General features: G+C 44.3%; 1 long non-coding RNA gene across 1 annotated transcript; it reads right to left on the reverse strand.

Moving 5' to 3' along the window:
* Positions 1-14,199: 14,199 nt before the first annotated feature.
* On the reverse strand, positions 14,200-114,242 carry LOC149852137 (uncharacterized). Its single transcript, XR_016439277.1, has 5 exons — positions 114,000-114,242; positions 106,088-109,318; positions 105,415-105,452; positions 56,276-56,537; positions 14,200-15,109 (listed from the first exon to the last, which is right to left on the reverse strand). It is a non-coding gene; the product is annotated as an uncharacterized LOC149852137 (long non-coding RNA).
* Between the last annotated feature and the right edge of the window lie 29,937 nt (positions 114,243-144,179).

Below are 144,179 nucleotides of genomic sequence, written 5' to 3' on the forward strand. Positions count from 1 at the left end.
TCATGTTATTTGGAAATCATGTCATGACAAAAGTAGCACAAGGTTTACGTGAAGAGAGAACAGACCCTTTGGGAGAAATGCATTCTTGGTGTAACAGTACCCCTTGCAAAATTGCAAAGGGATGAATTTGCCTCCTTTTGGCCGATGTCTTTCTTCAATTTCAAATGTACCCAGAAGCAAACATATTTTTTCCAAATACTGTTGGTTCATGGACTTGCCTCCCTATACCTTCCCATCCCATCCCAGATTGTGTAGAAGAATAATCAGTAATTCAGATGAGCAGTGCTGTGCACACCTAAAGTATCCTATAGGTCTTCATACAATCCAGGTCAAATCCTGATAGGTGATGAACTTTTCCTGCCGAATTGGAGGAAAATTGAAACAGCGTATTATTTCTTGGGCCCTGAACCCAAGACTACTCTGTCCCCCCCTGAAATGCAGCTGTCCCTGAGCCACAGTTCTTTGCAGCAGTGTGATGCTCCATCATTTTAGGAAGGGAAGTGAAGAAAAATGTCTCCGTTTGAAACTGCAGGGTCTTCAGATAGACAGCATGCAATTAGCCTAGCTGGAATGTGGCCAGGTTGACGTGTATCCACAGCTTCTCCTCTGCATGGTTATTTTGGGCACGTCAATGAAAAATATTGTGAAATGTATCAAAACTAGTTAAATTTGTATATTTTCTAGCCAGGCATCACACACTTCCTGCACAAAGAACCCATCCAAGTTTGTGTTATCTAGCGCTTCAAGGCATTACATGAATCAAAAGGAGCAGTTGTAGGGAAGAAATCTTTCCTTGTCTGTCAGGTAAATTGAAAAATGCATAATGAAAAAGGTTTTTTCTTTCCTTAAAAGGCAAATGGGTTAGTTATGCGCACCAGATTTTTGCCTGTTTCTATGACTGTTGCTCATTTTAGAAACCCCTGGCCACAACCTAGCAAGTCAGTTCACATGTTTTGAATGATAAGCATGTGAAGAGTCTTGGTGATGCTAATGGGACAGTTCCCAGGGTTAAAGTTACGTAAGTTCTCAGCATTTTACTGGATGGAGACATATACGAATGCAGATAAATTAGCAGCTTGTACACAAACAGACAGGAAAGCTGGAGAATCCCAACCATGTGTAATGTAACTCTACTTCCCTGACGAAATGTGTAAGAGTAAATGAAATGGCTGTATGATTGCTGTTTCCAGCCTGTTAATTAGGCTGAACTCATGCTTCATTAATGCTGCAATATGCTTTCATCCTAACAAAACTCTACTGGGTGTGTGATGCCATTTTACTATTAGTAAAATGAGCCTTTCCCAGAAAGCAGTGTAATTCATTTCATAAAGCATGCGGCGGCATACATTGTATTGAAATTACCAAAGAGACAGATTACTTGCTTAACTCTTGGCTTTTCTTAATGATCTGGAACAGCCACTTTCAAAAACTGGTTATTTATTATATTGGAAGTTCACCTTGACCTTATGCCTGGTTCCATTGTTTAATTATACAGCAAAATCTCCAATACTGTCCTGACCAAGACATTACATTGAGCCTCTTTTCTTGCATTTTCTTTCAATGATGTGTTGAAAATAGTCAGGCATTCAAGTCTGCTTCTTAATATTGTCATGGGGGAAGGAGCAGTTCAGGGAAGCTGGATTTTGCATATTAGCTGTGCACAGTCCCTGCAGCAGGAATGCAGCAGAAGTAATAGCACAATACACATTTGACTCTACTTGGCTGCAGCAGAGAGAAAGCGGTTGCTGACTGAAGAGCATAGAGAAAGCATTGCACAGGACTAGGAAACAACATATGCTCTATTGCTTATGACCCCTGAGGAAACATCTTTCTTTCACTACAGTATCATGGAGCAGGCATGCTCTTTGTAAAAGTAACGCCATAGATTCTGAATTGGCAGTAATTGCTTTATTTTGCTTAGGGCTTTTCTATCTATGGAAGCACATTTGAATTAAGATAGGGTATAAATTGGGGGGAAAAAAAGTAATCCTGGTAAAATCCCTGTGTGAACACACTTATTCCAGAATGAGTGCCGTATTCCAAATAAGTATAATCTACTTTTCAGTTGCTCACTAGAAACAAGATAGCTGGAATAACTCCTTGTACAGACAAACCTTAAGAATAACCTAGGGCAGGAGTTGGCAACATATAGCCCACAGACTGGATGCAGCCTGTAGAGCAGTGGTCACTAACCAGGGGATGTAGATCTCGGAGCCTCTTGGAGTCCGTTCGAGGCTGGGGTGGGGGGCTGAGTGCCTACATGCACATGCCCAGCAGGTCAGTCCATGGGGGGGCTAGATTGAGCCCCCACGGTAAGGGACAGTGCCAGAGAGGCAGGAGCAAGCGTAAGCTGAGTGGGACTTGCTGGGGAGGGGCACCCCCAAATCATTTTTTCTCCCTCTTCCTTGGTCTGCCCTCCCATTTCCCTCCCCACAGACTTACCTGCTGGGCCAGGATGGGGGGTGGTGGCAGCAGCGCATGGTAGATCTTGGGTTGCTTTTAAATGCCAAAGGTAATCTCCTACTTTAAAAGGTTGGAGACCACTGCTGTAAAGCCACTGGATCCAGCCCACAGGATCCAGCCAGGGGGTTTTGATGGCATGTTGTCAGTGGGGGCATGGCCTACACCTGTGCTAGGACTGGCTGGCGAAGAGCTGTGCCCACTGCCCACAATGCAGTTAAGGGTGGGGAGAAGCAGCAGCTAAAAGAAGTTGCAGCCGTGGTGGCTGAGTTGGAATATCTCAGCTGGCCTGTTCCACCCCATAGCTCTGGAAAATTTCTGGCCGCTGTACTAGAGCATTAGGAAAGGAGTATTTAGCATGGTAACGTCCATATTCTGTAACCTTGAAGCTAAGTTTGCAAAGATAATTTCTCTAAAGAAAAATACCATCATAGGCAACAAGAAGCAAGAGGCTCAGGACTGGCTCGGTGGCAGAGAAGTGTGCTGGAATGATGTCAATGGTGCAGGATGTCAGGAGGACCCAGCTTCCAGGAGTTCTCCAGCTATCAGTTTGCTCTAGCAACTTCTGTGAGTGATCGCTCATATGATCTTTTATAGATGGCTGAAAAATGATTTGAACTGCACATAAACACCTTTCTGATTCCTTAAAAGTATAACCTACTGCTGTCACATCTTGCAGTAGCAACTGCAGGACAACAGATTTTATTGCAATTAGTCATTGCTGAAGTACCCAAACCAATATGGAAAAGTTCAGCTGAAGGATTGTAGGGTATAGTTATGAAGATTGTTCTAGAAAATTTAATAAAAAAGGTTGGAATCAAGCCTAAACTCTGCTTTTGAAATCCCCTTTGCAAAGTTTAGTAACCCTAGATGAGAGCATCTGGTTACCACCCAACTATAACTGGGCCAAACACTTATGAAGCCAACTCTCTCCAAAGGCGGTGGAAATTTGGAGTCCCTCAAAAAACCAAATGACCAGCCAATGAGTCATATTGTTTATTACTAAGCTTTGGAATTATTTTTCTGAAATGCCATAGGTAAAGGCTGGCCATAACCTAATGTCTAGACATAGACTATTGCTCTACCCCACCAAACAGGCACATACTCAGGTATAAGATGATAACAGCAATGTGCAACATGTTAAGAAGAAAAAGGATAATGACAGTAGCTGAAGAGATTAAAGATAGCTACAGAAAACCTCTGACAATTCAGCTAGCCCAGGTGTGTCAGGAGTCAGTCAATGCACTGTTTACTGCTCAGGTTTTTGATCAGAGGAGAGAACTTGAGAGGGGTTTTCCTCTCTCCTCAATCCTGTACCAGGGCCGGGCTGGAGTGTTTCAGAAATGGACCCCAAACAAACTAATACCTGGTCAGCCCACAATCTTGCAAAGGAGAGGAGATGTAGTTTCTTCAGATCTTCCCCCACAAGCAGTTACCACACAACCCCCTAAAAGAGCATCCTCTTAAACTTTGCTACTTCTCCCCAGAAAATGCAGCTAAATGCTGCTCCTTGCTGCTGGTGAGGAAGAGAATCTCAGAGCATTTAGGACAGGGAACGCTGCGCCTGAGCACAGTTGTGGTTTCAAAAACAAAAACTACCCATCTGTAAAAATAGTTACTTTGGAAGTTTTGCCCAAAGCAGCACTTCCAGGAAACATTTCAACCCCTACTCCCCTCAACCTGGGTAGTTTTCTACTACTGTTGCCCTCAATGTTTGTATAATGTGTTTAGTTTAGAGCTATGTTATAAACAGCCTATTGGAAGCTATGCTTTTCAAGTAAACTTGCAAACCAAATGAAAATGCAGATGGGACAATCAATGGCATACTTTGTCAGGCATTAAAGAGCATATCTTGCTACTATTACATATAATAGCAACTTTTCCTGCAAATATTCCCTTGAAATCAATGGAACTACTTGCCAATTTAAGTGGTAACCGCTTAAGTCAAACTATTAGAATCCAGCCCTTGGTGATTTGTGTTACTTATATGTAGAGCTGCAGCCGTTTAAAAATGTTGCTTTTACTGGTACAAGTTGTATATAAATGTTGACATCACATCAGTACAGACAGAATCAGTAGCACAATGTTCTGCCCTTTTCCCTTCTTCTTGTCTGGTTGGCTCATCATTTCAGCCTTTAATAGCAGTGCCGCACTCTCTCACAACTAAAGCCAGCTGGGTTCAGCAAAACGGTCACTGTTAATGGGGTTAGCTTTAGTTATGTGGCTAGCTGAAGGGTCCAGATACATGGTGGCTGCAAGTCAGTTCAATAGGAGCTGTGTGGGACATCTCTTCAACATGTATCCCTCTCTTACCAGCCTTCAGTCTTTTGCAGGTGTTCCAGGTTAACTTTTGTTCTTCCTGGCATATGATTTAGAGCGTCTTTCTTCCTAATATCCATTGTTATGGTCAACAGACCTTAAATGACCTTAAATGAGCAGGAGGTCATAACAGCATAGCCTGACTGCAGAAGAAAATGGCAATTAGGTAATGAAGCAAAAACAATTGTCTTTAAGAGATTTTGCACTGTTCATTGATTCCATTTGCTTTTTTAATGCATGCTGTTTGTATTGCCATTAGATTCTGTGGGCAAAATGCATTCCCTGATATAACCCAATTAAAAGCAGTGGAGATGCACCACGGATGGGATGGACTGCGTTATATGAGCCTAAAGTAGCAGAGGATTGCACTTGGTGACCCAGGAGGTCTCTTCAAGACCTAGGATAGCTAGCGTAGGAAGCCGGTACAGCTCTAATGAAATCAGTGCCAGTAATGCAAGCACAGTGGAATCTCACTCATTTATGCAAAGCTTAGATTTGGCTTAGCCATTCTGCAACATGTGCATCAGCACTGACTCTGTAGTTAATAATATCCATTAACTAAAGATTCCTGTATAGCAAAAGTCATTTTCGTCGTCTAAATGGTAAGGGGGACTTTGGAACTTTGTACCGTTACAGAAACAAAATGCCTAAACTACAAAGGGTATTTCTCATACCTGTGGAATAATTCAATTTCTTCCACCATCAGAACCTAAGACATGGGAATGGTAATGTTCTCTATAAATTATGAAAGACAAGGGACTTGTAAACATTTGGAAGCTTCTTTGAGTAGCTTTTTAGACCCTTTTGCTGTAGATTGCAATCACGTTTTTCAGAAAGAGGGAGCCACTGGAACTTCTAATTCCCCTGACAGTAACTGTCACTCAAATGGGAAATGAATAGTCCTTTATCAATATATTTCCACAAGAACAATTTTACCACTGGTACAAAATCTAATCTAGTTTGGAATTTGTAATCTGATTATGTGGTGGTCTCTCCTGGATGTCCTCCCTTGGATAAAATATCTATCCTTTTAAAATAGATTATCAAAATTTAACATATTCAAAAGCACAAGCCCTTTTTGACCCACTGCCTTTAAGCTGAATTTGCAAGCACTAGGATTTTGCATCTGGGATAAGAAATTGTCTGTCTGCTTCACCTACCATGCGCTTTGCCTGACTACAGCACTTTGCTGCTTGATCATCAGTATTTCTATCAGTCATTAGCATGCACGAGGAATACTCAACACCAAGTAAAAGCCCTGCAAGAAACTCTTTTCTTCCTCCTCCTTTTATTTATTGTATTGTATTTGAACTGTGTTTGAACTGAAGGTACCTTCAGGTGGAAAAATATTACTTTCACTACCTGTAGCAGTCAGAAAATCATTGCTCACTGCCTCCAAGGTCAGTTAGGAAAATTATTCCAGTGCACGTCATATTCACACAACACCAGTGCCGTTAGTGTGCTAACAGAGCTGGGGTGGGGAGGATATAGGTGATAATGATGTAGCATAAGCAGTGGTAAAGAAAATATTAGGTCATATAATGACTATCACAAATGTCTACAACAAAGGACTTTACTCAAAGAGTATAAACATACACAGTGTTATTCGGTGCTGAACATTAAAATTAGCTTAGGAACAAAAGAGCTGCAGTCCAAAGGCACTGTCTAAAGATGTGCCTAGAGACCACACTCGACTTTATGAAATAGCTCTGGCAAAATGCCTTCCCAATGGGCTTTCAGATTTGGATGTCACCCTAGAGTCCCTCTTTCATGGACCAGGACTTCAAAGAAAATGGCTTCTCCACAAATGAAGACCAAAAAGACATTATTGCAGCAAGTAATGCAGGAGTAGATGGAACAGCGTTTGGAGAATAGCTCAATGGACTAATGGTAGTGTGGGGACCCAAAATATTTCTTAGGTATGGATATACAGGACCAGACAAGTCCTCAGAAAATTTAAGTTGGTATAGCTCTGCTGACTTCAGAAGAAATACAGCAGGTTATACCAGCTGAGGATTTTTGCCCTGTCCACAAAATCCCAACCACTGCATTCATAGTTGTCCTCCTCTATGTGCTTGCTCTTTTGCATCTCTGCAGCGGAAGTGTAACTGGGTGCTTGAGTGCCCGGGATGCCCATCATACACAGGGCAGGCAGTGGCTGCACTGCTGGTGATACAGCAGATAGGCTGGCAGTGTAGCTGTTGCTATTTTGGCACTCCCTTAGGGCTGGCACATTGGGGTCGTGCCCTAATTGCCCCCACTCTTTATTATGCTACTGCTCTGTAGAAATCAGCAGTTACTACTAGGGTCAATTAGGTTCACTGCAACTAGAGATGGGCCTAAACTGCACAAATTCTGCATTTCCTAAACTAAAGGGATAAGGTCTGAAGCACTGGTAATTTAGTGCTGATTATTATTGAACTATCAGGACTGCTTTGAAATTAGTTTAAATCAGGCCTCTTGAATTGGCAGTCTGCCAGCTGTGTGTTGCCTGCTGGTCTCATTGCAGCCTGTGGGCCCTAGTGACTGCCTCTTCCACTCTTGCGGGTGCGGGTCCAGGGGACGCATACCTTTGCAACTGTCCACGCAGTTGAGGGTTGTGGGGGGCTGCATCCTAAGACACCAAAGTTGGACAGCCCTAGGCCAAAGGACCCTCTCATTACACTGGTGTGCAAGGTTGTCGGTATTGTCAAGAACATTCATTTTTCATGAAAAATATTTCATGAAAAATTGTGCTTCCTCTAAAAGAGACTATGCATAGTATCAAAATTCTTCATATACTGAAAACCAGGTCTAAAAAATGAAAAATATGAATAACCATTTTGCCATTTTCAATTAAAATCAAAATATATTTTTGAATTGTGGAAGTTTTCAAACAAATGAAAGAGGTACGTGTTTTACTCCCTTCCAAAGGAAAATAGCTTTAACATTTACATTTTTTTCATTATTCATTCAGCTTTCCTACCTACCTGGATCTACAGGTCAGAATGTGATGCAATTCTCCTTTTATTATTGCCCTAAATAAATCACTGAAGAAATAAATTCTCTGTTGCACTGCTTGTCTTATTATACAATGTAAATCACCTATCACACTTCTGGATACTGTGTAGGCAAAAAATGCCCCAGCCCAAGTAACTGGAACTAGGAAATGTAGATATAATCTACTAACCTTGTTTTTAAGTAATAGGATTTGTGAAGAAAGAAAGAAGTCTTGCGACGGTGTTTCTGTTTTTGCTAACCCCTCAATTCTTATTCTTTAGCCATACAATTTGCCAACATAAACACATTAAAATGCATTAGCATGGCCATGTTAATTCCATTCAATATGTTTAAATCTATTGTAGTTCCCAAATCACAAGCCAGTTGATTTAGCTTTACTTGCTTATGCCTTGTTGGAAAGATAGGGCATTTCATACTTGCCTTTGTAATGTTGACTAATCACATACTTGAGTTTCCTAGTCTGAGCTGTTAATAAAAGCTTACAAACTTTTGATTCATCTGATTACAATCAGGAAATGTCTTTCCCAAACACAGAAGGTATTTGCTTTTGTTGTGACAAAAGAGAGAAGACTCCTACTAATTCCCTCCATTCATAATTTTTTATCTTTGCATTGCTTGCTGCTTAGGGCTGGATTTATCAAAGGGACGCTGTGTATATAGTTCCCATTTGTTGAATTTTAATGAATAATTTGCACTTTTATTCATTGTCTTGCCAAAGGAGATTCTGGAAGCTGAATTTAACAATTTCATTGTAGTCAACAGCAGCTCAGTTGAGGTCTTCCACTAAAGCATAACTGAGAGGAGATTATAACTAGGGCTTTGCTGTGGGCAATAAGCAGGGAGTGAACCCTGATGCCCTGCACAGCCTAGCCAGTGTCATGACTTCAGCATGTGGATCGCCACAACTGCCATCACAGGTGCTTCATCAGGACTGTGAGATTCATGGATCAATTGACCACTGACGCTTGCATCTCCCTTTTTCTTCCCCCCTAATGCCTCTTTTTCTGAGGCCTGCCAAAACAGACATTTGTTCCTTGACAGTAGAAAAGTCTGCCTGGGTGGTTGAAAACTGATAGGCTTGCTGTATTTTGAATAAGTATTGGCCATCAGGTACTAGATTGAAGGCACAACCTCACCTCCAGGACTGCTTCATAATACTTGGGACAGTGTCACTGGTGTGCTAACGTGATTCAGTGCAGGAGCAATAACTTCAAATGGGAGTGGATCGAGGAGGAGCTACAGTAGTGCATTATACCCCACTTTGATTCCTGCTCTGCCCAAACTTCAAAGGCAACTGTCTGGGAGGGACAGGGGAGTTTCTATTCAAACAGCACAGAGGCAGTCAATTGACATGGTGGTTCATTATAATCTACCTGATATTTATTCACTCCATAGGTGTTAATAATCCTCTCTCCTGGTTAATACTCTTGATGTCCCACTATTCTTTCTTCTACAAATTGGTTGTCTGCCAGCCCTCTCCTACTTCACAACCCTACAGACTGTTTTTAGATCTAGCTAAAAACCTTAATTCAGGTGTGGTTACAATAACTCTGGAGTAGAAATGACTGACAGTGAAGTATTGGAGGCACTGTCAAGACATTCAGGAAGACTAGATTTTAAGAATTTCAATAAGAGATGTATATTTAACTATAATGACTACAGAACTAATGAGACACTATTTTTTGACTATTTTGACCATTTTTGCCTGGTTTCTTGTATTTTTTAAATGTTATAATCTAATAAATTAGTGCCCATTCCAATACAGTTATACTTGTTTTGCTCTGATCTTAAACTGACTAATGTGGCCCCTAGTATATCAGTAAAGCCTCAAGTTTCTCTTTAATGGGCAAAAAATGTGTGTTGTGTTTATGTGCAACGAGGCAACACACCAGCTGCACAGATTTGCAAAATCCGAGATCCGCACATGGCTTTGACTGTACTTTGTAAAGTTCAATGTGTCACAGAGACATGGAAGTTAGGTGGGAAACACCAAAAAAGGAAATATGGTAATGGATTAATTAAAACAGGGTGAAGTCTTTCAGGAATGCTTTTCTCCTATGCAGCCTACATTTGCATCCTATTACTCTTTGCCATAGACCGTGAACCACTCTTGGTAGTTTGTCTCCCCTGATGTTCACGTCCCTCCCCTCACCCTGATTTCTGTACTTCTTTAAAGATTTGAAATGTTCTGCAGAATGCTTTCCCAATCAGCTGTAATTTTTGAGATCTGTACCTAGTTTATTCTTTCCCCAGAATGCTTCAGCCTGGACATGCCCAATTACTGTTGTTACTTTTTGGAGTTCTCCCTTTAATTTAATAACTTTGTGATAATTACCTACCCAAAACTGAACCAGTATTGCTTGAGTGTTTGTATCAGAGCAGCGCAAAGGGAGAAAAACTATTACTTCCTTGATCCTTAAATGATGGCTGTGTATAGAATCCCAAACTACCTTTGCCTTTCTTACTGACATAACTCATAGCAAATTTATGTTTAATTTTCCATTTGCTGTCACTACGCAGGCCTCTTCAGCACTATTACGTGTCAGTACCCTTTTGCCCCCCAAAATGTATTAGTTTGCCTTTTTCCAAGACAGTTTCTATTGTGTTAATTTCTGTAAAGTCGCAAGAAATCACTGAAAGCCATTACAGCATTCCACTGTGCCAATGGACAGCAAAGCAGTTACATTTCCTAACCTTTATCCAGCTAAAGCTGAAATACAGTGTGCACAATGTTAAAGGGAGTAATAGCCCAGTCTGCTTGCATTAAAGTCAATACTAAATGTTGGGAAGTGAAATGTTGGCCCCACTGAAATCAATAAGACTTGCCACTTATTTCAGCATGGCTGGACCTTCACCCCTAAAGTCTCAAACAGTGCAAGACTGGGATGTAAGGACACTGAACATAGATTGGAACACAGGGGGTGCAAATGAAATCAGCTATCAGATTCATTTTTAGTCTTTTGTGACCTTTAACTCCTAACCCAGAAACCTATCGTCTCGTTGACAATAACCCATTGTTCCAGAGCCATCCAGGAACAGACTACCTGGGGTATTGATCATCAGGGTTCAAGTGCATTGGCTCACCTCTGTGGAGGTCAGCATGCTCTCTCCTATCCAGGATTATCAGTGGTGGGATGGAGACAGGCCCGTGGGAATAATATTTTGAGTCCAAAACATGAATATAATCTGAATAATAGGACCTCAGTTAATGTACCTAATCCCCAAAACTAGGAAAGCTTTTCAAGATCAGCACTGGTTATATTCCACATGAATTTTCCAGTGCAGAGTTGACATATTATTATCTTGGCACCTCATACTGTCACGGTGTATTACTGATAGACTCTAGCTGTACAATAGTGCAAGACCTTGCTTTAAAAATTCTCTGAAGATACGCATAGCAATTTTCAAGTCTAATACAAGGCTTTTCATTTTTCAAGGCTTTTCAAATTCAATACAAAATTAGCATCATTGTTCATTAATTTGTTTTTTTCCTCAGTGACGTGCACCTAATCAGGAACAGAGACACAGGTGAGGGCTCGTTCTAATGTGTGTGATGTTGTCGGTACACAAACCGAGTAAACAATGCTCCACCCCCTTCTAAAATGAGTGATTCAAATAAGGAATGGTTCATTCAACAAAAGCATACCTTAGTATTATTTGAACATCTGGAATCCAGAATCATCCTCTATTCCTTTAACAGGATCAACTACCAATGGACAGTCTGTTAGTAGAAGGATGATGCATTAAGGACAGGGTGGAACTGAATGGTGACAGGAAGAAGCTGAATATGCAAGATTGTAGATAAACTACTCAGAGGGTGCAGCAGAATGAAAGGGTAGAGGAAGAAAATGTGCATGTCTAAGATAAGCAGCATAGCCTCTGATGCCCACCTTCCCTGGGTGAGAACCATTCCCTCCTAATATGAGGAGCATCTGCCCTTCACCCTCTTCTGTAAGCAAGGGCATAAATATCACCCACTCATGTCGCTGGGTGTGAGGCTTAATTGTGGGTGATGAGCAGGATGGAGATAGGACATGCCTGCAAACAAAGATAAAAGAGGTCCATCCTCTGTCTTTGTCCTATCGCCTAGCGGGAAGGAGGAGAAAGAAACTGATTGGCCCCTCACCCCTCATTAATCTAAAACATTGGCTATTTCAAGCTCTACCCCCATCCCTTTAGGTTTAGTATAGGAAAGGTGAGCTGGACTTACTGCCCATTTGATGGGCCAGGAAATAATATTTCCCATTTCTGTCAAATTGGCAGAGCCCTGGTGGGTTATTTTCTCTTTCCTCAAAGCATCATGGAGGCCCAGTTAGGTTAATAAGTACAGGACATATAAATTAATATTCAGTAGTTAATAGTCCTATTTAATTCCTTGTAACTTGTGGCCTGTACAGATAAAAGGTCCAAGAAAATAGGAGTCACGGGGTTACATGAGTGGACCATCTGTGTATGGAAGAAGGGGTGGGGGGGGGAACCTTGATTTCTTCATGACTGCGGTCCCCCTCTTGTATGGGGGACTCGCAGTTTGATGCTGAAATCTATACATGGACTGAGGAAATTTGTGATGGGCTAGGTGCTGTTTTGTAACATGCCTGGGTTAAATGCATGTATATTTACAATAATGTTTCATGCCTTCATTTCCATGACTTCCTTGTACACTGTTATGCCCTAGGAAAGAATGTAATTCTTGTCCTGAATCAGACCTGGGAGAGAAAGTGAGGCTTCTACTAAGTGTGTCAGCTACTAGGGAAGGGGTCTTCAGGAGTACGGTGAACTCATTTGCAAGATGAAGACACACCTGAGCACCATCAAGCTCAGGCCCTGAAGACTCCCTGCGATCTCTGGTGCCCAGAGGAGACCTCAGGAAGGTCCAGCTGGTTTGAAAAAGAGATCCCAGAGACATAAGGGAAGGGGCAGAGGCTGAGTTTTGGCCTGGGCATTATGACACAAAGATTCTGCCGGCTGTATTGCAGATATAAACTAACAATGTTTATATCTAAGGAGGACTACCAGCTTGGCTGTACATGTCTTTGGGTGCACTTCATCCCTTTTAAAGAGGTCAGATCCTTCTCCAGAAGCTGAACCTAAGCATAGCTCACTGTGAGGCCATGTAGTGAGAAGATATACAGACCGAAAGGCCCAACCTCAGAGCCCGAGGAGCCAGCAGCTCATCTAGTCTAGAAGCTGATGTGCCTGGACTGGATTTAAAGGTGTTCAGAGTGGCTGCGTTAAGGCGGGGGGGGGGAGGGGGAGTTGGGGTCCCTGGCCAGAGCTTTTCTGGGGAGTTCATAACAAAAGCCTAGCCTGAATTACGGGTTATGAAGATTCAAGCACTGGAACCCTCACATTTGACATATTCAAATTTCTGGTACATTAAGATAATAAAGGTGTGGCTTGCCTCTCTTAATCCAGCCCCGTACATAGTTTTAATCACCTGCATGCCTTGGTCAATACAGATTTTTGCCTCTGTATGAGACTTTCCATGGACTTCTATGGGGTTCTTCTAAACTGAATAAAAACCTAAATGGGACTGTATGACTTGGTCTTGACCCCCTTGTGATTCTCAGATACTTCCTCAGTCATACTCTTTTTCATTTAACATACTTGTTTTCCCCTCTGCCCCATGCAGTTTCTTGGAGATCTGAGCAGTACCTGATCCAAATCAGAATAGGAAGTGAAATTTGTGGAGCATTGCACATTTATACCAGCTGTGGATGTGGCCATAAGTTTTGCAATGACATGCTGCCTTTTTGGGCTTCTTGAGAGTACTCAGAGAACCTAAGGATTCTGCCTTAATTTGTCCCCAGGAGTTTTTCTGAACTGGAAAGGTTTAGAATAACAGAACCAGAATTGTCCTCCATTTGTTATCATTGTATTGGTTTTTACTTCTGACAGCTTGAATGAATAGTGAGTTATAAAAAGAAAGAGCATGTGGATCAAAATCTATAAAAACATTTAAATGACTTCTTAGTGGAGTGGACCTGAAGGAATTGGATTCCAAATCTGGGACACTGCCTGAAAAACATGACAAGTCTGGAAGAGTACTCAAAGCAAGAAATATATTCTTAAACATAGAAAATGGAGTGACCTTCTAGAAGGATATTGTAGTCAGGATAATTAACATGCTCAGAAGTGCCCAAATGCTCTTTTCAAAGCAGATTGGACACTTAGGACCTAAGTTACCTGGCCACTTTTGGAAACTTTGGCCTAGTCTGTCAATTGGATTGTCATGTTGAGACTGGGTAGAGGAAAGGTTAATAGGACAACTTTCTTCAGCACATCTAGTGCAGAAAAGGCTGTGAAGAAGCTGAATGATTTTCACGCCCATCAGCAGCCAAGATGTGGCTCTAAAGCACCCAAGTTTCTCATGTTGAGAGGTAAATCCCAAGTCAGGCATTCATCCAGCAAAAAGGCAGACAGAACAATCATCTTTTAAACCACATTCCCACTGACACATTAAGCATTAGCTGGCTTTAAAAATGATAATGCTGTGACCATGCCAATTTATTTATTCTTATTTTTTAAAGAGAAAACTCTCAGACATCTGCTCTTGTTATCAAATTAACTTAATTGCTTAAATCACAAGCGAGGCTTTGAAAAGGGGGATAAGGCAGAATGATTACACGAGTTAGACACAAAGGTTCTGACACACCATTCCTGCGAATCATCATGCCCATCACACACCAGCACACACAGAACCACCATTGCATGCAGACAGACAGACACCAGATATAGTTACTCAATGTTAACACAGGGTGTTCACTGAGTAGCTGACGCTGAAGCCGATGATGGTGGTGAAAGACAATAGCTGGAGCAAGATGAAAAAGCAGATGCATCTGTGCTCTGGAAAGGAAGACAGAAGATTTCACCCACTTGGCATCACTTGGGTCCTCTTTTTATAGGGTTTGCCAGTCCTTGTTTCACTTTTTGAGGTTTTTTCCATGCTTAGTTTGGGTTTTAGCAGCTGCTTTGCATCCCTCTTCTTATCTCAAATTGGGGTCACTTTAGTTGTAAAAAATGGGTCTCAGCCTTGAAGTGTTCTTGTTGCCCACGTGGCAGCATTTCTTCTTCTGTTATCTCCTTTGTGCCCTTGAGCTTCAAAGGGATTCTTCAGCCGTTTGTTAGTTAGTTACTGGCTGGTAATTCACATGTCTGGCGCCTTGTCGCTTACATAAACAGTTACATCCTCTCTCCTTTTTCCTCATGGAAAAACTCCCATTCGTTCTTCATTCGCCCCTTGCCCATACCTGTCTCGTGCCCAGGGCATGCAACGTTCATTCATTTGTGTCAAGCTGGAAGCATTACAGAATAGTGAAGCAGCTACTTTCTAGAAGACAGAAATCAAATCATTAAATTCATGCTACATTCAACTAAACTATTTAAAGGTTTAACCAAATGCTGCACCCTCCAGAAATGTCCTGCGTGCACTCAGCTTAGAGGGGAAGCAGGTGCATATTGCTATTCTGTGTGGTAAAAGACCTAGCTACAGCCAGGTGCTGGTTTCACTAACAATTTGCATTGGCTCTAGTCACCTTTCTTTTTGATGATCTTCAGCTGATTCCCATCACTAGGCAGGCAGTATAGCTAATTTCCAACTGTTTTCCTCCCCACTGCCCCCACATTGGTCTGCCAGAAGCTCGACTCCTCTTTAGGTTCACAGAATACCACCATGTGAACAGATGGAAGAGATGGCTTGAGCCACCCTGAGAACAGACATGCAGATGGCCGCTCCTTCTCTCATAGGACCTCAGGGATGTGGTAAGTCTTGCTATAAAACAGCAGACCCAGGAATTTCCAATAATGGGTCATCATTTAAAACACCAGAGGTAGGGTTTCTACAGTATTTGTGTCAGTGAGAATATAGCAGTAGATTTTCTTTCGCAAGGAAAGATCAGGCACAATGGCATTCTCTCTTTCCCCCCCCCCCCCCCACCCTCCATCAAATTTTAAAGGGTGGATTCCCTCCCACCCCCACTTATTGTTGATTGGCTATGGCCAGGCCACCAGCTGCAATGAGAAATGCTATTACTCCTTGGAGGAATCCTAGTGATACACCTCAGAAAGTGGATAAATATGAAGTGCTGTTGAAATGACCCAGACCTGCTGCCTATCAAAATCAGCCTCCCTGTCGGGAAGACTATAGGCTTCATAAATAATATGAGAGTTTGAAACGATTCAGCCTGCACCATTGAGGCCATCAAAACGGATGTAAATAGCAAAGATGACAGCTTGGCCGTCTTGGGACATTGCTTGAGAGGGAGTCAAATGGATCAGGGTTCCCTTCTGTGGCTTAGAAGCAAGTCTGAAAAACGTTCTTTCAAACAGCATGGAAAATGTTTTGGGATTCTTCCTGCTGCTGGAGTAAAGGGCAAATCTCTTGCTGACTTCAGTTAAAAATAGGAGAGGGCCCTCATGTCATATGATTCATCCTGAGGAGGACTAACTCATCCTATGTACATGTTGATAGTGAGGGCTGTAACAAGAGGAAAATACATGAGAAGTGTGTGATGATAATCCAAGTGCTCAGGAAAACTGGTTCCATGAGTAAGCTCATGCCCGGAAAGATCTAACCCAGACTGCAAAACTATGTTACAACAAATAGAAAGTTTCAGTTGGAGTAAAAACTTAGGAGAACAAAAAAAATGACAGTCAACTATACTGAAATAGCTGCACTCTCGCTGAAAGAGCTTTATGTTGTACGGTTGTTAACCTATCTATGTACAGCTTGCTTACGATATGTAATTCCCTGCTTTCTGATTGTAAAAATGATAGTCTTGGAACCTGTCACTCCACCGTTATTTCTAATAACTATAGTGTGTGAATCCCTGTATTTTGTAGTAGTATCATAAGAAACCAAGAATAACAAGATGCCAGACTTCCATGTCTGTCACTGAGCCAGCAGACTTTTTTTATATGCTAAGCCAGTTTGGGCAGATACGAGAGAAACCCAATTGGATATAGGTGCTAGAGGAATCAGTTGGAGTTCAAATCTGTGGGAGTCATTTTGAGACTAGATTTAAAGTGGTCACTCTAACGTCTGAAAACGTTGTTATGAAACCTGGAATCGCCTAGTGTTCACCCAGGCTTGCTGTAGATTCAGATCTGGGAGTCTTTCCATCAATTCACTGGGCTTTGGGTCAGGCTCTTAGTTGTTGTTTGGAGTGGACAGGCACTAATTTTTTTGCATAAATTTTCTCTCATGATCTGTGAAGCTTTGCCATTCCAATAGAGTATCTGGGTTCGAGCCACTTGTCATATTGTCTTGGAAACTTAGCATGAACATTTTATTGGGAATCTATGGTCTGAACCAAAACCAGAGGAAAGGTCTTTATGAAAAATGGTGAATTACCACTTTTAAGAATTGCACTGAGTTATTAAAATATTGCGACTTGTCCTCAAAATAAGGGGAGTAGTTCCATAGACCTGACCAGAAATGAGTTTGGTCTCTCAAATTTTTCTCCAATTCAAGTTGAATGTAGCATTCATTTCCTGTTTGGTTAAGTTGCTTAGCAATGATAGAAACATTTGCAGTGTTGGGGGCATGCATTTCAATGGGAGCTACAAGTTGATGACATAAGTGCTGATCCTATTGCCTCTACTTGTAAGTGTTTGTTGTAGGGACTTGGTCCCTGTAGCAGGAGAGGCGCCCTAGGGGTCACCATGCTCTCCCCTAGTGCCCCTCACCATGTCCAGTTCACCTACAAAGCACCCTTCATTCTCGCCCACCATGTCTTTAAATGTATATGATAGGGAGGCTGCTTCTTCATCTGCCTGGACACAGTTTACCTCCTGCTACATTAGCCCAGCTCTGCTAATGGGTGTTCCTGGGCACCCCGGCCTTATGGGCTATGCGTGGCTCCAACCACCCCTTTACCACACCCCAAGCCTTGCTGATGTACCAGACTTTGTTTGGTCTTAGCCACAGCCCTTGTCTTGCTCTCGAGCTCTCCTCAACCTTGTCTCTCACCGCACCCCACAGGTGCTCATCAAATTGCTGCTCCCTTTGCCCAGGGCTCCTCACGCTGCCCCCTGCTCTGGGGTTTGGGGTCAGCACACCTCAACATTGCGTCCTCCCTAGTGCTCGAGTCAGCACACCCCAGTGCAGCACCTCCTCTGGCGCTTGGGTTGGCTCACCCCCTCAATGCTGCACCCCCTCCCCGATGCTTGAGTCAGCACACTCCTTTTACAGTGGCTTCTCACATGTTTGGGGTCAGCTCACTCCAATACTGCACCCTCTCTGGTGCCCCGGTCTCCATGCCGCCATGGACCCACTATAAGGCCTCCTCCAACCCCTAATAGCCTCACCCAAACCACTGATAGTAAACAGTCAACACAAACTTAAGCCCCTAGGCTATAACATAAACCTTTGCCAACTGGCTACAACATTATTCGAGCCACCCCCAAGGGTGCTTCATCATTCACCCGTAACAACCATTCGTGCATTCTGGCCTCTTCTCTGTTCTTGCTCTGGCAGAGTTCCTACCCCTCTGGCTGCCAGCAGGGACTGCCTGCCTGGCCTCAGCCTGGAAGCCATGTAGGAGCCAGGCCCTGCCCCTTCTGATCAGCTGACTCCCACTGGTTGCCCTAGCAACCTGCACCTGTGCCTCTTCATTACTGCTCCATAAGTAGCAGGCACCTCAGTGCCCTGCTACATACCTCCCCCTTATAGGAGCAGGGCACCAAAGTGCTCTGCAACAGTCCCAACCTGCACTTTAGGTGCAGGCAGAAGTATAGCTTCTAGGTCTAACTCATGGCGCTTTCTGTAAAGCACCATGAGTTAGACTAATCCTCCCAACCCAACAGAAGTTAGCTGTTGGGTTTGGGGTGGGTGGGAGATCAGCACCAATTCAGAGCCCACTCAGGGACAAAGGCTCTGCCCCATCTCTCCCAGCTCTCCATGCTAACTGAAGATGTCAGGGAAAGAGGCATGGGAGGGAGGCTTATTCTGGGGTTTCCTCAGCTGAGCTGGAGTGGGAGAAGAGGGGTGGATTGGAGCCCCCCACCTGCAGCTCTCCAGTCCCCTCCCCATTCTGAAAACAGCACTGGGAGCAGTGCTGGACTGTGTCTGCCAAGTCCTGCTCCTGGTAGGTGCAGACAGGAGTTACTGAGGGCACTCTGCTTTGGAGCACCTTCATTTGAACACTCATGTAGTAAGGGTTCAGATTTTTGTGGGATAAGGCCCTTTTGAAGTAGTCTGCAGCCATGCACTTATTTGGTCATGGCTGTAGAGCACTTTTAGGGGCCAGATCAGGCAAAAGTTGTCACTTCTTTCTACCCTGAAGGCAGAAAGGTGCAGACAGAGTATTGAATTTTACAAACATTGCACACAATTTGTGTACCCATGTTCTCATCCCAATAAAGGCCACAGGAGCAATAATCCTATTAGCATGAATGGGACCGCATTTAGGCAATACCTTTGGTGTCAGGCCTATTGAACAGTAGCCTACCAGCAGAAGCTGCTAAAATTTTATGATAAATTCAATATTATAAATGCTCTTATGAAAGCAAATGGACACCCATACAATCACTGAAAACTTTGATTTGTCAATGCATTTTGATTCTGTTATGGTGACAAGGCATTTCACTATATTTGCATTAGTCACTTGCAGCTAATGCTATTGCTATGCTACTGTGGGTTTTCAGTAGAAATAATGTGTTCTGTACAACTGCAGTATGTGAGGGAAAGATAAGATTTACCTTTGAATACGTAAGAAAATCCATAGGTCAAATATGCATCTGGTATAACTATTGATTTCAGAGAGTTTCATCAGGGATGAGGTTGGCACAATATGCTTCTAGAAGCATGGCAAAGCACTTGCCAGAAATTGTGGCTAAAAGTGGCTAAAGTTGTCTAGAAAAAAGACAGGAGACAGAAAGCTGCTGTAGCACAGTCTTTAATACAACGGGATTTCTGAGTTAACCCTTCCATTTGGTTTCTGGGGCTGGAAGAAGGGGATTGACTTTTTGCTGCTGCCATTAGAAGGATTAGTTGACATCGTAAAAGTTGCCAAGAAATAAAGTACACCCCTCCAGCTTCATGTAAAAAAGGTGCATCAGGAAGCTTACAGTATATGCTGCATAAGGTATTATGAGCAAGGAAGAAAGCAAATATCTAGGGAACAGACTGTGCGCCATTCTCACTAAGGGAGGAACTGTGTTCTCACATAATCAGAAGGTTATGGGAGTTGAGGGCTAGGGACAGACATTCAAAAAGCCTGAATCAATTCAATCTTTGCAGGTTAGTCTAACCTGGCTAGGCTGAATTAGTCTGAAACTGGACAGACATTCTCTCTGGACTGCGGAAATTCAGGCATCCATGTCTGCAGTGGATCAGGCTAAAAGACAGGGGGTGTTAGAGCAGCTCCCCCTTCCCTTCTGCAGGGAGCTGAGCTGAGGAGGGCATGGCCAGGCTCTGGCAGGACTCTTTCATTAGCGAGGTCTGCCTGCATGGTCCCAGGCTTTTCCCCCACTTGCTGCTCAAGGGGTGGGAGTGTTGCTAACCCCCAACCCCAGGCTAGCACTCTAAGGCAAGGGGAGGGGGACTGTGCAGTGCATGCATCTGTTCATGATACAGAGTTTTTCAATCTCCCTCCCTGCTTCATCATACTGCCTGCAGCAAACTGCCAGGCAAGCAAGCCAGCTGTGTGCTGATAGGGATAACAGTCTTTATCACCCGATTAGCAAAACAATGGCCCCTCTCCATTACTTCAAACTTCTTAAACAGCTTACCAGCTGACCTGTTGATTAGCTCCAAATAGCTCTAGGCAGTCATTGTTCTGTCTACCTGCCCCAGTGAAACTGGAGACACACACACACCTCTTGGCATTAACTAATATACCACATGCTAGGGTCCATGGGGCTGGGGTCCATGCTGTGGAAGAAGGGAGGGAGGGGGGATTTACTGCTTGAGCAGCAAGGGAGTGGGGTAAGCAGGGCATGGGGAAGCCAGGCAGACCCTGTTGTGTCTGCAGTCTCTACTGGAGCTTTACACAGCATTAGCTAGCATACCGCATGTTGGCTATGGTCCATGCTGTGGCAGAGAGGAGGAAGGGATTTCTGCTTAAGCAGCAAGTGGTAGGGGGGAAAAGGGGCACAGGGAATCCAACAGACACTGCTGTGCCTGCAAGTATGTGCTGGAGCTCTAGCCAGGGAGCAGAGGGGAGGGGCCAGCTCTGCTATGGAGCAGAGAGCCCCAACCAGCCCAGAGAGCATGCTGGGATGCTGGTGGACTCTGATTTAACTTAAACCAGGAAGGGGTAAGGGACAGATGTTGCATAAACTGGTTTGACCCAAATCAGCTAAGTTTGATAAACCTAGTTGAATGTAGCATCTCAAACTAGTTTCAGCCATTTTATGTGCACCGGACATCAGTTTTGTTTTATGTGCACTGGACATCTGTTTTGTTACAGGTGTAAGCCATTTTCTGATCACTTAAGTCAGTTTGTAATGTCTGTCCCTGTCCCTAGTCTTGATGACTAAAGATTTGACTAGATGGAACAAGAGGAAGCCTGAGTGGTCTGTGATTAAGGCATTTGCCTAACAGAGCTCTTCCTTCTCACAGCACAGAGGTTTTGAGGATCACATTTGTGGATGCAAGCAGTTAACAGATGCAAATGGAAAGGCTCAGAGAGCAGAACGTTTTTCCCAGCTACTCAGTTGGTCTAATAAAAGATATCTCATCCACCCAAAGAAGCTTGCCTGCCTATGTCCTTAGACCAACACAGCTACAACCAAAAACCATGCAAGGCTCAGAGAGGTAGTGTAGGGGCTGGGATTGATTAGTCAATCCATTTTACATTTGGCCCAGGGCATAGACACTAATTTTGATTTTTTTTTTTTGGGAGTGGGGGGGCTAAAATGATGGACATATGGAAAGTTTTATACATTTCAAGTGATAGCCCTCTTCCAAAGGGAAACCAGGGCCTCAGCCCAGTGAGTTCTGTTGGCATATGCCTTATCCCAAGCCCTGGGTCCTGAGTCTGGCCCAGATCTAATCCTAACAGAGAGAATTCCACTCCAGGTATATAAGCTTGTTTGCAGATTTGACCCTTTCTGTAACAAGGGAAGAGAGGTTTGTTAAAAATGACTACAACTGTGCAGTTTTTCCATGGTTATATTTTTTTATGATCTGTGAAGGAAGGGATGTGTTAAAGAGAAGTTCTAGCCTAATTTGTTTGGGGTTAATGGATAAAAAGAGCTGGCACAGCTGGAAAAGTGCAACGCACATAGTTCAAAAAGTCTCAAGCCTCAGTGGGAAGAATTGGATGGCACTTAGTCTTGTTAATCTGATTTATGACAAATGAAAACACTTGAAGCAAACTAACAATTTGTTAGATTTTACAAGAGATGGTGACAACTGCTTTGTAGAGGCAACTGATAACATTTAAGGGCATTAAAAGGAATACACAATAACTTCCTAAGAGAGCCATTTGCAGCAGAAATAGACTTGGGATCAGGTGGTAATAATAGTAGCCAAACATTCAGAAAAAAAAAATATGAAAGTGTTTGTTTGGGGTTTTTTTTGCTTGCACAGACTTACAGAAATATTTAGGGAACAAATGACTCTTCCACAAACAGATAGTTTTCCCTCCCTGTATACACAGCTATGTGTAGACCATCCAAGCTGTGAATTCTGGGCTGTGGATCGAGACTGTGAATACCCCAATGTTCAGGGCATGGACAAGCAGATTGAATCTGAATCACTATATGAACAGAGAGGTGATTATTTAAACTCTGGACTTGGCTTCTGTTGTCAAGAGTGCCCAGAAGGCATTTGGATCTAGAAACTGCTGTGGACCCAATTGTACTTTAAATACCATTCTGATTGGCTGGGGTAGTGCTATGAGAAGGATTCAGAGTAGATTTGGAAAGATTTGTCAAGTTTGGGTTAGGATGTAGGCTGATTGGGCAATGTTAGCTAATGGTAAGGTAGCAGGTGATCAAGGACTCAGGACTAGGCTGCTGAAGCTGTTCATGTGCTCATATTTGAGATGCAAATGTAAAGGCTCAGAAAGGCAGTGCAGGGGCTGGGATTGATTAGTCAATCCATTGTATACTTGGCCCCATGAGTTCTATAGGTACGTGCCTTATCCAAAGCCCTGGGTCCCTAGTCTGGCCCAAATCTAATCTTAACTGAAAGAGATCAATTTGGCCTAATGCTAACTGTAGGAGAGTGCTAGGGGTGTGTGAAATGGGCCCTATTCAATTCGGGCCAAATACAAATAGGAGACGGTGATTCTATTCATTGATTTGGATCACTGGCCCTGATCTGATTCGGTCAAATCCAAATCTGAAGATTCAGTACTGATTCAGAGAGTGTGATCTAGACATAGACACAGATTTAAATGTTTTTTCTACATACTTTTCTACGTACCAGGCACAGCTCGTTAACGCTGCAATGCTGGGGCAGATGGAGCATCCCACAGGAGCACAGTGGGGCCCCCTGCATGCTCATCAGCAAACCCAGAAGTGGACTGGAAATACTTCTGGGTCCACCGGAGAGCCTGTGGGGGGGTCCCCCTGCACCCCCAGCTTGGCAATTGGCCACAGGGGGACACTGGGTGCTCCCCCAGATGCAGGAGGCACCAGTCACCAAGCTGGAGGGGTGTGTGAGTGGGGGGGGGGGGGGCCCAGCACACTCCCCAGCAAACCCAGAAGTGCTTCGGGTCCACTTCCAGGTCTGCTGCCAAGCATGCTGGGGTCCCCCTGCACTTCTGTGGGATGCTCCATCTGCCCCAGCACCACAGCATTCACAAGCCACCTGGTACCTCAATATCTGTAGAAAACATTTAAACCTGTGTCTATGTCCAAATCGCCAAATCTCTCTGAATCAATTCGGAGGGTTTGGATTCAATTCGGACAGATTAAAGGTTCTGACTTCATTTGAATTTGAAGATTTGGCTGCTGAATTGGGCCAAATCGAATCATGGACCAAAGCTTTGCACAGCCCTGCTTCCAGAAGCACCTTGTTCAATTGGTGGATGACACTAAGATATCGGGAGAAGTGGGCACACTAGAAGAGAGGGATGGGCTACAACTAATCTGGACAGGTTACAGGGGTGGGCGGATGAGAAATGGACAGGTTTCAATACTGAAAAGTGCAAGGTGATGCACCTGGGGAGGAAGAACTAGCAGCATACCTACAAGCTGGGGAACTCCCTTCTCGTCAGTGCAGAGGCAGAAAAGGATCCTGGAGTCGTTATTGATTCCAAGATGAACATGGGCCGGCAGTGTGGGGCCGTGGTCAGGAAGGCCAACCGCACCTTGTCATGCGTCCACAGATGCATCTCGAGTGGGTCCAAGGAGGTGAGCCTCCCCCTCTATGCAGCACTGGTCAGGCCACAGCTGGAGTACTGTGTCCAGTTTTGGGCACCACACTTCAAAAGGGATGTGGACAACATGGAGAGGGTGCATAGGGCCCTATATGATCAGGGGGCAGCAGGGCAGGCCCTATGAGGAAAGGCTACTAGACCTGAACCTGTGCATATTCCACAAGAGAAGGCCGAGAGGGGACCTGGTGGCTGTCTACAAACTGGCCAAGGGAGACCAGCAGGCAATGGGAGAGTCCCTGTTCCCTCAAGCACTGCCGGGAGTAACAAGGAATAACGGCCATAAGTTGACAGAGGGTAGATTCAGGCTAGATACCAGGAGGAGCTACTTCACAGTCAGGGCGGCTACGATCTGGAACCAACTTCCAAGGGAAGTGGTGCTCGCTCCTACCCTGGGGGTCTTCAAAAGGAGGTTAGATAAACACCTTGCTGGGGTCGTTTGACCCCAGTACTCTTTCCTGCCCATGACAGGGGTCGGACTTGATGATCTGTGCAGGTCCCTTCTGACCCTACCAGCTATGAAATTGAGTGCCCATAACCTGGCCCACCACTAACTTCGGTCTGCAGAACACAACTTAACCAAGCCTTAACATGAACCTGGGTATCCAAACCTGGCAGAACCCTAACTGTAACACAACATTTTGGTTGGACCTGTAGGGCTCTCTCACAGAGCCTAAAGTGAGGAAACCCTATCCTTAGCTTGGAGGACTCAGCCTAGCCCTGCATATCTAGCTGTGTAGTCATGCAAAGCCCAACTATAGCATCCCCAGCACAGACAGCCTTATTGGGCTTGACTCAAACCATGGCCTAGGCACCCCTTGTCCGACCCTAACCTATGCCCCAGGAGCTCAATCTTGAAAGGCTACACTTTGACAAGAGAGGCCTTTCACTTTGCCAGGAAGCAAAATTACCCAGCCCTCCAGGAAACATTCCTCTGAAAAAACTATGGTAGAGCCAGGCACTTAACAATGAAGAGAGATGCTGAATTCTTACGGGATGGCATGCATATAAGAACCCACTGAGCGAAATTCACTTCCAGCTGTTTGTCTAAAGGGGCTCCATGGAAGATCGTACATTCACGATGAGATCAGTCTTTTTTTTCCTGGCTCTTAATATATGCAGTCTCTTAGCCATTAACTTTTATAGTCTATTTAACATCGTAAGTCTAGTACACACTAATTTTTCAAAGGTCTAAAAGCAAAATAGGCTGCTCTACCAGTGACATGCAAAGCCATTAGAAAGACAAATGTAAGAAAGCCCCATAGCAAGCAGTACTCTCTGTACAGTTTCTATCGTATCTCATTCGCTCAAAAGGCATAACTCATCCCTGGTATCAGAACTTAAGTCACTAGAAACAGGACATTCTGTAATTTGGCAGCAGAGAAGATCCAGAAGTCTCTGTGAAAGTGTTGGCTACGACAATGGCAGAGACCATCCAGTCAGGTCTTCCTGATCCATTAGGAGGTTTCCAATGAGGAGGCAGAAGCATGCGGCACCAACATGTCTTCACTGTTCAGTAAACCAAGTGTCACAGATTCATGCTTCAGACAAAAATCCTTCCCTGCTTCTTTGCACAGTGAAATCAACCAATAGGATAGTACCTGTCCCCATATACAAAGTGGTCAGGACACTGACTTGGGGTGTGAGATATCCAAATTTTAAATGCATTTCCAGCCTGATTCCAGGCAAAGATGCGAACAAAAAAGTCTTCCACCATCCAGGTAAGTCTTGGTCACCTGGAGGTATGGGATTCGTGGGCCAGATTTTCTCACTCCCATTTGTTGAATCCGTTCTTCTTTGTATAAAATACTAAGTATTCAGAGAATGGTATTTGGCGATACAACAGTTAGGTAACCTAGATCTCAAGGAAATCTGTTTCAGAGAGGCTGTGGCATTTCTGTCATTATATTTTTTAAGTACAGCTTAGACAGGTGTGATCTTGCCCTAAGGGGGTTGGATTAGATGAACTCTTGGGGTCTCTTCCAGCTCTATTTTTCTGTGATTTATTTATTTAGACAGAGAGCTAGAGAGTGAGTAGCTCTCTAGCCTGCTGGTCAGGGTACTTTCTATGAGGTGGGAAATACATCGTTGAGTCTCCTCATCTAGAGACAGTTGAGTCTGGTCTCCCACATCACTGATGGGTGCTCTAACTGAATAATACAATCAGTAAAGGGGGCACTGCCTTTTCAAGAAGTGTTGTAAAAAGACATGATTTTTCAGGGTGTGACAGGGGCAGCTCCCAAGGCCAGGTGTCATGCCAGCCTGCACCCCTGCCTATGGGGCAGACTGCCCAGTCTCACCTGCCATGACTTTGCTGTTCTCAAAATGGGTGGTAAAAAAAATGTGGGAGACTACCCATTACATGCCCCAATGCCAGGGGAAACTGTCTGTGGTTCTGAACTTCCCCTACACCGCAGTCCATGCCTTGCAGATGGCATCTGAATTGTAACTATATCCCAGCCCCTAACTTTGGCCATAATCATTGGGCTCAATGCCCCTCACAGTCATGGCACCTAGCCTCTGGGCTCCTTGCCTCTCACTTGGAAAGGGTGTGGAGCCTAAGTCTGGACTCCTTGCCCTTCACTCGCTCACTCCAGGCTCCTTGCCCCACTCTGGACCCCTTTAGTCCTGCCAACCTCCTTGCTGGGTTACCCACTAGGATGTGGGAGCTGGGATAACTGGCCTGGCATTTCCTGGGGGCTCCCACACCACTAGGAGACCCACCAGTCCACCTTTCCGCAGCAGGGTGCAGTTCTGGGTCATGCCCAGGAAGGTAAGAGCAGGAGTCTTTGTCAAGGTGTTCCTGCTGCAGCTCAGCTAGATGTTTCTGCCTCCACTGCCAGCAGCAAACTGCTGTATTTATATAGGCAGCCAGCATTTTCCTGGCTGCTTGACTCAGCCCTTAAATTGGCAGGCACTGCAAGTGGTCTGCCACACAGGGTTTTGCTGCTTTGGCTGTTTCTCAGCAGGCGGTGGGTATTGGGCAGCTGCAATGAGAAGGGCCTGGCAGCAGCAGGAATGGCGAGGGGCTGCTTTTTCCCCCTGTGTTGAGCAGCAGCTTCTGCCTAGTTGCCAGCACTGCTGCTCAGTGTGGGTGGGCGAGTTCAGAGCGGGCCAGGGTCAGGGCTGTGCATGCTGGTTCCGGCTGATCCAGAGCTGGTTTGCTCCACCAGGCTGAGTCCAGAGCCAGCACGGGACAGGACAGGCTGGGGTCAGGGCTGTGCACACGGGTACAACAGGGCTGAGGTCAGGGGTGGCAGCAGCCAGCAGGAGCTGCCACTGCCTAGGAAGACAGTCCAGCTGTGGGGCCACCCCAGCCCTGCTGCATGCTCAGGGGGAGTGGGACATGCCACAGGCCAGACCGGGCCTGGACCAGGCAGAACTGAAGGACCCACTGTGGGCAGACAAAGTCCCTCCACAGGCCAGATCCAGCCCACAGGCTGTATTCTGCCCACCCCTGGTCTTGATCTTTGTCATGACTTATATTTCTTGGGAATCATACAGCCAGCAGATATTTTGCAGTGACCCAGGACGGCCTTCTCGAAACAAACCACCATGGATCAGTCAATTGGTTTGTATTATGTTGGTTAAGTTAAAATGGAAGAGGAAAGCTTATATAAATGTCCTTGTAGGTAGCATTGTTTGCATCTCAGACCAACAACTTTCAGAATTCATGTCTTTCACTGCTTCAAGCAGCCAGTTCTTACTATTGCATCTTGGCACTTCAGTTCTTTGTTTGCAACTCTTTTAACAAGTTATGCCCCTTGCTATGAAATAAGTTGCTCCTGACCAGGCTGACTTCCTGAACAGAATACAGAAATACCTCAACCCGGTTCTCTACAGAAAGACTGGACCTGAAGTTACGCACGAGGAAAATAATAAATTCTTCAAATACAGTTATTGTTGCCTACCATGCCTGTTCTTATTGGCTTTTGATTACCTTCTACCCCTTCTGATTTTAACTATCCACATGTAAGAGCGAGTCTTTTATCAAAGCCCTGAACAAAATAAGAGCTCTTATTCTTTATCTTTATCTCTGTAATCATGTGCTGTAAATGCACCTAGGTATCCCCAAAGCATATAACCAACTTAGAACAAGGCTCTCAGAAGAAGCCAGACTAATTTTGATTCGTGTCTGAAATTTTAATTATGCTTTAATATGTACTGTTGTATCTGTAACAGATCTTCTGTACATGCAGCTTATTCACTATACTAGCACTGTACATCAGGGAGAAAGAGAGAATCGGGTATGGAACCCAAACAGAAGTAACCATTGCTGCGTACAACAGTATTTTATGAAGAACTGTGTATGGGCATATGACAGGGGGCCAACCCGGGCCTGGGTCTCATGTCGGCCCACCCACCTGCCTAGGGGTCTATCCTATCTCGCCTGCCATGATTTGATGTACTGTTTGATATAAGCAGCAGGATGCTGCCCTTTCGCTGCCCCAATGCCAGGGGGCACTATCCACGGCTCTGTACCTCCTCTACACCATGCCTCACAGATGGCATCCAGTTTATTATCCCAGCTCCAGCTTGAGACAGGCCAAACTCCAGCTACTGTTAAGACTCTCCCATACTACCCTCTTCTGGGCCTCACTCATACTGCCCCCACTATCACTGGGGGCCTCTTTCTCTCTACCCTGTTCCATGCTGCCCCTCACAGGGTCACATCCATCCTGCCCTGCTCCCTTGAGCAGCTCCTGTAGGCTATCAGGCTTGGCAACACTCACTCTTTGGCTGGCCAGCATGCAGCCTCTCAGGCCCTCTGCGACCCTCATCAGCATGGTGGCCAGGCAGTTCTCCAAACGCTAGGCTGACTCCACCCCTAGCCCCTCACCGGGTGAGGTCACACATGCACACACAGACTGTTAAGGGGCTGGCCCATGTACTGGTCTGCAGGCCATCTCCTTGGCCCTCATGCTGCCCTTCAGACCATCCCTTCAGCCCTGCTCAGCACCAGTACTGCAAACACCTTCAGGCCACTACTGTGCACCCTACTCTGTGCAGGCCACCTAATCCATTGCCCCCTCTCGGGGGCCAGACTACTTCCCCCTCTCTGGGGCCTCTGGAGTCATACATTTCCCCTCATGGGGCTCAGGTGCCTCTATCAGTGGACCTGGCCCCCAACACTCATAATTACCCTCTGAGGAGTGGGGGCTAGGGTTATGAGGTGCCCCTACCTGCCTTTTACCAGGGAGGTAGCTGACCTGGCGTTTCTGGGGGACTGTTCCACCATGAACAGCTCCACCACACTGCCCTTCCCCGGCAGGGTCTAGTTTCAAGTCATGACCAGGACCAGGACCAGGACCAGGACCCTCCCACCTTCCCCAACAGCCCCTGCCCTTCCCTTGCCTCCAGGATGTTCCCAGCAGCAGCTCAGCCAGATGTTGCCTCCTCAGCTGGTAGCAGCAAACTGCTGCCCCAGCAGCCCTGTGGGTTTCAACCTAAAATGGCCACCTCATCAGGGCTGGCCTGCACCTGCAGGCTGCCTGCTCCCAGCCCTTAAGGTGGCAGGCACCAAATGTGCACTGCCACAGGGAAAAACATGAGGTCCCATGGGGGCTGACCCCTGGGGCAGCCCAGAGTCACCGTGACTTCAGGGCCTCCACAAAGCCTAGGAGAATACCTGTACAATGCTCAATCCTAGAAAAAGGAGGGCTGGAAGGGCCTTCAGGAGGTCTTCTAGTCCAGCCCCCTGCTCAAGGCAGGATCATCCTGTCTAAATCATCGCAGTCAAGTGCATCACCAACCTGCTTTTAAAAGCTACAAAGATAGAGAGTCCATCACCTTTCTGTATAGTGTGTTCCAATACTTAGCCACCCTCATCATGAGAAAGGTCTTCCTAATATCCAACCTAAAATTCTCTTGCTGCTATTTAAGGCCATTGTTCCTTGTCCTGTCCTCTGTGGTTACTGAGAATACTTTAGCTCAGCATTTCTTAACATGCAGGTTGCAAGAATATATGAAAGGGTCATGAGCAAACTTTAAAAATGGATCAACAAACTTTAAAAATGGTTTATTCTTTAAAGGAGAAAAATGTGGGAAACCATGGCTTTTCCCTTGCATGCTGCCAGAGTTCCAGCCTGCAAGGGGCTGCCTGGGGCCCCCCACGACCCACGCGTTGGAGGGTGGGGAGACTGAGTTGGGACTGGCCATTGACGTTTACAAATGTGTCCTGGTACAAAAAAAGTTGAGAACCACTGCTCTAGCTCCATCCTCTTTTTAAAATACCTCAAGAGCGGTCAGAGACTTCTTCCCCATCAGTCTTCCCCAGACTAAATTCTAGTTTTCAAGCTTTTCCACATAGGTCGTGTTTCCCAGTCTCCAATCATTTTTGTCTGATTAATGAAGGATTGCTGCCTTCAAATAGGATTCTGTGGTGCACCTCAAGGAAGTGTTGCTTAGAAGCTGCAGCCTGTGGGAACAGGGAGCTAAGGCAGATATAAGCCTCTATGCCTTGCTGATCTCCGGATTGGCGAGATTCCCCCGAGTAGCTCTGGGGGGTTAAATTACAGCAGTTCCTCAAGCCTGACCTGTGGATCGCTGTCCTGCTTAGACTCTCCAGAGCAATGCATGTCCTATAAAGCACATCCTCTGGAAATAGCTCTGCAGCTGTTTACTATAGTACTTGTACCCGAGGAATGCAGCCCCAGTAGATATGGGGTCTTTTTGCACAGGACAAAGTGAAGAGATGAGGATCCTGCTTTAAGACTTAAAAATTCTGCTTTTGAAAGTATATTCTTGAAAAGACCATGATCACCCTATACTCCGATTTATTCTTCCACCTTACTTTGCGGCTGAGGAAGCTGAAGTGTGCTGAGAAGAAGGCTAATTACATTTGAGATTTGCTTCTACTATTCTAAGATTAAGAAAAAAATGAAACTTCTTATCTTTGTGCTTAAATCTTAAATCTTCAGGCAAAAGTTAATACAGGCAGTTAGTGGTGCTAGCCTGAAGTAAGGAAGAGGTGGAGTACAGGTGCACTTTATAGACTAACTAAACTAGAAGTGCATAAGCTTTTGTTAGCCTGAGTTCACTTCATCAAATGCTGTTGAAACTAATCTAATTTTGGATTCCTGAAGTCAGATAACACAACTGAGCTTCATAGCCTCTTTCCTGGAGTGACATTTTGATACAAATTTTAAACCATGGATCTTTGATAGTATCATCCAAAAGTCATTACAAAAGATGATCATTCCAACTTTCAGGCTTTTATTTAAAACCACACACATCCTCCAGGGAATTGAATCCCACTGTGTTAATCGCCTTCATTATCACTGGTATAAGCATAACAATTCACACAGGTTTAGCTCTCTGAAAAGCAACTGGGTAATATGGTGCCATCTGCTTTTTATACTTGGTTTCAGGTTGCCTATTAGCTGCATTATATGCTTTTGTGTGTGTAACCTGACTCTTTTGGGCATGCAAGATTCGTTTTGGTCAGATCAAGACAAAGTGGTCATTGGACAGAAAAATAAAGGAGCTGGGAATGAAACCTGGAAGTCAGTAGAATTTTTAGAATTCCACTGAAATGACCTTAAATTAGAGAACAAGGCTCTTTTCCATAGGGATTTTTACTCGTCATCTCCAGTTTTGAATTCCTGTTGCAGTACATTGGAAGACATTTCAGGAGAAAAGTTACCTTTTTTTCCCTTTGAAGCCTTAAGACTTTTCCACATAGGAAAGGGCACAATGAAGAATTAGAAAATCAATTTACTATTATTTAATCTTTTCTATCCTTGATATTTATCAAAGTTAATGTTTTGGCACCTCCCCCCCACCTTATAATTTAGATGACATGCATAAACATTTAAGAATGAGCCAATAATCAATCAAGGTTTCAATAGCAGTAACCTCCACTAGTGTCTGAGTGTACCTAATACAGTTATTTTCTGTATAGTTATTAGACCAGACCTTGAAGTTCTTATTCAAGAACTAATTTTCATCCACAGGAAGACCTCTTTAAGTGATTTCACCCAATCTAGGGTGTAGCTAGCAGTTCCCTAGCTTCATCATTTGGCCTCTTTACACTGCCATACTTTAAACTTAACGCTTAAGAATTTCTTTTGCAACAGCAGTTCCTTAAAAGCTAGTGCAATTGACATTTGCCTAGATTAACTGAAAAAAGTAATTTCACACATTTCTTGAAACATCATGAACTGGTAATAGCTATACACCTTCACCCTGCTGTGCCTTAACACGCACAGTGTCACCCATGTCCCGAGTTTTGCCTGTCAGCAGCTTGAGGTGCAGTTCCCCCCCAAACCCCTGCACTGATCTTCTTGAAACTTGGCAGGCTTTGTAGCCTAAACAGGGGCCACCACCCCTGCAGTTTTCACCCCCCTGTGTTGTAACGCATAGATGTGACATGAGTTTTGCTTTCAAGAATTTGGGGTGCAGTTCCCCCCAAGCTCCTAGGTTGATGTTTATGAAACTTAGCAGGCTTCAAGCTCTCAGCAGAGGCTACCAACCATGCAAATTTAATTCATGACAGACAAAAAACCCACAAAGTTATAGATATTTGATTGATTTCCCCATTATACCCTATGACCAGATCTCTGAAGTGGCCCCAATGGTTTTCCAAAGCACTTTGGAAGCTCCAAACCACTTCGGAAAGCCTAACGAAGCCAGCGCTTCAATCCGGACGTGCTGCTTCAGAGGCCAAAGCATCTGAAGCTTCTCTGGATCCGAAGCAGGGTCCAAAGCCTCACAGAGCCCTAACAGACATTACACACAGACTGGTTTAAATGATCAGAAACTAGTTTAAGCCTGTAACATAACAGATGTTCAGTGCACGTAAACCAGTTTGAGAATGGCTGAAACCAATTTAAGATAAACCTGACTGAATCAGACTTAACTGATTTGGCTCCAACCGGTTTATGCAATGTCTGTCCCAGATCCCTTCCTGGTTTAAGATCAACCAGACACCCCAGCATCCTGGCATACTCTCTGCTCCACAACAGGGCTGGCCCCTCTCCTCTGCTCTGGCTCCAGCTCCAGAGACTATGGGATGCTTCCCCCCTCCCCCTCACCACTGCCTGCTAAGCAGGAATTCCCCTTTCCCCTCTGCCTTGCTGAGGAGGTGTCTGTGTATTAGCTAGCACACCACATGCTGGCTAAGGTCCCTGCTGAATCAACAGGTAGACTCAACAAGTAGCTGGTAATGTCCCTCTGTTTTCTTAATTGGGTGATAATCACTGTTATCAGTTACCTGCTGGGCTAATCAGAGCTCTTGCTGGAGCCTGGCCATGCCCTTCCCCTCCCCCCCCAGCTTCATGCTATGGAAAGGAAGGGAGGGCTGCTCTAGTGCCCCCAGCTTTTAGCCTGAGCCACTGCAGGTATATGCCTGCATTTCTGGGATGTCTGTCCAGTTACAAAACTGATTTAGCCTAATCAAATTAGACTAACCTGCAAAGATTGAATCAATTCAGGCTCAGGCTTTGTGAATATCTGTCCCTTGCCTATGAGTTGGGTATTTTAGGAATCCTAAAATGCTTTGGTACAACAAAAAATTTTATGGAGAGCAGTTGCATAGCTGCAGCAAACCCAATTTTCCCAAAGATAGATTTACAGGTGAAAGTTAAATTGTGGCAAAGACAAACAATGCACCAAATCCTTTTAATATTATCTCTGATCTTGCAATGGCTTCTTTAGCAGAGATGAAGAGACTTATATACCTACTGAAGGGCTTTCATGACACTAGGATCCCCTCCAGGCACCCCTTGAAAAATGCCAGCTCTTTCTTTGCACTTGTTTTTTGACTATGGAAAAATAATAGAGCATTTTTTCTGCTGTAAAAGACTCAAAGACCAGGGCCAGTCAAAATGTATTTAACACTGGATGCCTCTTTGAAATCCCTGGGTTTATCTTGTGAATCATGTTTACACCCTTAACCGTGCTAACACTGCATGGCATCCCACTGTATCCTTGAAAGGATCTTAAGGCACCCCAGGCCATGGCACTGTGGTGGAGAATCACTGGATTAGCTGTTGCAAAGTCTTTTTTAACATGAAACACTCCAAGATTTGCTGCAACAGAAGAGACTTGTAATATCAATGAGAAACATTACCTAGGGTACTAAAGAACTATACACCAAAGTACAGTATCTGCAGGAGATTAGGCTGGCTTCCAATATTAAGTACCCAATTACACATTTAGAACAGATTTAAACGACCTGTTCCACTAAAGTATGGAGAGTTAAGACTTTTGGAAATAGTTAATCTCACACCATTGGGAAGCAGGATTCCCTTACATTAACCATTAATTCAAAATACATTGATACTTAGCTGTAGGAGTCCTTGGCACAAAAGTCCTGCAGATCCTTATCTCGTATAGGCCACTGTTCCTCCACTGAGTCAATGGAGCTATTCTGATCCACACCCACTTTGAATCTGGACCTTTGTCTGAAGCTTCACAGTCCTGAGTGGTCCAGTAGGAACAGAGCATTAAATATTTAACCATTCTGCAATGGCTGATACTCTATGTTATTGTTTTTTAAACAATACGTTGGGTCATATCCTTTGTGGGTATAAATAATTTTGACTCCAGAAACTTGATTTATAGCAGTCAAGGTCTGCCTATCTGTTGTTGTTTTTGTAGTAGTAGTATGATTAAACTACACTTCCAGCAATGCTACTGTATTCTACTGCATTCTGGGTGTTTCAAGGTATACGGTTTATTAGATTTAGTTCTGGGAGACACAGCCATTTTATTTTTTTCTTTTCCTTTTTTTTTCTATTTTATTTTATTTTATATTTTTTTGGACTTTCCCTAGTCACTGAAATTGGAACAGCAGCTTACTTCTTGTGACAGGCTGTACTAGATGGGGGGGGGATCCATGTGAACAGGTTCGCTAGGCCTTTCTCTGTATCAGAGTAGTTTCTCTGTATCAGCGTATTGCTGAACAGTCTTACTCCACAAAAAATAATTTGGATCCAAGGAGGAAGTCCAAGTTCTTCTAGGAAGTTAGATTTCATATGTGTGACTTTCATTGTAAAAAATACAACCCTGGCCCACTAGGTGTGTACTAAAGCGTCATCTCTCAAGATAGTACCTTGCAGAAACTGGGAACAAGACCCTCAGCAGGTATCAGCTGTTAACATGGCTCAGCTATATGTAAAAGATCATCTTGACCTCCAAAAGGACACAGCTCCATCCAGGAGACACAAACACAGCAAGAGCCTTTAGCCTACACTCCATGTGATCTTGCCTTTAAGAGTGATGCCATCTGTGAGATGACACCAAATTGTAAAAAAAATTGCAGGGCTGTTGTCACATTTCCAGACATATACATCTAATTTCAGATTCATTATTTTAAATCTTTTTAGCTCTTTTTTTCACTCAGAATTGCCACATTGGTCAGGCTTTGTTAGGTGATGTCTCTTGACAATACACTTTTGGCATTGCTATAAATGTCAGCAGATTAAATTAATGTGATTTCCTCTTTGTATAACAAACAACACCATCACTGCAAACAGTCACTCTCCTTGATGTGGCTGAAACATTCAGTTTGTCTTTTGTTTTAACTGTGGTGACTTTGGATGGCATTTTGATCACTTTTGAAGATGACCTTGTAATTATTCAGGCGACATTTACTTCCTTGAAAACAAAAGGGAAGTTCAAAAACAACAAACTCATGTATTTAAGTCACAAGATGACTCTTAAATTAATGATGACTCATTTTTTCCTAAAGTCTCAAACTGATATCGTGCTCTTCCTTCCCAGTTCTGTCTTCTAGTTTTATCTTCTTCTCTCCCTCCAACCGTTTATTCCTCCTTTCAGATTGATTACCTCTACTTTTCTTTCTCCTGACTTTTCTTCCTCTTCTTGCTGCATTCCTATTTTTAAATCTTAATTTTACAATGCTTATAGCTTTTGAATAAACTAGTTTAAGTCATAAAAATGTTAGTTTTATAGTTAGTTTCGTTTTCAAAATCATTACTTAGTACCATCAAGAAACTTTCTGCTAATGCTAAGCTGACTCATCTAAATGTTGGTGCCAATGCCAAATGACTTCATTTCAGTTTGGGGAACTAGGTTTTATCAGGTCTAACTGAGTCTTAAAAAAAAAAAATCAAAATTCAATGCAGGGAGGCACTTTGAAGGTAAAGTATCAGACTGGTACACACACTAACACAGCCTGGACTGGGGTTATCTATCTCTATCCAGTGCTAGACAGGATTAAAATGGCAATATGTTGCTGAAGTCTAAAGCTGCAGTCCATAAATGTGTGCAAGTTTAATGACGGGGTGAATGAGGGTTACAGAAGGTGCATAAATCAACCAGGAGGTTTTTAAATAATAGCATGGCTCAGTGCATTAATCTCCTGTTAGTTTATTTCTCAGCTCTTCAGTACATTTTGACATTCAGGCTTAATCATACCTCCTAGCCAAGAAGTGCTGTAAAGAGCAGACTTGGGATAAACTGCAGCTCCTCCAAACCCAGCAATCCTAACTGCAGATCAATATGGAGTTGGTCAAAGCACTCCTTGAGGACTGAAGATCCTAATAAGTTAAAGTACTGCTTATTTCCTCTCTCCCTCTTGCTCACCTTCTCCAAAAATGTATTGAATTGGTGAGCAGGTCACTTATGCCTGTGCCAGGTGGAAGTGGAGTTTGTATTCCTTACAGGAAGCATGTACAGGCCAATATATATATATATATTTAGTATAAAAGGCCAAGGGGAAGCCAGCTTTGTGAAACATTGCGGTAACACGTTTACTCCAGGTTCCTCTGCAGGGACATTAAGAGCAGAATTGTATTTCACCTAGTGAATGGTCAAAGTGCAGCTTGCAACCAGCTCTGAGTTACCTGACTAAAATGTGCAAGCGATTCTATTACCCTTGCTGAGTACATAAGTGCCCCCACTCTAGAAATGGGATTGCCTTCTGGGGGCGTGTAGATGTCTCCCTATTCCTAGAATTGGGGCACTTATGCCCCCAGAGTGGATAATAGAAAAGTTTCTACACAATAGTTACATAATGCAGAGTTCATCTCAAGCTCAGAGGTGTAATTTTACCAGGGTTTGCAGTAGCGGCAGAGGTGGTGGCAGGGGCTGGGCTGGGCTGGTTGTGATAGCAACAGCAGCAGTGTCTACCATGGGTTGCATCCTGTTCTAAGCAGGCACCGGAGACTGGTGCTCCAGTCGTCCAACCCTTATTACGCTACTGCTCAAGCTGTACTTTGGTTGTCTTCTACATGAAAAAGGAAGCTGCAGCTTACAGCAGAATCCTAACTGTGATGAAATATATGTCTCTGCTGAGAAGCCACTGAAGAATCAATTTTCTTCCAGATGCAGAAGTCGGGTTCCAGGTTTTTACACTCCATCATTTTTGGTTTTTTAATTTGGAAACAGTAATTTTTTTGCAAGTGGGAACTACAAGCATTTTGTCAAGCCTGTTACCATCCCAAAGGAAAGGATGTCTGGGGGCAAAATGAATCTTCCACTAGTGTTGCTTGGGGTTGTCTCATTTTTTTGAGTGTAGGGTCACATCATTTCTGATTGCCTGCTTCTGTGCCCCTCCTCCACAGTGACATCTGAGAGCATGGAGTATAATATGCATTTTACATTTGATTATCTCATCAGCACTGAGCATCACTGCTATAGCACAAAAGAGGCAGTGGAGAGAGCAGTGGGAAGCAAGCAATGCATTCTCTTTCAATTTGTCCGTTAAAGGAGGAGCAGAAAGGGAATGATGATGAGATGGCCTGCAGTGCTCTGTGGAAGAGAACATCTTTTTCAATTATCTGGGTCTATAATGTATATGGTACCAGGTTCCTTCATACTTTCTCCCCAATATGCCACTTATCCTGCCACCATAAATCAGATCAACATGTGTAAGCAATGCATTCAGTGAGAACCATACACAACTCTCTTGATGAATGCTATAACCTCCTCTTTTTAGTATGAATTTTTGTCCAATCAAATGTAACGGATGAAAGCTGCTATGCTTTGTTGCTAGCGAGCCTTGCTAGTGATTTGATGGGGTAGCTGGAAGAGGGGGAAGGGTCACATAATGAGCTTGAATATACACCCTTTATTCACCTGCCCTGTAATGTAACATTAAATATTATTTTCAAGAATGATTTTCTTTCAAAGAAAACCATAACCCCTTGGCTTTCCAGCTGAAGAGTTGCCTTTAAAGCACTAGGGGTATTGAAGTTTATAGGAAAACATCACAGGGGGTTTAGATAGCACCAGTAGATGCATTGTGTATGATACGTGAAACATATGACTTTATTCATTAGATTTTCTCTCTCACTCTCTGTTTCTCTTCCTCCACTTCCCTGCTCCCTTTCTGTCTCTGTTTCATATCCTTGCCCCACTGAAGTTGGTGGGAGTTGTGGCATAGAAGTAAAGTTTAAAGCTTCTTTTCTATGCAGTGCTGCACAGATTATGTTCCTGTTTGTGTCCATACCAAAGCAAACTTCCTTTGGCAAAGATCAACTGAATAGGAGACTCTTGGTACTTATTAGTGCTACTTCCAGATTATGATGGTTTAATTTACAAAGTGAGACATAATGTTTCCAAGGGACCAAAGGCATGCATCTACAGCAACCTCGGCACTTGCCAGCTCAGGAAGTGAGACCAGATCTGCACCTTGTGTCGCCTTACAGCAGAAGAGTGCCAGCTACGGGGTTATTGTTCGGGGAAGGCTGTCCATCCACTTCCAAGTTGTCCCTGCACAGCTATAAATAATCCATGACTTCCTCTATATTCAAGTCAATTTTTTATCTTCTCACCTGCTTCCACTGACTCAGTGCCAGATGAACTTCACTTCTGCACAGCCACCAGACACATTCTTTTGGGCAAGGTTTAGATGGGCACAGGTGGTGCCACCTGCCACCTCTTTGGTTTCTGTTAGCTATACTGAGCTCTTGGCATTAGCATTTTGACAGCTTGTCTGCTGGAACAAGGAAGTGCAGAGAGCCTTTGTTGTTGTCTAAGAATGTCCTCAATTTCTGGGGAATGGAGCCAGTCACATTGGCACGGAGGCATATCTACAGACAGATCTCTAAGATAGCTGTGCCAACATGGGTTATAGACATGCCATAGTTCATTATTTTATTGCAAATGGAGTAAATTGCTTTAGACATTTATGCTTTGATAGTCTGGAGAAAGTTCACATCAGACGGCGATGTCAACTTTGGAAGTTTTGTCACTGCCGGGAGCGAGTGTCTGTTTGTGTGCTGTAGATCTTCTGAAATTCATGTGCTTTTATCACTATGTAGACCTATAGTGGACTCGATCTCTTGCATTTTGCCAGAACACGGCAGTTACTAGTTCACACACTTCTAAATAATACAGAGAAGAAAAGAGATTCCAAAAGACGGGAAGTAGGAACCCAGTTTAAGTGACACTGGTCCTTTGTAAAATGAGGACATTGTAAGTTTGCTGACTCTTTATATCTGACTATATTTCAATCTAGCCTTCATGCCCCATGCTCATACGAGGCTTTTGCTTGTGTACCTGCCTACACAACAGACTCCAATTAATTCACTTCTGGGATAATGCGTCCTATGCTTAATCATCTTTGTTCTGATTCCCTGGCAGCATTACCCCATGTCTCCTCTCCCATTATCAACACCTAATAATTGGGCACAATGGTATTTTCATTCGCTTTTGGAGTGGGGAATTACCCAGAGATTGCTGTATGTGTATTGGATAGTATAGTGCCCATTCACTTATTAACCACTCCAGTTTTGTCAGGGTAAAGTACCCTCAATGATGGGGCCTGTACAAATGGTCAGAAGTGACTTGGAGCTGGAATGGTGCCCTGTCTCCGTGCACATTCAGTAAAGGGGACCTGCAAAACGGACACAGGAATTTCAGCTTTCAGGTTTTTTTAAAAAAAATGAAAAGAAAAGATCCCTACTTATTCCAGCTGCTGTTTTAGGATTTTGAAAAAGGCACCAGAGCCTTGCAATGGCCACTGAAGAAAACAGGTAACCATACAAGCAATGGTTCCTCAGCCTACACAATGCTTCCTCAGCTTACTGTACCAGCCATAGCTGCCAGCTGGTTTTAATGCCCAGGCTAAAGTAGTATGGCCTTGCAGTGGCAAAATCATGCGTCTCAATTTCTAGGTTCTCATCTGAGAGCTCCTTGGCTCTCTGCAGGTAGAAAAAAAAGATGTCTTTGTGAGATATAGGTGAACTATTCACAGAAACCTGTTTATTTGTTGAATTTTGCCCTAGCTGCTGTTTGTGGGTGATCCCGCAACCTACCCCATTTCCGTGGATTTTGCATTGTGCAGTTTCTGTGCTGGGTGTTATGCAAACATATTGCAGCCTCCGGGTTGCTTGTGAACTAGTTGCCGCAACCTTGTGTCAGCATTTTGTATTCACAGTCCACAAGTCTGAGATGCAAGTAAGCACACCGGATGCATGATGTGTTTCTGGTACTTGACTGAAAGATCAGATGTCTAAGATCCCAGGCTGAATACACATGTCTGAATAGGAAATTCTCTTTCTATTCACTGCCAGGTGGATAAGACTCACTGAGCTAACGTGCTACCCATTGCACAACAGGGAAAGTAGCTGCTCTGTGGAGGTGAAGTCCTTCCTTGCGCTGGGGAGGTAATGTAGCTCTTGCTCACCCTCCCCCATTGTGTGCCTCCAGTGACTAGGCACCATAAGCAGTGAACACGTTCGCTATCACATTGCCAGACAGACAGCCTGTGCAAATTCATTTACTTGTTCATATATTTTTGTAGTATTAGCTCTAGGTCTGGCCCACAGCTGCTGGCCAGGTATCTGGGGGGGCAGAAATCCCAAGACTATCTTGTCTTGGCAAATGGGAGATGGGTGTCTTGAACAGAGGGGGAGGTCACTGGATGTTTCAATGCTTTAAAAGGCTCCTGTCTGCTATGCACCGGCTGTTTGGCCTGAGTTTATTTTGAGCCAGCTGTCTTTTCATCTAAGGTCTTGTTTTATGCCCATGGCCATCCCGATCCAAAGACTGCAGGACTGAGAAGAGACATGGAGATGAGTGTCAGCAGTGACTGGCACTGCATTTTGTGGAGTATCGAGATAAACCACTTATGCAAGCCTTTCTCTTGCTTGTGCTGGGCCATGCAGGTGCATTGCCATCATGCTTAAGGTAACATAATAGCATGTTATTGCCATGGTTCTTTTCAAAGAGATGAAGCTTTCTGAGGCTTGGCCTTAATTTTTTTGGAAGGATATACTGGTATGCTTCAGCCCAGCCGGTCAGTCAGGGGGCAAAAAGGCTGAGCCTACTGTCACTTCTCTCCATCCTTTCTGTAAGAGAAATTACAGTGCAGCCTTATACATAGCCATCCTTGAATCTGCTGGAGAGAGAGGCCCCATCTATCTTGCCCGACACTCATTTCCTTTTAATGTATCCATCATCATGCTTGTTACTGACAGGTGCATTTCACACAAACAAAACACCTCTTTCACTCCATTGAAAAGACTGCAGCAACAGGCCTTCGAAGTAGCTGTACCTCAGCAGCTCTGCCCTCTTGCATGTGTAGGTTAGACACGGGTCTGTCTACCTCACTGCTTTCTCCAGTGGTGACCCACGGAAGACTTATTAGCACGACAGCGCAGTGCAAAACTGTAAATGTTCAGCTCCTCTTTGCACAAAAAGCCACTGCTGAGATTGTTGACGCGCTAATTTGTAAAAGAGCAAACAAAAGGGAGCACTGCTGATCTTGCTTGGGCTGTGGCATAATTAGCTGTGCACCTGACTGGATGATACATTTGAGCTTTTATTGCAAATGGTTCTAGGGCGCTTCACTGAGAAATACATTTCTCTCCAGATCCGGATGCTAAATCTGAAGTGGTTCCAGAGCAGCAGGACAAATTTCTTTTATATCAAACGTCTGTCGAAACACATGCAACACCCAGGCACTGGACTAGAAATCTTGCCTTGTTTCACAATCTTCTGAAATTATTGAGCAAAGCAGTATATAATGCATCCATGGCTGCAGCCCAAAGGTAATACCTCCTGCCTGCCCACCCATCAGCTTTGCTTGAAATGGCTCTGCGTACAGGAGTGGGGTAGTGGGTTTGTGACAGTACCATATCTGTATAAGTCGTGTCAGAGGCCCTTATTTGGGGTGAGCCAGCAGAGCCTCCCTGAGGTCAATTCCAGTTAGGTCAAAGTCCAAGAAAATGGGTGTTTTGCAGAGTAATATTAATAGTACCTTGCCCTCAGACAGGACAGCCCAGACCATTGGTATCTGGGTCGTTTCCAACCCACTTAGTTCATAGTAAGTGGCTGAATTAAAAACCAGCCACTCAGCTGTTTGCTGGCACTTTTATTTCAAAGGACAGTGCTTCTCTCCTCAGCTCAAGCTCATTAGTCTTGTGCAGGTGACTGAAGAAATGGCACCCTTTGAAACAAAAGCCCCAGCAAACAGGTAGAGGACCTCTGCTGTCCTGCACAGTTGCTTGCTGTGGCTGTATATACCCCCCAATAGTTCACAAGCCCTCATCTTCACTGGGCACTAAGGATCCAGATCCCGCTGTCCAGGTCTCTTCATAGAAGGTATCAAAACACTTTACATCATCCTTACTCCCATAACACAAAAGAAGCCACTTACATTTTTCTAGGTAACCTTTCTCCCCCAACCCATGACCTGATTCCTTAGGCCATCACCATGCAGAAACAGGTAAGTGCCTTAAACGAAGTCCAAGGAAACCCCCACCATAACTGTGGCCGCAGTCACGTGACATGGGCTGAGGGATGGCTGGCCTGGTCAGCCCATACGCCGAACTGCTCTGTTGCCAGCTGAGCTCTGGTCTCAGTTCTTCCCTCTCTGTTCCTGTAAACTGTAAAGATTTAGGACTGGGCAGGCTGATTCCTCTCACTCACTGGTATAAATCAGAAGTTGCACTGAAATCCATGGAATCAGAGCAATATAAAACATATAAGAAGGAAGAAAATCAGCTGCAGGCTGGAGCCCTATTTTAAAAGGAAAAAGGGACACAGTGAGGGCTTTAAACTTATTTAGTTCCTTTTGAGGGTGACCCATTGGTGAGCATAAGTTAGAGGTCCCCTTCTGCACCTGATGAGTAGAGGATCTGGGCTGTCACAGCCCTGAGCTACAGATTCTTGGCTCAGACCGTAGCCATTTTTTTGTTTTGCAAGTCACAAGTTTGATTCAATAATGTGTTGGCCAAGAGACAGGTTGTCCCATAAGCCCACACCCTTTTCTTTTTGTAACTAACCTGTTCCTCTGAAGTATTTTCTTGCCTGAAGTTGGCAAGATGAACATGTTTGCCCAGCACCAATGTATGCAACTACCATGCAGATCTAGACTCTGTTGGATGCAGTGTGTGACCTCACCATTATAGAGGAGCAGATTGTGCCCCCTTGGAGCTCCCCATCACTTTCAAGAGCAGTTGCAAGGGCTATGTTATGCCAAATGCATAACCCCTCTGGCCTTGCTACACTTATAAAAACCAATAGCACCTAGCGTAGAAGACCTGGCATCAAAGTTTCCTTAGTAAATGATAATGAATTAAAAAAAATCCAAATCTGTCTTTTTGCTATAATAACAAATACAATTATAATTGAAAAACAAACAACAAATGAAAACCTTGAAAAGAAAAAAACATAAAAACTCTATCTGCACATATATATCATATTGGTCGTTGGTAGCAAAGCTGCTAACCAGCTTCATTGTCTCTTATACTTCCCATATTCTGAGTCTGAGCAGATTGAATCCACCTACTCTGGAGCCTCTGGATGAATTCAATGCATTTTGTTGTTTCTTCATCCCAGCAGGTGCTTGGAGCAGGACGCACACCTCTGACTGAGGGAAATGTCATCCAAATTCCCCTCAACCTCCTTCAGGTCCTGTGACATTGGACAGATTTTTTTTGCCTGTCTACCAGAAGGAGCCAAAACTCACTTAGCCCAGACCAAGATCAGTTAGTGTTTTCTGTAGGAGAGTTTGTTACAGTCTATGGGATCCTGCCTTTGTTCACAGGCCAGTGTTCACAGACAATTTTTTCAGAACAATCCCACCTACTTGCTGGGACAGAGATAATATTTTCTCTCCCTTGACCTCACTGATACACCCAACATGGCCACCAGCCACCACTGAGAGTCAAGTGCTTGAGTTGGTCTCACTGACCTTCCCAAGACAGATGCATTTTGAAAAGTGCCCTTCTACAGTACACAGGGGTTATACACACAGGCTACCACATCCCTCTATGGACTGGTGTATAGTGTCCTCTGGGCAGCTGATAAGCTCCTGCACAGCCTGTGGCCCATGCTCCATCCTGCCAATATGGAAGCGATGTGAGCCCTGTGCTGAGTATCTGGTACCAGTGCTGCACTCTCCCCAGATGCACTGGCTGTAATTCCAACTAACCCTCAGGTAGATGTATCAGGAGGCAAGGGAGATGTACTTTGCCCCCAAACCACACTTTAAACCTGTTTTAAGAGCTGATCAGAACCTAACCCACAAAGTGACATCTGAAGAAACAATGGCCATTTCTGCAGCCCTCACTCACACTCATGTGAGTTCTCCCCGTGAAATCACTGGGGCTGTCTGCAAGCACAAGGTCTGTTTCGCATGAGTAAATATGGCAGAATCTGGCCCTAAATCAATGCTCTAGAGCAAGGTTTGAGCTTAGAGGTGAGGAGAAGGATGATGATAATATTTATATAGTAGCTTTACAAGTTGGAAACACTATGTAGCCATTAATGAAGTATTGATGTTGGTTTCTCAGATGTTTTGAGTTGGGAGATATAATAACGATAAAGCATTAGGTCAATAATCTTCACTTAAAACTGCACTGCTACTCTGTATGATAACTGGATGCAGACAGCCAAATAGCAAGGATATGATGGAACAAATCATAGCATTAGGGTTCACAGAGATGGAGTAGCAAAATCAAAATGGCAGTGACTTCAGGGAGTCAAGTTGACACTGAAGAATTGAAGCAATGAGGTTTAGTGCCTGGTTTGCCAGCATGGTGATAGAACGGCAAGGCTGATTCAAAGCTTCTATAATCTAGCCCCAGAGGAGGTTAAATGTGGTAAATTTCCTGCATACCTAATTGCTTCTGTAAGGATTTCATTCGGAGGTTAATGCTACGGTATGAGCACTGGGCCTCCTTGAGAATGACCTGTGGGATGCAGAATTCTCCAAGGAGCTCCCTGCTAGGTAGAGGAAGTACCAATTACTATTGTTCTAGAGCGAGTAGAAACTACTCCCCGCATGTACTAACGTGTATTTGAGGCTGGGACAAAGGCTCTGAGATCTTTCTCCTTTTCAGAGTGTCTTCACCTCCTGAGGGAGCAAGAAGGGAGCAGCCCCTATGCTCCGCAGTATGCTGAGACAAAGAACATACACGATTACTACTCAGGGCTGAGATAGATGTCTTCATCATCCCTAGAGTTGTGTGATACAGTCTAACCTGAAAGTAGGCTTCCAAAACCTCTTCGAAACTTTATTAATCGATTCTACACAGTAGGGCTGTGTGAAGCTTCGGTCCCTGATTTGTTTTGGCAGAGATTTGGCCTGATTCAGTGGCTGAATTTCCAAATCCAAATCAAATCAGAGGACCCCTTAATCTCCAAATCGATTTGGAGAGATTTGGACAGATTTGGTGATTCAGACATAGGCTCAGATTTAAATGTTTTTTCTGCATACCTCTAGGTAGCAGGGGCTCTGAACGCTGCAGTGCTGGGGTGCATGGAGTGTCCCACGGGAGCACAGGGGGCTTCCCGGCGTGCTCGGCAGCAGGCCCAGAAGTGGACCAGAAACACTTCCGGTCCACTTCCAGGTCCACCAGGGAGTCCACGTGGGGGAGGGGCCTGCACTCTTCCAGCTCAGTTACTGGTGCCTCCTGGGTCGGGGGGAGGAGGGAAACTTGGGGTCCCCCTGTGCCTGACTGCTGAGCCAGGGAGGCATGGGGGGCCCCCCAGCACATCCCCCAGCAGACCCAGAAGTGGACCGGAAGTACTTCCAGTCCACTTCTGGGTTCACTGCCGAGCACACTGGAGAGCCCCCCTTGCTGCTGTGGGACACTCCATGTGCCCCAGCACCGCACTGATCACAGCCACACTGGTACCTCAAGGTATGTAGAGCAAAACTTTTAAAGATGTGCCTGTGTCCGAATCACTGATTCGCTGAATCGGCATCAAATCTTCAGATTCAGATTCAGCCAAATTGGATCAGGGACGGTGATCTGAATCAATGGATCAAATCACTGTCCCTGATTCGGGCCGAATCCAGATCCTAATCGAATAGGGCCCGTTTTGCACAGCCCTAACACACGCGCACACATATGCAGACACAAAAGGCTATGTTTTTTTTTAATACTTTTCCAATGCATCCTTCTGGCAAAGTCTACTTCTGCCTTTCTTTTGATGGGCACTCCATTTCTCATTGCTTTTTGTGCTACGTTTTTACTGTATATAGTTCTAACATATGTTTCCCTCCCCTTCCTCAACTGCTTCAGCTGCCTCTTTTACTGATTTCCTTTCCCATGTCCTGAAGATGGGTACTTTGTGTCCAAATCTTGTCTAAATCTCTCCCAAATATAAACTTGTCCAACAAAACATATCACCCACAAAAATCCTTGCCTCTGACGTTTTTGGATTTCAGCACTCAGTGGATGTCCCCATGGCATAATCACCATCCAAAATCTTCACAACTATTGCAAACACTTTTTTGAATGGAGAAAAGTATTTTCCATAGGAATACTCAATAGCTAGACTTCTGTGACTACAAGAAATTAGAGTTAAAAAAACCCAACAACTTTAATATGAATAGTAACCTGGCTTTTATTGGACGCACAAGACAATCTATGCCCCTTCGTGAATTGCTCCCAGGTAATTAACAAGTGTGTTTTCAGCTATCCCTCATCAGCTCATCAATCTGCCATATCTAAGGCTGCAGTCATAAGTGCTATTTTTTTATGTCAAACAAAGGAAGGATTTATGGGTAAACAAGCACAAATGAGTAAAAGGAATGGAGATTAATAGCCATTTTTCTTTAAACAACTCCCAAAAAGCCTTCATGAAGACGTGAAATATTCCAGTGTATAATCTTTGCTGCTTTATATGCTGGTTTCAGGAAATCAATTGTAAGCATTGTGTCCACTCTAAAAATTGCTTATCTGGAAGCTAAATTAGAATTTTTTTATGGACTGTGCACTCAATAAAATCCCAGTTCCATGGGTGTGGGAGGAAAACCTGTCTCCGCAAAGATGCACAGTCTAATGGCCTGAGTACAGTGTAGGAGCCAGTAACTCCCGATTTCTATTTCAGCTCTGGCACTGTTATGCTTTGTAGCCTTGGGCAAATTATTTAACATTTTCTGGTCTTGGCTGCTTTTTCTGTAAAAGAGCAGTAAAAACACCTACTTCCAAAGGTGCTGGGAAATTCTGTGAATTCATTAAAGATTTGGAATTGCTTTGAAGATCAAAAAATAATATTTTGCTGCAAAGCAAATTTAGTCAATGAGTTAGGAATTATTTCAGTAGTTCGGTCAGACAGACGATCTTACCACCTTCCAACAAATCATGGGGTTCACACATTGGTCTACCAGAAATATTCTGGGAGGACCCCAGAGATAGATAGTTCTGTATCACCATTACAGCTGACTCAGCTCATTATACTAAACATATCCTAAGCTCATCCTGGAAGATTGGCTCTTTACCATAACTGGCTCCTAATTAAATTGTGAATGGGCTGAATGGAAGAGAAAGATCTGCTAAGAAAATGAACTGAATGTGTTGCCTCTAATGGGGCAAGAGAGGACAAGAACTCAGAATTCCTCCCCTATGCCCTCCTTCTTCCCCACATCCTGCACTGGAGGTACAGAAAAAGGGAAAGAAAAGCAGAAGCAGCCTTGGAGCCTTCAGGCCCTTGCCCAAAACCCACTGAACTGAGTTAGGAATCGAGTGGATGTGGAAATGGCCCTTTTCAAAAGAGCTCAGAGCCCAGACAAGAGCCCATATGCTGTGAATGCTGAGCATGCCCTTTTCTTCTCATTTGTCAGGACATGCCCTTGACACTCATGCCATTTCCTTACCACTCCCATTGGCCTCCCTGGGCTGTTACTGATCAGATTCATCATCTGGGGCAAGCTGGGCTGTTATGGCTCATCTTTCCTCCTCCAATTTTTTCCCCTGTTTAAATACTACTCTTATCACTGGAGCTCTTTTCCTCTGCCTCCCTTCTCTGTTTTTTTTCCTATGCTGTCTCCCTCCTGTCCTACTATCTTTACTTCTCAGTGGGCACATCTACACATGCGTCCCACTGTGCAGTTGTACTTGTAGTACAGTAGAATTGGAAACTACCTGTGTGCCTCTGGGACTACTCGGTATCAGCGGGTACTGTGCAGCCGTTTAGTACTTCCTTTAGCAAGTCATTTAGTACTTGCTTTAGCGAGTAGTTTTAGCAAGTACTAAATGACTGCGCAGTATCGACTAGTACTGCATAGTCCCGGCAGCCGACAGGTAGTTTCCGGCCCTACTGCACAGTAGCAGTGGCATCATGGTCAGTGCTATATTGCTGTAGCAACGAGCTACATAGCTGTAGTGTCTCGTGTAGATGCACCCTGTGTTGTTTTTGTTCTTTCTGCCCTATTGTTTTATCTCCTTCTCCAAAAACTTTTCCCTGTTCCCTATGTTTTCTGTTCTCTCAGGCATTTTTCTGCCTCCCTTTCTCTCCTCGTGGCTTGCAAACACAGTAACCCACAGCTTTTTGTCAAACAAGACAATTTAAAAAAAAAAATGGTAGCCCATCCTCTGCTGATGTCTTGGCTCACTGGGTGAAATCCTGGCCTGGACAAAGTCTGTGGGAGTTTTGACACTGATTTCAGCAGGGCGAGAGATTCTAACAGGAAACTTTAAGGAATCTAAAACATAGGGTCAGATTCTACTGCTAAAACTGCTCAAATATTGTCACTGAAATCAAGGCTGCTTACAGAATAAGGGACCTCTCAAAAGAACCCTGGTAAAAAGTGGCATGTGATGAAGAAAGTTGGGTAAAAGAAGTAGCCCAATTCTTCACCTATTTAACTTTCACTGCTTCCAATGACTTCAGCGGAGCAATTCCTAGCACCCTCTAGAGTAGCTTTCATCCCACTTATTACTAGCTGGGTTGAATGCTTTGCAGGCTATAGTCCACTGGTGCCAACACCATTATGGTATTCTGGATCCTTTTGCATTCTACAACCGTTCTGTTGACTTCAGGGGGACTGTCTGCAAAATAATGGATTACTTGGATTAATAAAAGAAGAATAGGTTTATCTCAGGAATAATTAATGAATTTCTATTTCTCCCAAACATCTATTTAATATATTTAAATAAGCACATTTTAAGGGCAATTAATTTCACATAAGTTTGCCACAAAGTGTTTATATAAGAATGTTTTAAAATTATGTTTTTGAACTTCTATCAAATATTTATTCTGGTTTTGCAAAACATAGGGGGCCAAATTCCATTCTCACCTAAACTGCCATATATTTGGAGCAAATCTCTGTGAAAGTGACTCCAGTTACTTTGGATTCAAACTAATGTAACTGAGAGCAGTACCTGGTCTATTGTGACTACAGCCTTTTGACAATGCTCAGAGCAATTTCATTCTGCCCAGAGGGTTTGGATTACCTGTAGATTTGCATGTTTTTTTACACAGTAAATAATGGCTAATTTACCAGTGTCAAAGAAAGTTGGAAATAGACTTCTGGTTTATAGCGTTAGAAGATCCCATCTCAAATCTAATTCATATAGAGAAAATAAGCTTCTCTTTTCACTTCTTTTGCAGGATTAGAACCACCATGCCAAATGGTTACATGTTGCCTTAAAAATAAAGGTACAAATTCTGCAAAAACTTAAGCATATGTTTAAGCACATGCACCCTTGGTGAAACCAAACTGACTTTTCAAGAGCTTGAAGTTAAGCACATGTATAAGTATATAGAGGAACTTGATTATAAATTATAACTATATCTTGAGCACATCTTCCCAGCTATAGAAATACAACACAATCATTTAGCTAGTAATTGCCTGAACTTCATGTGGACGTTGTCACTTCCCGCTTGATTTTTCCTGTTGATTTTACAAGTGGAAAAAAGAAGTTGGTCCAAAAAAATGGAAGGAAATTTTGTTGACATCTTTTCATTCTGATTATTGTTATTGAAATTTCTGTTGACACTTGAAAAATGTCAGCCATTTCTGTAGCTGGTCAGAAATGGAAAAGGGAAAAAAGGGTCCATTTCATTCATTTCTGTTGACATTTTAAATGTCAATGATGATTTCTGTTGAATGTTTTAAAGAAAACATAAAAGAGAACCCTTCAATGAACATTTTCATAAAAAGAGCTTCCTATAAGCAGCTACAGTGTTTCATATTTCAAGAGTGTTTTTGGCAATGTTCAAATTAGTCTAGAGATAGAAAGGAAAAGAACTGGCAAGTAATTATGCCAAATGGCATTCCTGTTCTTCAACTCTAGTTTTTATAAGCAATTAGTTTCTCACTTGAAGTCAAATTGTGACATTAAAAGAAAAATCCCTTTAGCTGTACTGGAAGCTGAGATTCAAGGTTATGGAATGGAAATGGTGTATTTCTGGTGGTGTAGGATGATGCACCACATCACAGTGGAGTAGCTGCCAGTTTCTCCTACCAGCTTTCTAATCCAGCAGTAATTACTGAGACTTTTGATTTCTGTGGCTTCCATGCTATCAGACCTACTTTATGCAATCATGGGGTAGCAGGCTGCAGCACTAGTGTTTGTATGCATGTAAAAGTGACATGAGAATATGTACCGTAACTTTACCTCTGTACTAAAACAGTACATATGCTGTGAAAGCTGAGCATGCCCTTTTCTTCTTACTTAGTCTTATTTGTCTGATAGTGTATGGTTTTTTCTAGGAATTTGAATCTTGCCCTTTCAGGGCCCCTATACACTTTTCTAAAATCCCCCTTCCTGCTTCCCAGCTTACCTTCGTTTCTGAAACTGTGCCAACTGTTTGAGAAATCCCTAGCCAAATCCAGCTGGGGAAGTTGTGACTTCTACAACTAAGCCATACAAAAACCCAGGTATTGTACTAGTTACTAGACATCTAGAATTCATACAACCTGTTCACAATCAATCTATGGAATAATGACTTAAGGGGGAAAAAGTGCAAAACAACATAGTGAGCAGATTCAGATAACCTCTGCAAAGATGCTGTAACTGCTCATGGATAATGTGGGGCTGATCCTGCACTCACTGGGTGCATCTACACAGGCAATTAATTTGAAGCAATAAACTCCAGATCACTTTGAGCCAGAGTAAATTACTCTTGGGCACGGCATCTACATGTGCCCCCCAGGACAGCAGCAATTTGAGTGAGGGTGAAGCAGTTTACATCTTGGCTGCTCAGCCCTGGGCTCTGGTGGCGGCATCAGACGGCGGAGGGGTTGGCTGGGGCACGCGAGTGCTGAAAGCGCAGGGCCGTGTGGAAGGGCTGTGCAAAACAGCAGCGTTGCATTTCGGCCAGTGTTTTGACAGAACAGCGTTCTGTTTCGACTTTTGTTCTAAGTCAAAACGGCTGTTTCGTATTGTCTCGTGGAAACAGTTTCAAGCCTGTTTCAACATTTTGCCCATAGGATATAACGGGGAAGCTCGAAACAGGCTATAACTTTGTCATTTCTGGCCTGATTTTGATGAAACTTGCAGGAATGGTAGCCCCTTCTGAAGGCATGAAGCCTGCCAAGCATCAAGGAGATAGGTGCAGGGGGTTCAAGGAAACTGCATCCCAAAGTCTTGAGAGCAAAACATCTGTCATGTCTATGTGTTAAGCCACAGTGGGGTCAAAACTGCAGGCCTGATACCCCTGCTGAGGCCACAAAGCCTGCCTATTTTCAAGGAGATAGGTGCAAAGGGTTAAGGGAAACCACACCCCAAACTGCAGACAAGCAAAACTTGTGACATGGGTGACACTGTTTGTGTTAAAGCACAGCAAGGTGAAAGCTGCAGGGATGCTAGCCCCTGCTGTGGCCACGAAGCCCGCAGCTCTCAAGGAGATAGGGTCAGGGGCTTCTGGGTTCTGGGGCCCTGCACCTCTGGCTGCTGATAGGCAAAACTCGTGACATGGGTGGGTGACATTGTGTGTTCAGGACATCTGACTCCCCAGTACCTCTGCACTTTTACCTGTGGTGCTACATCCCCCTCTCTCCCCACCCCAGGCTGTCCGTCACCCCTTCACGCCTCCATTTCCATTTTCACTGACTGGCTTTCTTGCCTGCATTGCATGTCAGGCCAGCCTCTGGCTTCTTTACTATTTCTTCCATCCAGGACCAGGAGACACACCAACTGCAGATACTTCCTCATCCTTAGAAAGGGTTTTTCAACCCAAAAGCTGGCATCCTAGGTAACTAAGCTGAGCACACCGGGAGCCTCACAACTGCACTGCAACCAGTAAGTGTCAGGCCTGTCAAAGACGTGACAGGTCTGGGCTTTCCCAGCCAGGACTGTGTGCATGCGGGCGGTAGCTGGAGGTGATGGTACCTCCTACCTGCCTTTCACCAGGGGATCGTTGGTCTTGGCATTTACGGGGCTGCCGCACCACCAGCAGCCCCACCAGGCCTCCCTACCGTGGCAGGGTACAGTTTTAGTGGTCATGCCCAAGACCTGGGGCCTCCTCCTTCCCCATAGCCCCATTCCATACCTCCAAGTTCATCCTGGCAGATGGCAGTCTGTGTGGCTAGAAGGCAGGCAGGAGTCTGGTCCCCTGCTGTGTGGGTTGACCAGGTGTAATTTACACCTGTTGTCAGTGTCTACACATGCGTTTAGTCACAGTAAATTACCCTGCCATAAGATAATACTGTCTTACTGCAACATGAATTAGTTTATTGAGGCCAAATACCATTGCACATGTAGACAGTGATGCTTTACTCCTCAGCTAATTAGTCTACTTCACAGTTAAGTGCATGTGTAGATGCAGCTACTAAGGTCCAACTCTTATTGACTGCCAATAGTAAAAGATTGGACCCTCAGTGAATAGAAAAAGAGGCAAAAACCTAATTTGTTACGAATGATTTGCTAAACTCCAAATAGCTAAATTTTCCCGGTGCCAGAGCCTATGCACTGTGTAGATGTGGCTTATAAAGAAAATTGCCTGACAATGATGGCGTGCTCTGAGGGTTCAGAAAGTGATTGCTTTGTGCAAAATTTTATGATGTTCATTTTTGGAGGGTTTTTCCCTCTAACTTTTTGTGCTTGATTTCTTACCGCTGGTAGAAAGAGAATATGGGAGAACTTTAACATTTATATTTAAGCAGCTGGTGATGTGGAGTGTTGAATAAGTTTGGGGTTGTTTGTTTAAAAAACAATGCACAAAAATAATTTTAAAAAGAACTTTAGCTGAAAAAATAGAATAAAAGATGCTAGAGATGGCAGTCTCTTCTTCCCGCTGTGTTACACATGCCACCAAGCGTAACACTGGACAACTACATGAACGATGGAGTAAAGTATTTCATATTGATTAGGCACCTGACTGCCACACTGTTTGCACAGTTTGCCCAGCCAGTATTAGCTGAGACAGAGCAAAAGAGGTGTAGAATTTGGCAGGTCTGCAATTCATGCCTTGCTGCTTTCAGGGCAAACTCTGCCTAAAGCGATAAAAGACCTATGTGGAAATGCTTAATGGGGAGTAAGGGAGGAATACTTATAAGAACAAATGCCATTAAGACAGCAGAAATATCCTGAGCTATAATTTTAGTTAGTCGTGCTCATAGCATAGCATCCTTAATCCAATTCTCTTGCTTACCTTTGAAGCAGCTCTGAAACATGCACGAAACTTATGCCCTCAATTACCGATTACAAATAAAGAGCAACTGACAGAAAGAGTGGGCCACAAGGAAGAAATATATATTTATTCAAGCCATTTAAATAGTTCCCCACCCCACCCCCGTAAGTATTCAGTACTGAATTAAGGACATCAAAATGCATGCTGCCAGGTTCTTTGATTTGCACTGACACGCAAGCTGTAACTATAACATGAGAGAATATTTCCCATTTGCAAAAAATGCAGCCCTAAGATGTGAATTAAAAAGGCAGAATTCTTAATAGAACCTTCTGTTCAGAGCTGAATAATAAGCACTGTGCAGAACTGCCCGATGCAAATGGGACACTTAGAAATGCTAAGTCTTACAGTGGAATTAGAGAACAAATAAAAAGAAAGAATAGTTTCTAATGCCCTTCCAGGAAAGTTTCAAGGGCACTGGAAAAGGAAGGCAGTTTAGAATTTCTCTGAATAGGACTTAAACTTCAGTAAGCCATCACCAATTCAGAGTGTTTCTGCAACGGTGCATGTGCACATATGTTCTCCTACAGGTTCAAGGGGTCAGCCCTGGAGGCTACTTAGCACTAGTGAAAGAACTGTGGACAGGGTAAGCAATCATCATTTAACAGGTCTCTATGCAGAGGACATTTTGCAGAGGGCAGGGAAATGTTTGCAGTGCTCAGTAGCGAAAGCAAGTTTGTCTGCTTCTCACTGTGCGCCTCGGCATAGGACAGCTTGTACTGCATTGTCCATATAAGTTGAGTCCCCTGTTTATTTCTACTCATGGGTTAGGGGAATATTAGAGAGTTACAGTTCAGCAAGTTCTCATTCTCTTTCTGTTGAAGAGTTCTCATTCTCATATCTTCTGATATGAAGGTGTTTCCTTGGAGCAGCGTAGTCCATTGAATATGGCACCTGAGTGGGCATAGGTTCCTGTTCCCAGGACTATCACCTATTGGTGCTGTCACTAAACCTGCTACATGAAGTTTTGCAAGTACTAAAATGGGGATAATTTCCTTTCCTTTCCTTTGGGCAGTGCCTTAGGCTGCATCCAGATGAGCGCAGCTGTGCGGTGTGTGGTGCCGCAGACCTGTCTGTGACACGACACACCACATAGTCAGGTGTTCTCTCCGCTGCAGGGTAGCAGGGTGGGGTGTGTTTTTGACCTCGGGAGATCCCAGGGTCAAAAAAAACCACATGAGAAGAAAGGGGTAGCACACAAGGGGGCAGTGTGAGCTGCCCAAAACCGGAGCCTGGCCATCCAGAGCCATGCTCTAGCTGCCAGCCAGGCTCCAAGCATCAGGATCATCATAGCTGCAGCTCCCCAAGCCCCCAGGTAAGGCTGCTGGGGCTGGTCCCAGCCTCCCCTACCCCACCCAGGGTAGCCTGCCACGCACCCAGAGTCCATAAATGAAAAGCACTTCGTAAGTATTTGGCATTTTCATTCCTTGTCAATCATCCTAACAAGCAGGCTGAAGAGTCTCAGATCCCAAAGTTCTGGAAGGCTTTTCTTTGGGCGACTACGACATGGTGCTCACTAGGCCTGTGCGAGGCAGCTAGTATTTGCTCTGGATTTGGATTTGGCCCATTCGGGGGACAGTGATTCGATTCGGTGATTCAGATCACTGTCCCAAATCAATTCGGCTGAATCTGAGTTGGAGATTTGGCTGCTGCCCCAGCCCCAGCCCCAGCCCACTCTCCCAGCCCGGCAATGGCTGCACTGCCCGCCCCAGCTCCTGGCACTTGTTAAAAAAAAAGACCCAACTCACCAGGTGCCGCCAGGTGGGGGGTGATCCCCGCTGCCTCCCACTGTCCCACACTGTGTTAGGGGCTCTGCACAAGCCCCCCAACCCCCCCCCCGCTCCCCCAGTCCCCCCCATTACTGCCCCACTCACCCCAGCTCCGGCCCTTTAAGAAAAGAAAAACCAAACAATGCCCCCCATCACCCCCGACTCACTGTTCCTGTCAGCAGGGGGTGAGCCCTGCTGCCCCCCATTGCCCCGTGCCATGTGAGAGGCTCTGCATAAGCCCCCAAAGCCCCAAGGCTACTGCAAGAGTGGTTAGTTCTGCAGTTTTTCTTGGGGGTTTTTTTCTTAAAGGGCTGGAGCTGGAGCAGGTGGGGCAGCCATGGTGGTGGGGGGGACTTGGGGAGCAGGGGGCTCAGGGGACTCATGCAGAGACCCCCATGCAGCAGGGGGCAGCGGGGATGGTCCCCCCACCCAGCAGCACCCAGGAATGGGGCCTTTTTTTTAAAGGGCCAGGAGCCAGGGTGAGGGGGGCAGCCTTGGGAGGGGCTGGAGGAGCAGGTGGGTGTCGGGGGAGGCTGGGGGAGCAGGCAGTGGATGGGGGCTGGTCCCCTCCCCCCTCCTCCAGCTCCCCCTCTCCCACCCCCTGCTTACCAGCTCGGAGTCCAGCTGCAGGTCCCTGCTGCAGCCACCGGGGACTGCCCGAATCTTTTCTGAAGATTCAGAGAGCTTCGAATCGCTTCAGACCTTTTAACTGGTCCCCAATTTGATTTGGGTTCAGAGATTCAGCCACCGAATCGGCCCATATGTCCTCTGAATCGAATCAGCACCTGAAGCTTTGCACAGCCATAGCGTTTGCCATCACACTTGTTCAGGTTGCCAGCAGTCTCCATCACGTAGTCTCCATTCCTCCTGTCTGGGAAAGAAGGTGCCAGTCAGACTTGCGCTATTTGGAAGGTGGACCCGGGCTGTCTGGTGGTTTGGTGACTCAAAGACTGCCTAGATTTTGATTCCATTGTGTTTTTAAAAATCATTTTTAAAATGCTCTCTCCTTTTCTCTGAATTCTGACATAACTGTAGCCAGAAATGTACATTCAAAATCCTGTGACAAATTGTTTCTGTTTCTTTGAAATTGGAGAAGTATCTGTTAAGCAAGTTAATCAAAGTGGCAAGGTGTTTACCATGTTCCCGCAGAAGTGGCTGTTCCACTGAAGCCTGCTGTCATCACCAAGGTAAGCAGTAGATGTCAAACCCTATCCAGGACCTTATGCGAGGGGACATTATAGTTATTCTGTAACCACCTGGAGGCTTGAAAAAACATGTCTGAAACCAGCTTTTCTCCAGTCTTTCTTAAATGAGAAAAACAAACCAATTCTGCTCTCAGGCGCAGTATGTGCCACATCCCTGCAAAAAACACTTTTCTTTCACTGAGGTTATGAAACTTTCTGAGAAACAGCAGCATTCAAGGAAAATGACTTTAAACTATTGCATCATATTCCATGGATTTGCAAGGTTCAAGCCATCTTTTTAGAGGTAATTTTTCAAAAGAGTGCCCGGGGTTTAGCAGTGTGAGTGCATAAAAATTAAATAGGATTCATGCAGCCAAAAGTTTGGCCCAGCACATGGGAAAGTTACATGGGGTAGGGGAAGACACCAGTTCAAATATAAAATATTTGCTCATTTTCCTACAACTTTGTCAGGAAAGATGGCAAATCTGCTCTGCGTTTTAGTCCATCAGGAGTAAGCCGTTCACTCCTCTGTGCTGATCTGGCTTGTGAATCTGTGGCTGTCTCCCCCACCCCCTCCCATTCAGAGTACCGGCAGAGAGGGACTGGAACCTATTCAGTGACCCTCAGCAATAGCACCTGTGTCTCGAGGTTCCTTTCTTACTCCTGCATCTCTCTCATATCTATTGAGGCAATGGGCAGAGGTCGGACTTTGCTCTAAATGCTCTGTCCCCACTGAGGAGAATCATACCGGAGCATAGAAAGGCTTGCTCAGATAGTGCTGACAGCCTTAAAAAAATGACCCTCGTGCCTCAGGTCCAAGGAATAGATACAATAAATAACCAACTTAATCTTAAATTGGAAAGTATTCAAAACTTTCTGATCAACAAGGAGGAGAAGCTATTTGGTGATGACTTCCCTTCTGATAGGAGGCTGCTGCTTATAGAAAATAATTCCCTGTCTAAATGCTCTGTTTGAGACGTGATATCACATGGTGACATATTCCACCAGGCTTCACCGATCCCATTGCATAACAGGATGCTGGTTAATGATCCAAGATAATAGGAGGTAAAAGCTGAATACATTTGTTTAAAAGCCATCATATGCTACAAATAATTCCTGTCATGTGAACAGTGTCCTAAAGTTTTCTGAACACCAAGCTAGCTTGTGCTGCCCAAATACTCCATAAGAGATGGTGAGTTTACACAACCTAAACTTGAATGTGGTATACTATATAAGTGAGGTAATCATTACAAAATAACAGATCAGAGCCACACTTGGTGAAACGCACCATTTTTCCACACCGCAAGGAATAATGAATTCAGAACTGATGCAGGCAGTAGATAAAAGTTTCCCAATTCCAATACCATTAGCATCATAAACATCAAGCAAAGAGCTGCGCTCATTGTAGATTAATAGCAATGCTCCCATCAAAGGCTTAGAAAACCCACAAGAGACCCTAGGTGAAATCTAGCAGACATCAGTTAGCATTAGCTAAAGCAAACAGCAGGGGCTCATTAAGAAGCTGAACTTTATCATAAAGACTACAAATTATGTAAGTGAGGATCCACCTTCATTGACCTTGCCTTGTGGAACTGAAATGTGATATTATTTCAGTTTCACTGGGCACTGCCCCAACAAATCTCCCAGTAAATGAAGCTAACAATCTCCTGTACCTTCAGTGCAAATCCAGAAGTACATGGAAATGCTGTGACCGTCTACTTCCCAGACTTTGATCATAATCTAACTTGGACAAGTATGCAGAACTGTAAATCAAGAACACAGGGAAAAGAGAAAGTATGCTTGGACACAGTTGATAAATTGGTGCAAATTGATAAATTGGTGCAATTATGTGTGTTCCCCTGTCAATTCATAATTCAAAAACTCTTGTGTGAATGCGTTTTTGTTCCCATGGAAGTATTGGGAATTGCTGTTCAACTAATGTCCATATTCTTGTGCCAAGAAAAGAATTTGTATGAGAACAGGTGTATGCATTTTCATTTTTCCCAGTGAAAAATTAAAAGAAATTGGGAGATTAGAAATAATACCTTCTCACTTGTTGGCCAGCTCTACACTATGAATCAGAAAGCATAATGGATGGCAAATAATGAAATGGAAGGATCCACTGTATACCATTGTGTTTGCAAACTGTATGTCCAGATCATGTCTCGTCAGTAACAAGACATGCGTTCCAAGGTCTTCAAATTGGTTTACAAATGATATAAGAACATGGAAAAGAGAAACTTTGGCAATAAATATAATTCCAATTAATAGTTCAGACAACCCTGCCTTATGTCTTTTGAATTACTATACATACATTTACTAATTATTTCATGTACACAGACTAATAATGATATCCAGTAACATGATCATGGAAATGTACCTGCTGCTGTTGACTGACATCTTTGTCATGGACCAGAGTAATGTGAAGTACTCACCAACATGCTACAGAGCAAAACTGAGTATTTGCTCAGAGCTGGATGGCCATTTCTCTGAGCATGTTGTTATAATTTAAAGTTTTGTCTGTTCTCCTTTGCTTAGATTCATTTAAATGACAGTTTGGTAACTGTGTAAAACAAATGGAATTAATACCTCGTGGACCAATGCATGATCCCCCTGTCCTTACAAGTCACATTTTCTTCTGCTTGCTTTCTGCACATCTATGGATTATTGGCTCTATTCTTTGCAGCTCAGTCCTGCATATTCTTCCCTTGAGTTCATTTGGAAAGTTGATATGGCATTAGGCGTTCTAATTATTTCAGTGTAATAGCTATTATTTTTATGGGTCTAATATGGATGCAAAACACTGTAGTATACCTGACAAGGGAAAAAAGCATAACTCAGAAAGATGCCTTTACAAAATTTTGGATCACGAAACATATCTGCCTCTTTCACACATTAGCTCAGATCAGGAAATTGAGCTTATTTACTTTTATGCCCCAACATTTGTCAATCCCAGCTATACAGCTGAGCCAAGAAAAATATCACCAGAAACCGTTTTGCTTCTTACGTATTTCCTGGACCCGCATGTCTACAACAGCAACCCAACCTTACTTATTCTGAACGGTGCTTAAGCATATGTTTTAGCTCTCATTAACATTAATGGGACTTAAACACATTCTTAAAATTAAACATATACTTAAGTGCTTTCCTAAATCAGGGCCCCAGTTCTCAGTACAGAATAACTGAGGTGTGCAGTTTCCAGAAGATGAACAGAGCCGCTCTGCAAACAAAAGCTTGTCGTTAAGAAGTTTCCTCCAGTTTCTCTTTCTCTATCTCTCTGGGGTCAAGTGCAGTCTCACTTAATCTGTACTGCCAGCTCATTAGATTCATTTCATCTCTAGAAAGATGGATGCAGGGCCTGACATTTAGCAAGGAAGAGCAGTTCTTCAGTGCTGAGGTGAAAATTAATTGTTGACATTTCTTTCCTTTTGCCCATTTTATATGCAGGGAAATAATAATAATAAAAAAAATAGCAACCCAAGTAGTTACAGCACTGGGACAGGGAGGAGCAAGCAGAGCATAGCCCAGCAGGCTCCCCTGGAGAACCAACAATCTGTTGATCCTTTCTAATGAGAGAGCAACAGCAGTGAAGAGCAAGGTGAGACTTGCAGAGCCATCTGAGTGTAGGAGGTGTCAGAACAATCCTTCGTCTAACATTTCCCTCTGCTTCCCTTCAACATATGGCTCTGCCAGGAAGAGATCCTTTATGCAAGTGAGTGCACAAAAGGAGCCAAGACAAATAAACGGTGAGAGCTGCATATACCACCATCCCTGCTACCACGCTGCAGCCTCTTTGCATCTTAATATCTGTAGTGACGTTAGGAGGGAAGAAGAGCAGAAGGGCTGCTGAGGCTGCTTGGAACACCAGCCAGTTGCAGGAACAATGCATGCCTGTTTCTCACCAGTAGGGAAGATCAGGAACAAACACACAAAAGCAAAATGAAATGATTTCCTCACTTCATAGGCAAACTGAAGCAGATGAGCCAAAATGGACTGAAATCCTAGTTCTACTGAAGTCAATGCCAAAACTCTCACTGACTTTGGTCTGGATAGGATTTTACCCATGTGTTTTTGGACGAAAGGCTCATGTGACAGCTTAACAATCCCTCTGAACAATCCTGACTTCCAAACCCTGCATTCAACGCTGTGAACTATGGAAAGTTCAGACTCCATCCCGAATCTGACTCCCTTTTATAGCTGTATCAATCAGTGCAAGAACACTGGCAATACAGCAGTGCTCAGGCAATCCAGAAAGTTTTGGGAGAATGTTGGGGACGACTTCGAGGTGCAAGTGCTGGAGCAGCCAACTAGGGGCCATGCTCTTCTTGACCTGCTGCTCACAAACAGGGAAGAATTGATGGGGAATGTACTAGTACATGGCAACTTGGGCAGCAGTGACCATGAGCTGATTGAGTTCAGGATCCTAAGGAAAGGAACAATGGAGAGCAACAGAGTAAGGACCCTGGACTTCAGAAGAGCAGACTGACTCACTCAGGGAAGTCATGGGCAGGATCCCCTGGGAAGCCAGACTGAGGGGAGAGGAGTCCAGGAGAGCTGGCTGTACTTTAAAAAAGCCTTACTGAGAGTACAAGAAAAGACCATCCTGATGTACAGGAAGACTAGCAAATGTGGCAGAAGGCCAGCTTGGCTTATGAAGGAGCTCTTTAATAAACTAATTCACAGAAAGGACGCTGCCAAATGGAAATTTGGACAAACAACTAGGGAGGAGTATAAGAGTATTGCTTGGGCCAAAGCACAATTGGAGTTACAGCTAGCAAAGGATATGAAGGGTAAAAAGAAGGGTTTCTACAAGTATGTCAGTAACAAGAGGAGAATCAGGGCAAGTGTGGGCTCCTTACTACATGGCGGAGGCAACCTAGTGACCGAGGATGCAGAAAAGGCTGAAGTGCTCAATGCCTATTTTACAACAGGCAGGATTGTGAAAATGCAAATGAGAGGACGTTTGGAAGACAATGGCTGGGGAATGAGGGAAGGGGTGAGGGAGGGAAATGTGTGAAGGAATGCAAGTGATTGGCTGGAGGCTGGTTACCTGGTACATCAGATGTCAGGCAGATTGTAATGTGTCATAAATCCAATGTCTATATTAAGTCCACAAATTTTTGTATTTTTTGTATTTAGATTTATGAAGTGAAGTTTGTAAACTTGTCTGTGAAAGGTGTTTTGTAAATTCCTTTTGAGGATTAGAACAGAGAGATCAGAGAGGGATTGTCTTGTGAGAAATGAACAATAATAATTGGATATTTTTTCCTTTGCTGGATTTTTGGTGTGTGTTCATTTTGGTATGCAGTTGTTGTTTGGTTTCTCCTACATATTTTCCCTCAGGGCATTTAGTGCACTGGATGAGATACATTACACTTCTGGAGGTGGACGTGTAAGATCCAGGAATGGTGATGGTTTAGTTGTGGGGTGTAATTATTGTGGCAGTAGTGGAGACGTGTTTGCAGGTTTTACATTTCTTGTCCTGGTGTGGTCTGGATCCATTTGGTGTGGTTTGGGCCATAGGAAGTTTGATTCTGGTGATGAGGTTAGCGAGGTTTGGTGCTAGTTTAAAGGCTGGGATGGGTGGTTCTGGAAAGGTCTCTTTAAGAAATGGGTCTTCTTCTAGTATGGGTTGCAATTGTTTGACGATTTTCCATATAGATTCCAGGGAAGGATGGTATGTAATAATTAATGGTGTGCATTTCATGGGGATTTTCTGTTTGTTCTACAGCTATTCTTCGCATGGTATCTGGGTGGCTGTTTCAAAATGCAATCCATCTCTCTGGAGAAGTGTCCCCATTGGGTGAAAACCCTTTTGAGATTTGTGAGGTGACAATTGTGAGTATTCTCCTTAGTGCAATTTCACTAGTATCTGAGAGCTTGGCTTTAAATTAGTTTTTTGGTGTGTTTAGGGTGATGGTGAGTTTAGGGTGATTGCTGGTTCTATGTATGTTGGCCCGTGAGTTTCTTATATTTGGTCTTATGTATTTTACCATTCTGGACATGATCATGGTGTCTAAAAAGGAAATGTTGATACTACAGTATTCAAGAGATATTCTGATGGAAGGGTGACGAATGATTTCCAACACAAAGTCAACTATCAGAGACTGCAGGTTTTCAGCCCAAATGATGAAGCTGTCATCTGTATTTCTCAGGTATAGCATGAGTTTGATGGTCCAGTTTTTGAGGAATTCTTGTTTCAGGTGGACCATAGAAAGGTTGTCATATTATGGGGCCATTTTGGTGCCCATAGCATTTTCACAGACCTGCTTGTTATAAATTATCTAATTTTCTACCTTAGAGAACACATAACAAAAACAGTCTCCCTACACCTGATGAAGGGTGTTTGTGCCCAAAAGCTTCCAAAGAACCATATTCCAACTATTTAGTTGGTCTAATAAATGATATCACATCTACCCAAAGAACCTTGCCTGCCTATGTCCTTTGACCAACACGGCTATACCCAACAACCTCAGTTTTAGCAAGGCTTTTGATATGGTCTCCCACAACATTCTTTTAGGCAAGCTAAGGAAGTACAGGCTGGATGAATGGACTGTAAGGTGAACAGAAAACTGACTGGAGCATTGGACTCAGGGGGAAGTAATTAGGGCTGTGCAAAATTTTGCCTGCCATTTTGTTCCAACAGTGTTTCGGCCAATTTCAAGGTCAAAACAGCAAAATCAGAACAAAACAAAGCCGGTCAAAATAGCATCAAAACAAAACGAGGCTGGTCGAAACCTTTCAAAAGGCTGGGGATGGGAAGTCAGTCCAGAGATCAAGCACAGGGTCCTGGGAAGCAGCGCAGCTGGGCTGCCACCCAGCCCGGCGCAATCAAGCATGGGGCCCTAGGAAGCAGCCCAGCTGGGCTTCCTCCTGGCTCTGGCATGATCTAGCAGCTGGGCTGCCTCCCACCCCAGTGTAATCTTGCAGGGACACCGGGAAGCAGCCCAGCTGGGCTGCCTTCTGCCCGGGTGTGATGTAGCACTCAAAATGGCATCAAAACATCCTTTCTGTTTTGATGGAACAGCTGTTTTGACTCAAAATGAAATTCGAGATGAAACACTGTCCCCTCAAACCATCGAAACTCAAGGCGAAACAGAATGGTGCCATTTCGCACAGCCCTAGTATTAATCAATGTCTAGTTGACAGCCGGTATCAAGTGGAGTACCCCAGGGGCTAGTCCTGGGTCTGGTTTTGTTCAAAGTCTTCACTAACTACCTGGAAGATGGCATAGAGTCCACCTTCAGCAAGTCTGCAGATGATACCAAGCTGAGGGGAGCGTTCAATAAGCTGGAGCATAGGGCTAAGATTCAGAGTGACCTAGACAAATTGGAGGATTGGGCCAAAAGAAATCTCATGAGGTTCAACAAGGACAAGTACAAAGTCCTGTACTTAGGACGGAACAATCCCATGCACTGGTACAGGCTGGGGGCTGACTGGCTGGGCAGCAGAAAAGGACCTGGGGGTTACAGTGGACAATAAGCTGAACATGAGCCAACAGTGTGCCTTGTTGCTAAGAAGGCTAACAGCATAGTGGGCTGCATTGGTAGGTGTGTTGCCAGCAGGTCAAGGGATGTGATTACTCCCTTCTATTCAGCACTGGTGAGGCCACATCTGGAGTTCTCTGCTCAGTTCTGGGCCCCCCACTATAGAAAGGATGTGGATAAATTGAAGAGAGTCCAGTGGAGGACAATGAAAATGGTGAGGGGGCTGGGGCACATGACTTATGAGGAGAGGCTGAGGGAACTGTGCTTATTTAGTCTGAAGAGAAGACTGAGAGGCTTCAGGTACCTGAAGGGGATTCAGAAGAGGATGGATCTGGACTGTTCTCAGTGGTGGTAGATGACAGAACAAGGAGAAATGGTCTCCCATTTGCAGCAAGGGAAGTTTAGGTTAGATATTAGGAAAAACTTTCTCACTAGGAGGGTAGTGAAGCACTGGAACAGGTTACCCAGAGATACTGTGGACTCTCCATCCTTGGAGATTTTTAAGACCCTGGTCTTAAAAAGCTTTGGCTGGGATGATCTAGTTGGGAATGGTCCTGCTCTGAGCAGGGAGTTGGACTAGATGACCCCCTGAGGTCCCTTCCAATCCTAATTTTCTATGATTTCTAACATACATACAATTAGTTTATGTGTATTATTGATCTACCAAATCAGTAAGTTTGGCAGTCAGTGGATTTGAACTTATTAGGGTAGGAAACAGAGGGAAGAGGAGGAAGGAATTTGTAACTAAGTAGGAAAACAATGAAGAGATACAGGGCCCCATTTTGACTGTCCTGTACATATAGTCCCAAATGTGGCTATGTTTGTTTTTTGGCTCAGAAATGGAGGTGGCAACAAACGTAATGAAACATCAGACTTGTTCCGTATGTAACACTATATAGCTTTATGCTGCAAAATGTGAAGTAATAAAATAACAAATGCTAAGTCAGAGATGGGGGAAATAAAATCATTCAACAAGCTGATTCATGAGCAGGATCAAAAGAGATTAAAGGGAATGTATTCTGTAGAAATAGCAAATAAAAATAAAATGGGGAGGCATGTACATAATTTGATATGCAGAACCTTGGTAAGACATTGGTTCCAAAATGGCTTTACTAACGTGTGAGCCCTCTGGGAACAAGTGGCCCCACCTGGGATGATATCAGTGCTTGACGTGCAGCCCTTCAGCCCTTAAAGCTTGCATTTCTACTGAATAAGCTAAGGCCCAAATCTCAAAGGTATTTAGGCACCTAATCCCCAATGACTGAAACATGTTTGAGGATCTGGACCTGTAAGCATACTGCTTCTATAGTGCTCATGTGACCAGGAATCTTAAATATACCCTCCTCATGTATTCCCAATCCAGGAATGAGGCAGTGAACCTGCTCTGAGGATGCCTGTCACCAACGCTCTGTAGATCTCTACCTCTGGTGAGCCTAAGTAGCTTCCTAGCATGAGTCATGCCAGCAGTTTTTATTGCTTCCCAGCAGAAAGGCTTGATAAGGATTTTTCCAAAGAAGAGTTTGAGATTTTGGGAGATGCACATGAGTACAAGAGACAGACAAGCACACTGACAAGAGATAAAGCATTGCTGGACCTGGTACTGGCCAAAGGGGATAATCTAGTCAGTAACCTAAGAATTGATGGAAAGCTGGGTGATAGTGACCAGAAGCTGATACCTTCACTATCCATCGCAAAGCTGGCAAGTCAGTCAGCAATACAGAAGTCCTTGACCTTAGGAAAACTGACTTTGACAGGCTCAGGAGGCTCATTGTTGAGGCCCTAACGGACCATGACTTGATAGAAAGAGGAGTCCAAGAGAAGTACTTGCTCCTCAAGGGAGCAATTCTGACAGCACAAGGGATGGCCATCCCATCTTGGAGGAAGGGTAGCAAAAGGGCACAGCAACCCCCTTGGCTTATCAGGGAACTTGAGAACCTCCTACCCCCAAAAAGACAGACTTATAAAGGATGGAAGGCTGGAATAACCACCAAGGAGGAGTACTCAGCACTGGTCTGTACCTGCAGGGGAAAGACCAGGAAAGCCAAGGCCACAACTGAGCTCCATCTGGCTTCACATATCAAGGATAATAAAAAGTCCCTTTTCAGATATGTAGGGAGTCAGAAAAAAAGCCAGGGCAACATTGGACCCCTGCCGAACCAAATGGGACAGCTGATAACCGACACCCAGGAAAAAGCCAATCTGCTTAATGGGTACTTTGCATCGGTCTTTCATCTGCCCAAAGGGACCACACTGCCTAGCAAGATGCGGAATGGCTAGGGTGAGGGCATCTTTACACCCAGCATCAGTGTTGATCTAGTAAAGGATCACCTTGAGAGGCTGGACGCCTTCAAGTCAGCTGGCCCTGACAGATTACACCCTAGAGTATTCAAGGAGCTGGCAGGTGTCGTAGCCCATCCACTAGCAAAATATTCAAAAACTCCTGGTGCTCAGGTGAAGTACCTCAAGATTGGAAGAAGGCCAATGTGGTGCTCATCTTTAAGAAAGGGCAGAAGGTAGATCCCGGGAAATAGATTCTGGAGAAAATTATCAAAGAAACCCTTCTTGATAACCTGGCTGAGAGCAACATGCTGAGGGACAGCCAGCATGGGTTTGTCACAGGTAAGTCTTGCCTGATCAGTCTCATCTCCTTCTATGACCAGGTGACATATCACCCAGACAAAGGAGAATAGATTGACTTCATATATCTGGACTTTAAAAAAGCCTTCGATTTGGTGTCCCATGATCTCCTCATGGAAAAATTGGCCAACTGTGGCCTCGGCTACACCACAGTCCAATGGCTGGGAAATTGGCTCTGAGGTCAGACCCAGAGAGTAGTAGTTGATGGTAGTGAATCATTATGGCTCTCCGTGACCAGTGGCATCCCCCAAGGCTCTGTCCTTGGGCTGGTTCTCTTCAACATCTTTATCAACTATGTGAACATTGGTGTCAGAAGCGCACTGGCCAAGTTTGCTGATGATACTAAACTTTGGGGCATAGCTTCCACACCTGAGGACAGGCTAGTCCAGGCCAACTTGGATAAGAGTAATAAGTGGGCGGATACAAACCTGATGATGTTCAATACTGATAAATGCAAGGTACTCCACCTTGGGGGGAAAAATCCCCACAGCATGCTTATAGGCTCGGCGGTGCTAAGCTCACTAGCACCACTGCTGAAAGAGACTTGGGGGTCATGACTGACCACAAGATGAACATGAGCCTTCAATGTGATGTCACAGCTGGTAAAGCAAACAAAAATCTGTCTTGCTTCTATAGATGCTCCTCAAGTAAATCTCAGGATATCATCCTCCTGTTGTACTCGGCCTTGGTGAGGGTGCAACTGCAGTACTGCATCCAATTCTGGGCTCCACAATTCAAGAAGGATGTCGAGAAACTTGAGGGAGTCCAGAGGAGAGCCACACGCATGATCAGAGGGCAAGAGAATAGGCCTTATGAAGGGAAGCTGAGAGCCACGGGAGTCTTCAGCCTGCAAAAGTGCAGGCTCAGGGGGGACCTGGTGGCTGCCTATAAGTACATAAGGGGTGTACATCAGGATCTGGGGGAACGTCTATTCACGAGAGCGCCCCAAGGGATAACAAGGACTAATGGTTGTAAACTCCTCCAAGACCGTTTTAGGCTGACATAAGGAAAAATGTTTTTACTGTCTGAGCCCCCAAGGCCTGGAGCAGACTCCCTCCAGAAGTGGTGCAGGCATCTACTCTGGACTCATTCAAGAAACGTTTGGATGCTTATCTTGCTGGGATCCTTTGACCCTAGCTGACTTCCTGCTCCTAGGCGGGGGTCTGGACTTGATAATCTTCAAGGTCCCTTCCAGCCCTAAAGTCTATGAAATCTATGAACCTTATATTTAAAGGGGATTTGGGAAGACACACCGTGGATGAGAAGCTTCCCTTTAGGAGCCAAAAAAGGCAGTATCATTTCATTGGTGTTTTTTCTAATGGAGTACTTTTCCCTTTGTATTTTCTGCTGGTGTTCAGCCAGCACAGACCTGCTTGAGCAACTCATTGCCTCTAACCATGACTGTCAGACGGTGCTTGGGCACAGGCACTGAACCTTCCCCAAAAAACAACAGATGTTTGCTGACTGTGTCCTTCCAATGCTTCCCTGATCAGTCCATGGAACACTGCCATGTGGCAGATACAGCATGAAAGTCAAACAGTGTCTTCAAATGCGGTGTCACCAAAACAGGAGGCCGAGCATATTCATTTCTTGATAAAATAGTCAGACTGCTTTACATAACTATCCAATCTTCATTAAGGCAGAAAAATGCAATCTCTTGCTAGCATCCACATCTTTGAATGAGCAAGAAAACCGACATTTCAATTACAACTACAGCAGTCAAGAGACTATTGTTGGACTATAAATCTATGGTGTTAGTTATTGCCATTAAGCATTAAATCAATGTAAGTAATGTCTTGGAGTCTTGCCACTCAGATTGATAAACCAGGGAGGACATGGGCTGCTGTCCAACCCATGGCACTACTGTACTTCAGATTTCCTTAGTAACTTCCAGTGTCCCTGTATCTAGAACAGTGAGTCTCAACTGGTGTGCTGTAGTTGAGGTGTGCAAACACCTCACATGATTTATGAGATTAATACAGTAGAATTACTCTCTTATATTTTCATAGCAAAAACATGAGTGAAAGCTAAGAACTGGCATTTTCGGAGGGGTGCTTTGAGTCTGACAAAGGGGACCTTGAGTCAAAAAAAAAGGGTGAAAACCACTACTCTAGGAAGAAAGGGTGGAATTATAGGTGAGTCTCTGGCAGAAGAGCTGGGTTCAAATCCTGACTCTACCTGAGACTCTGGGCGACCATGGGACAGTCCTCTTTGTGCTGTTGCCTCTTTGTGCTTCTGTTCCCTATTTGTAGCACAGAGGTCTTTTCTCCAACCCTCTGTGTTTCTATTCTGTTTAGGTGGTAAGCCCTTTGTGACAGGAACTGCCTCTTATTGAGAGTTTTATATAATGGAGCTCAAAGTTTGTTTGAGGGCTTTGGGCACTTTTGTCAATAATAATATATTCCTTGCAACTGCATCCACAAGAGCCTTTAAAAAAAAAGCAATAGGTCTTTGGCAGTACTAGGCTTTTTAGAATTAACTATTGCTTTATTAAACCATACATATAGTAGTTCAACGATCTTGCAGGTCTCTTTCCTGAGGCTTGACCTAGCATTAGCTGTGAATTTAGAAGCTCACTTGCCACTGAAGCACACAATTCCTGCTCTTGTCATTGAAAAAACCTTTTTGTTATAAATTGATCCCCAAATAACTCCTGTGAAAATACTGTATGGCAGAGAGCCAGTTTCTGGAGGATGCCTGATGGAACAAACAGCAATGTCCCACAATATTAAGTCAAAGCTGCAATAATGTCAGGGCAGCATTTGACATCTCCTCAAAACCCTGTCAAGAAGCTGGGAGCACAGGCCGCTTGGACTTTGTGGGGGAGGATATCCTTTTGGCTTCTGATGTACTGACATCGCATTAAGGAAAGAAGACAGCATACCTCTTGGAGTAACTGCTTTACATCCCAAACTTTCTTGAAGGCATACAGGACAGAGTTGAATGTCAAGCAAATTGCAACAGCAAGAGCCTAGGGATAGCCTTGTGTAGTGGCAACTTGTGAGCCAAGGGCCCAATGCAAAGTCTTTTATAGCAGAACAGAGGTTATTTTCCATTGAGGCTGGTGGGCTTTGGAGCAGACCCTAACTAGAGCTTGACCAGCAGATCTCACCAGCAGATCTGAACAGTATAGGCATGGTGTGACTTTCAGAAACAGAAGCTGTGTTTCTGTCACATAGAGAAAACAACCAAGGCAAATGCAGTTAGAGGTGATATATTAATATAGGGCTGTCCAACTGGTAGCTTGAGACCAAGGGCCTCAGCAGTTACCTCTCCTGCTGACACATGGCAGGGAAGGGGCTGGGGTCCACGTGCCATCTGTGTGGCACAGGGACAGAGGCTACATGCCACCAGCGCAGCCTGCACAGTGGGGAGGGGGGATCCCCACTGCAAAGCTCCTGGCCATGCTGTAGTTGGATAGTCCTGAATTAATATGTGCAAGGCCTCCCAAGTTCATTTGTAAAATGCCATGTTTCTGCTATTTATCAACAGAAAGGAACAAATGCCCCTCTATTGTTCAGTCCCAGAGCAACCTCCTTTGGCTGGATCTGGTTAGTTTCCTTTTTTTTCCGGCCGTCATGCTTTCCATTTTCAGGTTTGAAAGAGAAGCGGATGCAAGGTTCATGTCATTTATTTCTAAACCAGCTTCAGTTGATAAGTAATACCAACTGGTCCCTGCTTTCGCTTGAGAAATCCTGTAGGTAGTGGACACAGATGTAGCTCTACACGCTGTCTTTGGTAGATCTAATTGCAAAGCCAGTATGTTCCTCAAGCTCAAAAGTGGAGGAAGTTTGAGCAAAAGGTAGTTAGAGGAGGATTTCTCCCTGCTATCCAATAGTTTTAAATGAATTTCCTTCATTTGTATATTCCTGTTTTCTGTAGCAACAGAACTAACAGAGGCAAGCATGACAATAGTTGTAAGAGGAAGCTACCCTGAAAGGAAATTACGTCATTGAAAGATCAAATAGATATTTTTGCATATAAATCAGAGGAAGGCTTGCATGGCAGGAGGAGAGAGAGGATGGCTTTCCCTGCTGCAGCGTTCTTGCTTTTCAAAAGCTTTTTATTCAGTGTCAGACCGAGAGGCATCAAATTAAGTTTTGTCCATCACAGACTGCAGTGCCGCTCACTGCATAATATTCTGGGGATCAGACAACACTTACAAACTGGTGCCAGCCTGAGAAAATCCCTTGGAAAGGTTTTAACATAATCAATAGAGCAGTTTGGATATGATTATTAATCTCTGTAATATGTTAGTGCCAAGAGGCCAAGCAGATAAGGGCCCATTGAATAGGTGTTGTACAAATATATGTAATATATCAAATACAGCTAGATCTCTTTGCAGGTACTGGCTCCAAATTTATTCTCATCGTTTTCAGAGGTGATTGAGGTCAGCAGTTCTTGCTGACAATCATTTATATCACATCCACATTTCCTAAGGGTTTGTGTAGAACTCTGATACTGTTTATTAACTACACAGACATCTTTCATGAAATGGTGTAAGGGACACAAATAACTACGTTTTCTCTAAACTCCAGTTCAGCAAAGCTCTTAAGCAAGTGGATTCTCTCTACACTTTGGTCCCTCAGCCCTCTCCCAGTCTCTGGCTAAGGTCTCTGAGGTAGGATTTGTCACATATCATGTGTATGGATGATGGACCTTAGATCCCAGCTGGAAACACTGGGTAGTACTGTCAATAATAGTGGACAATTTAGTGGACCAAAAAGTTTTCACAAAGACTTAGATCCTGGCTTAATTTCCAGGTAGATGTGCACCTTAGAGACTAACTAAAATATACAGCAAGCATAAGCTTTCTTGAACTCAAGCTTACTGCATCTGATGATGTGAAAGGACAAGCAGAAAGCATTGTGTAAAGTAGAGTGAATTACTTGAATACAAAAGGTGGAAAGGGAGGGAGGAAGGAGGGTGCAGATGCTTCCTCAGCCTGACAAAGCGTATTTGTACCTGAAAGCTTGCAAAGAAGAATGGTTCCAATTATCTGAGTTGGTCTAATAAAAGATACCAGATTTACCCAAAGACACTTTAAGGTTCCTGGGGGGTCTTTAAGACAAGGCTGGATGAACACCTTGCTGGGGTCATTTGACAGTCAAATGGGTCGCCAACTGGCTGGAGGGCCGCACCCAGAGGGTGGTGGTGGATGGGTCCTTCTCAACGTGGAAGGACGTGGGCAGTGCGGTTCCTCAGGGCTTGGTCCTTGGGCCCGCACTGCTCAACATCTTCATCAGCGATTTGGACGAGGGGGTAAAAAGCACCCTGTTCAAATTTGCTGATGACACTAAGGTGTGGGGGGACGTGGGCACACTGGAAGGATGCAACAGGCTACAATCAGACCTAGACAGGTTACAAGGGTGGGCGGACGAGAATAGAATGGGCTTCAACACAGACAAGTGCAAGGTGATGCACCTTGGGAGGAACAACTGGCACCATACCTACAGGTTGGGGAACTCCCCTCTTGTCAGCACGGAGGCAGAAAGGGATCTGGGGGTCATCACTGACTCCAAGATGAACATGGGCCGGCAGTGTGGGGAGGCAGTCAGGAAGGCCAACCGCACCTTGTCATGCATCCACAGATGCATCTCGAGCAGGTCCAAAGAGGTGATCCTCCCCCTCTATGCAGCACTGGTCAGGCCGCAGCTGGAGTACTGCGTCCAGCTCTGGGCGCCGCACTTCAAGAGGGATGTCGACAGCATGGAGAGGGTCCAGAGGAGGCCACTCGTATGATCAGGGGGCAGCAGGGCAGGCCCTATGAGGAGAGGCTACGGGACCTGAACCTGTTCAGCCTCCAAAAGAGAAGGCTGAAGGGGGATCTTGTGGCCTGTTATAAACTAGTCAGGGGGGACCAGCAGGCATTGGGGGAGTCCCTGTTCCCCCGAGCACCACCAGGAGTGACCAGGAATAACGGTCACAAGCTGGCAGAGGGTAGGTTTAGGTTAGATATCAGAAGGCGCTACTTCACGGTCAGGGCGGCTAGGGTCTGGAACCAGCTTCCAAGAGAAGTGGTGCAGGCTCCTACCCTGGGGGGGTTTAAGAGGAGGCTGGATGAACACCTTGCTGGGGTCGTTTGACCCCAGTACTCTTTCCTGCCATGGCAGGGGGGTCGGACTTGATGATTTGCTCAGGTCTCTTCTGACCCTACCAGCTATGAAACTATGAAACCTTGTCTGCCTGAGGGCCGTTCCTGGAGTAGGGGGTGAATCGGGGCAACCGCCCCAGGCCCTGCACTTTGGGGGGCCCCGCAGAGCTGGGCAGAGCAGCAAGGCAGGGCTCGCCTAGTGTAGCTGACTCCACTCCACCGCCAGCCTCACATCCGACCACTCACCGCCCTTTCCCCTGCTGCCAGCTTCATGTTTGGCCACCCAACACCACCCCCCCACAACTCCCGCCCCGGTCACCGCCGCCAGCTTCCTCACTTCTGAGCCCCACACAGGTTGATTTGCCCCGGGCCCCACACCCTGCAAGGATAGTCTCTGCCTATGCCCCTAATGCCTCCTGAAATTTGAATCGGCCAAATCTCCAAATCACCCAGACCCACCCCCAACCGCGGTCCCAGGCCCAGCAATGGCTGCCCCACCCGCCACAGCTCCCGGCACTTTGAAAAAAAAAGCCCCAACTCACTGGGTGCTGCCAGGTGTGGGGGGGTGAGCCCCACTGCCCCCCCCCCACTACCCCATGCTGCAGGAGGGAGCTCTGCATAAGCCCCCCGACTCCCTCCCACTGTCCCAGCCCCCACCATAGCCACCCTACCCACCCCAGCTCTGGCCCTTTAAGGAAAACAAAAAACAAAAAACCCTGGACTCACCGGTGCCTGCCCAGTGGGGGGGCGATCCCCACTGTCCCCCGCTGCCCCGCACCACATGGTGGGCTCTTCCATGAGCCCCCTGAAGCCCCGAGGCCACTGCAGGAGCTGGTGAGTCTGGGGGCTTTTTTGGGGGCTTTTTTTCTTAAAGGGCTGGAGCTGGGCCAGGCAAATCAGCCATGGCGGGGGGGCTAGGACAGTGGGGGAGTCATGGGGCTTGTGGTAGAGCCGCCCCATGCAGCATGGGGCAGTAGGGATCGCCTCCCCACCTGGCAGCACCCGGTGTGTCGGGATCTTTCTTTAAAGCACGGGGAGCTGGGGCAGGCAGAGCAGCCATGGGAGGGCTGGGGGAGCTGGCAGGGGTTGGGAGGCACTCAGGGGGGCTGGAGGAGCAGGCAAGGGATGGGGCCTGGCAGCGATCCACCCATGGTCCTCTCCCCCCCTCTCCCCCCTCCCCTCCACAGCCCCCTACTTACCAGCATGGAGTTTGCTGTTACCAACACAGCAGATGGTGGAAGGTATTAGGGAACAGTTTACTTCTGTTAGCAAAAAACAAGTAGTGGAGGAAGGCAGAAACAGGAATTCAGAGAGATTGTAGCAGCAGGGTATTTTTGCCTTAGCAGGAAATAAGCCTTGGGGTGGGGAGGCAGTCTGAAAGGTCCCATTCAGTCCAAAACTGGCCCTGCCTGCAAGGCAGGAGTAAATCAAACCTCAGGAGGACCATGGGAAAACACTGGCTACAGCGGTTGCAGTAGAGGCTGAATGCTAAGTCCTGACAGGTGGGAGAGCTAAATGCATGGACCAACAATGGGACCAGATAGGTAAATCCATGTCACCAATATAGCCGAGAAGTGAACAGAGACGCGAGCTGAATATGGAGAGAGAAAACAGTGTGAGATCAAAATAAAACAAGAAAGGCCATTCTCTTGCTTTGTCACTGTGAGAAGGACACAGCAGTTCAGGGAACAGCAAAGGTTACAAAAGCCTGGTGAACAATGATCCCTCTTGAAAGAGGAGCAAGATAAAACTAGCCAAGAGCTAGGTATAGGTGCAGGGTTCACAGAGAAATAAGTGGACGCTGTGAAATTTATTGTGGATTTGTGGCTGTGATTGGTACAGGAATCTACATTTTTTGAGAGGAGTTGGGTCTTTTGAGAAGGCCTCAGCAGGAGAAATCTGGGGTGTAGGAGGGACATTACCACAAAATATAATGCAATAGTTTTCCTCTGACTTACCTGCCTTTGCCTGCTGCTTTTCCAGGTAAATAGAATGAATTGCTTTTAACACATATATACCTTTTTACACTATCCATTACTGTAACATTAATTAACCCATGCTTCCCATTCCTCTACGCTTTTGTGGTTTATGTTACTTGTCTCCTTCCCATTTCCATGGTGGGTGAACAGAGCCCACCGTTTCTTCATTCACTTGAATTCTAAATATTTGGTTGTAAGAATAGCTTTCCTGTTCCCCCTACCGGACCACTTAAGCATATGCATAACTTAACCAGGTATGCCAGTCAGTGAAAATACTGGACTCATGCTTCAGAGCTTTGCTAGGTTGGAGCTACATCTGAAGGCAGAATTGGATTTGGTGTAAGAATAAGGAGGCTGTCTGGGACATACGTATTTTACTTTTGTATATATTTCTCTTTGCTGTACCAAAATGCTTTGTTTGTACTAAACTACTGATAAAATGGTTTTAATCAGACATCCAAGAAATGACAGAGATGGTATCTGTGAACTGGAAGACCACAGTGAGGCAGAGAAAGCAAAGCTACTAAGAAAGCTGAAAGGTTGCTTAAGATGGCTGCTACCCCAGCTGGAGTTGCTGTTATTTGTGCATCTGTGCCAGCCATGTGGACTTAGGAACACAACATAGAAAAGGAGATTTCCAAAAAAGAAAGGGAACCAGATTGAAGAGGAAATTAAGTCGTTATCTAAATGGGAACGGGTGCTCTCCTCCTTCATATGTGTAGATCTCAATCCTCTGTGCCTCAGTTTCCAGTTTTATTGATTGGGGGATTAAAGCACATAAAGGTTAGGACACTGATGACAAAGTTCAAAGAAGGCCAAGTGTGTAAAGTAGCCTGTGCCTTGCTGCCATTCCTTGTTTTATTACAAAGCAAGAGCTAGTAGCGTAGTGCTTTGAAGGTCATTACTGTAAGAGAAGGCGCAAAACATTTTTAAATGAGATGGTTTTGTTCCTTTGTTTTGTTTTTTGTTGTGGGATTTCCTCCTTTTTTTTTGCCCCCGCACCTTCAGAGAACTCAAGGCTCTGGAATATCTTGAAACTGCACGTTGTAAATGTTGCACTTGGTTAACCTTGTGACAAAAATGCCTTCAATTACAAAGGATTGTTACGTACCTTTGAGCCATAGGGGAGCCCGAAGTTGAGAAACAGACAAGAAATAGCAAAGAAAAGACTAGACTAGACTAGAATAGAAGTACTAGATGTACCGAGGAAGCCAGGTAGAATGAGACACACCAACCCCTGAAACAGGTAGATCCCTGCACAAGCTCCCCGGACCTTAGGTTCTGACACACAGAAACAGAGGGTGCCGCGTACATGCTCACTCTGGCCAAATCACACGAGCAGCAAGTGAACAGAGCCTTCCCTCTCCTGCCCCTCCTTACAGGCCAGCACACCTGAACTGCTGACAATGGGATATTGTCAGCCTCTTCCAGCAGCAGATTTTCTGCCTTCTTCCCTGGAGCAAAGAGGAGGCCAGAGATGTGTACCTTAATGGCATCCTTCCAAGCACAGCATGTCCAGGAGGGGTGGGGAGGGAGGGGAGTGCAGCTTACGCATAATGCCTTTGTTCAGAGCTGTGTCTCAAGACACCTTTAGCTTTATATGTATCCACTGAAGTAGTAAAAGGAGTTCTCGCAGCCTGCTTCTACTGAGCTAGGTCCTTTGTTCAGAGCGCGGATGAAAGCAGCAGCTGGGATGGAACACGTATATCACTGAGTGATTGGCATCTGCTCTGGCATAATAGATAGTAATGGTATCATGCTTCCATTTGACGCAGGATGATTTTTCAAAAAGGAAATAAGAGCATCATGTCAAATATAATTATGAGACAATAACAGCCTATTAGTTCCAGTGCCTAATTTTAAACCTCATGCTGTCTAAAAAACCCTCATTGCTTTCTTTCTGGAAGGCTGTCAAATCCTCAAGGTATAAATAAATAGTACAGAGAATGCTTAATCTCTGCGTGTCTTTTGCCCCAAAACATTGTCTTCCAGGCAAGTTAGTTCGCTGCCTCATTATTTATTTGGAGGATGTCTTCTCATGATAAATGCATGTAATGGCCACTGGAATGAGCAGAGCAGTGGCTTGTCCTGTGGGGCGCTTGGCACCCCCGGTTCTCTTTAGATCAGAAAATCATGAAACAGCATCACAGGCTCAATTCTTGATTTAGCTGCTGCAGCATAAACCTGGCATAACTCTAGTAAAGCCATACATGAGTTGAAGTCAAAAGATTTACCATGTGTAAGGCAGCAGAATATATCCCCGTCACTTCAGGTAGTGGGAATAACAGTTCTTGAATTAGAAATGCAGAATTGTTAGGAGCATTTTGGGTAACTAGAGCTATTTGAAAACATGTGGTTCAATATCCACGCTAGCATGTATTTGTAATAGTGTCTAATGACCCCCAAATAAGCATATGTGAAAATAGGAAATGCTGACAAGGAAAGATATTTCCCACAAACCAGGGTGAGGGGATCAAGAATGGAGATCCAAGCAGTGAACTTTGCTTTTCTCAGTTTCTTACATGGCTCGGTGGTTTTGCATTTTTTTTGTTCTAGTGCAAGAATCTGCTTTGTGCCACTTGCTAAAGAAATGAGTTCAGTGTAGTTTGCATAATATATCTTCCTTTGATGCTTTCCCATATAATCATGGATTAGGGGAGACAGATTGGAGTCCATCCTGGTTTTTTATAATCTATTAAAGAATTTCATTTTCATGCTCCTCGTTTGTGATGTTATAAATTGATTTTAAAAGATCTGATCCTGCCAACCTAACTCAAATAATGACTTCAGTAGGAGTTTTGTTTGAATAATGACAGCAGAACCAGGCCTTGCATGAAAAAAGGCATTGGGAGAAATCCTAACCCCATAAAGTCAGTAACAAAACCCCCTTTGCCTTCAATGAGAGCAAAGTGTCACCAAATGAATGGAGGAATTTGAAAAGAGATGAGAGAGAGTTCTTCAAAGGCACACTGTGCTCACCAGATGTATCAGAAGCTAATAACTATGTACAGTATTTCTGCCAGACTCCAGAAGTCAGTGCATTTTCTCTTGCTAATAAGCTCCACACCTTATTTTTCTTATATCTCTTGTGCACTGGCATTTTTGGCATCACTGTGGCAGTCCAAATAGGTACTCCAGTACAAGTATATTTTTGGAGTGTACTGCAGTTTAGACTGCATCCTCCTTTGGTGGTTATGCAGCTACATCATACCAACGTGTGCCCTATTTTGCATTGTTTGGTTCATTCTCAGGTGCTCTAAATTGGAGTGAGTGGATGCATCTACATGTGACATAACGTGCTACAGTGACATAGCATCTGTGAGCAAAAACCTTGACCCTGCAGCTACACCACTGTAGCGACGCGCTCCCTCAGTATAGTGTATCACTAGGGTGAGGTAGCAGCTAAAAATAACTGTGCACTGCACGTACGGCACAATACAGGCTATTACTGCACTGTCATTTAGTGCTTCCAAAAGGAAGTATTAAATGACAGCACAGTACCAACAACACCATAGGAGCACATATAGACATGCCCAGTATTGTCAGGATCAGCTGGGCCATGGGCAGTCACTTAATGCATACTGTAGCTAGGCTGGGGTCACACCAAGTATCTGATGCAGTCTGAGTCACCAAGCCAAGGGTTGAGGCAGTATTGTGGTCAGGATTGATGGTAAATCAGAGCCAGGAAGTCCAAATACAATAGGGGCAGGGACTGTGGCAACGCTGGTATCAAGCAGGAGCAAGGCAGAGGTCCAAGAAGCACACACAAGAGTGTTGCTGCTGGGACAAGGTCCATAGAAGTAGGATGGGTTTTACAGTCCCCCTGCCTGGGGATCACAGTTTGCCTAGGTTCCCCTTGGCCCCTGACTCCTCTTCGGTGCCTTCATGGAAGGGACCAGGCAGGGATGGGGGTGGCATCTGACCAGCTGCCTCATGGTGCTGCTGACTTTGCCTCTAGCTGCTGGCTCAGCTGCTCTGAGTTCAAATCCCAGTCATCCTAACAAATACAGCTATTCTAGTTCATATTAGCTAAGGGACTGGCCGTATCAGTTAGGAAACTCTCTAGTCACTTCTTCAATTATCTTAACAGCTCAGAACATCTGAAGACTCTTAACGTCCCCAAATCATTTGTGTTGAGCAACACGTATTTAGCCCAGTAACTTCAGTAATCTGAAGCTATTGGTCTTGGATGTGTTGGAGCACAGCACATGTCACCAAGCTCTCTCAAAATTATAAGCCTCCTTAGCTCCTGAGCAGAGTTTTGTCTACTTGTCCCACTGATTTTTTCTATTAGCCAAGCATAGATTAAACCGTCAACCTCACACTATGCAAGTATTGTATGTGCTCATCTCTTGCATGGTGACCAGACTCCAACTCTCTTCACCGGCCGTGGCTCCTGTGTATGGGACTCAGCCATAAATTGGAACATCTACTCAGAACTGGCATGGTTATTGTAGGTCAGGTTGTCTGTGGAGGAAAAGCCAATTTGTCATGTGAGTATGAGCTGGTAGTGAATGTATTATTCCTTGAAGGTCTGAGCATTATAAATGCAAATGGCATGTTTTAATTTTAGGCTGCTATTTATGTGCTGCTATACAAATGTCATCCGCTGCTGTAGAGTTTGAATACTGGTGTTATATAGATGAATGCTGCATCAAAAGTATCTCCCACCTCGAGTCAGGATGTCTTCCACTAATGAAGTCCCTAAAGAAAATCACACCAAACTTCCTGAGGTAAGATATCCTGACTGCTTGGCTTTATCAAGAGATGACTAAAATAGCATGAGATATAAGGTCTTTCTAGTAAAATTCACCAAAGAAGCACATAAACATCAAAGAGACGTAACTATTATCAAATATAAGTATGTTTGCATTGATAAGAAAGTAGGATAATGCCCTAGATGCATAACTATGAGATGTGCCATGTTTACTAAACTGCTGTTATACGATTTTTTTTTTAAATGATGATTTCAAAAACAAATTAATTTGAGCCTTACAATAAATATGTCATTTGTCTAATGGAACAACAATGGTGCATTGACAGAACATACTTGACTTTTTTTGGTCTTATCCCTGTATTGATTAATAGTCTTCAGGGAATATAGAAATGTACAGGAAATTCAACTACAAAAACCAGACCACATATAAGCTCTGTCAAGTCATTCCTGGTTACCTTTCATCCAAGCTGTAGCACCTACACATAGAAGAGGAAGAAACTAATTCTCTATCAGATCAGGTATTTTTAAAATGTATTGATTATGGATCATTTCACGTAATAAAACAATGTGCTTCCAGTTTAATTTCCTGTTGTGAAATAATTTGAATATTTTAATTCCCTTTGATGAGTCATAAATGATGACAAAATGCTAGGGATTCAATTATAAATCTGACAATTTCACTCGTGAGTAACTTGTGTATTGCTAATATTAATTTTCATATGTGGTGCTGAAAAATGAGCTACAACTTTGTGAGCTTTCTAGTAACTTCACTGATCTCTTCCCAAAAAACTTTGATTTTTTTTTAATGTTCACCATTGAATATTGTGCTAAACTATACATGCCTCTACCTATGCCGAAGTTTTTCACTAAAGGATTTATGTTAGACCAGAAATCGATGAATTACTTATTTTAAAGGTTACATGCACTACATAAACTTCATAGCTGGAAGTTCAGTGATTATAAAAAATCCATTTCTGTAGCAACCTTTTCTCTGAGTGTTTCACAGAAGTTAAGGGTATTGGAGATGTGACTTCTGATGTCAAAACACTGGAGCATAAAAGCACAGAATAAATCAGAAGGAACAAGCTGATGATGAGAGAGAGTCTTTAATTACAGATATTAGGTCAAGTTCAGCATCGATTGACACCAATGCGACTGCATGGACTTCAAGGTTGGAGAGGAAGCTTCAGCTGAGATACATGCTCTGCTGTTGTTGGAGTTACCAGTAGTACCAAATGTGAGGAAGAGGCTGAACTCAGAGAAGAGGCCTTGTGTTATGCTCCATATAAAGAAAGGTAGGAAATGCTACCAGTTCAATATGGCACAACTCATATTGACCTTCAAAGGGAAATATTTGCATTTAACCTGCCACACCAGCACATTTCTCTTCCATCCTGGTTGAAGCCAACCAAAATCCAGAGCCTGGGAGCTGAACCAAGAAGGTGGACCAGACACTAGGTAGGCAAGGATCAGAGCCTTGCTTTCAACTTGTGGGGTTAGGGAGTCATTTCATACACTGAGCCCGCACATATCTCCCCTTTCCCTCGCAGGGGAGAGGTTGGGAGAACGCTTGAGCCTTTTCTCGTGTGTCTTCCTCTCGGTACTTGAACTGTGCCCTGTAGGGGACCCTCCACAAACCTGGGCTCCATGCTACAGGGGGAATGAGAACACTTCACAGGGCCCATCAATACACAACGTAGAGGTCTCAGATCTGCTTCAAGGGGGAAATCTGAGCTCACAAAGGCAGACTTTGAACTTGCCCCTCCGTGACCTGCTGCATTTGGCCTGCTAGGAAAATGCCCCGAACAGATCCCAATGTGTCACCAAGTGCCCTTCAGAGGGGTCCCCACTTAGGACAACTACAACTGTGTCTGCTCTCTGAGACAATCCCCCAAGACCATCCTAGGTGCAGCTTCTCGAGCAGGGAGGGAGCCCCATCTCCTTCCCAATCGGAGACTCCAGCCTTTCAGTCTCACCTCCCTGGTCTTCCATGGCCCTGACTCAAGGAGCTAGCATCCAGTTCTGCTCCTGAGAGAGGGACTCTACCTCTTGTTGGGGAGACCCAGCATAACTCAAAGTTTCAAACAGCAAAGCTGATAGTTTCTTCATTAAAGGCATTTACTGGGGCTAAGCTACCCAGCCACAGGTTCTCAGCCCCTTCCAAGGGGGTTAAGTAGACCCTCTGTCCTCAGTCCAGCCCACGTAGCCTTAAGCACCCACAAAGGCACTTAGCTGTGCCCTCGTCAGTCTTTCCAGGCCCCGAGTCCCAATAAATGCCTTTACTGAAGAGGCTGTTTTGCTCGCTCACCAGCACACAGGCCTGTAGGGTTACGCTAACACGTGGCACTTGAAAACAAAGTGTGATCAGAACAAGGCTTTTAACTATAAATTGCAGGTATTAGAGATCCCTGTGATAATTGCCTTATCAGGCTTTAAATGTGCTTACGATGCTGAAAGAGCACAAATTGGATTAGGCCCTAGACAGGCTTTTCCATTTCCATAAATTACCTGGGGAAGCAGTACGGCTTTGGAAATGCAGGAGACTGGTTTCTGACAAACTGATTACCTTCAAGGATTCTTATGGAAAGGGGAGAAAAAGACAAATCAAATCACAACAGCTTTTTATCTTTTTCTAGGCAGGGAATGGAGAGGAGAATTGGGAGGTGGGGGAGGCTCATGCTCTCAATACTCACCATACAAAGAAAGGCACAAGGAGTGTGCAAGCAAAGGCAGCATGTGTGAGCATGGCCCCCGGTGCTGTCCTGGGTTACATGTAATCTTGGGTTGTGCAGGTCAGGATGTGCAGAGCGTGATGGGAACAATGGTAGGCCTGGTTTAAAGAACTGTGCCCACGTGCATACACACACACAGAGCACTAGGGAAGGAGAAACCCAGCGTTTCTAGAGCTCTAGAAATGGGGAAAGTGCCTGCTCATGTTACTCCAATGGCACTTCTGGAAAATATCTGTAAGGTCTTGTTGTATATAGGAAAAGGAGGAGGACTTGAGGAGAGGAGCCACCGTGAGCACCACACTTCCCTCCATAACCACTGGAAGGCTTAAGTAATAATAATGAATGGAGAACAGAGTTCAAGTTCCCTTTGGGCCTGGATTCCCTTCCTCAGATTCAGACAGGGCATGATCATGCTTCATCGAAATCAGTGACAGTGTTGCCTACTGTCAGTAGAAGAAAAATCCACCCCATTGGAAACCAGTGACAGTGCGTCGTCTTAGTCTGATGTGCTGTCTTGGCAGGACTGCAGGGCAGGGCACAGAGGGAGTCTCCCTGTGCACTAGTGTGCATTGCACGGTCCAGGGTGTATATTTTTTTCCATCTTGAGTCTTTCTTATCTTATCTCCACCCTGATCTGATCTTCAGTGCTGGGTAGCCTGGGCATATTTGGGGCTCTCAAGTTCAAAATCTAAAATATGTACATAGTCAGGGTTTGCCATGCTTTCTAACTAGATTATTAAAATATACTGCCACCTCGGCTCCACATGCTCGATGTTGGTGGGTAAAACTGGACATGGGTGGTATTCTCTTAGAAGTATTTGCTAGGCCTGTGTGAAGTGGCTAGTATTCACTTCGGATTCGGCTGATTCAGGGGACAGTGATTCAATTCGGTGATTCTTATCACTATCCTGAACTGATTCGGCCGAATATGATTCAAAGATTCAGCTGCTGTTGAATCTCCGAATCACCCAGGCCAGGCCCATCCCTGTGGACTCTCCCAGCCCGGCAATGGCTTCCCTGCCCCCCCCTGCTCCCGGCACTTGGGGGGAAAAAAAAGCCCCGACTCATTGGGTGCTGCCAGGCGGGGGGCAATTCCTGCTGCCCCCCACTGCCCCATGTTGCGCAGGGGGCCCTACATGATCCCCCCAACCCCTCCCCCGCTGTCCCAGCCCCCCCATGGCTGCCTCACCCACCGCAACGCCAACCTTTAAGAAAAAAAGAGAAAAACCACCAACTCATCATTCCTGCCAGCAGGGGGCGATCTCCACTGCCCCCCACTGCCCCATGCCATGTGGGGGCTCTGTACGAGCCCCCCAAAGCACCGAGGCTGCTGCAGGCGTGATGAGTCCCTGGGCTTTCCTTGTTTTTTTTCTCTTAAGAAGCTGGAGCTGAGTGGGTGGGGCAGCCATGGGGAGGGGGGGAGGCTGGGGGGCTCGTGCAGAGCCCCCCATGCAGTGTGGCGCAATAGAGGGCAGCAGGGATTGCCCCCCTGACCGGCAGCACCCAGTGAGTCGGGGCTTTTTTTTAAAGCACCTGCAGCTGGGGTGAGTGGGGCAGCCATGGGGGGGCTGGGGGAACGGGCGGGGGTCAGAGGGGCTGGGGGAGCAGGCAGGGGCTGGGGACTGGCAGGGGTTCCCCCATGGTCCCCTCCCCCCTCCTCCACCCCCTCTTACCCCGTCCCCTACTTACCAGCTCAGAGTTGGCTGCAGCTCCCTGCTGCAGGCACCGGGGACTGCCCAAATCACTGGAGCTCGCTGAATCTTTTCTGAAGATTCGGAGAGCTCTGAATTGATTCGCACCTTTTAATGGGTCCCCTGATTCGATTCAGATTCAGACATTCAGCCACCGAATCGGGCCAAATCTCCTCTGAATGGAATCAACACCAGAAGCTTTTCACAGCCCTAGTATTTAAATACTTACTGTTCTGTGATGGTATTTCAATGAGCCCATTGTTAATCTTGTATCCGTGGTAGACACTTATTATGCTGTAACCAGGCAAGGATCTGAGAAGCAACTATCCTATAATATAGCTTCCAACTCATACTGGAATTAAACTGAAGATTACACACTCCCACATCCTGTAATCTTGTGTCTAAAATGCCATCAATTTATACAGGAAAACTATGCAGGGTGATGTGCTATCCAAAATGGACTGATTGCATTTCACCAAATATGTAGCAAGTGGGTAAAAAAATTCAGATTTCAAAACACCGCAATGCAGATTGCCATCAAGATTGCCCTGAATTTCATCTGCATGGCACCAGCAGGGAGACAGCAGGGGTGTAGTTTTGTTTCCATGAAAAAGGAGATTATCCATTTTGTGGGGTGCTAAACATCAGAACCAAAGATTTCAGAGTCTTTCTGTGGTCTCCACAGTGGAATTCTACCTGCTGTGCTCCAAGTATATTCACTACGTAATTTCTCCAAATTGCCAAACACATCCAAGACCAATAGCTTCAGATTATGAAAGAGATTGGGCCAAATTCTTGTCTTGCTGGAATTGCTGAAGTCAATGAGATTAAACCAGAGATAAATTTGCCCCATTCTAGTTTGCCAAGGGCAAACAGAAAGAAACACCATCAACAGAACAGGCTGCTGCTTTAATAGAGTGAAAGATGCATGTAAACAATGCAAAATAATGGTGACAAATATGAAAGCTTTTGGGGAGCCTGAGAACACATTAAATGTTGAAGGTGTTTGGTTAATTATATCTGCCCTATTCTCCCTTCAGATATTTTTTTCCTTTCTCCCATTCTCTCTCACTTTCCTTTTTCAGCTGAAAGAAGGATAAAATATTTATCTTGGACTATGCTGCTGAAGTCATAGAAACATAGAAGTCGGGTCGGAAGGGACCTTGTAGATCTTCAAGTCCAACCCCCCACCTAGGCAGGAGAAAAACTGGGCTCAAATGACTCCAGCCAGGTAGGCATCAAGCCTCTTCTTAAAGACCCCCAGGGTAGGAGCCAGCACCACGTCCCTTGGGCGTTGGTTCCAGCTCCCAGCCGCCCTGACCGTGAAGTAGTTCTTACGGATGTCTAATCAAACCTCCTCTCCAGTAATTTATGGCCGTTATTCCTTGTTATTACTGACATAATTAAGCCAATAAGCATGCTTGTTAAAAAGAGACATCTAAAAAAGAAAATAAAGTCTGTGAAATGATCCAGAAATGGGCTGGTGCTAAGGAACAAGATGAAAACAATAAGCAAGCAGAACAGGTACATGCCCAGAGCTTACATCAGGTAGAGGAATGGACAGCTCATCTCAGGGTAGATGGGCAGCATGGTGAGATCCATGGAGGTTTTAAGTTACCCTGGTTGTCCAGCCCTGGTCTGGCAGTGCTCCAGGTGTAAAGGGCTGGAGCTAGAGAGCTCCATGAGGAAGTAGCCCTTTCTACTGCACACTTCGTCTCAGTCCTAGAAAACTTTTGAGCAAGGTTGCATTTTCTTGAGCACCATCTACCAGTACATTACTATATCTTGAGATACAAATAGACATCTCACCAGTCTGGTCCACTGGAATAAAGTAGCCTAAAGTCTTATGGCCATTATAGTCCCTAGTGGGCCAATACAGCAGGTGGGGATCAGAGAGACAGGTTTTTCCCTTGGTCACTCTTCTAGTCCAGACTGGTGGACAGAGAGTGATACACGCTTCTTCTATCACATGGGAGCTTGTCCTACCTGAGAGTGACCCACCTGAAGTTATCTCTCTCAGCCATACGGCAATTTTGCACTCTTAACACAGAGAAGAAAGACTGTAACACAACATCTGGCTCTTAATTTTCTTTATCAGCTTGTAGAACTGCTGTTGGCTTTTTTATCTCAGACATTCAACTATTTCCCCAGGGTCTCTCTCCAAACCCTTTATCTTTGACTTGAAACATAAGTAAAGACCTTAAAAATTTGGGGCCGTGTTCCCTCTCCAAGGAGGTTATAAGTATTGGCCACTACAGTCAACAACTGCTCTTAGTAGTGTTGTCCATTTTGGACCAGGTGGGCAGGAGAAATGTTGGGATCTTGTTCCAATCAGGAAGAAAAATTAATGCTGGAGACAGGGGTGTAGGTAGTAGCTGTGTTGGTCTAAGGACATAGGCAGACATGGTTTTGGAGACAGGAATTTTTGATGCAGTCTTGTTCCCTGATATAGCCATGTACAAAACCCTGTTTCCCTGAGCACAAGAGAAATCAAAACCACAGGGGATAGTTTTCCTTGTTCACATCACCAAGCCTTCTTTAGCTAGCACCTGACCCAGAAATCCTCTCTAGGTTAATGTCAGAGCCACATGCCATGATCCCCTAGGCCTGGAGCTCCCTTCTTTGTTCCCTGGACGTCTGTTACTTTTCTCCGCTTTACATCACCCCACTTCTGCATGCACTGCCCCACACCTCCTGAAAATAATAGCCAGCAAAGCCCCACCGTGAGTGGCCTTACAGGTGCTTTTGTTTTGGGTGGTGACATGCAATGTTTCAGCCTGGAGACAGGAATCACTTTTTAAAGGAGTTTAACTGATTTTTTTTAAATGTAGGACAGCAGCAATACCCAAAGTTTTATAACGTTTGTTTTTGTTGGCAACAGGGGGAAAGTATTGGACCCAACGTAATAGTCAGGACAGCCTGAAACAACAATTTCTTGAGGGACACTGGTTAAATCTTTGCATCTTTACTTCATTCATTCCCCCTAAGGCATCATCTTTATTGTTGTGTTTTGCTCACACATGAGCCCACACATCATTATGGTTGTTTACATACCATCACTAGCAATAATAATAATGACTAAGTAATAATTCCTCATTTGAATGTGATGAACGGCTACTTCACTCAGTAAAAATAAATACACAGGGAAAAAGGAAAATACATCATTGTTACCAGCAAATGAGGCATAGTGCAAGAAATTAAAATGTCTGGCTTCTGGGAAAGAAGGGGGAAACAAACTCAGATGGAAGCTGTAAACCAACAGGCCTGAGGATCATTTATTGAACATAAAAGAAATTAATAGGGGGAAAGGACAATTAGGAAGGATATACATACATATAAGCTGAAGTTCTATGTAAGTGAATACCAGCAGGCATATAATTAGACACTGAGTGAGAATACAGCTTAGGGGTGCACAACTTTGTTAACACGGATTTATGATCAACTTGTATGTTTTTAAAGTTTTTAATCATAGATTTAAACGAAAAAATACTCAGGTAGACAATGCTTCACAGCTTATGAAATAATTACAGCTGTGGCTTGGGCTCACTGTCACCCCTCAGAATTAGTCGACGTATCATTTCATTGAAAAGGGGGAGCTGAAAGGGTGATGCAGCCCAAAGACACGCTGTCTATCACTTGCTACAGCTTCGCAGGACACGTTTTGGGAACCGGTAACTCCTGGTGGCACACCAGAGCAGATTAATTTTCACTTGACAGTTACACCGAACAGGCACATTGCCCGTTCCTCTTATTTGTGCTACACTTGTTCAGTGTCTTAGCAGCATAATAAAAAAACGATGTAACAGTCTTTTGCTCATATAGATCCATCCCAGGGCCATAGGGTAAACTGCATTTATTATGCACCTTTAAATCTCTCATGGACACCCCCACAAATGGTTGCCTGTAACAGGGTACACACTACACAGGTAGTTGTGTGAAGTGGACCCAAAGCCCACTGTAATCCAGCGTCCCTAGGCAGCCTTGCTGAGCCAACCAACAGCCGGGGATGGCAGGGGTTAATTTCCTGCCAAGGTTCAAAGGCAGTTCAGGCAAGCACCACCATCTGGGTGTAAATTAGGCCCAGCTGAGCTTGCTCAGGCCTGGGACCTTAAGAGAGAAGGCGCACACACTCCAAGGGTATTTGTTCCAGGGATGTGGGGATGGTGATGAGTAGGAATATGCTAGGACACAGCTGAAATGGAGTTAGCTACCTTGTTTGGGATTGTACTTGTGCTTTTTTTTCCTATGTCTCAGTGCTCCTGCTTGCAGAGCTACATGGCAGGAATATGCAGCCGGAAAGCTGCTGCCAAGTTGGTGTCAATTTGCATTAGATAAAGACCCATCCAAGCAACCCCCCTCCCAGGAGAAGGTGATCGGTGTGCCTCCTTCTGCCCCAGCCCTGCTGCGGTCCCTTCTCCTCCTGTGCCTACTGCAATAGAAATTTCATTGTGTTGAGGCCAAAGAATAGGCAATATTCAGAGCTAAAAGTGAAAGCTTTGGACCCTTCAGCGCTCTGGGCTGCTAGAAACTCAAATCCCCTTTCCGCTGGGATCTGGTTTTTTCTAGCCACACGGTTCATCACTAGATGTTGAACCTTAAAAACCCTCCTTCTCAGCTCAGAAAGGAGGGGAAAGGCTATTTTAGAGAGACTTCGTTTTCTTGGTAATAGATATCAGAGAGAGTTTACCCCTCTCTGAAGCTTGAAGAGTGAGACGCTCGTGGTACTGAAGGGATTTATTTTAAGCTAGCAGGGGGAGACAAAAATAGAAATGAAATATGCTGTTAAAGTTTCTAAAATAGCTTGTCCATAATATGCACTACATGCAGAATTTGTGATGGTGTGGGGCAGGGTGACCAGTCTATCTGCTCTTCTTCAGAATGACTTACAAGTTCACTTTGATAAAGCCATTTCACACTCATTACAACACCATACTCTCATTAGACCATACATACTAGATAAATATTGTTTTTAAATCAACTTCTTTTGTGCTTCCAAGATGGCCTTTAATAAAGAGGCAACAATCATCATTTGCTAGTGGCTGTACTGAATAATTAGGATTTAGTGCAACACAGAGGAGAGGCTCAGGATTTGATTCATCCAAGTGAGACTACATATTTCAAGTCTGATGTTTTTCCTCCTTTCTGTGAAGGATTTAGCTCTGGTCTTTGCCAACACCTCTGGATAGCTGCTAAGCTTTCAAAGGTGGCCAAAAGTCTTCCTACTACTTTACTGTAATGCTTTGTCACTCTGATAATGATGCATGATAGTGCTGAAAGATAGGAAGAGAGACAACTATACAAAACCAAATGATGATAATAAGTGGTTGCCATTAATTTTCAGTGTCAGAGAACTATAAGGTGTCCATGTAACAAACCAATACTTTGCTTTTCAGAAATGTTGGGCTGGCTTGATTATGAGAAGATAAAGCTTTCAGGCAACCAGTTCCTTATAAAAGCCTGTAATCTATTGTTAAACCACAATAAAAGGGAAATTTGATTTAAAGGGGAAAGCTTTCATTTCCATGAGATAATATACAAGCCCTACTGTGAGTTTATATCTATGGCCTAATTTACAGAATGTTCTTTAACACTTGAAGAAGAGTAAGCATAACTGTTTGTCTGCACTGAAGCTGGAACTGAGACAGAGAAATCGGTGGCTGACTGCATCTGAACAGCCTTCTGTCTTAGTATTACAGTAATTGTGCATATATGTATGCATACTTGTTTTCAAACTCAGAGAAGCGCGCACACACCTGGAAGCAGGCTAGTGCACAAAGAGACAGACAAGGTGAAGAAGGATGCATCTACGTTTTAAAAAAATCCACTATATTCTTTTTCCCCCCCAAAGTGAAATGTTTTGGTTTTCTTTTGTGGGAAGGTTCTCCATGTGCATATAATTAATCATTAATCTCCTGTACTTCATTGCAGCCTTGGTCTAACTTTGAACTTACACGCTCATTAAAAATTTTTTTCAACCCTTACTTTTTCCCCATTGTCTGCTGATGCACTTGTGTCATGTAGCAATGGGGGAAAGGTTTTTTTATACCTAGAGCAGTTGTAAGCCTGACTCATGAAGCCATTTCTGTCTAACAGTATCATACATTATACATTTATTTTTCCTGTGTATTTTTCATTAGAACAACATGAGACACTGGCAGTTGTGCTTTCTTAACAAGTTAAGGTATCAGGGGAGAAAATGAAGTCTTTTTTTTTTCTGGTTTAACCATGAGAGAAGATATGTGATAAAGGAAAACTAAGCTTTCCAGCCAATAAAACAAGAGTATGATGTGCTGTAGCTAGAAATTAGCACTCAGCGATAGTATTAACAAATAAAAGCATATACAAGGAACTTTATCTCTCAGCAATGGAAAAAAGCTCCTGTTATGGAGGGAATTTCCATAATCAGACTGCAAAGGGAAAGGAGCTGTAATGTTAGGTGGAAAATCAGCATGTTGGCTGCATCTTTTTACAAACAACAGACAGGATAGGTATAGACTCAGGACAAGTAATCCTCGCTATCAACAGGATAAGCAAACCAGCATTGAAGCTAATGTTCAAAGCAGTGTCTGGCCTTTAAATAAACAAAGTCCTTGAACTGAGCCACTTCCCAGCACATCAGGACAGGGAGTGAGCAAAGTAGTCCTTTGGTACTGTTGTTCCTCACCACATTTTTGGGTCAGTTTGCACATGTCCAAGTTCACAATCTCCTTGGTTTGGCCAGCTATGATGGCATCCACTTCGCTGTTTTGTGAAATCTTGCCCCACCAAGCCCACATATGGAGGAAAATAACCTAATGTGATTTCCATCTCGGCCAGGTTTTAGGAAGGAAAAGAATCATGTGGACCAGGATAAAAAGGCTGTATATGGCCAGCATGAATTGGTTCTTTTTGCTTGTGTTTTGTGCATGCCCTGTTTATATGAACAATGTGCAAGATGACACCCAACTGTGTTCTTGGCAGTGTCCTGCTGCTTTCCTCCAAATGGAGTAATAGTATCTAACACTCCAGATCCTACTTTGTCCCATGAGCTTTGGTCTAAAGGGGAGGGAAACGGGAATTCAACTAAAGGGAGAAGTATCTACCAAGCAGATACGTTTTGTCTTTTAGCCTTAATACAAGTCCTGAATTAGTCCTTTCCCCAGCTTCCAACATTCTGGGTCTGGCAAATGAGAAATTAACACAAAGCCATATACAACTCCTCCTGAGAATAAGAAGTATAGCTGGGGAAGGATAGAAGGCCCAGAAGACCAGATTTAGGAGTACTTTCCCTCAAACAGGTAAAGGGTTTCCTATGGCCTTGGAGGAACTGAGGGTGCTTTCCTGGAAACGATGCCTCCTGTAAATGCTACCGTATGGCATCTCACCCACTGTCACATCCCATGAAACATTTCCTCCAACAACCTTCAGGTCTGCCATATTGCTTACCACATCTTTACCCTCCCCCACCGGTTACATGCTCTCATGTACGTCCAATATCATGCAGCACTCAGTTCGTGCATGGTGAGGATAGAGGTAACTTTATACTTTGTGGGAGCTAAGTAACCAACATCCCTCTCTCCAGTCCAGCCCCCACAACACCAGCCCAGGATTTTGGTAGTTCAACCTTGCTCCATCTGCCTTCAGTAATCTGTGGCAGAATGGATCACCTTGACTGTACAAAATACATCAGAGTCAATTATCCATCAAAGACTTTACAATCAAAAATTAAATAGGTGGCTATTAACAGAAGTCAGAGAGCAAGAACAAGTGTGAAGAGTGAAAGTGGGTCTACAGTTAGGAGCATGTAATGGGAATTATTCTTTAATTTCCATGAATGATGAATGGATATGTCCTTGGACAAGTTGGGGTGAGGAAGGAACATGCTTCCCTGTAAGTTTATTAAAGAACAAGTTGTATCATCCACAGAGCTATGGGAAGACAAGGATTTATGCATCTCATCATTCTGGCAATCCGTCCAAATTAGATCTGTTTTTCCAAAATTGTTGGGCCTGTGGTTGTGCCAAGCTCCAGATGGTGGATTCACATCCATATAACAAGAAATTAGGTTTAGGCACCATCAGGCCTCTAATTTATGCAAAGTTTTGATTCAAAACAACTCAGAGCAAACAGACCTCCACAGCTGAGATCCTTCTGGTAATTCAAGGTGAGAATAAAATACACAAGCACTGATGGAACAATTGCACTGTCATTATGGCTGCTAATATAACGCAGCAAGAATTTAAAATACATTAGCTGCCTCAGGCTTAAAATGGCAAGAACATTTATTCCAGGACACTTGAATGTGTAAGACAAAACATATGAGCTAAGTATCAAATCTGGCTTCAGTGGGCACAGGCATCCAGCCCCTCTCCCCATCACTTCAATCTCCTCTGGCAGTGCAAATATCCTCTATCCCCCTAAGTCTGGTTTTAGAGCAAGGCATGGCAGAGACCAACATTTGCTGTTCTCATGGATAGCTTGCCTTCCCTATAGATGGAGGAAATATTCACCCATTTCACTAGAGCTGTCTGGCATTCTGGTGCTGCTGAGCAACTAATACTCCTGTCCTACCTCTAAGAGACTGCACGTAATTATGAAAATGACCTAAAAAGCTTACTTTCCTCCTCTCAGACACAAGGCTGGGGGAAGGAGAAACCTTTCATGGGCAACTCTTCTTCTATCTCCAAAGCTCACAGTGATAGAGGCCTACAAGGATCCATCTTCTCCTTTAAATGATTCAACATTTAGGTTAAGCCAATGGGAAAGCTAGTGAACCATCTCAGACTGGAAGGGCTGTAGTATGAGGAACACTACTCTTCCCTTTATATGTAACAATAAATAGTGCCATTTCTTGGTCTTCTCAGAGCCTGGAATGGTAGTCCCCAGAGAAAGATCCACATATCATCACCAAAGACCCTTGGAGCATCAGCTGGTCCATGGTGTTGCCTTCTTGTTTCCCTTACAGAATTGCATAAAAAGGCAGCTAGAGTACTTCAAGTGCTTTCCTAATATAATTTCAGCATGCAAGCCATTGCTGTAGTTAACAACAGTGTGAGGTCATTGCTAGCTGGAGAGGCTGTAGCCTATATGACAGTTCCTATATTAAGATGTAGTCCGTGCTATGGAAGAGTATGTGAGCATCAGTGAAATCAACATCTAGACGAAGAGCATGTGGCTATAGACAAAGATGTGTCAGACTCACCTGTGATTTGGGTAGAAAGGAACAATTTTGAAGAACTGCTGAGATGATCTGTTAAATAAGTCTGCAGTTTCAGGGAACTTTTGGATTTCACAGTGCTTAGAATGACAGTCTCTGAATTTCTTCTTGTACCCTATATCTCTAAGTTGCATCCTGTTTCCTGTTGTTTCCCAGAATATGTATGCTCTGAATTTAACTTCTGAAATTCTAACATGTTCTGCGCATTGTATATAAGTCTGTAAGTATTGCTGCTTTTATCACTAGCCTATTTGTACTCTTGCAATCCCTTCCTTTCTATTGAAAGATGGTCTTTGGGAACAGCACAGTCAGTCACTGCTGCTCCCAGTTAGTCCTCAGGCTAAAATCAATTCAATCATGAAAGAGAGAGATATAACACTATTCTTTTCTAAGCCTATTCTCTCCTTTTGATTGTTATACTGTCTCAGGTACTTAGGGTACTCAAAAATTAAGACAGACAGAAGGAATTGTGTTGCAGGACCTTTGGCTTAATGTTTATTTTGATATACAAAGTCCTAATCATTTTAATTAGGAGCTGTGGTCTAGTCGTTAACAAGACAGGCTTGGATTTAGACAACCTGTATTCAGGTCTCTGTTACCCCATGTATAATCTCATCCGTATATGTCATGGGAGCAAAAAGGGAACAGTAGTATTTTCTGATCTCATGGGAGTGTTACAAGGATGAAAGCTATGAAGACTGTAAGGTGCGCAGTTAGATTGGCAGTGAAAGCCAAATAAGTATCCATGATAAATATGGAAGAATTAAATTGAGGCAGCTATAAAATAAAATTAAGACCATCTTTTTAAATTTGGCTCGGAAGCAGAAAAACTGCCCTGCCTCTTATTTCAGCTTGTGAATTTTCTCCTTAACCCACTTTCCATGATATTGCCTGGGCCAGAAACATTACTAAGTAACAAGTGTGTTGTTACAAATGTTGGTTCTAGCTTTCTCATATGAAATAGGAAGATATCAGGGTAAAGCTGTCATATGTTTTGATGAATTATAGGGGTCTCACTTTGTCTTTGGGGGTCCTTTGTATTTTCCTTTATTCTGGTAGGATTTTCAGGACTTTCATGAACTCTGGTCATGATTAGGAAAATATGCTTCCTGCTGATGAAGCATCCTAAAGCTCAGAATAGCATCTTCCAGGCTAGAACTATGGACGAAGGGGATTGTTGGGGGGTTTTTGTTTGTTTTTTTGGGTGGGGAGGGAGGGATTGTTTTATGGTTATTTTCTCAAGACTCTGGAGATAGACCTGTTCCAGGGATTAAGATGTTAGGAAATTCTGTTCATAGCAACAGCCACAAGTTTGGCTGCTTACTCTCTTCTTTTTTTTTTCTAGTCCCAGCTGAAATCAGGAAGTACAGTGGCAGACTGCAGGATGGTGATGGTGACAATTAATTCAAAGAAATGAGTTAAAAACCATCTAAACGTTTTTGTGTTTATTTCTCAGAGATTGCAAGTAGGTCTTGACTTGTTTCTTGTGGAAGTTTGTCCTTTCTTATTTTATCCAGATCAGTTCATCCGTACCATATAGTTGTTATAGAACCACATATAGTTTCATTAAAATCAATTCACCCATGGTCTTAAACTATATAACGAATCCTTTTTTAGTTACTGGAAAACTGTCAGCAGATTTGAAACCTGTCATGATAATTCCAAGGCAAAAGTACTAAATTTAGCAAGAAAATTATGGTTAATTATTACCCGATTTGTAACCTTTCTTACTTGGCACAATGGCTGTTTAAAAGTTGTATCCATTCCACTCCATTCCCAAGACACCTGCTGTGCATCATCAGAATTTTAATTAATTCCAATCAGGATACCTGACCCATGATTGCAGAGATTGCTCTCTTCAACTTAATGGTAAGTGTTGATCTTAGGGGGTGTTTTTGGATATGCTGGTTGTGGTTGAGTCCATGGGCTACTCAGCCGTAATAGTTTCCAGTTTGATGTGGGTCTCTTTCAACTTACTGTCAACGGGCTCATTTGCATTTAATTTACATCATTAGGGAAGTTTGCCTTTTTACTTGCTTAGAGGTATTTTCTAACAGCTTAAGTCCTGTGTGAACCATTCACCATTGCCCCTAATATTATGTCTGGGCATGGCGTTTGATGCTGGTGCCATGGTTTACATGCTATATCATGCCATTGACATTCAGATTCATTTGTTTACTTTGGAAAAAACCCTTTTGATGTTTGGTAGATCTTAAGTGTAGATAATGAGGAAACCTTCTGAAAACTAAAGCAACAAAACATCAGGAGGAACATTTATTTAGCAATTAATATTCTACTAATGCTTTGGCCATAATGATGATCAAACAGTGCCCACCCCAGTCCTAAAAGTACCCTGGTATCCTATTTAGCTGTAGTCTGACAGGCCTGCAGTCAGGTGCTGGTGTTTTTTCTCCATTGATTTTGCTGGAATTACTCTGAGTGATTCTTAACGTAAAGGAGCGGAGAATCTGGACCCTGGAAGAAGGATGACGTTTTCAGACTCAGAATAAGTCCATAAATGCCAGTGGTCCTCAGCTAAAGCATAAATGCCTGATTAGGCTTCTTTTTCAGAGTTCAAGCATCAAAACCAATAGGAAAGCGTAAAGCCTGCCAGCCTGGGAGAGGCTTACCATTTATTTATTCCCGTTTATGATGCTAAAGTCTACCACTGACTGTAGGCACGTTTACAAATCACAAGTTATACAGCATATCACACTACAGCCTATCTACTAAATTGCCCTTATAAGCCTAGAAAGTTTGTCCATTCTACTAAAAACCCCATAACAACTCATTCCCTTCTCATAAGATCATCCTTCTGTGCTGCAACTTGGTCTTTTCCCCAAAAGCCTGAGGAGTTGCAGATTACCTAGAAGTTCTGGCTGACTAAGTCACAGCATAACCACTGGATATAAGGACCGTCACAGATTAGGGCTTCTCCCAACGCACCCTGAAGTGTGTTCCTCCAAGCGCCAAGCATCCTGCTTTCACCATTGCTTGGGTGAGATCCCACCATTTTCCAAGGCTCAGTCTGGCCAATAGGGGACCAGCACCCAGTATGCTTACCAAAACTACTTCTTTTCATATACCCAATCCTATTTAATCTCCAACTAGGAACAAAGCATAACATTTAAGGGCTTTTAACAACAATCTGCACTGTCTTCCTACAGCTTCAGTAGGCCTATCTGATATCAGTCTGCCGGCAGTGCCCTTCTGCTATCTACATTGACCAGATGGGGCAATACCTATGTGACAGAATAAATGGACACTACCTGACATGAAGTCTAGAATACACAAAAGCCTGCAGCAAAACACGTAGCCTACCTGGACATTAGGGCTGTGCGAGGCTTCAGACCATGCTTCAGATCTGGAGAAGCTTCGGACACTTCGGCACCTGAAGCAGCATGTCTGGATTGAGGAGCTGGCCTTGTTAGGCTTTCCAAAGTGGTTCAGAGGTTCCAGACCACTTCAGAAAAGCTTCAGAACCGCTTTGGAGATCCAGCCATAGGGTATAATGGGAAATCAATGAAACATCTATAACTTTGTTGTTTTTGTCTGATTTGGATGCAGGGATGGTAGCCTCTGCTGAGAGCGTGAAGCATGCTAAGTTTCAAGAAGATCAGTGCAGGGTTTTGGGGGGAACTGCACCCCAGATTCTTGAAAGAAAAACTCATGTCACGTGTATATGTTACACCACAGGGGGATGAAAACTGCAGGGGTGGTGGCCCCTTCTTAGACCACAAAGCCTGTCAGGTTTCAAGAAGATCAGTGCAGAGGTTTGGGGGAAACTGTGCCCCAAATTCTTGAAAGCAAAACTCACGTCACGTGTATGTGTTAAGACACAGTGGGGTCAAAACTGCAGGGGTGGTGGCCCCTAGTGAGGCCACAAACCTTGCCAAATTTCAAGGTGATAGGTCAGGCATTTGGGGGGAACTGCACCTCAAGCTGCTGACAGGCAAAACTCATGACATAGATGACCCTGAGTGTGTTAAGGCACAGTGGGCTGAAAACTGCAGGGGTGGTGGCCCCTGCTCAGGCCATGAAGCCTGTCAGCTGTCAAGGAGATAGGTGAAGGGGGAGTCTGTTCTGGGGCCCTGCACCTCTGGCTGCTGACAGGCAAAACTCGTGACATGGGTGACACTGTGTGTGTTAAGGTGCAGCAGGGTGACAGCTGCAGGGATGGTAGCCCCTCCTGGGGCCACAAAGCCTGCCAGCTGTCAAGGAGATCGGTGCAGGGGTTCTGGGGCCCTGCACCTCTGGCTGCTGACAGGCAAAACTCATGACATGGGTGCTTGTGCATCTGTGTCTGTCTTAGGGCAGATGGGGGACACTACTGCAGGCCTGGCTGCTGAGCTACTGTGTTACCAGTTACCAATTAATCATGATTCACTCAGGGACCAGCTCAATACACAGTACCTAGCTACTACATAACAAGTACAGATTAACACCTGCACCTATCATCTTGAAACTTAGCATGCTTTGTGGCCTCACCAGGGGCTACCATCTCTGCAGTTTGCACCCCCCTGCGGTATAACACCTACATGTGACATAAGTTTTGCTTTCAAGAATTAGGGGCACAGTTCCCCCCTGAACCCCTGCACTGATCTTCTTGAAAATTGACAGGCTCTGTGGCCTCAGCAGGGGCTATAATGGCCACAAGTTTCATCCAAATCAGACACAAAACAACAAAGTTATAGATATTTGATTGATTCCCCATTATACCCTATGGCCAGATCTCCAAGACAGCTCCAAAGCTTCGGAGCTGCTTCAGCCGGATCAAAGCGGGAAACTGATCCAGAGGTCCGGATTGGATCACTGGCATCGGAAGTGGCTGGATCCAAAGCTGGATCGAATAGTTGCCTACTCACAGAGGCCTAGTGGACATCCCATCACTGACCTCAGAATAGCTGTTCTTAAGCAACAGAATTTTAAAAATCTATTTGAATTTGAAATCGTGGAACAAGTAATCATTCAGAGACTGATTGATTGTATTGAGTATGGTCTAAACAAGGACTATGGATTGTTATCCTATTGTCTGGATTATCTTTTATGACTCCTGTATCCCTATGAGTGTAGTCTTCTGGTAGTGACTCTCCTTCACAGTCTCTGTGCCATTTCTCTTTAACTGCCCCTTACCTTTTTCAAGACTTTCCAAGTCCTTTGTCTTTTCCTTCACCCCGGAGCCTTGTCCATTGGATTTGGCTGACTCTTCTGGGGCCTGAAGAAAAACCACAAGAGGGCTTGCTTGAGGTTTGGTTGTTTGTTTGGGTTTGGGGGGGTTGATTTGGCTGACTGATTGATTGGTTGGTTGTTCATTTTTCTCCATTGTCCTTAAACTACTGGTAAATGGTCTATCTGAATCTTTTATTGTCTCCCTTTCTGCCTACATGCAAATCATCTCTTGAAATTAGCCCCTGCAATCACACAGAAAACAGGAAGATAGAAAATCAAATGGAGGAATGTATGACATAGATAACATATTACAATTGACTGCCACACTTTCTTGTGGCAGATGCCCTGACAGCTTCTTCTTCCCTTTAAATCAAGATGGGTCTACCTTAAAACACTTCTGCTGATGGCCAGTACAGTGGTATCATGTAGGGAAGGCAGTGATTTCACAGCTATGCAGATTCCAAGTCATCCAAGACTGCATGAGTTAAACTGAACAACGTAAAAGCAGATGGGGTCAGCCATGAGTTGGTTCTACATTGATTGATTCACAACTAAATGAGAGACTATTGATAACCAGGGGAGTCTATTTTATTGGTTGTATGGAAAAGGCCTAAACCCTATAGTTTTAGAATTGAGGGGTGGGGGCATTTTGTCTAGATACCTTGGTAATATAACTTGCTGTCTGTAGTGTGTGTGGAGCAGCCACAAGTAAAGCTGTGCAGAAAGCCACAGCAGCAAGAGATGGTGTGAAAGCACCATGAATGTTCATAACATCAAATCAGGTGCACAGGAGGCCTGTGCTACTTATATGAGTACAGGACATTAGGGATAAGCAATGGAAACCGTAGAAGGCAGGCTTGAAGAAAGAACTGCTTTAAAAATAAGTTCCCCACTGTAAAAGGAAAGATGATGCTCAGTAGAATCAGCAAAATTAGATGCTCGTGGGGGGAAATAATACTTGATAGACCCCATGGAATAATAAATACAGGGCAAAGTAGTTATTGCTGGTCACTGTTAGTGCCTTGGTTATTCCTTGCAATGTGCCAGATCCCAACAGGCACTAATTGCTTGCTATGTGGCCCAAAGGTTTTATGAAGCTAGTATTGTAGTTTTCTGTGGAAATGAGAAGTTTATGCAAATACAGGAGCTGCAAACCAGTTCTGCTTAGTGGGATATCATGGCAGTGCTGTATTATTTGACTGCGGGAATTAAGTTTCCTTGGAGAGCTCTGAATTTAATGAGCAGCACTATATTGCTAATGTTCCTTATTAATGATATTTAGACTAAACACAGACCATACTGGGAGTGTCTACATGAAACACTGAGCATGAGTCTAATGCTACTGCGCAGTAGCGTGGCAGTTAAAAACCATGCTAATAGCCTAGTGCATAATGTTATTAGATTAATGTGCAGTAAGTGTCACAAAATAACCATGCATCAGCATTACTGCACAGTAACTCTAGTTACTGCACATTCAGTTAGTATTTTATTAAGCAAGTACTAAACTAAATGTGCAGTATCTAAGGTGCATTAATGAATATGTAGATGTGCCTACTGTGAGCATAATAGATAATCTCAAATTAAATAAAAAGCAATTGTGGGGACTTAATTTCCATTAAAATCTGGGGGGTGGGGGGCGGGAATCCCAAGACTGACAAGGCTCTTAATTCTATATTTGGGCACCTAAGAAAGCAACCTGATTTTTGGATATGTTGGGTGTGCAGTTGCCACCACTGATATCTATAAAAGCCAATAAGTATGCAGGAATTTTGAAAATCCAGTCACTTTCATACATGTTTAAATACAGAAGGAGACTTAAGAACATAAATCTGGACACCTATTTTTGAAAAGCCTGGCCTTAATGCTTTTTGTGATCCCTTGAACATTCATGCTGGGGCATAACTGAAAGCAGTTATTTATGCTAAGTAACCAACTTTCTCTTGTTGAACCTGAATTTTGAATTAAGTTGACAATGGTTCCCAAGGGTTTCCACTGCCATATTCATTGATTAGCCATCTGCAGTGTGACTGTGTTTCCATTCACCAGAAATCTATGTCGTGACTCCAGCCTATTAAACATTTGGACAGAAAGTGACATTTAAACTAATTTGTTTCACCATAGTACCCAACAACTGCAGTCAGAGACCATTGAGCTAGGCCCTGTACAAATGCAGAGCAAAAATGAGACCCTCAGAGTTTACAGTGGAAGCACCAGATGAGAGCCACTGGGTGGATATAGGCAGGCAGCTAAACACAATAAGGCAATATTGGTCATTGTAATAGGGAAGGGTCCTAGCTGTTTTTTAATTTTGTATAGGCATCAGAACAAAGGAGAACCTTAAAGAGGGATGTGAAGTGTCGCAGGGCACTTAGGCGCCCCGCTCCTAGTGAGGGTTATGAATTTAAGGGGGGAGGTATGTAGCAGAGCACTAGGGTGCTTGCTACTGGTAATGGTAGTAAGGGCCCAGCTGCCAATCTTCAAGGCAGTGCAGGTGAGGGTTGCCGGGGCAACCAATTTGGTCAGCTGGCCAGAAGGGGCAGGGCCTGGCCTTTATAAGCAGCCAGGCTGAGGCCAGACTTCAGTTCCCCTCTGGCAGCCTCAGAGGCAGGAAGCTCTGCTGCAGGGCAGCCTAGCCTAGCCTAGCCTAGCCTAGCCTAGCCTAGCCTAGCCTAGCCTAGCCTAGCCTAGCCTGACTGCCTGCCTGAGCATCTGCATGTTGGTACGGGGTGGAGAGAACCCTGACAGGGAGGTACTGAAAGAGGGCCAGGGTGGTGCGGAATTCATGTTATAGCCATGAGGCTTATTTTGTGTTATAGCTGGTTGGCTCATGGCTTTTTGTGTTTCTGTTTGGTTGTTTGCATAACACTGGAGGACTGGGTGAGGCTGTAGGGGTTGGAGGAGGCCTCAGGGGAGCTCCCCAGTAGCGTGGGGGTTTTTGGTGCCCTGGGAGGGTGCAGTAATCAGGTGCCAGTGAGCGCACAGCAGCTTGTGCGCTGGAGAGTGGAGCTGCATTTTGGGGGTGTCCTGACCCCAGCCCAGTGGGGCAAGTTTGGGAGGAGCTAGTGGGGTGTCCTGACCCCAGTCCAGTGGGGGTGACTTTGGGAGGAGCTAGTGGGGTGCCCTGACCCCAGCCTAGTGGGGCAGTATTGGGGTAAAGCCCAGTGGGCATAAGACCCAGGAACGGGGTCTCGAGGCCAGGTTAGGCTGAGGCCGCCTGAGCCCAATTGTAAGGAGCCCGAGCAGGACCTAAGACCCATGAGGAGGGTCAGGGGGCCAGGCACAGCTATGGCCACCTGAGCCCTGACCGCGGGAAGCACGGGAGACGAGATCCCTGTGCGGGTGACGTGAGCACAGGGAACCCGAGACAGACCCCTGTGGGGTAAGCGCAAGAAGTGCAAGCAAGGCCCTAGGGAGGGCGAAAGCATTGTGGTGAGCCCCAGGGAGGGTGAGCGCGCAGCGAGACGGCCCCGATAGGGGTGAGTGTTCTGAGACGAGGCCTGTTGAGAAGCCCTGGAGAGGGCGCATACACAAGAGAAGCCCCGGAGAGCGCGAGCACGAGAGTGGGGGGCCGCAGACAGGGCCGCTAAGGAAAGAACATAGGACCAGATAATGTCTGGAACAGCGGAGAGGCTTGGGGCGTGGTATTGGGATGGAAGGAGCCACACAACACCCATAGGGTTGAGGCACAAGAACTATTTGTAGAGAGCAGGGACCTGAAGGGCAAGAGCACCGGGTCCAAGGGGCCAAATGAAGGCAGCCTCCCATTAATATATTAGAACCATCAAAGTCGTGGCGGGCGAGAACGAGGGTGCTAGACAGGCAACTTGGCACGGTAGGGGCACCAGGAGAAATCACGGCTGCTCCTGGGTCCCTGTCCCGTGACATGAAGGCATACAATGATCATGATCTGAAATGACACTGAAATTCCTGTTATATGGGTAAAAGGATCAGTTTCTTCTTCTTTCACTTATTTACATTGCTCCTGTCGCTGCTTCTCGTGTGACGGGGCATGGAGAATAAAGGGAAGTGTAGAGTAAGGAGTGTAAAATTCTCCTTGGCTGCTAATATAAGAACTATGTAGTGCCAAATCTGGAAGTCCTAGCTTACGAGTCTCACTACCCTTAAGAGGAAAAAAGTGGCTACAGTCGTGAGGCCCGTGACGATACAGGTTCCACCAGTTATAATTTAGTGCAGTTTCAAAATTCAACCTGAAAAATAAAAGAGCAAAAAATGTAAGTAGAGTTTCGAGGCCAGTTACTTTTAATTTGTGGCCACTTGATCCATCCCTGTATGAAGCAACACTACAAAGTCATGATCAGGAAAAAGGAAGGAAAAGCCATCTTTAAAAAATGGGCCACACATAGTTTTGGGTGTTTTTGTGGTTTTTTTGGAGGGGGAGTGTCTCCCAAAATATCCTCCTAAATGAAGTTTCACAATTACCTCTCATCAGCTATTGACAAAATATAGAATGTAACAAGAAATAAATTAAAAGCATTAATCACATCCAAATTTAGCTTACGTTTTCTCCTGATAAAAAAGATCTTATTCACTTTACTGCTTATCAGACTCATCTTGAGGAAAATTAAGAAGGGACATAATGGATGCAGGAAAAAGGCCAAATGAACTTCGCAATCTAATGTCTTGTTTCTTTGCTTCTATAATTTTTATTTGTTTTTATTGTTGGACTGCCACTCAGGAGTTTGGGGTCACTTCATACCTCTTCTACAGACTCCTGGTATGGCCCTCAAACAAGGCATTTAACCTCTCTGTGCACTAATTCCTACTCTGTAAAAAGAGGATAATAAAAATATTCAGATCTATTCATGAATGGTAACTGTGGCAGTGAGAAGCCCACACAGGCATTAAGGGTGCTGGGAGCAGCCCCAGGCATTCCCAGGGGGAACAAACAGGCCCCTGGGCCCCGGTAAACTTACTGCTGGGAGCAGATGCGAGCCGGCATTATGCTGGCTCTTCAAACGTGTGTCCCAGGCAGGGCAGCGGCCAGCTAATTGTGGCAGCTGATGCCGCCACCATGGGAAATTTAAAAAACCTGCTGGAAACCGGTGAGAGGAGAAAAGGAGAGAGCCAGCAGGGAGCATGCCAGGCAGGTGGTGGCTCTGGAGGCCGGCAATAGCAGTGCTGCAGGCACTGCCCCCAAAGCAGGGGGAGCAGTGTCTTTCTTCAGGCTGGGGATGGCCAATCCCCAGCCACCTTAATTTCAAAGCTTATAAGAGCATCCTTCTCCCTTGGAGGGAGAAGGATGCTCTACAATGGGAGCTCAGCCCTTTGGGATCAGGGTCTGAGGCTCCAGATGCCTTAACATCCAGAAAACTGGCCCAGTGCTGAAGCTGACACTGGACCTCTTAGTAGAGGGGCTTACAGGGAACGGCGGAACCGTGAGCGAGACACCCAAGTGGTTGGTGAGTGGATGGGGTGTAGGGGAGGCGGAGCCCCGAGGAACACTGTGGCACTGCTGTGAATACCCGTGAATACCTCGTTGGGTCAATCAGGAAGAAGAATGCCACTGAACTCTTCCTTTTTTCAGGTAACAACAAGTCGTGACAGATGAGTTGGGGGACCCTTGGGAGACCAAGGGGATGGTGTGGTACTCACAGTGTCCATTAGAGACACCACAGTAATGTATAGATCACAGAATGACAGTTTAGTAGGGTTGGAAGGGATCTCAGGAGGTCATCTAGTCTAACCCCTGCTCATGCAACATGGGGGCAGGACACAGTGGGGGCAGGAGGTTCCTTTTAAAGTCCTCATAGCAGTGAGGGGAGGTTCAGTTCAGTAATGATTTTAAGAGACTCTAATACTACAGTGATACGGTAAAGAGATAACTAGATCCCTAAAAATAACAGGATTATAGAAAAATAGATTCATGAAATTCAAATGATCTGGAACAACACCAGCTCCATAGACTTTCTCCTGAAGCAACAAAGAAAATGTGTGTTAGGATTTATCAGTGTCATTGTGATTGTAGTGTTTGCCACTGGAATTGAAAATACAAAGCCATCACTTGCAAGAACATGCAGACACATTTCAAGATTCGTGCAAAACAGGGACCGTATTCTAGAGAGACTTAAAATTGCCCGGACAGCACATATACACATTGATATAATCCAAATAGTTTTTAAAAAAACCCTTATTTTTATTCTGCTGCAACATTCGATGTGTAAACCTCTTGTCCTGTTGCAGTGTATCACTGAGGTAGTGTTTCTTAGTTGCATCAAATGTTTAAACGAGTATCACCTGCCTAAGTTATGAAACTCTATAGTCATTTTTCAGAAAGTTGCAAAATCCAAGTAGACAGAATCTATTTCAAAGGAAGAATTAGCTATCAGTGGAAACAGATGTGTGGTAACAAAACACAGATTAAACATTGATGACTTTCAAAGTTCCACATGTTAGTAAAACAACCTTTGATACTGGGGCAGCCTAGCAACCAGGCTACTTGGAAACAATTTTGAAGAAAAATGTGCTGAAGGTGTGTTGCATTTTGAAGAATTTAAAAACAAGCTAACCAGCTGTTAACCCATTATATTCTACTGTGTCCTAGAGAAGTAAAAAGCAAATCAAGGTAATAGGGTTACTGTATAATCTATTCTATTTCAATCCTATTATATTGCTACTTATATCATTGTAAAACAAAATAAAGTTCTTTTTATTCAGTACATGATGAATTGTTGCAGTTTAAAATTTTGTTTCATTATAAAGCATCTCTCATAATTAAAAGGCCTTGTTCAACTTTAGAGTGATGAGTTTAGAGATCGTACTCAGTACAACAGACAGGCATGTATTATCTATTACAGCTGAGCAATAGCTCCTACGCAGCCTTGCACAGTAGATCCAGACTTACCTTAGCCATAAAAGTAATGTTATATTCACTTCGGGATACTGTAATGAGAAAAAAAACTTAATTAAAATGTAAAGGTATCATCTTCTATTTTTACTAAGCTATTAAAAACAAAGACCTTGCTTCCTGTTGCTGCCCTAATTACATTGAGAGCAAAAGGATTTACCCAGAACAATCAATAAACATTAAATAGGAATGTTGGATCATAATGATCAATGACCTCATGAAAATGTTCAAACCCACCATGTGAGTCCCAGAAAATGGACATTGCATTGAGATCCTGAGGAATCAATCTAAAACAGCTGTTCTCCCCACATGAAGATCATCAATTACTTTTTTCAGAAGGATGCTTCTGTGGTCTGCTAAATTTAGAAACATAAAAATAACTTGCAACCTGTGTTTCTTAGGCATCAGATAGACAAAAAATATTTATCTCAATACTTTCTAGCCATCTGAAGTTCAGTTGTATATACAGATATCACAAGGATAGGAGCAAGTGAACTTTTGGAAACCCTCATCCTCTGCAGGATGTCCCATAATCTCAGCCTGATTAAGAGCCCATGAAGGTCAGTGAAAAGATTTCTATTGATATTGCTGGTCTTTGGATCAGGATCCCTAAGTATTCCAAACCTTCCCTAAAACCACAGTGTAAATGACAACAGAAATGAGACCTTACCATTTCATAGTGGAGAGTATTGCCATTGTGTGACTGTTGGGGGATCACCGCGTAAGGGCATGGCCTGCGACGTCTGGAAGACAGTCACCTGTCTGTGGTTGTCAGGAATGCCTTGACCGGCTAGCCAGACTCCAGTCCCCACCTAATGCTTTCCTGCCACAACTTGATGGATTGTTCTTTTGGGAGGTGATGTTGTCTTCAAGAGTCTGGATATGGCGCAAAGCACCCTCCAAGTGGGGCTCCAACCTCCCCTTTCACCCCAGCTGTACACCTCCCAGTTGTTATCGCGGTATCAGGTATAATCCAGAACAGATGCATGTGGTTGGCCTGGCCACTTTCTCTAATTCAAGGTCAGTTATTGTTCTTCTGGATAGTTACCTCTAGCATGGGGAAAGAGTCTTTAAACTGTCCAGAACTCAGACCTGGACTTGTTTGCCCAGTCTGATAAATCAAACCAATCTTATCCATCTTCTTGTCTTTTATTCCTCTCTTTTCCAAGGCTGGACACCCGGGATCCAGTTGCCCTGTAGGATTTCCTTCACTTGGCAGGATAAAGGAAAAAAAAGAACTGCTGCTCGGCAAGAGGAGGATGAGGGAGGACCTGGCGGCTGCTACAAACTCATCAGGGGAGATCATCAGCAAATAGGTAGAGCCCTTTTCTCCCCAGCACCACCTGGGGTGATGAGGTACAATGGTAATAAGCTGATGAAGAATAGGTTGAGGTTAGAGATCAGGAGGCAGTATTTTACAGTTAGGGTGGCCAGAACTGGAACCAAATTCCCAAATTCAGAAGAAGAAAGAAACTTTCCTGTATATGCAGGTTTCCCTCCTCAGTCCACAAGCTTCAGGCTTTTAACTCTCACTGCTGCTGTGACTGATGGGCAGCGGCGCTCACAGAGCTCCTCCGAGCTCAGAGACCATCCCGATGTCAAGCTCCATTCCTGGGGAACAGCCTCTTCGCTCTCACCCAGAGCTTCCATCCCACCGTGTCCTCTCTCCTTCCCACTCTCCTTCTCCAGGGAAACTCCCTGCTGGAAGTAGCCCCAGAGCACCTGGAGGAGCAAATGCGATGCACCTGACGCTCTGGTAAATTCAGTCTCGGACATGTCGGGAGTTCCCTCCTCAGCGTCGTCACTGCCCTCTCCGGTAAACCCCAGCCGGGATCATCTTTTTCCTCTGAAGAGGCACCGCCAGCTTCTTCACAGTAACGAAAGTGCAGTAGTAAGAACAACACACATTTAAATATCCATGGGTGGCATGGCTATTTTCAGTCAGACCGGTAGTATCAGAAAATGAAACTTTGTTCTAATGTTTAAAATGTTGTTCAATATGTAATCAAAAGCCAGATCCTTAGGACTGACCTTTTGAGGCCTGGGATTGGGACCGTATGGACTGGGAACTGCATTTGGGATTGGGACTATATGATGATCTCTGAGGATCTGTTATTTTAAGAATAGCGTTCCTGTATTCATGCAGGGGGTTGGACCAGGTAATCCTTGATATCTTTTCTACCTCTGTCATTTTATGGTTTTATGACCCCATTCTAAGTTAGACCTGAAGAGCAACTCTAAGCAGCTTCATGGCTGCTCTAAGTTTTGTCTACTGTAATGACCCCTCGGAGGCCTTCCAACAACTGGGAATCACCAGCTTTTGACAGTGTTGTAGCCATACCACTTCCTTTCACCCATGCCTCCCCTGGGGATAGGGTGATAGAGGCCAGCCAGGATGGGGGGTAGCTGAGAAGCCATAGTGATGCTGCATCTTAGCTGGGAATCCCCCGGCTGTGTGAAAAAATCCAGTGGCAGCACTTTTCACAGGACAGGGCACTAGGCAGTTCATAAAATGTGTTCACAAAAATAAGACAGAAATGTCTCATGTTTCCACACTCTCTAACTAGCAAGTAAATACTTACTGGGAGAGGAAAAGAGTGCGTGCTGTGAAGGGTCTGAGTTCTGAGTGAGGATCCAACAGACCGAAGAGTTTGGTTGCAAAGGTCAGTTAAAAATGGGGGGAAGGGAGAGATAAGATTCCTTCTGAATGGGACCCATTAAGATCTGTTGTAACTTACTATTTTAGCCTAAAATCCTGGTAATTTGTTCATTTGAAAGCAGTCACTGCTGCTTCTGGAGGTGCTACAGAACCTGCAAGTGGCAGGCGCTTCCATTTAAAATGACCTTTTCCTTTTCTTAGCAACCACCGTAGTTCACAGCCACGCCATCACCTGAAAGGATCAAATTTGTCTTTGCTGAAGAACATCCCATTCTCCAAACCAGAGTTTAATACCACCTGAGTGCCATGCATCAACCATGAAGTTTCCACTTTCACAAAGTGAATTGATTTATTCCTTTCATTGCTCGAAACAAGGGCTCAGGACAGCTCCCTTTCTATTGGCCATACATTCAGTGTAAGATGGCACTGGCAGGGTGATTTTTCAGCTTCCTGCTGGTTAGATAGCCTTCAGCTGTTTCTATGTAGCAAAGGTTGATAACAGGGCCGGAGAATGACAACGGTGAGGCTGTCACAGTGATATAGATCCACCATTCATTGGCTGCCCTCTGAATGGGGTTACAAGCACAAGGCCATATCTGGAAGCTGGAAGCTATAGTAGTGATAATAAACTTTTGTTCTGTTCCACATCCTGTGAAAAGGAGACTTCTACTGTTTCCTGCTTCCCCTTGCACTCTCCTCATCCGTGTTCATGGCACCAGTGTAGCAGCCACCCTGAGAATGCAGTTAGGCCTTTGGTAAATTATTAGGCCAACCCCACATTCACCGTGAATTCTGGAGTTTACACATATGGAAAAAAAAATTACAGAGAAGGAAGGATTGTTCGTGTATGCTGCTCTGGGCCTTCAGTCAGGTGGGACTGTGGGTTAGTAACTTCGAGGTTGAGAAATTGATTCCCGTGTCCTGGAAGTCATTCAGAAGAGCCCCAGGAACCACTGGCAGGCTCTTTGCCTTCTGTTCTCTCCATGCTTTAGCATCGCCCTGTGGGCTGTCCTTCCTTGCAAAGGAATGCAAATGAAGGGAAAGCTGCTCCTGCTGCCTGGTAAAGTTACAAATACATAATGCTGCTCCTGGTCTTGAGGTGCGAATTCCAGAGGTGCATTTTGCTTGCTGCAGACATGGGTCAGAGATTTCCACAGGGCAGTTGCTGCTTCCAGAACCAAACGGTTAATGTTCACATAATTCACTGAATACACTTAGCAGCAAACAGTCATGGAGCGAGACCTGAAATGAGAGGAGATAACATGAATCCAGATCCAAGCATAGTAATAGTGCAACACAGCTTTATTTGTTCAAATGCTCTAGCCCAGATCCTGGCTCACCTTTAATGTCCCCTTTGTATACCTGGAATGCCAAGGGGCATTAAACTGGGCATAACAGAAGCATCCTCCACTGGCATAAACAGACATAGCTGGCTCTGTTTCTGTGCGGCATATATGTCAGGAGCTAGGGTGAGTGTGGCAGAGATGACATAAGGTACACTGCAGAAATCATGGGTAGCCACATGGTCCCTGGAATGGCCTTTGTTACAAGCCAATGAAACATCAAATAGCTTGTAGGCTGCTCTAAACTGTACTACTGTCTAGGTGACCACTGGGCAGGGAAGGGAGGAAGAACCAGACAGAGCTATCTTTGTCTGCCTGCAAGAGTTTCACTGGACAATACTTATCACATTGGTTAGGAAAAGATATTACATATAAACCAGTTTAAGTGATCAGAAACTGGTTTAAACCTGAAACAGAACAGATGCTCAGTGTACATAACCCAGTTTGAAAATGACTGAAACTAGTTTGAGATAAACCTGGTTGAATGTAGTATCAGACTTAACTGATTTGGCTCAAACTGGTTTATGCAATGTCTGTCCTAGACCCGTTCCTAGTTTAATTTAAACCAGACTCCCCCAGCTTACCAGCTGCTTTGCAGCCCTGGGCAGGGCTGTCTGCTCCAGAGCAGGGCTGGCCCCACCCCTCTGCTCCCTAGCTGGAGCTCTAGAGGAGATTTGCAGGCACAGCAGCATCTGCCTGGCTTCCTCTCCCCCTCACTACCTCACTCCCTGCTCCAGCATGACCATGGCCAGAATGTGGTATGCTAGTTAATCTGAGAAGTGCCTGTGTAAGGCAGACAGGACAGTGTCCGCTTAGGGCTCTTTGGAGCTAACCAATAGGCCAGCTGGTAATGTCCCTCCATTTCTTCCTTGGAAAAAGTTGTTTAAGAAGAGCTTGAACTAATGAGAGAGGCTTCTGTTTTCTTGACGGGATGCTAAATGTTTTGTTATCAACTCCCTGCTGGCTTCTTTCTGGTCAGGAGCAGCAAGGGTGTTGGTGGGGGAACTCCTCACTAATCAAAGCATCCTACTGGGGCCTGGTCATGCCCTCCCCTCAGCTCAGTACTGTAGAAGGGAAAGAAAGGCTGCTGTAATGCCCCCCAGCTTCTAGCCTGACCCACTGCATGCATGCGCCAGCATTTCTTCAGTCCAGAGGGAATAGCTGTACTGTTGCAAACTGGTTCAGCCTAGCCAGGTTAAACTGACCTGCAAAGATTTAATCAATTCAGGCTCAGGCTTCTTGAATGTCTGTCCCTAGTCATATGCCTGCTTCCACTGCCACTTGCTCTGGTATAAATAATGAATGACTCTTAAATCAATGACATTACATTAACATAAAACAAATGCAAATAAAAGGAAACTCAGTTCTTTCTCACTAATTGATGTGTAATTTTTGGCTGAGATTTACCCATAAACCTCTTAACAAGCAAAAAGTAAAGAGCAGGCATGGCAAACAATCATCAGTAATTAAAACTATCAAAGGAGAACACACTTATTGATGTGTGAAATATCTCAGCCACCAGTCAAACTGGTCTTGCAGCACCAAGGATATAGGCAGCACTGGGGCTAACGCTTCTGTAATTTTTAGAGTCAGTCATTCAGTTTTAGGACTTCAGGTTTAGAGTTAACTATAGCAATGTTCCATTGGGCTGCATTTTAATATAGCTGATTGCATGTATGAGTGATCAGCATGTTCCATAAAGTCAGAGAGATGATGTTTTCCCCATTAGCTTAACACAATCTCAGCCCAAGTAAGTCTCAAGCTGTGAGAAACACATTTTTAGGTGCTGTAAACCAAGGTTAGACATTTCACACTGTAATCAGAACTGGCGTCTTCCAGTGAGCTCCCTTACTATTCAAAAGCAGAACTGATTGTACAGTAACAAGGCTGATGGCATGAAAGAACAATTTCTCTAGCAGAAGATTTTCTGGGGTACTTAGATGACCTGTTAAAAAAGTAGTGTAGACAAGACTCAAGCCTAGGCAACATTTCCCATGGCCTCCCAGATGAATACCGAACCCACATCATCTCTTATTTGATGCAGTGCCTCCCTGTCATTTTTGCACTCAGCACAGTAATCTGACTGATGCTCCTCTTCAAACATCATCCAGCTTCATCAATCCCTACCTCTTGCACCAAATGCATACTACAATGCCTAAAGCAAGTTACTAATTAGGTGCCCAATCTTGCATCTAATCAGAAGCATCTATCCAGCTAATGATTCCAATTGCAGGATTATGACCTAGTGAGATGTCTATATGGAAAAAGCGAGGTTTGTGGGCTACTTTTTTTTAAAACAAAACTTTCATGAATATAGATCTGTGCTGCCTCTTCTATGAATTAGTTCTTTTTAATAATGCAAGCTGATTTTAAGTATTTTTTTATTCTAAAAAGTACTAAAAAGATAGGCTGACTAGTAAATTAACAGAGTGTTTCCTACAAATTACAGATTTTAATAGCACTAGTCACAGTTATTGAGATACCCATAGAGAATCCAAATAATGAACTGAAACAATTTTAAAAAGACTCAAAGACAATAAGTTCAGAAATGCCCCTGACTTTTTGTGTTATGAAATGATGGAGCAGGCATATACTCCAACAGTTCATAAATGTGACTTGTAGATCAGGCCCCTCTGATTTAGCACATAATATTTTCTTATACTCGATTTTGGAAAAATATTTTCAATAGAGTCAACTATTTACAGACAAGACAAAAATAAGGGTCCTAACCATATCACATTACTAACTCTTGCAATTTTATCACAGATCTCACAATCCTTTTGTCCCAGCTTTTGGAGTCTGGTGATTTTGAAAGAATTTGTACATTGATTTCTACCCCTCTCCTGCAAAATTAAGTTTCTAGCTTTTATGACTGTGGAGAAAATATAAAGGTATGACCCAAGCACACCATTAAAGGATCAGGATGAAAAACAAACAGAAAGAAACCCTGGTGCATTAAACTAAAAACCTGAGACATTTTAAAAACAATCTCATGATTCTTGTAGTGTGATTCATCATCTTTTTATGATTGCGTCAATACTGATTTTGTATTATATCAAGTAGGGATTTCTTTGGGCATTTTATCAGTGCTTCTCTTTATTTCATGTTAAAGTTCAAATGTTAATCAGGAGTGTGATGTAATCACTGACCTGTGCAGGGGACACAATCACCATAAGCCACCCTAACCTATAAGTTACAGCACCCAAAATAGGACTTGGTTGCAGTCCTTAAGCACTTCTTCAATATCATTGTTAAATAACAATAATGGGGGAGACAAGACCCTAGTCACCAGCTGGGCAGAGATACTCACCATCCTTCTCAAGCTATCCACACAGAAGGGGGAGCTGTGACCCCATTCACCTGAGACCCTCTACTCACTCTGCTCTCAGAGGAACTATGCCAGTGACTGCTTCTTGTATCAGCAGCTACTTGTACCCTAGTCTCTGTGCATCCAGCCACTCTGTCAGTCAGTCTGGCTGGAACCATTGGATCTACCTCCAGAAATCAAGAGACTCATAATACGTCCTCATCTTTGTTATTAACAGGGTGAGAACATGTTCAGCTGTGAATTTTAATGGGAAATATAATTTCAAATCCAGGCCTTGCAGTCATTCAAAGGTTTGTAGTCTTAGGTTAATATACTTTTCTCTCAGTCTCTCTCACCTCTTCTCTCTATATGACTTTTAATAATAACACTAAAATTATTTGAAAATAATCTGAATGGCAGAGGCAGGTAAGTGTTTGCAAGATGGGCATTGCACTCGTCTGGGTTGGTTATTTAGTCCTTCCTTTATTCATCTCTGTGTCCCACAGCCTCATCAGGCAGCAATGTGTCACAACATTACACACCGCAAATTAAGCATCACATCAAGCTGTTTGCAGTCTGAGATGTACGAGAAATATATTTTGGCAAATGCACACAAGCATCAAAGCGCAGAGACTTAAGTGTCTATGGGCACAAAGGTTTGGTCCAAATGGTAGACTCAAGGCCAGCTCCTCTGATGTGGTGACAAAGAGTATTGTGCACTAGTGCCTGTGCTCTTCTTTGATCACCATGCTGTCCTTTTACAGGCTGGTACCTATGAACTTTGTGGGAGCAGCTTGGGATCCCTGTTTATCTTGCTCCCACACACAAGTGCTGCCATGCTTAAGAGTTTCTCCATTTCTTGTTTGCTAAATTATCCCTTCCCCTCCCTGACTGTAATTCAGCACCTAAATTTGAGGCATCAGAGGGAATGATCTGAAATAGTCACAGAGGATATACAGTAAAGAGAAGGCAGAAGACAATCTGCTGTAGTATACAGTGCATAATTCCCTATCAATGCATCAGCAAACACAGATTCCATGGCAGCTAGCCTGACAGATGGGTAATTGGAGCTATGTGCTTGTATTCTGTGATGCATGGCAATGTCTCCTATTTTTTAAACAACACAGAAGTAACCTGGATGATATGTCTTTGCTTGTTTATTATTGCATTGGGCCTGCTGCTCTTGATGCTCAGATATGGCTAAAATTTGGGGCAAATAGACACATGTAGCATCCGTGGCGAATCCTCATTCCTACTCCACAAAATTACTCACACACTCTCCTGGGCACTCCTCTGCTCAGCTTTTCCAGTACATCAGTCCCATGAAATTCCCATCAGCACCTAGAAACAGACAACTGGGTCCAAATACAGTCAGGCACCTTGGTCTTCAAGTCATATGAACTGGGATGGTTCTATACAAAGATTTCAGTGTCAACATGATGAAGGAATGGTGACTGTTGTGCTTCTTTCAAAACCGCTTTGAATCCTTGGATGGCAATGACCATCTTTCATTCTGTGCCCGCAATGCTCCCCAACCTGTGGGAACAGATGAATATGGGGTCCAATCAGGGACACTTTAAATCTTTAAATCAGTCATGCCCTGCTGCTTGTGGTTAGTGGCTGGATTTCTGCCACCACTTGGGCAAAGCTGAGAGAGGGTCTGGCCTTGGGCAGACACCCAGAAAATTAGATTGCTGCTGAAAGCAGGTAACCATGTTCTGATGAGATTAGTCTGGACTGCAGTGTGAGGTCAGATAGCTGCACTCTGAATCCGTGCTCTGCAACCACAAACTCCCTGCCAGGGCTGGGGTGGGTTTTTTCCCTTAAGTTTTTCCCAAACTGTCACTTCAGACAATCTGCCTCTAATGCTGCCTTTTCAAATAATTTCCCTTGCTGCTTTCACTGACATGAGTTTAGCCCTGCTCGGGAAGTGAACTGGGGATACATTTAATATGAAAAGAGAGATTCAAGGTAATCAAACACCTGCTCCCACTAAAACAAAGCCTTTCCTCTTCACAGATTATTGAGCGCTGATGAGGGGAAAGGAAGTCACATAGACTCTTTAATGCATATAATGGGCCACTTTTTCAAATGGTCAAATCGCACCAGCACCTTGGAAAATAATGGTGATGATGATAATGAATAATACTTTGTTCTTATATTGTGCACAGATATGGAAATACTTTCGCAAATATTTCATATGCTAAAGCCTCCCAGAACCCTTTTTGTGCCTGGCTGAGTATTATCCCTTTCTGTCAAATAGATACAGCTCAGCATGCAGAGGAGAAGGTCAGGCATTTCAAAAGCAGTTGTCTTCGTTTTTCTCTTTGGGTGCCTAGCTGGAGACAGCTATGGTCTGATTTGCAGCGGTTTTGAGGCCTCCCCTCCACCCCCCTGCTCCCATTGACTTCAGATGGAGCCAGGGATGCTCAAAATTTCTCTCCTAGTTTTATACTGCTGCCTATCACTGCATTACGTGAGAGCCGTGTCGTTAATAGTGACCTACTTAACTAGTGGCGAGACAATGCCATTTTTGCAGCTTTGTCCCAGCACAAAGAGCCTACTTCCTGGGCATTTCGTGGCAGCCCCACCCCTTGCCGCTGCTTGGTGGAGAGGCCCAGTTCCCCAGCACTAATTGGCAGAGAGGCCTGGCGGGGAGGAGGGATGAAGGGGCGACCACCATCTTGACTGCTGGCTGCCCTCTCTCTGGCCCGACCCCTTGGCACTAATTGGCAGAGTCCCTGGCATGGGGGAGGAGAGCAGGGGATCTTGTCTGCTGCCCCTGTTATGCTGCCCCACCAGCTGGTGCCTTCCCCTCCCAGGTGAGCTGTGAGGCCCAACCAGGAGGGAAAGACTTAATAAAAATTATTTTATTAAGTTTGGGGGGGGGGGTTCATGGATGTCATAGGCAACCCTGGATTTCACAGGCACCCCCAAATGTTGCTGTTCCCATGAAATCTGTGAAATTGTGATTTAGGTAGGTCCTTAGTCATTAAGTCTCCACTGAGAATCAAGCCAAAGCTGCCACAAGTTAGACCCCAAATTCTGGCATTTGAAATCCGTGGTCATATTAATAGATAGATAGATAGATAGATTTTACTCCAAGTCAAGTCAGGGATAGAAGTGGATATAGATACAGGAATCCTGATTCCCAGCTCTGTCATAACCAGTACACCCCTCCTTAAGCCAGAATTGTTCTTCCCACCTTCACTGTATCTCCTTCACATCTCCCCTACAGCATGATGCCATGCAGCTATCCAGAAAGATACCTCTCTAGTTGTAGAGCAGAAGAATCACACAAGTAAACATGACATCCCATTTTTTCCAACAGCATTTCATTTCTTTCCCCCTGCTCATGCAGCATCCATCTATGGCTTCCTGGCACTGCCCTCCATCGCATGTTCAGCAGTTCTTGCTTTCCGCACAAACACACAATATCTTGATATTCTTTGCTGTTTCCCCTCACAGGCTCCCATTTGGTTGTCACTCTGATACTTCAAGGGTCTTGAAAATACTTTTGATGAATGGCGTTTTACAAAAGTAATGCAAAAAGTGAAGGGGCCACATCAAAAGTTAACTCAGATTTCCACATTCATCACAAATTGCCACCATCCACATGGAGATAGCAGTGTGAAACCAACTGTGTGTTACAGACTGGCCCCATGGAACACTTGCACTAAGAAACTTGCAGCTGTGTGATTCATTTACCTCTGTGTATTACACCTAAGCATCACTGCAATGGAGTGAAACACTGGGCATGCATAAAAACTAGATATGAAAGGCCTGGAATGTGCTTAAAAACCCGAAATGTCTATTGTCCCCTCCTGGAAGATCAGCAGTTGAATTCAATCATGAACGCAGTCTAAGACTTGGAGAACTTCTGCATCTGATGGATGAGCATTGCAATAATTGCATAAGTGCTTTTATGTAATGCCTATTACCATATTGTCTGGGCACTTCATATTTATTTATAAAAGCTCCAGGAACATAAAACAAGCATCCACATTGGAAGGAAATATTTAAATTGGCCTTGCAGCAGGGTGACAGCATGCCTTCATTCGTATAATCACATGGGACTGAACTCAAAAACCTGAGTGATCCCTTCCAGGTCACTCTTCCTATGCCCAGCAGTGCATTCAACACCATCCTATCTGATAAGAGGCATCTTATACTTTGTCCTGACTCTTGCCAAATATGGAGGGTACTAAGATCCAATACAAATAAAGCCACCTTATTCAGAAAGCACTGTCACTGGCTGTAGAGAATTCTCTCCTGGATCCCTTCTGATCTTGAACTGGTATGGAAGGATATGAGTGCAGTGCTGCTTTTTCAGCCAGTCTATACAAGTCTCTATTGATTGAAGGCAGCACCCAGAAACAAACGGATAGCAAATGGGTAGGGAGAAGCGTTCTGTTCCCACCCTGTTGAACTTGATGCCATATATGCTATTTTATATACAGAAATTTAGCATGTGTAAAAATAGGTCTCGTTGGCATGGCTGAAACAATGCTAAGAGTTCAGATAAGCATCGTGACAATTGAGAGGGAAGCTAGGGGGGGAAGGGAGTTCTCCTGAGCAACGAACAATATCAGGCGAGCTTTGAGCTGCCAGCTTCTGCTGCTGAAATCAAATGCACTGGCAACAAGCCACCAGAGTACATAGAACAAGCAGCAGCTGGTAAAGTAAAAGTACATTAAAAATGCATTAAGTAAGCAAAGTAAAAGCAGAGCAGAATCTAGTAGGCACAATTTTCATGTGATTTATTTATCAGAGGAAAGTTAAACTTGGATTCCAGGCCCAATGTGCCATTGCGCTCTCCCTCATGTATTTCTTTGTGCCGCTGGCAGGGGTATGTAACATGATGCCAAACCAGAATGATCACTTTTTTTACAGCCCATGTTAGGGAAGCCCAGCACAGGCAGTCAGTCCAAGTGGATCATGCTAGGTCAAGGATTTATCAGAGGTGGAAGCCCAGGTCAACCTGGGTATCCATCGGAGTCCAGGATATCAAGCCAAGGGTCAAGACAATGTTCAGGTCATAGCAAGCAGCTGATTAAGCTGCGAGGTCCAAGACAGGAATAGGCAGGAGGGTCCAGTACATGAATTCCAGAGTCATAAGCCAAAGTTATCGAGCCTAAGTCAGAGTCAGCATCAAGCGCCAAAGTCAGCATAGAGGAGTTGCAAGCAGGCCAGCGGCATAGAGGCACCCTAAACAGGAGAGGCTCTCTTACTGTAGCCTTTGAAGATGACTCAGCCCCAATCTCCTACTTACTTCCAGCTGGGACCTGGAACTGGATCTGCCCATCTGAGCCAAGGCTAATTACAACCCACTCTCTGTGGGTGTAAATGATGATACAAGAGAACCAGGCCTTGTTCCACATGCAGTTTTCACTTCATGGCAGTGCTGACTAGCTGTAATGCACAGAGGTGACTTGTGAAACCCATTGCCATACGGTACTGTGAAAGCTGACAGTTTAACTCCGTTCAAAAGGGAATTGGACAAATTCATGGAGGAAAGGGCCATCAGCAGGTGTTGAACATGGTAGGTAGAGGTGCAGCCTTTGGATCAGAACTTCCTAAATCTCTGAATGTTGGAAGCTGCAGTGAGGTTTGGAGCAGCACATGGAAAATACTGGAGATGCCCTGTCTACCTTGCCCCTTAGCATCTACTCTCTGCTGTGTGAGACAGGATGCTGAGAGAGATGGACCTCTGACCCATTTGGTGGCAGTTCTTAAGACTGAAGCATTGCGGGTAGACCTGTGCCATCAGCTGTATACCCACACAAACATTACCTGACTCCAGCGTCCCTACGGGATTTTTTTTGTTTATTGCTACGACTACTTTCCCCAGCGTTGTAGAGGTGGCTCTCAAGGAATGATGGAGAACATCAATTCCTTGTCAATGGCCTGACTCAATAAAGGCAGCATAGGGTGCAAAGAGAAGAAAATAGGGGAGGGGGGGAACGGTCATGGGTGAGTCCAAAGTCTTGTTTGCTATGATTTAATGCATCTTTGATAACTGACACCTTCTCTGGCAACATCAGATTTCTTGCCGAATCTGTATGCTTTCCTCAGGTAGGTTTCCCTTCTGTTTCTCAAACGAAGTGCTGTCAATATTGGAAAGTTGCTAAAAGCACAGTTTAGATTAACTGCAGATGGGCTGGATTTTGATCCCCTCATGCATGTTAAATCACTCTATGAAGAGCCCCAGTGATCACACGCTGCCCCAGAATATTAATGATAACACTGCCACTTCTGGCTGTTGCTCAAATACTCTCTGCTAAGCTCATGCACAGCAACAGTGTTATGAGTTTGGATTCCAGTAGTGAGCAAAGAATCCCTTGTTTCTTATCTAGAGCCTGCTTCTGTAAGCCCCTTGCCTTTACACAGGTTTTTTTTTTCCAAAATTGAGACCTAGTTATTGACAGATTTCTTTAAGAAAACATGAACATGTTTTATGATAAAAGGGTTGTGTTTCATGTGAAATAGTATGTTCCAGCACATAATTCACACTAAAGCAACAAAAGGCAGAAAAGGGATTCTGTAGATACTTATGTTGATCCTTAGAAGTAGGAGATTTTTTCTTGTTTATGTTTTTGGGGGGTTTTAGTGATATAAAACAAGGCCAAATCTAGTGAGTTTCAGATCAGTTCCCATTTATACCTAATGAAATCCCTGGATTTTTTTTTTTTTTTTTTTTACTTCAGCAGCAGGATTCATCCCAAGTTGCATCTACTGGGAAGAAGGCAGGCTGAGTTTTGCTGTTTTGTGGTTGTCACGTACATTCATTATTTCTGAGAGCTAAGCGCAATTGCAGCCCCTCTGCAGAGCTGGGGCAGATCCAGTCTCTCGCTAAATGAATGGATCCAGCACTGCAACTCTTTACAGTATTATCAGGAGAACTCCACAGTCAAACCTGATAGTCTAATGTAAGCTCACTTATACTCTGCAACATTATTCAAAGCCATTTAAATGAAACTGCAAAACAGAGGTGATGAAGTCTGTAATGAAATCTCAAGATTGCTTCAGAGAAGGGTTGCAAAGGGGGATGGATAGTGGGCAATATCCACTAAGTCCCTTTCTATACAGTTCTGAGGCTTTGTTTCTCTCTTGCCTAAATCCCCAGTAGTTGAAGCTGACAAATTTATCAGACTTTATGACATGCGACACACACAAAATGGCCTGAGACCTCTTGACTGCTTGCTCCCACTCTATTAGAATACTTTATATGTTTATTCCCCATCCTGGATACACTCAGAACTAAACCTCCCAGGTAAAATTGCATTGATTTTAAAGCTAGCTGTAAATCCACTGACCTTTGTAACCTGTGGGAGAATGCAGGGGTTTGCTTCATCTTTTGAGGGAAAAAACACCCAACCCAAAGTACATTGACTTGTTTGGCATTAAGAAAAAAGGACTGAATTTCCAAACTCAGCGGTTAAAGATAAAAATCTTATCGCGCACTCTTTTTTTCTCTGTAGACAACAAATAACTCATCAGATCCTCCTCATTGTGCACAGGACCTGTATCCTTTCATTCTCCTAATGTAGTGGTGCTCAACTCCTTGGTGCTGTGGGCCAGATCAGTGGCACAGGGCTTGTCCCTGGGATGGACTGGACCCTGCAGGCCAGGCTAGTCCTCACACTGTGGGATCAGGTCCCTGTGCTCCATGCTGCCAGATGGGGACCACACACCACCACCCTAAGCTCTATGCTTCCTCTGCTCAGCCCCCTGCTGCAGGATTAGGCCCTATACCTCATCCAGGCAGCAACTATTATGGGTGTCTTTACACATGCTCCAGGCAGGGGGTTGGGTGGGGAGGGGGTTATTGAGAACCGCTCTAATTAAAGCGCCTGCAACGTCTTGTGTATTCAGCATCCTGTGCTTCAAAATGATGGTGGGGGAGCTTTAACTAAAGCTCATGCAACGAGCTTTAGTTAAAGCGCCCCTGCTGCCATTTTAAAATGCAAGGACACTAAATATACATGACACTGAGGCTGCTGGAGTGTGCTAATTAGCAGGCTCCAGCAGACTCAATTAATCGACATGCATCAGAACAGACATTGGACACATGTATAGGTGCCCTATGTGCCCAGACCAGGGCCTGGGCCACTGCTGTGCACCAATCAAGTGTGCTATCTGGTCTGTAGTGCTCCCCACAGGTCTGGAAGTCTAGCAGCATGGGAATAATTGCTGCCACTGCTCCCTCACCACCAACTTTTTGGACCCCTGGGGATCCCTGTTGATTGGATGGCATGGCTCTACAGGCCAGGTCTGGCCCCTGGGCTCGGGGTTGAGCACCCCTGTTCCAATGCATTGCTCTCACTGTTCCCTAGTTCAGAGTTGTTCTGCAGCCTCTCATGCCTCTCACCCAATTTTCTCTGTCAACACATGCATAAGGGAAAGAATTAAAAGAAACCTGCTGGATCTCCTAATTTTTTGTAAGCAAGAAGAACAAGCAACTTTCTCCTTCCCCCCAAGCTCCTGTGTTTCAGTGTATCTATTCCAGTGTGTGTTGATTCACTACCTGCTTCACGTTTTGTCCTTGATCTACGTACAGAATTCCCATTGGCATCTCCAGGAGTTTTGAAGGGAAAAAAAAAGAAAAAGAAACTCCAAAAATAGGATGTCTGTCTATGCATACAGCTTCAAGCTATGTGTACAGAGCCACAAGAATCCAGTTCAAGGCTTGTATAACTTATTCTGAGGACTTTCATAGATTTCATAGACATTAGGGCTGGAAGGGACCTCAGAAGATCATCAAGTCCAGCCCTCCGCCTGAAGGGCAGGAACTCAGCTGGGGTCATAGGATCCCAGCAATATAAGCATCCAATTTACTCCTGAAGGTGTTCAATGTAGGTGCTTGAACCACCTCCACTGGCAGACTGTTCCAGACTCTGGGGGCTCGGACAGTCAAGAAATTCTTCCTTACGTCCAGCCTGAAATGGTCTTGCAGTAGTTTATAACCGTTCGACCTAATCATCCCTTGGGGCGCTCTGGTGAACAAACGTTCCCCCAGATCCTGGTGGTCACCCCAATAAACTTATAGGTGGCCATCAGATCACCCCTGAGCCTGTGCTTTTCCAGGCTAAAGAGTCCCATGGCTCTCAGCCTGTCATTGTAAGGTCTACTTTCCTGACCTCTGATCATGCACGTGGCTCTTCTCTGCTCTCTCTCAAGCTTCTCCACATCCTTTTTGAATTGTGGAGCCCAAAACTGGACACAGTACTCCAGCTGTGGCCTCACCAAAGCCGAGTACAAGGGGAGAATGACGTCCCGGGATTTGCTCGAGAAGCATCTATGGATGCAAGCCAGCGTTTTGGTCGCTTTACTAGCCACAGCATCACATTGCAGGCTCATGTTGATCTTGTGGTCAATGATGACCCCCAAGTGTCTTTCTTCTGTAGTGCTAGCCAGCGTAGCGCTGCCGAGCCTATAAGGGTGCTGCAGGTTTTTCTTCCCAAGGTGGAGAACTTCGCATTTTTCGGTGTTAAACTCCATCAGGTTCTTGTCTGCCCATTTGCTGAGCCTGTCCAGGTCAGCCTGGACTACCCGCCTGTCTTCTAGTGTGGATGCTTTGCCCCAAAATTTGGTGTCACTGGCGAACTTGGCCAGTCTGCTTTTGACTCCAGTGTCCACATCATTAATGAAGATGTTGAACTATATGGGTCCATGGACAGAGCCTTGGGGGACTTGAGAGCTGGTGCCTAGTTTTCAGCATGGAGGTGACAGTTATCCACACAGAGCAGGTGTTGCAGTGTTCCTTTGTTCGGGTGCCAAATAACTGATGTCTTACGAGTCCTCTTTTTTCCAGGTGTTTTTTAAAAGGGGATTAGTTTTTTATTATTATTATACTGATCATACCCCTGATTCAGGAACATGCCCCCATTTTAGACAGCATACTTCACTTTGCTCTTAAATCTCATTGATTTCCCATTAAATTTGTGACATAAGTAATTTCATGAATTGGAATCTACATTTTCTGCTTCTCAGCATTCTTTTGCAACATTAATTCCCTTAGTTGCTTTCTTCAGTTTGGACAAGAAATGGAACATGCCTGTGATAACCAGAGCATATAAACATTAGTGTGTTCATTTCACTGATTTATTGCAATGGAAAAGATTTTTTTCCCCAATTGTAAATGCATTAATATAGTCAGATTGCCTCTTATTGGTGGTAGGAGGAGATAAGATAAGGCCTCAATGTCTTTCAGAGGTAGACATTAATGTGGTTAAATTGGCTTAACGTTTTGGATGAGTTTAAATGAGGCATCTTTTTTTTAATGACTTATCTTAAAAAAAAATCAGTTCTCTGGTTCTTTAATGACACATTCACTTATGTCACTTAATGTTCCTTGCTACCCTCCCTTTCTTACTGCTATCACTTTGCAAAGCACCAGCATTGTTAGACTCTAACTTAGACAACTGCTTCCTCAGCCAAGCTCATGATTAGCGAACTTCAGTCTGTGCAGTCTTTCTTCATGCTGTATGCGATGGATGCCAGTTCAGTTGGACATGAGTTACCTGAAAAACCTGTTTGTATAGATCCCAGCACAATAGTCCATACTGATTAAGATGTGTATAATTCAGATGGTCCAAATCTAAGTAATTTTCCTAATACCGGTTATTTTCTACATGGCTTATATTGCCACTTAAAAACCACACAGAAATTTGGGTTGCCCTAGACATTATACACCCACTTACCCCCAGGCACCTCTTCCAAGGCTCTGCACCCTCTCCATAGATAGGCAGTTTAAGGATTTACACAAAGAATCAGTCTCATTGACTTATTTGCATTTGGGACAGTCATTCACTTATAGCTCATCATGGTATCTACTGAACTGTGGGGGTCAGTAGGCCTGAGCCAAAAGAGTCACTTGGGGGCAGAACTAAAGCTTCTCTTTCCTTGGATTTCTTTGCAACTATTTATTTTTCTAAAACTCTTGAAACCAAAAAGAAAAGGAATCTTTGCAAAGATTTAGCACCTGTGTCACATCATCTCACCATATACAATGCACACATTGCACATTGGGCAGTGCAAACAATGCCATGCTCTTCTTGACTTGCTGCTCACAAATAGGGAAGAATTGGTGGGTGGCAATTTGGGCAGCAGCAACTGCAAGATGACTGAGTTCAGGATTCTGGGGGAAGGAAGGAAGGAAGGAGAACAGCAGAGTAAGGATCCTTGACTTCAGAAAAGCAGATTTTGACTCTCTCAGGGAACTGATGGGCAGGATCCCCTGGAAAGCCAGTCTGAAGGGGAAAGGAGTCCAGAAGAGCTGGTTGTATTTTAGACAAACCTTACTGAGGGTGTAGAAATGAACCATTGTAATGTACAGGAAAGCTAGCAAGTATGACAGAAGACCAGCTTGGTATAGCAGGGAGCTCTTCAGTAAGCTAAAACACAAAAAGCAAGCTTACAAGAAATGAAAACTTGGACAAAAGACTAGGAAGGAGTATAAATGTATTGCTTGGGCATGTAGGATGAAATTGGGAAGGCCAAAGCACAACTAGAGCTGCAACTAGCAAGGGACATGAAGGGTACAAGAAGGATAGGAATTTCCCAGCCCCCAATCCCTGATAGTGGAGCTGGTGCTGAGAGATCAGCTGCTGGGGCAGGAGAACGTTGTCCCCACCCGGGCTCTGGTGGTGGAGCCTGCCCCAGCAGCAGGCAGCTCCAAGGAGCAGGGAGCCCTCTCTCACCCACTGCAGCTCAGTTGACAGGGAGCATGTTTGCTCCTGGTCAGCCATTTACATGTGCAGTAAAACGCAGTAATTACTCCTAAGTAAATTTGCTATTTGTATTTACAGGTAGCAAATTTACTTGCGATTAGAGCAAATTACTGAACAGTAAATGTCTGCACATGCAGATGGTGACACACTGTGCAGTAATTTGCTTTAATCTCAAGTAAAGCATCTCCTGTAGATACACCCAGTCAGAGCCTGAGTTCCAGTATTTTTGCCCAAACTTTCCCTTATTTTTACTTTTATCCTTCTAGCAATTCCTGCTTGTACCTGCTACCTAATTCCTCTCTCCAAATGAAGTTTACTTCCTACATAGATATGAACATGGTTACCATGGCCTTAGTCATTACTTAGCCAAGCTATGCATATTTAATTCATAGTTTTTTCTTATAAATCAGTCCTTTCAACCCTCTATTCATTTTAGCTGCTCTTTGTACCGTCTCCAATTTGTTCACTCTTTTTCGGTAATAAGCTGGCCAGAACTGAATGCTGTATTTAACGTTAGCTGAAACTAAAGTTTTAGAAGCAAGATGATTTCCATTACCTGCTGTTTGATACAAAACATAATGTGAATGCAATGAAAGGAAAAGGGTAGTCTTAAAATGTTACAGTGCTGAAGCATCCATGATCTCTTGCCTCTGCAATTCAGTCTGTATATACAGGCAGTCCTAGACTTATGTTTTGAGTTGAACATTTCACACTTACAACATTTATAAATTGACACTCTGTTTCAACTTTCTGACATCAGTTTTGACTGTACAATGCTTGATCTGATGTGATGCCACGCCAGCAAACAAGTTCGCTGCGTTGCCTATCTCCCTGGAGAACATCTGTCCAAACTTCCTTGGACACTTTCTTTAAGAAAGCACACAAGACTCCAAAAAAACCTGCAGCCAGGACTCCTGAGAAGACTCCAGCCAAGAACCTTTCAAAAAGTCCAACTAAGAGTCCTTCAACAAGTCCAGCAAAGTCACCTCCAAGAAGTCCTTCCAAATCAATATGATTACAATTTACAATATAAATACATTAATGTAACTATGTTACTCAACTATAATTGATTGAGTACAAAATTCTGGGTTATTTTTGGTGAAAATTGGATATCGAGCCTTGGTTCAGGAACCAATCCTTCATTTATAACATTGTTTCCTATGAGAAAATCGGTTCCGAGACAATGTTTTGACTTAAAACGCGGTTTTCCGGAACCGATTGTGTTGTAAGCCCGAGGACTGCCTGTACATAGAGTACTGATAGAGTTGCGCATATTTTTGTGGTTTGCTGCAGTATTCCTCAGCTTGGTGTTATCGGGGCTAAACCCGAGCTGAATTGTCCTGTTTCATCATTCATAAGCCAATGTGTCAAGGAACAACAGGTTTATAGCCTGGTTCTTCTTTGGTGCCGATCAACTGTAGTTCCCACAGGCTTCAGCTGGAGTTGTTACTGCTCAGCACCTCTGAAAATTAGGCTTTGAATCTGTCATCAGGACTACTTATTTTTATTACATGGATTATAAAGCCAGGAGAGAACATTGTGATCATCTAGTTTTGTCTTGCATAATGGAGGCTAGAAGACTTCCCTAGATTACTTCCTGTTTGAAACAGGGCCCTTCTTTTTAGACAAACACCTCTTGCTATTGAGAACTTTCCAGTGACAGAAATTTCCAGGGAGGCCAAAGATTACTTGTCCATATTGTTAAAAATAGGCAATGTCTTCCTTGAGTGAATTTGCCTAACTTCATCTTCCAACTATTAGATGTTGTTCTACATTTGTTTAAGAGGCTGAAAATCCCTTTGTTACCAAACTGAGTTGCCCATGTGTGACCTTACTGCTTGTGATCAAGTTGCCCCTTAGCCTTCAATTGGTCATGATAACCAAGTTGAGCTCCATGTGTTTCCCCCTGTAAGGCATGTTGACTTATTCCTGAATCATTTCCATGTCTCTTTTCTGAATTCTCTCCACTTTATCAATGTGCTTCTTGAATCATGGATTGTGATAGTCCTAGGATTTAAATAGATATCTCATTGGAGGCAGTCTGGATTGTCCCAGGGTTTAACCCAGATCAAAACACCAGCAGCACTGCCATTTACCCATGTAGCCCTTTCAAGCAATGTTGTTCCCCTCTGCTAGCTAGAACACACAGCATAACAGGCTTGTCCTTGGTATGAATCACAATTGCCATATTTTCTTACATACAACATGCCCCAGAATATAATACGCACCTTGTTTCTGAAAGGCAGAATAAAGAAAAAAAAGATCTTTCCAGACTGACCACAGGCTCCTATACACATGTAGGGAGCCTGCTCTGATGTGCTGGAAATGTGCATGTCAGAGCAGATTTGATTAGTTGAGTCTGTTGAAATTAATGCGCTCCAGTGCATTCTAGCATTATGTGTATCAGTGTCCTCGCACTGAAAATGGTGGTGGGGTGCTTTGAACTAACGCTTATTCAATGAGCTTTAGTTCAAAGCACCCTGCCACCATTTTTTAGAACAGGGATGCTGATGCATGTGACATTTGGGCGCTTTTTAATTAGCATGACTCACTAATGAAAGCACCCCTCTACACCTCCTGGAGCACATGTAAAAGTGCCCTACATGAGACACTAGATGCTCATTAGATTAATTCTACTGTACATTAGCGCATCATGTAAAAACCGTGCTAATGTGCAGTAGGCTTAGTTTAATAGGCATTAAGCATCACAAAAAAGTGTTCATCTGTGTTAATGTGCAGAAGCATTGATTACAGCAATTAAGTTAGTACCTGATATCATGAATGGTGCGGCCAGGAGTAGCCTGGACCACATCATGAGTGACCACAGTGCTCTGAGGGCCAGGCTTAGGAAGTCGGAGGCATAGGTGGCCTTCTCATCCATCCTTCCAATCAGCAGTGGCCATCAGTATCAGGACGCTTGCATCAGGGAAGTCAACCTGCGGCTCCAGAGTTGGTGCCATCATGTGGGTTTTGGCTTCTACACCAACAGTCTTCACTTCCATGGGAGAGGCATCCTGAGATGAGATGGTGTTCGTCTCTCTTCTAAAGGTAAGAGTCTGTTCTCTTACAGGTTGGCTGATCTCCTCTGAAGGGCTTTAAATTAGGTTCAACAGGGGATGGAGAAGCAGAGGATAAGGAGAACCTAGGATCAGCAAGCCATGAACAATTCACTGGATCAGCCCAGGTAATCACTAGGGTTGTGCGAACTTTTGCTGGTCATTTCATTCTGACACTGTTTTGACGAGTTTCAAGGTCAAAACAGCAAAAACGGAACAAAACAAAGCCACTGAAATAGCCTTGAAACAAAACAAGGCTGGTTGAAACATTTCAAAAGTTGACACATTTCAACCATAGACTGGGGATGGGAAGCCAGTCCAGCTGGGCTGACTCCCATCCCCATCACAAGATCTGGCAGGGGGTGGCAAGGCAGCCCAGCTGGGCTGGTTTCCCAGCCCCCATGCTACATTGCGCCAGGGGTGGGAAGCAGCCCAGGGGTGGGCTGCTTCCCACCCCTGGCGCAATGTAGCATGAGAGACCAGGAAACTGCCCAGCTGGGCTGACTTCCCATCCCCAGCAAAACTTGAAACAGTGTCAAAACAGCCTTTCTGTTTCAATGGAATGGAACAGTTGTTTTGACTCAAAATGAAATTCAATACGAAACACTGTTCCATTGAAGCATAGAAACTGAAGGCGAAACAGAATGGTGCCATTTCACACAGCCCTAGTAAGCAGTAAGGTAAGTAGTAAGGGGCTCGATAGACATCAGGACAGGACTGTACCAAGGGCATCCATCTACACTAATGTTAGGAGCATGGGGAACAAGTAGGAGGAACTTGCACTCCTGCTTGCAAGCAACAACTTTGACCTGGTGGGTCAAACCTGGTGGGGCTGTACTTACAATTGGGCAGTAGGCATTGAGGATTACAGGTTGTACAGATGGGATAGAGTGGAGAAAATGGTGAGGGGTGTTGCTGTCTATGTTAAGGAACAATATACATTCTCTATAATCAAGATGGGATCAGAGGAGGGCCAAACTGAGGTACTGTGGGTCAGGATACAAGGAGTCAAAGGGAAAGGGACTTAATAGTGGTGGTCCACTATAGACCACCAGACCAGGAGAATGAGCTAGACCTTGAATTCTCCAGACAGATCTCAAAGGCCATACAGTCAAGAGATCTGGTTGGCATGGGTGACCTAAACTACTCTGACTAGGGGAAACACCTTGCTGGACTTGGTGTTAACTACAGGGGATGACCTGGTGGGGACTCTGCAAAGTAACCTAGGGGATCGTGACCACCAAATGATTGAATTCACCATCTGGTGAAGGGTGGGTAAACTAACCAGCAGGGCTGAAGTGCTAGACTTCATAAAGGCTAACTTTAGTGTGCTCAGGAGATTAGTTAGCGAGGCATTAAAGCTCAAGAGCATTGGCAAACGGGTGGTCGTTCCTCAAGGGAGCGATCCTACAGGTGCAGAAGGAGACAATTCCATTGCGCATAAAAGGGGGAAAGGGGCCGGGCTGAACAAGGAAGTCCAGGAAAGCCTAAGGGCAAAGAAAGAGGTACATAGGCTGTGGAAACAGGGGGTAGCTACCAAGGAGGAGTATATCTCCCTGGCTCACACTTGCAGGGAATCAGGAAGGCCAAAGCAGAATTAGAACTTAGGCTGGTGACAAAAATTAAGGACAACAAAAAGTCCTTCAGGTATATAGGGAGCAAAAGGAAGGTGTGGGGTAACATAGGACCCCTACAGGACAAACTAAAGCAATTGGTGACAGAGAAGCAGGACAAAGCCAAGCTCTTCAATGAGTTTTTTGCATCTGTATTCCTAGACACAGACCAAGACAAATCTCCCAATTGGATCGTAGACAGACACAGGAGGGACACCAGTCCACCAACTGCTAGCATAGACTTAGCGAAGGGGCGCTTGGGGGGGCTGGATGTGTTCAAATCAGCAGGCCCAGATGAACTTAGTCCAAGGGTGCTGAAGGTACTGGCCAGTGTCATAGTAGAGCCACTGGCACGGCTGTTTGAGCAGTCATGGTGCTCCGGTCAGGTCCCAGAGGACTGGAAAAGGGCCAATGTGGTCTCTGTTTTCAAGAAGGGGAGGAGGGAGGAGCCAGGAAACTATAGGCCAGTTAGTCTCACCTCTCTCCTTGGAAAAAGTCAGGAAAAAATCATTAAGGATCACATATGTGGGAACCCAGAACGGGAAATAATGCTGAAAGGAAATCAACATGGATTCACTGCAAGTAGATCCTGCCTGACTAACCTTGTTTCTTTTTATGATCAGGTCACAAAATGCTTAGACACAGGAGTCAAGGTAGATGTCATCTACCTAGACTTTAAAAAGGCTTTTAATATGGTATCTCATTCTGTTCTCATAAATAAACTGACAGGCTGTGATGTAGATGATTACACGGTCAGGTGGGTAGCAAATTAGCTTAGGGGTCGCACCCAGAGAGTGGTGGTGGAGGGTTGATATCGACCTGGAAAGATGTGGGCAGTGGAGTCCTGTAAGGCTCAGTCCTTGTACCAGTGCTATTCAATGTCTTCATCAGTGACTTGGACGCGGGCATAGAGAGCACCCTGTCCATGTTCGCAGATGATACCAAATTATGGGGCAAAGTTAACATAGCAGAGGGTAGGGAATGAATCAGAGGGGAGGATCTGAACAGGATGGAAAAATGGGCAGAATGAAATAGGATGCAGTTCAACAAAGACACATGCAAAATGCTGCACTTGGGCAAAAAGAACCACTGACACACTTACAGGCTGGGGGATAACCCTCTCAGCAGCACAGCAGCAGAAAGGGATCTTGGAGTGCATAGTTGATTCCAAGATGAACATAAGTCGTCAATGTGATGAAGTGATCAACAAGGCTAACCACAATTTAGCATGCATTAACATATGCATGATGAACAGGTTCAGGGAGGTGATGCTTCCCCTGTTATGCAGCACTGGTCAGGCCGCAGTTGGACTACTGCATCCAGTTTTGGTAGCTGCACTTCAGGAGGGATATGGAGAATCGTGAGAGGGTTCAGAGGAGAGCCACTCATATGGTTAGGGACCTGCAGGCAAAGCCCTATGAGGAGAGCCTGAGGGACCTAGATCTCTTCAACCTTCACAAGAAAAGGCTGAGAGATGATCTTGTGGCTGCCTATAAATTAATCAGGGGAGGGCAGCAAGGAATAAGAGATGCTCTGTTTACTAGGGCACCCCTTGGAGTAACTAGGAACAGTGGCCAGAAATGGATGGAGAGCAGATTTAGGTTGGACATTAGAAAGAAGTTCTTCACAGTAAAGGTTGCCAGAATCTGGAATGGGCCTCCAAGGGAGGTGGTGCTCTCCCCTACCCTTGGGGTCTTCAAGAGGAGACTAGACAAGCACCTAGTTGGGGGTCGTCTGACCCCAGTGCTTTCCTGCCCAGGGCAGGAGGTTGGACTTGATGACCTACTGAGGTCCCTTCCAACCCAAACTTCTATGAATCTATGAATTACAGGTACTAAACAGTGCACTTTAATTATGGCACATTAATGAACGTGCAGATGCACCCTCCTTGTAGCAAGTACGTGAGTAGCAGCAGCTTAGGGAGTTGAGCCTGCTCATTGTTCTGTTCCCTGTAAATTTTACTTTCCCTTTCACCCAGTAAGCAGCAGAACCTGCTCTGACTGTATTTCTTGCACATAATGTGGGCTTCAATTCTCCAAGTTCTAGCAGTTTGTTTTTAGGAAAAAGATATGTATTGTATGTGAGCATATACAGTAGCTTGAATAACCCACAGTTAACTTGGAGTATTACACAGCATTGCCCAGGGAAGTAGTGTTAGCACATTTTTATCTTGCATACTTTACAGGTACTTAGAGCAGGACAGTGGACTGGGGCAATCGGCCTCTTGCTACACATTAATTTTAGGTGGCTTCTGGAGCTCTAAACCCCTGGATTGTCCACACATTAACACCTGAAACTAGTTTTAAGCACATTTTAGGTAGCTTAAAATTATGCCATTCCAGGGTAGGTTTATCTCTGATCCATGCTATCCAGTTTATGTTCCATTAATGTGTGGCCACACCCCACAGATATGCTGCCCAAACTGCAGTCCTCCAACTGCATCCCAGGATGCAGTTTCCCCTCCTCCACCCTCCTGTTCTGTGTAGACAAACTTTCCACACCCTAGTCTCTAGCCCAGGGTGCAGTTCTGGCACCAAGCCACCTCCCCCTCCCACCTCTGGGGTGCAACCCCATGCAAACAGCCTGCAAGGCACATCCCAGCTAGTCAGGTTGCAGGGCATGGATGGGTCCAGAAGTGGGATCTAGTGTGCAGAGGGGAGGAACAAGGTAGGAGACTGGATCAGGCCCCCATGAGCCAGATCTTACTTCCAAGGGCAGGGGCCGTAGCTTCTCCAACAGCACTTTCCCTCATCACTCCCACCTCCCAGCCACCCTGTGAAGCATGAGCAACACCCCCCTCCGTGGCCTTATCCCAAATCCCAATTTATTAAAACATGAAACCTTCTTTAATTTACTTCCTCTTTATTTCTTTTTTATTTTTTTATTTTTTTTCTTATTTTATCTTTCAGTGACTGACTTCCTTCATTTGAGCACCCTTCCTTCACCCCCCCTTTCCTTTCCACCTCCCATTTCATTACCCACCCACATCCCATTCCTCCTCTGCCTCTCAGCTTCATGTTCCCACTCCCCAACCCAACCCCATCTATCGCACACCCCTGCCTAGAGCAAGGGTAGGAGCCTGTCTTGGCTCACCAGCCCTATAGTGGCAACTCACAGCTGGAATTGCTAGTCAGGTCCCTATTTGCCAGCTCTCTGGTGGGCAAGTCACAGTTGTGCAGGTAGGGGACAGTTAGAGAAGGTTTTTAGCCTGAAGGTGTGGCTGCTTCAAACTTGAGCTAGCCCTAACACTGGTCAACATTTGAGCAGCTCAAAGTGCGGTGTGTAACAAGACATTCTTTCTTGTCACTATAAAGACACAAGGGACAGCATAGTCTAAGGGCCACATGGGTAGAGCCACTGTCTGCTATGGATTTGTACCAGTGCTGATTTGTCCCAAGTTTTCACTTCTGCTGTGTTACTGAATGTCAGGTTCTGTGAAGCCACAAAAGGATCCTTGGTTCTAGGGAGGAGACATAGCTAAAGGGTAAGTCAATGATCTGGGAATCAGGGTCAGATACTACTTTTACTGGTAGAAGTGACTGGAAACTAGTCTATACCCATAACAGAGCAGAAGTTCGGCACACACAAACTGGTTTAAAAATGGTGGAATTCAGTTTAAGATTTGCCCCCTGCTCCCCCACCAAAGGGCAAATGTGTGCTCTGTTTGCTACTGATTCAAACTACATGACTTACAGAAATCTGTGTAATTTTGATTGATTCTGTCTCAGGCTTTTTGCATGTCTGTACCTAGCCCAGGAGATCAGGCTTCTATTCCTGGCTCTGCCACTGACACATACGGGTTGTTAGGAAAATCACTTGACCTCTGTGAGCTTCCAAGTCATGTGCAGAGAAGTGCTGAAGGCTAGATCCTGCTGCCAGCAAGTGTAAGGGTGCCCTGAAATAATAAGACTAGGTACTTCACAAAGCCAAGCCCCATTTTGTGGTTGTGCATTGTCAACGTATTTTAGGAACAAAGATAAAGATCCCTGCTAAGCAGGATTACAAACCCTCCAAAGTTTGGTGTTCAGGTCTGGTCCCTTTAAGAGGATGAGCCTCCTGCTGAAAGCAGCTCCAGGTCTGGCTTTGGATTCAACTGTCCTGTAGTTCCTGGGCTGTGTTTCAACCCCACATACAGCCAGAGGCCACCTGGAAATGTGCATCTGAATTCTCACTTAGTTTCCAAGCTCTTCAACCCCACTCCCTCTCCAAGTGCAGTTGTCTGGTCTCAGGGTTTTGCGCAAGACTAGCTCTCCCAACGCAGTGATTCTCAACCAGGGTGCCATGGCACACTGGGGTGTCCTGAGATCTTTTCAAGAATGACACGAGTTACCCCATGATTCGAGCACTGCCAGGAGCGCAAACATGATTCACAAAATAAACCCAGCGTGTTAAAAACATTCCAACCTGTTGTGGTTGTTCTGAGTTGTTGGCAATGGACGAATCGCTCTATTATTTTTCTGTAGTCAAAAATCAAAGTGAACACTAAGAGCTGACATTTCCCAAGAGGTGCCTTGAGTCTAGAGAGGGATGGCTCGAGTCTAGCAGGGGGTGCCTTGAGTCTGAAAAGGTTGAGAACCAGTGACTTAAAGTATTTGTTTATCCATTTTTATGATGCAGCCATCACATAAATATAGCACCAAGTTCTCCTTATGACCATCTGGGGAGTTGGTAGCCAGCCTAACAGCCTTGTTATTTCGTTGTTAAATAGAGCAGTAAGAGTAGAGTGAAAACAAAATCAAAATACAAACAAAACAAAGATCCCTCCCCCAGTAACAAGATTTCTGGAAATCATTTCCTTCCATTAGCCAATTGTTTTGCAATGTGCCACTGAGCTGAAGACAAAGGCTTAATGCATCTTGCCCTTCCTCACAGTAGTAACGTGGAGACTAGAAATAGATATTAGCAAAGCTGGATCAATACAAAAAAATGGCAAGTTTATTTTAAAAGATTTGGCAGGGTGGATATTAAAAATGATGCCATATGTGGTATTTCTCCACATCAACAGTATGTGCTGTGGATATACTAGTCCCACATCAATAACATCTGCTAATTCCACTTTCCGAGCAGAGTAATCAATCCTTCCCAGCAGGCTGCAGGGTACAAAAGTAAGCATGCAAGCGGAGACTACCATCTGTATTCCACAAGCCCCTAACCCCAAATCTGGCAGCGCTCACCCAAAGTGCCAAATCAGCCCATTCCTTAAGGCTCTACGTCTTAGGTGTTCAATACAAAGAACATGCAACAGCATCATCAATAAGCCCAAGCCATGATGCCAAAATGCCCATTTACATTTTGCAGCCTTTCCACAAGGAATGTAAATATCACATTCATGCGTGCCGCTTTGTAATTCACTGCTTGATAGATTTTCCTTGCATGTCATTGCAAACTCAAAACAACACTGTGAGTGGGGATGCCAGGAAAGAGTGAAGAATACCAATGACATATGAAGGGGATGTATGATGTGCAGATGATGTTTTAGAAATGCAGTCAGGTCTGGGTAATCCTGCTCTGGTTTGTTTGCAGATCGGAAACAATTAAGCAGGTTGTTGTTTGTTAATCCGTCAGGGCATTTTAAAACACAGTTTGTTCTAAGAGCCAAATCTTTCAATGATTGCTTGGTTTTTATATGGGTCTTACCCCAACTAAGGAAGTTTGGATTTGGTGCAGTTTTGATAACATCTAATCTGAGAGGAGTAGAAATCAGTGACTATTTTGCTTCTGCACTGTTTATTAAAAGTCAGGGAGATTGTAGGAATAAGCAAAGTATTGGATTCATCTGCACCTGAAAACATATTTTGTTATATACCAGTTAGAGCTAGCCTGGCGCAGCTACCTTCTGTGTTGTCGTGATACAGTATTTGCATTACAACAGCAGCTGGCAACCTTTTCAGGATGCAGGTTGGAATGACCCAGCTTGGCTCAGAGGTGTGGGGGAGCTATAACCCCGTCACCACCACTGCTTCTCCTTACCAGGACACAGGGGAAGCACCCACTGCCCTGGCTTCTCCCTGCTGCAGCACAAAAGAAAGCCCCACCTCCAAAAACCCCGCGATGCCTCACATCTGCAAACTGGATTCAGTGACTCCACAAACCACTTCTGACCCATGAGCCCCAGGCTGCTGACCCCTGCATTGTAATAATGCCCACAGCTCCAGTACATTTTTCTTGACATTGTGCATAAGACACAGCATAGCAGCAAACTGTCTTTTTCTCACCAAGCTTGCTTACAATCTAAGGCCCGATCCCTCACACGCAACCATGTATAATTTCCCACGAGAGTCATGCCACTGAGTGCCAGCGATTTCTCACAGATGCATTAGCAGGATCAAAATCTAAACTCATCTTCACAGATGTTTGTGTAAAGTGATATGTTTAAAGAGAACTGAGTGATGTGTGAATTTGGCGCTGAATTTGTGGCAACTGTTTTGTATTCCCATTTCCACTGGGACCATTTACACTGACCTCTTAAAATATCAAATTACCTATTAAAATTCAGGCAGATTTGTAATCACAAGAAAGGGATTGGAAAGTGAGACCATTTTAGAACTGGAAAAAAAAAATTTAGAAATTGGGATTAAAAATGAAGGGGAGAGGAAATGTGTTTTCCTCTTGGCTCGGCTTGATTTTGCAGTGACTCCAGTTTTGCGAACGGGGTGAAGTGAGAAAGAGAGCAGCTGCTCAAGTGGAAAGGGACTTTTCCACCCCTGCTTAAAAGAAGTGGCGCTTCCTTCAACCAACAGGTGTGTGAGAGACAAAAAGAAATATGTATTTCTTTTTCTTTTTTAAAGATCCTGAATAAATGGTTTGCCCTCCATTTCTTTGCCCAGCTCCAGAGGAAGCAACCATTCCTTTTCCAAAGCAGAAACCATCTCTTTCAGGGTTAAGGGCCAAGCAGTTACTTTACGTGGAGTTTAACAGGGCATTTCTTAGTATTCTGCCCCACTTGGAGAAGTGAGCAGGAAGTGAGCAGCAAGACGCAGGAAGCAAAGCTTTCTCAGTGCACCATTGCTGTGATTCATTCCTAATCCCAACACTGGCAATTACAGCCCAGCAACTATCAAAGTCCTAGAAACTGATACAAGCTCAGGACCCAGAGACCAATTGCTCTATCACAACTGAGTATGCTGAGTGGCAGCAACATAAAATGGAAACTATTCCCATGGGAAGCAATAAATGCAGCAGACAGCAAACTGTTCAAAACATTACAGACTCCTTCTGCATACCTCTAGTAGCAGCTTCTCGGCAGTAATAGCAGTGCAGACTGGGGATTCGGACACACGTCAACAATTTCAAAATACGCATGACCTTTAGTGGTCACACTGGACAAAGATGCCCCATTTCAGATTCAAAGGAAGTTGGTGGGGGTGGGGTGCATCCAACTAGATCTAGTTTCATTTGTCAAAGAAATGTTGGGGGAAAAACAGCCTGTGAAGTCTGTATTCCACTCCTCTGTGTAGTATATTATAGAAGCAATCTATTTTTGTTCTGCCATTATGCCATGGATAATTCATCTCTCTGCAACACTAGAAGTGATAAAGAAAAGAATTGGACCTTTTCCTCTAAATCAAATCAACTCCAGTACTTTTGGGTAGGTGGCACCTACCTTCATCATAGCCTTCTGTTAGCTTATATGCTCCCCGATGAACCAGGCAGCAAGAGCCATGGTCCGGTTGAAGGCAAAATACTAAATGGAACAGTCCAACGACAAGAGAGCAAGTCTTGAAAATAATCAGCCTGAATTGAACCACAATGTAAATCCAAGTAAGCCTGGAAAAGAAGCTTTTCAAAAATAGATCTATAAATCAGGTATTTTCCATTCTTCTTCTTTGCCTCTTTCAATGTAAAAAATGTCTACCTCCACCATTTATTTTAATCAATTAAGAATATTCCAGGCATGGAATTGCACAATTTCATTCAGAAGAAAGGCCAAAATTCTGACTGCAAGAGAAAAGCATTGAACCCAAAGAGTAGAGGGAATGAGAGTAGAGGGAATAAGAGCTGTGCTAACCAAAGGTGCCTACAATGAATAGTGTTGTGTCACTGAGGCATCATTACTGATAGGAGAAGCACCATCATCTCCTGTTTACATTGTGATACATGACCTAGTGGTCAAATCAATCAGAAGATCAAAATCTATTCCCTACACTCAAATAGCCATGATCTGTATTTTGCACAAGGTCACGAGGGTCAAACTCAGAGCTGAGAATCAAACCAAGATGTCTTGTGGACTTGAGGAATCAGGACTTGAAAAAGTTGATTTATTTGTATTGTGGCATCACTCCCAAGACCTGATCTTAGACTAGGAACTAGTCATACAGAACAAAAAAGACATCCCTACCTGAGAACAAAATCATAGAATCGGTGAGAATGAGAGCTGGAAGGGACCTCAGGAGGTCATCTAGTCCAACCCCCTGCTTAAAGAAGGACCATTCCTAACTAGATTGTCCCAGCCAAGCTTTGTCTAGCCAGATCTTGAAAACTTCCAAGGACGGAGATCCCATGACCCCTCTGGGTAACCTGTTCCAGTGCTTTACTACCCTCCTGGTGTGAGAGTTTTTCCTCCATATCTAACCTAATTCTTCTTGCTGCAACTTGAGACCATTGCTCCTTGTTCTGTCTTCTGCCACCATTGACCAACCAGCTCCATCCTCTTTGTAAACCTCTTTCAGGTAATTGAAGGCTACTATGAAATCCCCCCTCAGTCTTCTCTTCTCCAGGCTAAATAAGCTCAGCTCCCTCTATCTCCCCACATCACCCAAGTCATGTGCCCCAGCTCCTTACTCATTTTTGTTACCCTCCACTGGACTCTCTCTAATTTTTTCCACATCTTTTCTGTAATGGGGGGCCCAAAATAGGACACCAGTGCTGACTAGAAAGGAACAATCCCTTCCCTCAATCTGCTGGAAGTGTTCCTACTATTGCAGCCCAGTATGCTGTTAGCCTTCTTTGCAACAAGGGCACAGTGGGCATGTACACAAGATGCTAAGTTGCCATAGCAAGTCACTATGGCGATGGAGCATTGGCAATCACAAACCATGATGCCGCAGCTACACGCTCCCTCAGTATAGTGCGTTACTATAGCGATGTAGCAGGAAAAAAATAACTGTGCACCACCAGCACAGTGCAGCATGGCGCAGTAACAAAGGTGCTGTAGGGACACATGTAGACGTGCCCAGAGTTGACTCATATCCAGTTCATTGTCCACTGTAACCCCCAGGTCCTTTCCTGCAGAGCTGCTGCTTAGCCAATGTGCAGGCAGCCAGTACTGGTGCAAGACTTTGCACTTCTCCTTATTGAACCTCATGAGATTCATTTTGGTCCAATCTGTTGAGGTCTCAAACTAAGATAAGATACAAGTCAACTGAAGAGAGGGAAATGGAAAGGAACAGCGAAGCAGGATTGGTCAGCATGTTATACAGTGATCTCAGCATGCCAGCTCTTTAGGCTTTGTCAAGTTTTTTTCTAGATATTACAAGACATTAATAGAACAATGAGAAAATTGCACCCTCAGCAAATATACAAAAAACCTGTACTTGTGTGGTTTTTTTGGACTGAGAGCAATAATTCAGTATCTGGCTAGGAAAGGTCTAACAAAACCAGCATAAAACTCATTCTCACATTCCAACAGTAGAGATGGATCTGAGCCCAAACCCAAGCAGCAGACAAAGCATCCCTGGATGAGAGGTTTGAAATCCAAGCCATGGCCTCCTCTCAGGGCTGGCCACAGCTATTTCACTGTCATGGGCAAAATAAATCTTGCCACCCTACTTGCCTAGATAAATGCATGGACCAATCAGAAGCTGCTGACCACTAAGCAGTTGTAGAAATACTGCCTCTCCACTTTTGGCAAGCCAGGCAGAAGTCTGCTTTGTCCATAGGACACGCTGGTCCTGCCTACACCTTAATTCTTTAAATAACACCTGTCTTCATGATGAGGCAAACAAAAATGTCAGAGGCATCCACACCATCTGGAATCAAAATCCAGATCCGGAGCAGTACCCATAACTACAGTGATGTGCCCTGGAAAAGCTTCAGGACAGTTCTTGCTGCCATGCCCTTTAGATCTGCTTTAGAACGTTCTCTGTACGGTCATGTTTTGCTCCCTGTGCAGTAGGGTGACCCTGTCACGCCAAGGAGGATTGCAGAGGCATTCAAGTAAATTTGCCTAAAAAGACCCGCACACAGTTATTTTGTGCTTCCTAATGTCCTTCTGCCTGGGCTGTTTTCCTGAACGTAGAAATGAAGCTGTCCCTTTTGTTGCTAGAGGAGGGGTGATGGTTAGGAATTTACAACCAAAGAGAGGAGAAATGAGAAGGAAAGATGGGGAAGGGACAATTGAAAATGAGAGGCCAAAATTAGCTAGATGGAGAGATGGAAAGTAAAGATATCCCCCCCGCCCCCTGCAAGTTCTCTGTGGGGAAGAAAGAACATGAGAAATCAAGTGAAGGGAATGGGAGCAACAGAAGTAGTTTCTCTTGCTGCCGTGAACTCTCATATAAAGCCCTCAGGGGTTCTCTTCCTTCCTGAGTCAGCAGCAGAGATAAGCATTGCTCCAGGGGAGAAAGAACAAGGGCAGTAGCTGAGATGGGGAAAAGCAGAAAGGTGAGAGAATGAGGGCCCAACTTAGTAGCTGCTTTGGCAGGATGCGGAAAAAGACACAGTCATCACAAGCCAAGTCTCTGGATGGCGCATACCAGCTTCCCACAGAGTAGGTCACAGAGACCATCATCCGAGCTATATGTAGGTTACTGCTGTACAGAATGCAGGGAGCATGCAGTGTGAAAACAAATGGTGCTATTTACATGATTTATAATGAAATAAGACAATTATAATAATTAATGACTCTGAATGTTAACTTGAGCTGCCAGCATAAATTTCCCACAAATAATGGAAAGGTATCTCCTCCCCCACCCTCAGTCATTTGTTCTACAGCATTGCAGGATTGCATTGTATTACTTTGTTTTAATATTTATGTAGCAGTAATATCTAGAAGCCCTCATAAGTCTGGAACACTGCTGTGCTTCCTGCTGTGGATACATACGCCAGAGCTATATATGTGAGGATTCTTCCCTGCCCATGTAATATGGCAACATATGATGTACTGTGTTCCCTTCTGGTTGATTGGCCATCACATGCTGCCTCTCCTGTATTCATTTTGCACATCATACACACAATCTGGCAGTCCTTTTGCTAAGGTTTCTATTTATTATGTGTTCAAGATGTACTCGGCATTCTGGAGGACACACAGTGAGTGAGTTCTTGCTTCTAAGAATTGCTGATAATATCTATCAGATAGATACAGGAAAGCCAGGACATATCCGGAAAGTGGGTCTAGACTGTCTCTTGATCCTGACCTGCTCCTTGGTCCTCCAAACACACATCACAGCTGTCCCAGGCAGAAGAGACTGAAGTGCTCCCATTGCTACATCCCCTGGCCCTTGCTGCAGACACAGCAGGTAGTTCCCCACCAGTTCAGGGACCCATGAATGAGGAAATGTAGTGTTGTGAGACTGCCTACACAGGTCAGGTCCATCTAGAGGAATGCAGATCATTTCGTTCTGGCACCACGGAAATTCCTCAGTAATGTTAGTTTGAGCCTAGCAGATGCCTCATTTGAAGTCTCCTTTGTTGGGGAATCCATACTGATAGTACTGGCGACCTGGCACAGTAGAAGCCAGAGCTGGCAGCTGTCTTGACTTTCCTGCTAAGCTCCTAGGGCACTAGCCTTAAGTGAACTATTAGAAATCACCCTGGGAAAAACCCTGTTCATTCATGAGTTGGTTGGTTTGTTTTTTTCAGTGCTGGATCAGGTCTTTTGGGTATTGCGGAAAAGGGTGAAGCCTTGAAAGGACTTGAACAAGGACAAGACGGTGAACAAGGACGAGGAGAGCATCCTGTCTGCAACCAGTGCCCGGCTAGAAGCCATTTGCACTTCTGTACCATTGCCAGCTCCTGAACGCATACACTCCTGAAAGCCTGTGGGATGCTTTCAGTGGTATTTGGTTAACGTTTTGAGTATTTCTCAAGTCTCAGGAGAGAGCTTGCAGCACTTTACCTAATGGCCAAATGTAGGCATCTCCATTCGCAGCAGTGACATTTTCACTTCTTTCCTGCGTGTTCCATTTTCACTTGCAAACATTTGGTGGAATCAAAATGGGCATTTTTGAGCAGAACTAATTTTAATCTAATTTCAGGCAGGTGGGTGAGGGAAGGTCAGCAGTTTGTCAATGACAAATTTAATGAAAATAAAGGTCCAGACACCAAAACGTTATGGAACTGGATAAGCCTCCTTGACTGCTGTCATTACAATTGATAGTTCTATTCAGTCACTTTAATTTTATTGATTTTTTTTTTCCCAAGCACTCCACCTTAAACTTATTTTTCATTTCAGGAAATCAATAGTATGGATCCATTGACGTAAGGCATACAGCATTTTGCCATAATATGTATCGCATGATGGGAAAAGTTAAGATTTTTTTTCTACTCAGCTTCTTCCTTGTCAGGCATAAATTTGACAATCTCTGTTACTTAAAAAAAAAAAAACAATCTGAGAAAACTTTCTACACTCTTTGACTCTCTGCCTCTATGTCACTTTTGTGGGTCTCTGCCAGTGAGTTTTCGCTCCCAAGGACCCATTTTTTACAAAAGGCAGAATTATGAATGCACTACTCGCTGCTAAATTCATCATGATCCTCTCTGGCAATTTTTTCCCCAGTTCAGCCTCTGTAACCCCAGAATGACAATCTAATTTAGACCGTTGTTAATGGAATGAAGCAACTGCTCCGTATCAGCAAAGGTTCTAATGAGCAGAACTACATAAAATCCCAAATGCTATATTTAAAAACTGATCCGAGTCTGCAGAGCTGCTGCAAACACACAAATGTTTTAACAGAATGTTTTACAGCATCAAATGTTTGCTGCAAGCTTAGTAAGACGTGGTCACTGTCAAGACCTCTGTAAATGTTCTCATGAGGCTTCTTGTAGTGCACAGTGCGCTGGTAACGTGATTTGAGACAAATGACTGAAGTAATGAAGTGCTGTTAAAATAAGGTCATTGCCAAACTTGCAGGTGGTACCAGGTCTATATGAGATGAAGGCATTTGCTGTTTGCACCTTTTGGGGAGCTCCATCTGACCATTTGCTTGTTTTGTGCCCACAGCTCAGGACCTTCTAAGACACGGAGCTTCTGAGTTTGTTTTTTGTTGAACTCCTTGTTTAACCAGCAGGGGAAAACCCAAGGATATTCTTTAATAACCATGGCATCCACTGCCTTCAGTGAAATCAAATATTTTGTGCTGATCAACTCACACAAAGGCTGTGTGTGTTGAACAACATTTCTGGGCTTTCAACTCCAGCGATCAAAGAAGGTACTGTCCTTCATCACTAATGTATCCCATCCTGGTAGCCCTGGACCTCAGGCCCTTATCTTTGTGTGGATGGATGGGGTTACAGGCACTGTATCTGGTCATTCTCAAATCCAGTCAGGAAATCTGTAATCTTTTTAACATTATTTTCAGCAAGTGTACAATTTTTGAAGCTTGGTATTTGCTTGAGTAGTACCCCTTGGCTTCCTCAGTCAGGAAGGCTCAAGAGAATAGCAGCTGCAAAGTTAAATCCTCCTCTTAACCCTAATGAAGATGATCCTTAAGGTCAGTGGAGGTCATTAGCAAGCACACTTACACAGTGGCCTCTACAATATATCTGGCAAATAAATAATTTAGCTTCCAGTGCTATGAAATATGAATCCCCAGACCTTTATGACTACAGATATTCATACAAAATCTTGCCTCTATAAATAATTAAAGCTGGTTACACACAATGACTTTTGTGAATGATCTGAAATTTAAGTGATAAACTTGAGTATTTGTTTCTCCTGCTCTGAGGAAAGGAGAGAGAGGGAGAGAGATAGCAACATAAGAACAAATATGAGAGGTCAGCAAACTACATTTGTCCTTTGTACATTTTCTTTGGCCTAATGGATTAGTGGCTACAGATCTGTGATTTTTTCTGGTAAGTGAATTGAATTCAGATAGAAACAGGAAGAAAAAATGTCTGTGTGGAGCATTTATACAGGTGTAACCATTATAAAAAGACACTCTTCAGCATTCATCTCTTATTAAATCCATCGCTAAAACAGAATGCTATTAGCAGTCATGGCACAACAGAGGACTGTAGGGTAGATAAAAAAATCAGGATTGATGTTCTCTTCCTGTATTTGTTATCTTACAAAAAGCAGTAGCAGAATACAAATCAACACTTCCCATTTTGTGAGAGGGTGGGATTCTCTGAGACTGTTATTTTATTGATGAAATAAATACAGTCATCAGAAGGAGAAAGGCACTATAAATGTAAAGAAAATCTAACCTCATGTTAAACCCTTTTTTTCAATTAACTTCTTTAGGAACACAGCACTTAATACAAAGGTAAAGCTATTCAACTCTCTTTTCTAGGGAAGGTCATAGCTTTTGTTTGCCAGAAGAGACACTCATACTCATTTCTTGCACTTTTCATGAAAACCCAGTCCTTGGCATATAGACATTGGCCAGTACGAAATATGCTATTCAATATAAATTAAGCCAGCTGAGACTGGCAGGGAATGTATAATAATAGGCAAAGACATAAAGAACAAATCTTAAAGTTAACTAAAATTTAAAGTTTGTATTTCAATAGAGACTAGAGGCACTGTGTGTATGTGTATTATATAAGAGTATATTATTTTATTATTAATTACTTTCATTTTTATATAACTTATAAAATAAAAAGGCCTCCCTGCACCCAATTTACTGAAGACTACTGGAAGGAGACCAGCCAGATCATAAAGGTAGTAAATCAAGGACGAAAAGGGGTTCACAAAGAAGCCTTCATAAATTGTAGTTGTTGGAGACAGAGAAACCAAGAGGGAGTGACGGGACAACAGACTAAAAAGGATCAGTACTCAATGGCATTCACCCAAGAACTCTGAAGAAATAAGAGAGTGAAGGGGCTGAGCTAGGAACAAAAATATTTATTTCACTCTAACCATAGGTAGTGCACTGGGGTTACATAAGGATAG

This window comes from Crocodylus siamensis, chromosome 15 (assembly GCF_052110815.1).
Source record: "Crocodylus siamensis isolate JL-2025a chromosome 15, ASM5211081v1, whole genome shotgun sequence".
In the NCBI taxonomy this organism is placed as follows: Eukaryota; Metazoa; Chordata; order Crocodylia; family Crocodylidae; genus Crocodylus; species Crocodylus siamensis.